The sequence below is a fragment of the Pteronotus mesoamericanus genome, unplaced genomic scaffold (assembly GCF_021234165.1).
Source record: "Pteronotus mesoamericanus isolate MK-2021 breed Mesoamerican mustached bat unplaced genomic scaffold, CSHL_Meso_final scaffold_36, whole genome shotgun sequence".
In the NCBI taxonomy this organism is placed as follows: Eukaryota; Metazoa; Chordata; class Mammalia; order Chiroptera; family Mormoopidae; genus Pteronotus; species Pteronotus mesoamericanus.
This window is the reverse complement of record NW_026555313.1, coordinates 15,830,061-15,974,239: the sequence shown is the minus strand read 5'-3', so window position 1 is coordinate 15,974,239 and position 144,179 is coordinate 15,830,061. Positions and strand designations below refer to the sequence as shown.

Below are 144,179 nucleotides of genomic sequence, written 5' to 3'. Positions count from 1 at the left end.
GACCCACCTCAGACTGAAAGATACACAGAGACTAAAAGTAAAGGGATGGAAAAATATATTTCATGCAAAGAAAAATTTTAAGAAAGCTGGGATAGCAGTACTTATATCTGACAAAATAGACTCCAAAAAAAAAGGCTACAGTTAGAGACAAAGAAGGACACTATTTAAGGATAAAGGGAACAATCTAACAAGAGGATATAACCCTAGTAAACATTTATGCACCCAACATAGGAGCACCTAAATATGTAAAGCAAATCTTGATGGAAATAAAGGGAGACATCGACAGAACTACAGTCATAGCCAGGGATTTTAACACCCTATTGACTTCAATGGATGGATCTTCCAGGCAGAAAATCAACAAGGAGATAGTAACCTTAAATGACACACTAAACAAAATGGATTTAATTGATATGTTCAGAGCATTTCACTCCAAAGAAGCAGAATATACATACTTTTCAAGTGCACATGGAACATTTTCTAGGATAGACCACATGTTAGAACACAAAACAAGTCTCAATACATTTAAGAAGACTGAAATCATATCAAGCATCTTCTCTGATCACAATACTGTGAAACTGGAAATCAATCATAAGAAGAATATAGAAAGACACACACAGGCATGGAAGCTAAATAATATGTTATTAAACAATGAATGGGTCAACAATGAGATCAGGGAAGAAATCAAAAGATACCTTGAAACAAATGAAAACGAGGACAAAACCATCCAAATTATGTGGGACACTGGGAAAGCAATCCTAAGAGGGAAATTCATAGCATTACAGGCCTTTCTCATAAAACAAGAAAAACCTCAAATAAGCAATCTAACTTCATACTCAACAGAACCTGAAGAAGAACAACAAACAGCCTACAGTGAGTAGAAGGAAGGAAATAATAAAGATCAGAGCGAAAATAAACAAAATAGAGTCTAAAAAAAAATACAAAAAAAAAAATCAATGAATCCAAGAGCTTGTTCTTTGAAGATAAACAATGTGACAAACCTTTAACCAGACTCATCAAGAGAAAAAGAGAGAGGACCCAAATAAATAAAATCAGAAAGGAAAGAGGAAAAATAACAACTGACACCAAAAAATACAAAGGATTGTAAAAAAAAAAAAATACTATGAACAACTATATATGCCAAGAAACTGGACAACCTGGATGAAATGGATAAATTCCTAGAAACATACAATCTTCCAAAACTAAATCAAGAAGAATCAGAGTATCTGAACAGGCAGATGACAGCTAGTGAAATTGAAGCAGTATTCAAAAAACTCCCTACAAACAAAAGCCCTGGACCAGATATCTTCACAGGGGAATTTTACCAAACGTTCTGGGAAGAACTAACACCTCTGCTTCTCAAACTGTTTCATAAAATTCAAGAGGAGGGAAATCTCCCAAACTCACTTTATAAGGCCAGCATTATCCTAATACCAAAACCAGATAAAGGAAGGAGGGAGTAACGGGGCAAAGAAGGGGAAGGGCCAAATCAAGGGACATGTATAAAGGACCCGTGGACAAAGCCAAAGTGGGGAAGGATTGAGGGTGGGAGGTCGGGGTGGGTGGGGCAGGGGAAAGTGGTGGGGAGAGAATGGAGACAGATGTATTTGAACAATAAAAAATAAATAAATAAAAGATAAAAATAAAAAATAAAAAAAGAAAATACAAAAAAAAAGACACTACAAAGAAAGACAATTATATTCCCATATCTCTGATGAACACAGATGCTAAAATTTTCAAACTATACTAGCAAACTAAATACAGAAATGCATCAAAAAGATTATACACCATGATCAAATGAGATTTATTCCAGAAACACAAGGTTGGTACAACATTCGCAAATCTATAAATGTGATTCACCACATAAACAAAATGAAGGGTAAAAACCACATAATCATATCAATAGATGCAGAAAAAGCATTCAATAAAATCCAAGACCCATTTGTGATAAAAACTCTCAGCAAAGTAGGAGCAGAGGGAACATAACTCAACATAATAAAACACATATATGACAAACTCACTGCCAGCATCATCCTCAATAGGCAAAAACTACAAATGTTCCCCTTAAGATCAGGAACAAGACAGGGATGTTCACTTTTACATCACTTATTCAACAAATACTGGAAGTCCTAGCCACAGCAATCAGATGAGAAAAGGAAATAAAAGACATCCAGATTTGAAAAGAAGTAGTAAAACTGTCATAATTTGCAGATGACATGATTCCATACATAGAGAACCCCAAAGATTCCACCAAGAAACTACTGGAACTGATAAATGAATTCAGCAAAGTAGCAGGATAAAAAATTAATATCCAGAAATCAGTTGCATTTGTATACACTAATAATGAACTAACAGAAAGGGAAATCAGGAAAACAATCCGATTCACAATTGCTTCAAAAAGATAAAATGCCTAGGAATAAACTTAATCATGGATATAAAAGACCTGTACTCAGAAAATCATAAGACACCAAAGAAAGAAATTGAAGAAGATACAAATAAGTGAAGCACATACCGTGTTCATGGATAGGAAGAATAACATCATTAAAATGTCCATACTACCCAAAGCAATCTATAAATTCAATACAATGCCTATCAAGATTCCAATGACATATTTCACAGAACTAGAACAAATATTTCAAAAATTTATACAGAACTGCAAAAAGGCCTGCATAGCAACAGCAATCCTGAGAAAGAAGAACAAAGTTGGAGGACTCATACTACCTAATATCAAACTGTACTATAAGGCGATAGTGCTCAAAACAGCATAGTAATGGCATAAAAACAGACACATAGATCAATGGAACAGAATAGAGAGCCCAGAAATAAACCCACACCTTTATAGTCAATATTCAACAGAGGAAGCAATTACATACAATGGGCTAAAGATAGTTTATTCAATAAATGGTGTTGGGAAAATTGGACAGATATGTTCAGAAAAATGAAATTAGGCTGCCTTCTTACACTACACACAAGAATAAATTCAAAATGGATCAAAGACTTAAATGTTAGACCCCAAACCATAACAATCCTAGAAGAAAACATAGGCAGCAAAATCTTGGACATTGCTTGTAGCAATTTTTTACCAGCTATTATCTCCCCAGGCAAGGAAAACAAAAGAAAAAAAATAAACAAATGGGACTGCATCAACCTAAAATATTTTTGCATGCAAAGAAAATCATCAACAAAACAAAAAAGGAACCCACAGAGTGGGAGAACATATTTGCCGATATATCCAGTAAGTGGTTAATATCCAAAATTTATTAAGAATTCATAAAATCCAATAGCAAAAAACAAACAACCCAATGAAAAAATGGGCAAAGAACATGAAAAGACACTTTTTCAAAGAGGACATACAGATGGCCAATAGACATATGAAAAGATGCTCAATGTCACTAATCAGAGAATTGCAAATTAAAACCACAATGAGATACCATCTCACACCTGTCAGAATGCCCATCATCAATACATCAACAAACAACAAGTGTTGGTGAGGTTGTGGAGAAAGGGGAACCCTTTTGCACTGTTGGAGAGAATGCAGACTGGTACAGCCCCTGTGGAAAGCAGTGCAGTATGAAAATACCTCAAAAAATTACAAATGGATCTGCCTTTTGATCCAGCAGTCCCACTTCTGGGAATATATCTGAAGGAACCCAAACACCAATTTGAAAAAACATAAGCCCCCCTATGTTTATTGCAGTGCCTAATGCAAGGCCTGGTGTGCAGCAGGCATTGAGTATTTATGGAACCCAAATGGAAGAGCTTCCTGGAGGAAGGGATGGAGGGTGAGATAGGTCCTGAATGATATCATGACATGATGTGGCTAATTCCTGATGGTGGTTGTGAGCCCAGGTCATGTAGCCATGCAGTTGAGGTTCAAATTTCACCTCCACACTTACTAACAGTGTGACCTGGGCAAATGATGAAATCAGTCTGTGCCTCAGTCTCTCCACCTATAAGATGGGGATAATAAGTACCTGCTTCATAGGGTTGTGGTGAGAATTAAATGAATTAAGTTATGTAAGCTCCAGGAACAGCTCCTTGGCAAATAGATGTGTTGTGTAAGTGTTGGCCATTATATCATCCTCATCCTCCTCATCATCTTGTTATTAAGGGCAAGTGTGCAGACTCTGGAAGGTCCAGGGTCATCTCTGGGAGTTAGGGATGAGGTGATAGACCTCGCCAGGTAGCTAAATTGGTTAAAGCATGATCATGATATGCCAATGTTGCAGGTTTCATCCCCAGTGAGGGCATATACAAGAATCCATCAATGAATGCATAAGTGGAACAACAAATCGATGTTTCTCTCTCTTTCTTTTTCTCTCCCTTCCTCTCTTTAAAATCAATTTTTTTTAAAAAAGGATGAGATGATGGGGTCAGCCAGATGACCAGGTGCACAGTCAAAACAGTCATGGACCAGCATTTTGCAAGTGCCCAGGGTGGAGGAGGTTAAGGGTGGCAGGTCGGTGGGCATTCTATAAAGGTGCAGGACTATCTTTGGAAGCAAACTGGGTGTATCCACAGGGTTACTGACTTGCAAGGGCCTTCTTACTCAGCTGAAGTTTGAACAAGAGTCTTTTACCTCTGCCATTCTTTCTCTCTTGGCATGGATTGGAGGCATCCAGAAGCACAGTGAGCCTACAGAGTCACTAGCCCCTTTCTGCCTGCCCTTTCTCTGCCTCTGGCCTGTGAATTAAATATCTTGGATTCTAGCAGAAGAGGTGGTATCACACTGACCAAGGTTGAGAAAGGTGATAGAACTTCCCCAAGCTGACAGAGCTAGTAAGCACTCAAGCCAGCAAGTGACTTCATCCCTCTGAGCTTAACCTTCTTTACCTCGGAATGTGGGATGATGAGAACTTATTGGGTCATGAGGGTTCACTGAGATTGTAGACAGCACTTAGGAGACTTAGTAAAACAAGGCAAGGAGGGTGGGATTGTGGGTGATGACCCTTTTCCTCTCTCCCTGAGCAAAGCTTGTCTACTACAGACACCTGTCAGCCCTGGTCAATCACATGATTGTGTCTCTAGACTTCCATTGTAACGCTGTACATGGTCTGATGTTCACATTCTGGGAGCAGTACCTTCAGGTGAGCTTCTCCACATTAAGTATTAGTAAGGTTTCCATAGTTTAAAAAAAATTTTCTTTAAAGCAGCCTTTCTTTCTGTTTGTTATTGGATGATTTTTGGCTTAGTAGTTCATATTTAACCTAAGTTGTTCTTTTTCAATAGGCTGATCCTTATTCAAAATGGATTATTCTTAATGTAATAGGAAAATACTTTTCTGTAAATGAAGTATTTCCACAGTTCCTTGCTGATAATGATCACCAAGTTCTCATGTTGGCTGCAGAGTCAATCAATAGGTAATGAGTCAGGTATTTATGAAATGTCTGGGTGCTGCAGACATCAATGCAATGTCTAGCATAGTCATAGGTTAATAGTTGTGCTATTAAAAACAGCTGACACAGCCCTGACCGATGTGGCTCAGTTGGTTGGGTGTCGTCCCACAAAGTGAAGGGTCACCAGCTCCATTCCCAGTCAGGGCACATGCCTGGGTTGCAGGTTTAGTCCCAAGTCAGGGAACGTACGAGAGGCAGCTGATCAATGTTTCTTTTCCTTTTTTCCTCCCTCCTTTCCCGTCTCTTTAAAAACAAATAAAATCTTTTAAAAAAATAGCTAACACTATATGTCAACTATAATTAAAAATATATTGAAAAAATAAAAAAATAGCTAACAGTCATTGACCATATACTATATGACTGACTTACATGTTTTCTCTTAATTCTGACAACTCTATCACTTAGATATTATTATTTACCCCAACTTATAAATTAAAAGTTTGTGACTTAGATAGCATAGTAAGGCTTGGCCTGGCTCTGCATATGGTGGGACAGAGACTGCAGGGCATGGAAGGGGGGCATCTTGTCATGTAAGGAATAGATCCACCTGCTTTTGAGGACTCGAGGATGTTGTAACATCTTTGGACTCTGCATACCCAAATTGAAGGCCCCTTCCTCTTTTTGAGAGTTCCAAGACCCATAGCCTTCTTCCGCCCATTGGATCAAGGACGATAGAAAATATACATGCTTGCCTGGAAGGGGGAAAAAATTGACTAGTTACTAAGCATTTATTAAGCATCAGCTGTATGCTCAGTCTTGCATGAGGTGCTTTGAGTACCAAGTGAGAAGGAATTTACAATCCAGTTGGGTCTACTTAAAATGATGAGAATAGCTAAGTTAGAGGGAGGCAGCTGGACCAAGAAAAACCCACCCAGTGTTCAACCTCTGTCCTAGGGCCTGAGATTCTAGCATTTGGATAGTTCTTTGGGAGATAGATATCTGAGATTTTCTTATTAGAATGCACATGTCTCTAAAAGGAAAATGTTTATATATGAAAAAAGTTTCACAGTCAAATAATTTGTGAAACAAGATTAAACACCTTTCTGTATCCTTCAGGACTTCTTAGAAGCTTGGCTATTCTAATATGCTTGTTACTGTCAGGAAATTGGGGGCATGTGGGAGGCATATGGAACACTCCCTCAAATGTATGTGGCCATAGAAACTTTTGTTGGAACTGTACCTCCCATGGCCTACGGAAGATGGAATTCACTTTGAGAAACACTAGTTGCAAAGAGCAGGCATTTGGAGGAGATGGATGAACCTACTGAGTCAGGAAGCTGGGTGCCTTTCCATCTAGGCTCGGGGGAGGTCAAGCTGGTGGGCACCGGCAGCGTCAGGCTGGCTCCCGCACATTGCGGGAAGGAGCTGTTCTGTGTACTAATCTGGGATTGTTAGTGGTCTTGGTAAGAAGAACAAACTGCTTCCCAAATCTGGGCAAACAGAAAATTTGTTCTATGTTTTGCCAAAAATAGTCATTTTTCTAAATTTCAGAGGGAATGCCTACTTATTGTAACAATTCAAAGAATGAAGAATGCAGGTATATAGAATACAGATTTTTTATTTTTAAATTCTTTTCTTTTTTTGGTTGTGAAAACAGATTTTATTCTGTACTATTGCAAAAAGGGAAAGAGACTTCAGAATAGAACTTAGCTCAATTCCAGATATACTAAAGACAGCTGTCGATTTATGGCCAAGAAGCAGAGTGAGAGGGATCAATGGATGGAAAATTACTAACATTAAAGGTAGAAGGTTCTTGCTAAAAACAGGCCATGTTTATACATCAAAAGTGGGTGACAAGGAATTTGATCAGATATCAAAGGTAGAGGTTCTCACTACACTTAGAGTAAGAGTCTTGCTACAACTGGGTTAGGCAGGTAGAGGACAGTGCCCCAGGATGAGGTCTAGTCAGAAAGAGGGCTCAGAGGAGCATGTCTGAATTTGACTCTCAAGAAGAGAATCTTAGAATACAAATTTTTAAAATATTATTTCTCTGCTATGCTTCTTTGTTCTGATCCCGTGAATTAATGAATAGGGGTAGTTTGGTGTAGACCCTACCATATATTTTCTATGGTTATACAGCCATAGATATATCTATGTAGATGTCTCCGTAACTCCTATTTTTAAAAAATGAGGCATTATATTTAAAGTGACCAACTTCCTGTAAATCAACGGTGACTTTCATATCTCTAGGTGGAATATTGAATAATAGAACTGTTGCACCTACCTATGGGTGGACCATAGTTTATTCAAATTGTTCCCTAAAGATAGACATCTGGCCTCTTCTTTTTTAAAAAAGTTATTTTAAAAAGTGACAACTTTATAAGCATATTTCTTTCCAAAGTAGTGTTTTTATTTCTAGAGTAGATTCCTAGAAATAAAACTGATTGACGTGTATTTAAAATTTAAATAGATATGCCACCTTACTTTCTCATAAGGTCATGGTGTTCATAATCCCAGGAGTCTATGAGAGTGCACATTTCCTGAGGAGAAGGAAAAGATTTATAGACTTCTGGGCTTCCCTCCAGCTTTACTAATTTAGCATCTCTGGGAGCGGAGCCCAAAGATTTATATTTTTTAAAGTTCCCAAAATGCTTCTAGTAATCTTCCTAATTTGTGAGGCACTAGTTCAAGGACAAATTGGTTGAAACAATAAATTAGTCAAAAATGAATATTTTTTTTCATCTAATGTTTTTGCAACCCTTTTACAACCTATTTGATGATGTTTTCACCATTCTTGGTTGCACTGTTGCATTAAGGTAGACTGAGCTGAAGCAATAAATAGTCCCTACTATTTCAGTTTGTTGATACCACAGGGGTATATTTTTTGCTCCCTTAACAGTCCTAGGCATTCCTGCTCCATGGGTATCTCCCTGACCTCCAGAAGGGTCTTTCAATCTTGTGGCCTCACCATTCTCCAGGGACTCATGGTCATCTGCCTCCAGGCAGCAGAGAAGAAATGGAGAGGGTGAGAGGACTACACCTGCTTCTTCAAAGCCCTGGCCTGTGAATGCCTTATATCACTTCTTCTCACATCCCATTGGTCAGAACTCAGTCACATGGCCACACATAACTGCAGGAGAAGCTGGGAAATGGAGTCCATCTATGGACTCCAAGAGAAAAGGATGTAGATTTTTTATCTAGAGTTTACAGCCTTGGCCACAATTAGTTCTCTGATTTTGAAACAGCTTTGACAAGGCTATCTACATAATATGAACCAAAATTCCCATCAGGGACAAAAGAATGGCTGGTATATCTCTTGTGGTTGGATTTATCTAAGACTCGCTTTAAGATATGAAATGTGCTTTTGATTTTGAAATGTGAAATAAGTAAAGAAGTGAGAGGAAACAGGACCCCAAGTGCCCTTCAGAGTAGCTTTCCAACAGTCATTACATACTTTATACACACACACACACGCGCACACACACTGCATACAGATTGGACCTGCTGGTCCCCCAGCTTGACTGACTATAACTACAAAGGCTTTGCTTGAAAATGAATTTTTAGAAAAGGAAATAGAGAATCTGCTCCACAATAGGGCAAACAATTGTTAAAGTCTTCTCGGTGTGCTCCCAAATATTATTGTGGGCAGATGAGCTATGAATGTTCATTGTGGATTAATTTGCTTTAGAAAAATTTTCTTAAAGTTTAGTTAAGATTAGAAACCCCAGGATATATTCCCAAATAAATTCAGTATTTGAAATTGACTGAAAATTAAGTAGAAATATAAGTTAATTATACATTGGCCTTTATTTTTATTTTTTAACAAAAATGGGTTCACATTAGACATGATCTGTATGTTGTTTTTTTCCACTTAATGATACACATTGAACATCTTTTTCTTTTTGTGTAAGTTCTCATAAATGCATCTCTTGCCTTTTTTACTCTGTGTGGTATCCCCGTGTAGGGGTATACTGGTGGGCGGTTGAGGGGTTCTCAGGGTTTTTCACTCTTCCATATCATATCATAGTGGATATTGGGCATATACAGCTTTGCTCATTCATGTCAGGATTTTTAAGGGCTAAGTCTGAAAAGCTTCTGGGTCACAGAGTCCACCCCTGGTCTTCTGTTGACCAAACCCTTTGCTCACCCCTTCCCTCCCTCCCCCGACCACAGAATTACAAGGATCAGGAGCTGCTGTGCTTTATCTACTACAGGGCTTCTAGCCCAAGATCCACAAGGCTGTGTGACCCTTCCTACTGGGCCACTACCAGTTTGGGATGACAGAAATAGAATGGAAGGAGGCTGGTTACCCCTGATGGGCAGTGGGATCTTTGGTAAAAAGTGAGCCAGGTGCTGTGGGGCTGGGGGAGCTCTGGTTCCATGTTGGACCAAGGTCAGTTAGGGAGATACAGGGAAGCCAGGAAGCTCGAGGGAGGTGCTATCCAATAGAAATACAGCAAAAGCCAAAGATGTCGTTTTTTAAAATATTTTTTTTCATTTTTAAAGCAGTTACTGTTTATTAACTGACCAGATTACAAAAATGACCGTGGCAGATACCTTAGTCCATCCTTCTAATAAGCCTGTTGATCTGGTCCTCCCTGTTACCAGCATCGCCACCTTCTACAAAATGGGCGGTCTTTTTCTTCATTCCACCTTGTGGAGAAGATAATTTGAAGGGCCACAGGAAGTTGTTTGCTTCTTTGAAGTGTTTTCCAACAGTATAGATCTCATGAATCAGATCCTCCATGCAAATGATGCCGTATTTACCAAGAGATCGAGCAATCAATGCGTTATCTGTCAGGGTGATTCATTTTTTCTTGATTTTGCCATAACCATGCTTGTAGATCAATTAATTTATTGACTTCAGGTTTGGGTAGCCCCATGCAATATATGGTTCTACAATTCTCAGCATATTAACTGAAGCCTTGTTGAGCTTAACGAAGATACTGTTGAAGATCTGGTGAAGGTAAAGAAGCTACAACACTTTTCGGACCTTTGGGCTCACACCATGGATACCTCTGACCTGGATAACAAATGCCAATTTGGGTTCCACAGGTACACAGAAGTTGCCAGCTTTTCTTGCCATTCTAGCTATTTGAATCTCAGTTCTGTACATTTGCCTATATTCCTTGTGATAGTACTTAGCTTTTTCATAGATAAGCTTCCTCCTTGCCTTTTGAAGCATCTTTTGGGCAAACTTCTTTCTCAGGTGCTTGATCTTCAGCTCTGCAAAATTCCTTCGCTTTTTCTTAAGGGTTTCTGGCACAGCAGGAAACTTCTTCTCTTTTGCACTCTCCATGGTTCCAGCTGGAAAAAGAGTAAAATAAAATTTTTATTTTGAGATAATTGTGGAGTCACATGCAGTTGTAAGAAATAATGCAGAGAGATATCATATATCCTTTATCAGCTTCCTACAATGGTAACATCTTGCAAAACTATAGTATAATATCACAACCAGGGTATTGACATTGGTACCATATTCCAATCTTGTTTCGACGTCCAGACTGACTTGTACTCATTTGTGTGTGTGTGTGTGTGTGTGTGTGTGTGTGTGTATTTAGTTCTCTACAATTTTATAACACATGTAGGTTTGTGTGTCACCACCACAGTCAACATACCAAACATTTCTGGTGCTAAAGGGTCCTCTTGCTTCCCACTCACCCCTGTCCCTAACTCCTAGAAACCACTAATATAGTCTCCGTTTCTATAATTTTGTCATTTCAAAAATGTGTCAATGGAATCAGACAGCATTTAAACCTTTTGGGATTGACTTTTTTCACTCAGCGTAATTCTCAGGTGATCCATCCAACCTGTGTATATTGATAGTTGATTCTTTCTATGGCTGAGTAGTGTTCCATGGTATGGGTATACCACAGTGTGTTTCTCTCCACCTGTTGATGGATAGGTGGACTGTTTCCAGGTTTTTTAGCTATTACAAATACAGGTGCAATGGACATTTGTGTATAGGTTTTCATGTGGCAGAAACTGTCATTTCTCTGGGATAAATGCTAAAAGTGTATTTGCTGGGTCATATGGTTAGTTTTATAAGGAACTTATATAAGAAACTGCCAAACTTTTGCAATGACTGTACCATTTTGTATTCCCACCAGCAACATATGAGTGATCCACACTTACATCCTCACCAGGGTTTAGTGCTGTCACTGTTTTTTATGTTAGCCACTCAGATGTGTAAACAGTATTTCATTGTGGTTTTAATTTGCATTTCCCAAATGGGTATTGACATTGGATGTCTTTGCACATGATTACTTGCAATCTGTGTATCTTTACTGGCAAGTAAAATGCCAGTTAATGTCTTCTATTTTCTAATTGTTTTCTTTTTAATGGTTGAGTTTAAGAGTTTTTTTAAAATATACTCTAGATATTGTTTGTAGAATTTGTGGTTTGCGAGTGTTTTCTCCCTGTTTGTATCTTGTCTTTTTATCTTCTTAATAGGGTCATTTGCAGAACACATTTAAAAAAATTTTTATCCTTACCTGAGGACATTTTTTCATTGCTTTTAGGTAGAGATGAAGGGGGAGAGAGAAACTTCGATTGGTTTCCTCACATATTTGCCCAGAGGGGGGAAATACTCGCCCAGACTGGGGATTGAACCTGCAACCTAGGTATGTGCCCTGACAGGGAATTGAACCCACAACATTTTGGTTACAGGGCACACACTCCAAACAAATGAGTCACATTGACCAGGGCCAAACTTTAAAATTTTTGATGAGGTTCAGTTTATTGATTTCTTCTCTAAGGATTGTGTTTTTGGTGTCAAGTCTAAAATTATCTTGCCCTAGATTCTGAAGATCTTTTCCTATTTTTTTCTAAAAATTTTATACTTCTACTTTTTCCATTTAAGTTTGTGATCCATTTTGAGTTCATTTTGTATACAATGTGTTATTTAGGTCAAAGTTCATTTTTTGCCTACGGATGTCCAGTTGCTCCAGCAACGTTTGTTCAAAAGGCTATCCTTCCTCCATTAAACTGGTTTTGCATCTTTGTCAAAAGTTAGTGGGACATATGAGTGTGGGTCTATTTCTGGATTCTCTATTCTGTTCCATGGATATACACTACACAATAATTAGTAATATTCAGCTAATATCACACTATAATTTTAAATGTTTTTGTAGTTAAATTTTTTAAAGTAAAAAGAAACAGATACAATTAATATTTTACACTTATTATTTTGAAATAATTATAAGTTCACAAGTAGTTGCAAAAACAATCTAGAGGTCCTGTGTACCCGTAACCTGGCTTTTTCCAGTGGAAACATAGAACTATATTGTGTATTATGAAGCCAGGACATTAACGTCAACACAGTAACATTAACTAGATTACAGGCCTTATTAGGATTTTCACCAGTTTTTGCATCTACTTGTGTGTGTGTGCACATGTGTGTGTCATTTCGTCAAAGTGACATTAATTTTAAAAATATACTTTATTTAACCCAATATATCCAGTATGTTACCATTTCAGCATGTATTGATATAAAAGTTATTAATGAGGTATTTTACATTTTCTTATTCATACTAAATTTTCAAAATCTGGTGGTATTTTATACTTTGTATCCATGTACCATCTGGGCTATTATTTACTAAATATTTGTCTTTAAAAACTGACTCACATAAAAATGTATATAACTTATTTAAGAAGTTATTTTATATCCATGCCATCGATGGAAAAACAATATGATTTGCTATATAAAAGGAAACTATAAAAATAAATAGAATATGAAAAATGATATAATTCTGTTCAACTTAGATGTGATAGCCTGCCTGAGGCCTACTTTCTCTTTCTTAAAAAGGGAGATTACATGGTGGCACCAGGCTGGCCTTCTCCCTAATTAGAAAAGTTGAAGGAGAGTTGAAAATGGAAACTTTCTCACACTGTGGTTCCATATGATGAGGCCTGTGCCCATAAACTGTCTAAATCCTCTTGGTCCCAGTGTGAGGCCCTTTCATGTTTCACCCCATGCCTGGTAGGTTCCTGCACAGACAGTGACTGAGAAATCCAGTGTGCTGGGCCCTGCGCCAGGACTGGGGACCCAAAGCTGCATTAGCTGAAGTCCCTGCAAGTTGAGTGGGGTTGTGCAAAGTCAGATGGAGGCAAGTCCAGGGGCTGTAAGATCACACTAGAGGCACCTACACTGGGTAGAAGTCTACTGGAATTCTTTGAAGGAGTTGCTTTTCAGGCAAGGAGGGGGAGGAAGGGCCTCAGGAAGAGGTGACAACAGAGAAAATCCTTAGAGAAGGCCTTTGCATATTGAGGGGTGTATCTGTCTGTGTGTGTTTTTGTCGGGAAGGGTAGACGGTCATGACGGGGGTGGGTGGCAGGAACATAAATGACAAGAGAAGTGTGGGCAGCAATGAGAGGTGGGGCTGGAGAGGAAGCAAGGATGAAGACTGCTGACTGGTTGATGGTAAAAGGGGCCTGGCTGAGACAGGCAGGCCCCTGGAAGGAGGCTGCTGGGGTTGTCCAGGTATAGGGTCATGGAGGCCTAGCTTAGGATGGCAGTGGGAATGGGGAGGTGGGTTTGGATGAGTCCTAAGGAAGTTGATGGGAGGGATCCACTCAGGACAGGCCTTTGGGCAGGGTAAATGCAGAACCTCTCTCTGGAAGCCCCAAAGAGCTAAAGGGTTTTCAACCCTTCCCAACTCAGGCACGGGGCAATCTCCCTGCCCTCTTTTCCTCGTCCTTCCACCAGTTTGTGTGCTCCATCTGTGCCCAGCGGTCTGGAGGATTCCACACCGGAGTTACCTGGGCTGTGTAACATAGAAACAACTCAAACCCTGCTCCTCTCTGGTAAAATCTCACAAGGAAAAAGTTTGAAATCTGTGGCCCTTCCCTGAGGCCACTGCTGTAAGTAAAGGATTTGGTTAGTTTTGTTCATCTTTGTATCCTCAGCACCCAACCACATGCTGGGCATGTGGGAGGCCCTCAGTAATTACGGAGGGTGAGTGGATGGGTGGACGAAGACATCTTGCTCATCTTATATCCCATATGCCTAACCTGGTGCCTAGCACATAGTAGGTACTTATCAAATTAAATGAGTAACTGAGTGAATGAACGGGGAAGGAGAGAAGGAAGGTAATAAAGAAGGAAGAAACAATCTTCTTACTTCAATATCCCCAAGGCTTAATATACTGCCTGGCACAGAGTAGGGAACAGGGTGTAAGACTCTCCCGCCCCCTTCATTTTACAAATATTTGAATGTGTGCAGGAAGGAAGAAAGGAAAAAAAAGAAAAAAGGAGGGAAGGGGGAAGGAAGGGAAGGATGGATTGAAAGAGAAGTAGCTTTGCTCACTTTTGTTTATCCCCAGGGCCTAGTAGGTGCCCGGGCCATAACAGGTGCTCAGTTCATGTATGGTAGATGTTACTCCACGAATGCTAAATGGGTATTTCCAGGGCCCAGCTTCCCAGGTCAGAGCCATCCTCTTTCCTATGGGACTGGTTCTCCCCAGGGGTCCCAGCACTGCTAGACATAGGCCGAATGGCTGGGCTCTGAGGCAATCATGAGGCAGAGGGAGCGGGGGTCTCATGTGGCTGCCCTGGTCAAATGTCCATCAGGTGCCAGCCTGGATGGTCATCGGCACTGGATAATGCACCAGGACTCTACCATCAGCAGTGAGGTGTTAGGCAGCTTATCTCAGGGAGTGGGGGGAGGGGTGTGAGGGCCAGTACCTTCTCCATCAGGCTGTGGTAAGAATGGTGAAGCTGGGCACCTGGGGCCTTGGGAGAGAGTCTCACCTTTAGTTTAGTTGGGTGGAAGGTGACTTGGGAGTCTGACAGACCTGAGATTGAACTCCAGCCTACTGTTTCTTCGCTCTGAGGTCTCAGTTTCCTCATCTATCAAATGGTAATAATCATTTAGATGAGAGGTTTGTGTACAGCTTAAACAAGATAGTGTATATAAAGCACTTAGCACAATGCTATACTTTCATTTATTTAACAAATGCTTATTGAGTGTCTGCCATGTACTAGGTACTATCAGGAATGTCCTAGAATGTCAAGAATACTTCAGTGACCAAGTCAGACATATTTGTTATCACAGAATCTCCAGTTCAGTGGCCCAAAGCTAAACTTATTTCTCTTCACTAGTGATGTATCAGCCATCAATTGCCACAATTATACTGCATAAATACAACTCTCAAAGGTCAATGACTTTCAACAACACACACTTACTTTCATTCATGAATCTGTCGGTCAGCAGGACAGTTCTACTCTGAAGGCCAACTAGAAGTTTTATTGATCTTCACGGGGCTGTCACATGCCCGGGGTGACTCAGCTCTGCCCCATGTCCCATCCTCCCATAGGCTAACCTGGGTATGTTACGGTGAATGCAGATCATAAAGAGAGATAGACACAAGCTCTTTTTAAGCCTCTGCCCTGGCAACTTTGGTAACATCCCATTGGCCAAAGCAGGTCTTGTGGCCAAGCCTCGCACCAGAGTAGGCAGGAACTAGAAGTTAGAGGACAAAAAGTACGTTTACAGAGAAAGCAATAAAAAATCGGGTCATTTGTATAATCTGTTACTCTGAGTCTAACTAAGATGTTAGCCAGAAGTCTTAAGTACAGAGCAGTTAAAGATGGGGTTTTCTGGTTACAGGGTTGGGAGGTGGAGGCCCAGAGGCTGGTGTGGCTTCAGGGAACAGGGAGTAAGACTCTCCCACCCCCTTCATTTTACAGATAGGAACCTGAGGCCTTTTGAAAGGACTTGCTTAAGTCAGGAATAAAGAGAAAACTAGACTTCTGAATTCCCAGCCCAGCCCAGCAGCCCCTCCTGAGCTTAGTGGAGGTGCCCTGAGCCAAGATGATGCAACCTCAGTCATGCTCCTTCCTGCCTCTTTTTCTCTCAGTCCTCCAAGTGCTGCAGTTCTGGCAACCAGACTGTCTGCCTGCACAGCAACTCCAGCAGTAGCACACAGGGAACCTCCCTGCCCAGTCCCCTCTTCAACCCAGAGTAACAGACTTGAATGTCCATTACCTACAGGTCATGTATGGTTTATTTGTTTTAGCTTTTATACTAGCATTAAAGATTGAGATTTTACACAAGTAACATATGAATCTATCTCCCTGTAAAAACATTAAAATATTGCAGAGAAAGCTAAATTTGGCCTTAACCATCCTTGTTCTCCACTTGCCCGCCCTAGAAATAACACTGCTATTATCATTTTTGCTGTGTATCCTTCCAGACCCTAATGTATACCTTTATATACACAGAAATATGTAGACGATAATCAGCAAATATATTGCAAGGCTTGGTAATCTTAAAATTTCTTCATAAATACTATCGTATGTATTGTTCCACAAATTTCCATTTCATTCATTGAAAAGGAATGTTAATTCAATCTTATTCAATATTTAAGAAAAAAGCCTATTGCAAAACGTGTATATACTGTGTCACTTTTTGTGTAAAAAGAAGAAATATTAATATGTACATGTATTTGCATCTGTTTTCAAAACAATGAGAGGATAAACCAGAAACTAATCAAAATGGTTACCTACAGAGTGGGGGTAGGGAAAGGAGCTACATTTCCCTGACTATACCACCTTTTCTAGTTTTGACTTTGCAGTTAGATAAAAAAAAATTATATAATTTAGAGCAATTTAATAAAAAATAAATTAAAAAACAGAAACATTTGAAACTAAGAGTAAATCAAGTTGGTGACATAACCACACAAAATATTTTAAGTGACATAATCTTACCTGGTCTATTATTGATGGGATATGGCCTAAGGACACAAAGAACCATGAGTAAATCTTTTGAGATGTATTCAGGAGACTTTTCCATCGTATTTAATGTGTAGTTCACCCTGGAACCATATGCGATTTAACTGTGCAAGTCCACTTCTTTGTGGATTTTTTCCAATAAATATTATAGTACTGTAAATGTATTTTCTCTTATAGTTTTCTCAATAACATTTTCTTTTCTCTAGCTTACTTTATTGCAAGATTACATTATATAATGCATAAAATCTACAAAATGATTTAATCATCTGTTTATGTTATTTGTAAGGCCAGTCAACAGTAGGCTATTCATATTTAAGTTTTGGGGGAGCCAAAGGTTACACTAGGAGTTTTTACTTCTCGGGTGGTCAGCACCCCAACCCCCACATTCTTCAAGAGATAACTGTACATCTACTTTTGAAAATTGACCCATAATAGTCAACCACATGATGCAATATGCTTTGTTTAGTCTGTTTTTTACATTGTTGCTAATATTTTAGTTTTAAAAATTATGTGCACATAATTTTATATGATGAAAGATATTCTCTTCCATTTAAATTCCTTAGTAATCCCTCTACAGAGTCAATTGCAATGCTTCCTTGTTTCCTTCTGAATTGTTCTATGCATTTTAATGCATACAGGTCACTTTTCTATTCTTTACAAGTGGGAGCATATATTATACCTTGTTCTGCCTTATTCTTTTTTACTGACTGTATAGTATTCCATTACATGCATGTTCCATATATATTTTTAAGTTTCACCTGAGGATATGTTTACTGATTTTAGAGAGAGAGGAAAGGAGAGAGAGGAGGGGAAGGGGACGGAGGGAAGAAGGAAAGGAGAGGGAGAAGCATTGATTTGTTGTCTCTGCATACACCTGAACTAGGGGTTAACCAGGGATTGAACCTGCAACCAAGGCATGTGCCCTGACTCAGGATTGAACCTGCAACCTTTTGGTATACAGGATGACACTAACTAATTGAACCACCCAGCCAGGGCGCATGTTCTGTATTTGAACCAATTCCCTGTTGATGAATCTTTAGGTTACTGATGAAAGCAGCACCAGTGTCCATCCTAGTCCATTTGTCTTTGTGCACCTTGTGTTTGGGTGCTAGAGTCTGTGCATGAAGTCAAACAAGTGGAGGCAGAAGGTAGGTTGAAGGAGAAACAGCACAAGGTCCCCAGTGGGAGCCTACTGAATGGCACCTGTTCCTGGATTCCAGCCATCTTTTACCACAATTTCTCCTCCAGCCTCTTGGAATACTGAACCCCAGCCTGAGCATGAACAGTGTCATGGATGCCCAGCAGAATGCCTCCTTGGTGCTTCGACCCAGGGATAGCCATGTGGAGGATGGGCAGTGCAGAGAGGCTACCACTTCCTGGGACAAGGTTCCCCGTGAGGAGCTGGCTGTGCAGGCCAGCCTGGAGAGTGACCTCCTCACCAGTGAGAGCGTGGAAAGTACATGTCACCCCAGGCAGCATGGACATGGCTCTGCCTGAGAAGGAGTGCACCCTGATGGGGGGCTGGGGAAGCAGTGAGGGGGAGGAGTGTTGCCAGGAGGACAGTGAGAACAACCTCTCAGAGGACCCTGAGATGGAGAGTCTCTTCCCTGACTCAGCTTCTCTGGCCATGAACACCTCTGCCAACAAAGAGGCATCCTCTGTGGCCATGAACACTTCTGCCAACAAAGAGGCATCCTCTGTTGTCGCCAGTGTGTCACCTTCTTGGTAAGTCTCTAGAATTCTCCTGCACTCAGTTTCCTACAGCTGTGGTAGGAAGGGGGTGTACCACAGACCTCAGTTATCCAGATGATCTCTGGTTCATTACATTTCCCCACCATGGAGAGTTCACTGTGGAAACCCATTTCGGGGAGAAGATGATCTAATGCTTGAAGAATGCAGGCTTTGCAGTCAAACAGTGCCGGATTAAAGTAACCAGCTTAGCCAGGCCACTTTATCTTTCTGAGCCTCAGTTTCCCTCTCTATCTTCCTCAGTTATTTTCAAGATTACTGAGTCAGGTCCTCTGTGCTGAGCACGTAGTGAGTACTTGATCAATAGCACCCTTGATGATGAGCATCTGGCTTACTCTCAGGTCCAGTATCTTTTAAATATTAGAGTTTGCTTTCCAGCAAACAAAACTCCAAGCCAGAAGATGTCAACTGCAAGAGAGGTTTTCCAAGCTCTGTGTGTCCATTTTCCTTTAAAGAACATGTTATTTCTATCACAGATATACATGCCACAGTTGAAAGAGTCAAACAGACAAGGCTGGATACAAATACCAGTTGTCTGTCTCACCTGCCCCCAGATAACCCTCCCCAGAGTCAAGAGCAGTTACTTACTTGGCCCAAATGATCTGCTATTTATCCTCAAGTCTGTAAATAACATGCTTGTGTTGCTATTTATTGATCTTATTCTTTCTTTTTCCCTCCTTTCCCTCCCCCTCCCTTCCCCTTCCTCTTCTCCCTCTACCCTCTTCTTTCCTCCCTCCCTCTCTCCCTCCGAATTTTTATTCACTTTTAGATATTATCTATTGACTCCCAACTATGGAAAAAGAAGGTTTAGTCCTCTTCCTTCCCCACCTCCACATCCTCATCACCATGTAAATGAAACCTTTCCCATCCTTGACCATCCAATACAGTTAAATATTTTATATATTATATTATATTTATTATCCCATACCATGTCATATTAGCTAAATGAAAAATCAGTATGTTATAATATAATGTATGCATCATTTAGTCAGCTGTATTTATTTTTCTTCTGCAAAAAAATATGATTTTCTTAAATTTTTCATTTTCTAATCTGTTTTCTTTTTCTTAGTTTGCTACATATATATTTTAATTAACCACCTTCCCCCCAAACTCTTTGTCAGTTTCCTAAATTTCTTCGGAAACGTTCTTAGAATGTTATCTGTTACATTATTTGAGGCCTTGACAGAAGGTAGACTCCTAAAGAGAGGGTTTTCTGTAACTTCTTCAGGGCATCCAGGGGCATAAACAACCTCAGGTGACTTTATATTACATTTTCTGCTCTTTCAGACTGCCTGGTAGAGGGAATTTGGACTATCAACTGCATAAGTTATAAACCTGATTTGAGGCTGTTAATTATCCAATTATCCATGAAGATACATTTTAATCTTAGTTTGACCCCTATGTTCAGCATAGGCAATTGTCCTGGTGACCTCAGATGTTAATTTTTCCTTCCTTTGGGTGCAGTTCTTTGGGGTCCTGACTTAATGCAGGAAAGCATCTTATTAGATTCCTTACCCTGAGGTGAGGGGACCACACCACCATTAAATCCAAGAATAAATTTTCCTGATTTGATAGTTTTCCTCAAGGCAAATTCAGCTTTGGTGTTTTCTTACCTATTTGGGTTAATTTTTGGCCTTCAAACTTTTTTGTTGTTGTTGTGATATCACTGAATCATTTCATTGGGATTGTTGGGCGAAGGCGTCAAGCCCAGCAGACTGCCAGAACTGGACTTCAGTTCTTCCACTCCTCTCACCCAGTTTTCAGCAGGAAAGGACATTGCCAGTTACAACTCTCTTTTGTAAGTCTGTGCACCTCAAAGGATTGTTTTATCAAAGAAAAAAATTAAAAGAATATTCATAATACTAAGTGAAACAGATTGTCTTAGAAAAAGGACAACAAAGACCAAATCAAACACCTGACTGGTCCAGGTAGAGGATGTTCTTTTCATGAAGACAGGGGAGGGAGACTTTAAAATTAGACAGCCTATGTGAGGAGTCAGGGTGTAATTGTTCATTTCTTCCCCTCCTGCTGGCCCGCAGCTAGAGCTGCTGGACATGTACATGGTGAACCTGCACCACATGGAGAAGGATGCACAGAGGTATGATCACAGTTGCTGCCACCTCACACCTGCCAACCTGGAGAAGCTGTGCAACGTACATGCAGGTGGCTGGAGGAAGAGCGGGGCTGGATCTGTAAGGGATCAGATAGGGATGACAGAGTGTGCACGACAGGGAGCCCAGCTACAAATGCAACCTCTGCAGCTGGCACCATGCTTAGCTGGGATCTTATTCCTGCCCACACCGACAACAATATAACAATCATAGTGATAATAATAATAATAGAGGACATTTATTCAGCACTTAATATATTCCAGGTTCTATCTTGAGCCCTTTACTAAATGGCATCATCTCACTTAATCCTGACAAAAAGCCTATGAAATAATAATATTTATTATCCCCTCTTATGGGTGAGGAAACGAAGGCTCAGAGGGGTACTGCATTGCTCAAAATTCCCCCACTGAGCAGTGGCTGAGTGGGAGCTCGTCTCCACATCTCTCGGCTCTAGAATTTGTGCTTAATTTCATTAAGCCAGGATCTGGGGCTACTTATTGTTTTTCATTAAAAAATATTATTTTTATTTCTGAAAATATGAAAATAAACCATGCTTATTAAAAATCTAAATCCACCAAAGAAAAAAATTCATAGTTACAAAGAGGAATTTCTTCCATGTTCAGTAATCAATACCACTTACCCAGAAGAAGCAACTACTGCTAATATACTAGTGAATATTCCTCCAAAGCGGTATATAAAAAACATATCATATATAATAGATAGTATATGACATATAATAGCATACATATTTTAAAGATTTTAAAATTTTTGCCTAAATGGGATTATATTATAAACTATTTTTCTAAACTTGCTTTTTATACTCAATAATATATCCTAGACTTCTTGCCATGCTGTTCTAACTTGGGTTTGCAAACTACCACAGCCCATAGTCCAATTCCAGCCCATCACTTGCTTTTGTAAATAAAGTTTTATTAGAACCCAGCCATGCCCATTTGTTTGCATATTGTATGTGATTGCTACTGCAGAGTTGAGTAGTTGAGACAGAGAAGATATGCCTACAAAGTTGAAAATAATCATTATCTGGTGTACCAACCCTTGCGCTAACTCATTAATAAGCACCATCTTTTAACCATTCTGTGTTAGTTTCCCAAGCAATCACTGCCTCTAAAATTTTGTTCAGGAGATACAAATATAATTAATGTAACATACTAATGTTACATTAAAATAAAAAAGTCCCTGGGGAAAAGGAAGGATAGACTGATTTTTGCCTTATTATGGCATTGGGAAAAATCATGGAAGGCTTCACAGAGGCAGTGAATTCAAGATGGACTTTTGCAAAATTTGGAGAAACTAAATAAACCACTTGGCCTACAAGCTAGGAGCACATACCCTGCTGAGAAGTCACCTGAGTTAAAAAATCCCAGGTGACGTCAGAAATAAACCTCTGTCATTTATTATTAGGCATATGACTTTGTGCATGTCATTTACCTCTCTGTGCCCATCTCCATTTGTGAAATGAGATAATAGTTCTTTTTTCATGCGATTAGTTTGAAAACAAAATGATGTAATACATGTATAGTGGGCTGAGTAAAGAGTAAATGCTCAGTAAATATAAGCAATTATTAATAAGTGCAGATGAGAATTCCAGACAGAAGGAACTGCTAGCACAAAAGCACAAGGGCATGGACATGTGTTTTATTCGTACAAAGGTAAAAACCTCTGTGTGGCTGGAGAGGACGTACTGGGAAGTGATGGATGAGACTGAAGATGGATTGGGAGGAGCGAATGAATGTCTTGTACCCCCCAATTAAGGAGTTTAGACATCATCCTGTCATATATGAAGGCCTGTGAAGGTTTTTGAGCATGCGGTGACTGGCCTGAGCTGGACTTTAGAAAGGTCATCTTGGTGGCTGAACATAGGACGTTTGAAGAGAGTGAGACTATGGATGGGGACCCAGGCAGGAGGTTGAGGGAGTGGTCAGGGTGAAGGAAGGGAGACTGAACCACTGAAGAGGCAAAGGAAGAGTGAGTTGGAGAGACAGGCTGTGGGTATCTGCTCTGAGCCCCTGTGTCTCTGTCATAGCTACATCTGGTAGCACGTTTGAGATTGGCTGTATCCCAGGCATGTATGTTGCCACCGTTCAGGGCTGGACAGGTTCATGGGATTTGTGCATATAAAAGAATATTCACGAAGCTGTTGGGATGTCTGACATGCCTTTATTCAAGGGTGGAAGATCCACACATGCTGCAAGGTGTGTGTCACACTGCATGTCGCCTGTCCCCTCTGTGTGGCACCCAGTGTGGGCCCTTGCATTCCCCTTGTGTGTTTATGTCTGCGCTACCAGTGAGAAGCCCCTACCTTCTTAGGTACTAAAACAAAGCTGGCAGGGTGCCAACAGACCTTATGCAACAGAGTTTCGCACCATGCATGCAAGTCCACTCAAAGCTATGGGAACAGTTTATAAGACCCAGACTCAAGGCTATCAGACCCAGTCTCAAGGCTATGAGAACATTACTTTATCAGGCCCCTTCAAGGTTGTGGGAAACTGCTTCTCTTAGTTACCCAGACACCTGGGTGAGGAAGCCAGAATGTCTCCATTTACCATACTGCATGTGTGACCTCCTAGCTCAACTGTTGGTCATTCTGGATGATGGTGAGTGTATTCTGCCTGCCCAAGGGCTGCGGGTACAGTTTCCTTCCTACTGCAGAGGAAGGGAGTGAACTTCACTTTGTGTCAGTACGGGTGCTCAGAAGACCGGTCTGGTGAACATATCAATGTCCTAGTGAAATAAAAAGTTCTCTTGTTCCATGTTGTCCAATACTTTTCACCAGGTACCCAACACCCAGCCAGGCTTTGCTAGCAAATGATTGTACAAACATGAATGAAAACAAAACAAACAAACAAACAAAATCCAGGTCCAGAGGGCTTCCGTGGTTTCCCTGAGGTCGACCAAATATTAAAGAAGAATTAATAACAACTCTTCACAAAAAATAGAATAGGAAGAAATACTCCTTAACTCATTCTATGAGGCCAGTTCTTATATGAGGACCCATTGATAGCTTGATACCAATATGAGATAAAACCATGAAAAGAAAACTACACACCAATATCCTTTATCAATATAAAGGCAAAAGTCTTCAACAAAATACTGATTCCAGCAAGATATAAAAAGGATTACGTACTATGACCAAATGGGATTTACTCTTAGGAATGTAAGGCTAGTTCAGTGTATGAATATCAGTCAATGTAATTCACTACATTAATAGAATAAAAGTCAAAAACCACATGACCATCTCAATTGACAAAAAAAAATGACATTTGGAAAAATTCAACACTCATTTCAAAAACACTCAGCAAACTAGTCATAGAAGGAAACTTCCTTAACCTGATAAAATGTACATATGAACAATCTACAGCTAGTTCTTACTCAATGATGGAAAACTGAATCCTTCTCCTTTAAGATTAGGAAAAAGAAGATCAAGATGGCTGAGGAGTGAGTAGAAGTCACACTGACCTCCTCCCAGGACCAACCTGGAATTACAACTAAACTGTGGAGAAATCACCTGGAACAAACAACTGAACAATAGTAAGAGAAGAGCCTTGTAACTTCGGAGACAGAAGAATTGGCTTTAGTGCAACCTAACTGGTAAAGAGTGCGGTAGAGACTTGAGAAGGCAGGTGGGGCACCCACAGGCGGCAGCACCGGAAGAATATTGAAATGGCCAGTAGGATCCCCCTGAGAAGAGTGGAGTCTAAACCAAAAGCGGGGATCTCTAGCCCACAGCACCAGAGCCCAAAAAGTACACAGAAAACAGCCAGCTGCGAAAAGTGGCAGGGTTGCTCTCTACTGGAAACAGATGGCTGGAGACTCAAAGAACTGTTTAAAGGGTCAATGCATAAATTTTTATTTGCAGCCACTTATCCTGGTTTCTGGCAAAGGCAGGGAAGAGTGGGCTAGAGACACCTGAGGAGAGGCTGGGGAAGGAGGCTTTGAGGACAGAATGGAGAGAGCAGCCAGGGAGATCCCAGTGCTGACTCCTCCCTCATATGGCAGCAGCCATCTTCCTCAGGCAGACCACTCCCCTGAGCAGCAGCAGCTTGAGAGGACCCAATAACCCCAACCCCAGGAGCTACTCCACCCCACCCTATGTTGTCTAAGCCGTCTGCTGAGTGCAGAGCGACTTGATTAACAGCTGAAGGAGACAGCCACAGACAGTAGATTCCTGGAAGTCTCGAACAGACTGCCTAAAGTCAGACATGGACAACTTCTGACACCATCAAAGGCAAATCCAGAAAGTAAAAACAGCGGTCTCCTACCATAGAAGTTCATACCACAAAGTCAGGAAAGCAAGACAGATCAATTTAAGAAGCAGAAGCAAAAAAGAAGAGTCTCACAAACAGTGGGAAGACAAAGAAATACCCCCGGCTCGAAGGGAAAGGAGGAATCCCCAGGAAGAGAAATAAATGAAACAGAGGCAAGTAAACTATCAGATATTGAGTTCAAAACAACAATTCTAAGGAAGTTCCATGAGTTCAGTGAGCTCAGAATTACAAAAAACTACAGGGAAACTACGAGGAACTTACTGCAAACTATGTCAGCATGAAAAAGGACATAGAAACTATCAATGAGACACAAGAGGAAATGAAGAATACAGTTTCTGAATTGGAGAACACAGTAGAAGGAATCAAAAACAGGCTAGATGAAGCTGAGGACCGAATCAGCGAGCTGAACGACAAGATAGAAAAAAGCTCCCAGAGAGAGCAAGAAAATGAAAAAAGACTCCAAAAGAATGAAAATTTGTTTAGGGAAATGCAGGAGAACCTGAAACATAATAATATCCATATAATAGGGATACCAGAAGGAGAAGAGGAGCAAGGGACAGAGAACATGTTGGAAAATGTAATGATGGAAAACTTCCCTAATTGGAGGAGAGAAAATGCCACACTAGTCCAGGAAGCACAGAGGGTCCCATTCAAGAGGAAACCAATGACGCCCACTCCAAGACACATCATCATTACAATGGCAAATACCAAAGCCAAACAGAGAATCATAAAGGAAGCAAGGGAGAAACGGGTAGTAACATATAAGAGAGCCCCAGTACGGCTAGCAGCTGACTTCTCAACAGAAACACTGCAAGCCAGAAGGGAATAGCAAGAAATATCCCAAGTCATGAAAAGCAAAGGCCTGCAACCAAGACTGCTCTACCCAACAAGGCTCTCAATCAAAAAGGAAGGCGAAATAAGGAGGTTCCCAGGCAAAAGGCAGCTAAAAGAATACACCTCCACCAAACCAGCACTGCAAAATATGCTAAAGGGACTGCTTTAAGATGAAGAAAAAGAGTCTATGAATACCCAGTTCCTTTCAGAGTTGCCAAGACTTGATATTACCTATATTTTTAATATGTATTCATCTGATTGTGACAATGATGTGTTATTTTAATTGTTACTTTATTATTTGTTGAAACTAAACCTGTTTTTGTATATTTCTTGCCAATTTCTATTATTTTTTAAAAGCTTTGAATAACTTTTTGATATTCTTTATCGATTTACTGATTAAAGATTTGTAGAATCTTTTTCCCTAAAAGAAACTATTAACCCTTTTTTTAGATGTGTGGCAAATACTTTCCCATTCTATTACTTATCCTTTAACTTTTTTATATGTATATTACTATATAGTCTTAAATGTTTAATATAGTCATACTGTCAATATTTTACTTTATAGCTTCTGGGGTTGAATATTTGACTTCAGGGTAAGAAAAATATTAGTTTGTATTTTCTCCTAAAACTCATTAGATTCTACATATTGACTTTTAACTCACCTGAATATTTCTTGTATAATGTGTGAGATAAGGCTCTATGTTTGTCTTATTTCAAGTAATAGTGGTTCATGCATCTTATCTGTTGAATAATACTTATTTTCCCCATTGATTTGAAATATCAATTTAATCATATATTACATTGTTAGATATACACATTTGTTTCTAGAATGCTCATTTTATTTCATCAATCTACATGATTATTATTTCTGTGCTGGTGTCATGTTTTAATTGCTGAAACTTTATAATGGTTTTAAATTTTTTAATATTTTATAATTGACTTTGACATTTAAAAAAATAATAAATAAATAAAATCAATCTGCAGAAAGAAAGAAAGAAAAGAAAAGAAAAGAAAAGAAAAGAAAAGAAGAGAAGAGAAGAAAAGGTGGAACTCCTTCCTTTTGCGACACCGTGGATGGAAGTGGAGAATATTATGCTAAGGGAAATAAGCCAATTGGTGAAAGACAAATACCATATGATCTCACCTGTAAGTGGAATCTATTCAACAAAATAAACTAACAAACAAAATAAACCACAGGCATGGAAACATGGAGCAGACTGAAAGTGACCAGAGGGGATGGGGAAAGAGGACAATGGTGGAAAGAAGGGGAAGGTACTAAACAAAGAACATGTATGAATGACCCATGGACATGGACAACGGATTGGGAATTGACTGTGGGAGCGGGGCTGGAGGTGGGATGAGTGGAGGGAGGTCAAGGGGGAAAAACTGAGACAACTGTAATAGAATAAACATGATTTAAAATTTGAAAAAAAAAAAGGAATCCTGAAAAATAAAATGCCACTTGTAAAAAAAAAAATTACCATTGTCTTCTTGTTGCTCTTAAAAAGTCTGAGATCCTGATGACTTTTGTTTCATTAGCTCTCTTTAGAAACTCTTAGAATTTTTTCTTTGCCTACACAAACTTTAATTTCATTATAATATTACCAAGGTTACTTTCTCCTTATTGCTCTTGTTTGGTACTACATAAATAAACATGAGGCCTTTCCTCTTTTTCTTTTAAAGATTTTATTTATTTATTTCTAGAAAGAGGGGAAGGGAGGGAGAATAAGAGGGAGAGAAACATTGATGTGTGAGAGATACATCTATCGGTTGCCTGTTGCACACCCCCAACCAGGGACCTGGCCCACAGCCCAGGCACATGCCCTGATTGGTTTGCAGTTTAGCATTCAATCCACTGAGCCACACCAGCTACAGCTTTCTTCTTTCTTTAATTCTGGGAAATTTATTTCCATTTCTTTAAATAATTCTTCTTGCCCATTTTTATTTTTCCCTCTTCCCAACACTTCTATTAAGTTGAAGTTCGTGTTCCAATTCAATCTTCTTTATGTCTTATTTTATATATTCTTTCTCTTGATTCTTCCCTGCTTCATTCTAGAAGAGCTCCTTAATCGGATCTTTCGGTTTACTAATTTGTTTTTTAGCCATGACTAGTCTACTATCTTATCTGTTGTGTTATCTCTATTACATATTTTTCATGCCTAGTATTTCCTCTTGACTTTTATGATTTCTGTATCAATTATTTATTATTTTTATATTTGTTAACCATCAGATTTAACATTTCTGTCTCTGGTAGCATCTATAATCCTATAATCCAAGTGGTTCTTTTCTTTTGAAGTAGTCGTGCTTTGAGATGTCTCATTACTTTGGCCTATGAGCGTGTATTTCTCTGATGATATCAGCTATTCTGTCTGAGCATTTGGTATGGAAAAAAATCAAAGAGCAGAGCCCAGTATGGGTCAACATCCAGTGAGATCAAGGAGAGGGGAAGAAATAACCCTAGGGTGGAGATCTCAAGCACTAGACTGCCATAATTAATTGCTCAGGCTAGATACCATATGCCACCAAGAAATTCTTCAAGTCAGGGCCTTACCATGAGTCCCACCCTCCTTCCATCCCTGCAGAAGCAGCCTTAAGAAGGAGGTACTGCTAGTTAATAATTCACTAGCCCTAGAGGCTGGAGGGAATTGGGAGTGAGGAAATGATAGAGGTAGGTCAATCCTCACCAGTTTTCCACACTTAGGCTTCCCTTCTTCCCTGATTGTTATCCTTGAGGATGCTTATATCAGCATCCTGAGCCTCTGTTCCCCATCCCCTCTGGTCACTTTCAGTCTGCTCCATGTTTCCATGCCTGTGGTTTATTTTGTTTGTTAGTTTATTTTGTTGAATAGATTCCACTTACAGGTGAGATCATATGGTATTTGTCTTTCACCAATTGACTTATTTCCCTTAGCATAATTTTCTCCACTTCCATTCACGGTGTTGCAAAAGGAAGGAGTTCCACCTTCTCTTCTCTTCTCTTCTCTTCTCTTTCCTTTCCTTTTCTTTTTTTCTGAAGATTGATTTTATTTATTTATTATTTTTTTAAATGTCAAAGTCAATTATAAAATATTAAAAAATTTAAAACCATTATAAAGTTTCAGCAATTAAAACATGACACCAGCACAGAAATAATAATCATGTAGATTGATGAAATAAAATGAGCATTCTAGAAACAAATATGTATATCTAACAATGTAATATATGATTAAATTGATATTTCAAATCAATGGGGAAAATAAATATTATTCAACAGATAAGATGCATGAACCACTATTACTTGAAATAAGACAAACATAGAGCCTTATCTCACACATTATACAAGAAATATTCAGGTGAGTTAAAAGTCAATATGTAGAATCTAATGAGTTTTAGGAGAAAATACAAACTAATATTTTTCTTACCCTGAAGTCAAATATTCAACCCCAGAAGCCATAAAGTAAAATATTGACAGTATGACTATATTAAACATTTAAGACTATATAGTAATATACATATTAAACAAAGTTAAAAGACAAGGAATAGAAAAGTATTTGCAACACATCTAAAACATGGTTAATAGGTTGTTTTTGTTTATTTGTTTTTAGGGAAAAAAGTTCTACAAGCCTTTAATGAATAAATGGATAAAGAATACCAAAAAGTCATTTAAAGCTTTTTTTAAAAAAAAAATAGAAATAGGCAAGAAATACACTAAAACGGGTTTAGCTTCGAGAAATAGTAAAGGAACAATTAAAATAACATCAATGTCACAAGCAGATTAATGAGTATTAAAAATATCGATAATATCAAGTACTGGCAACTCTTGAAAGGAACTGGGTATTCATAGACTCTTTTTCTTCATCTTAAAGCAATCCCTTTAGCATATTTTGCAGTGCTCATTGGGTGGAGGTGTATTCTTTTAGCCTTCTTTTGTCTGGGAAACTCCTTATTTTGCCATCCATTTTAATTGAGAGCCTTGCTTGGTAGAGCAGTCTTGATTGCAGGCCTTTGCTTTTCATGACTTGGAATATTTCTTGCCATTCCCTTCTCGCTTGCAGGGTTTCTGCTGAGAGGTCAGCTGCTAGCCGTATTGGGGCTCCCTTATGTGTTACTAGTCTTTCTCCCTTGCGTGCTTTAGGATTCTCTGTCTTTGATATTTGCCATTTTAATGATGATGTGTCTTGGAGTGGGCGTCATTGGTTTCCTCTTGAATGGGACCATCTGTGCTTCCTGGACTTATGTGACTTTTTCTCTCCTCCAATTAGGGAAGTTTTCCATCATGACTTTTTCAAACAGGTTCTCAATCCCTTCCTCATCCTCTTCTTCTGGTATCCCTATTATACAGATATTATTACGTTTCAGGTTCTCCTGCATTTCCCTAAACAAATTTTCATTCTTTTGGAGTCTTTTTTCATTTTCTTGCTCTCTCTGGGAGCTTTTTTCTACCTTGTCGTTCAGCTCGCTGATTCGGTCCTCAGCTTCATCTAGCCTGTTTTTGATTCCTTCTACTGTGTTCTCCAATTCAGAAACTGAATTCTTCATTTCCTCTTGTCTCTTATTGATGGTTTCTATGTCCTTTTTCATGCTGATGTAGTTTGCAGTAAGTTCCTCAGTTTCCCTCTGGTTCTTTGTAATTCTCTCTGAGCTCATTGAGCTTCCTTAGAACCATTGTTTTGAACTCAGTGTCTGATAGTCTACCTTCTTTTATTCCATTTATCACTCTTTCTTGGGATTCTTCTTTTTCTTTTGATTCTGGGTTGTTCTTTGTCTCTTCATTTTAGGGGGGACTCTCCTTGTTTGCATCTGCTTCTTAAATGGATCTGCTTTGACTCCCTGTCTTTGTGATGAACTCCTATGGTAAGAGACTTGTGTGATTCAATGGTGCAGTCTCCCTGGTCTTCTGAACTTGATGCTCTTGGGATGCCTTTTATGTCATTTATCTTGGCTCTTTGGATGTAATTGTGTTTTGCTTGTTGTTGCATCATTCTTTTGTGGGTCCTTCCCTCCAGCTTGCTCCCTGAGGGTCACTACACCTACTACATCTTTATGCTCTTGTGCAGGTGCTATCAGAAGAAAACAACAAAGCTCAAGAAACAAACCCACACCTGCAGAAATAACTCCTGCCCAAAATCCCAGTATCAAAAGCAAATGAACTAGTATTAATAAAGCTGAAAAGAGATTAAGAGTATTATTTAAAAAGAGAGCAAACATGAGATGACCTACTGAAAGAAAATGATTTTGAGAGGGTAGAGGGAGGAGCACAAATAAGAGTAGAGAATCAGAGTAATGCCAAGAGAGAAAGTAATATTTACATGATAAATAAAAGAGGGAATGAAGAAGGCAGAATTGAGTAAGAGAACAAAGCATACACTATGAGGTTTAAACAGAAATTTAAAAAAATAAAATAACATAAAGTGAGAGATAAAGAAAAAGAAAAAAGTAAATATATAATTAAAAAACAGGAACAAAATTGGAGAAAAAGATCCACCACAGCACTATCAACAACAAATGACCTAAAATTAATATTGGTGGGTGGGAATAAAAGGGAAAAAAGAAAGAAAAGCTTAAGAGATGTCTAGAGGAAAGGGAAGTGATATTGAGATGATAGAGGGAGAAGGAATACTAAGAGTGAGGGAAAAAAAACAGGCTAAGACAGGGAAAAATTAAAATTTGAGACAGAAAAAAAATTGGCTGGATGAAAGCATAATGGAGTAGGAGAGGGAAATGGCAAAATTTGAAGTTTGAAATACAAAAATAGGAAGATCTAGAGATAAAATAGAAAAAAATGCAACAACAACTACCTTATGCACAACCAATGAACAAAGATTGATAAAGGTGGTGAGAGAACATGGGTATTTTAAGAGTGGGAAAAATAATGTGAGATGACCATTGACAAGAAAATTGGTTTTGAGAGGCTGGACAGGGGAGAAATAGTAAGAGTGCAGTATGGAAAACAGTTGTAGCAAGAGAGAAAGAAAGATTTAAAAATAAAATAATAAGAGGAAAGAAGAAGGTAAATGGAGTAAGAGAAGGGAAGAACAAAATATAAGAATTGAAATAAACTATAATATAAAATCCAGTGACTTAATATGCACAAACTTGAAGGACAAAAAAATGAATGTAAAAAACTATGCAGGAAAGAAAACATTGCAAATCATGGAGATGACCACAGTGGATTTCACTTTGGTAGCATGTAGTGTTTACCACTGTTTTTTCTTTCTGGATCTGCCTCTGGTGATGTTAGATGGTGACCCCATCAGGCCTTAGGCAGCCTGATCGAGACTTCCAGGAATCTAACATCTGTGGCTGACTCCTTCAGTTGTTAATCTAGTCACTCTGCACTCAGCAGTCAGGCTTAAGCACCATGGGGCAGGGAAGAAGCCCTCCTGAGGTTGGGGCTATTGTTTCCCCTCAGGCTGCTGCTACTCTGAGAGGAGTGGCCTGCCTGAGCACAATGGCTGCTGCTGTATGGGAGATGACTCAGCACTGGGATCCCAGCATCTACTTCTCAGTTCTCTCTCCAAAGCTTCCATCCCCAGTCTCTCCTCAGGTGTCTCTAGTCCATTCTGCCCACTGCCTCCTTTGCCAGAGCCCAGGGTAAATGGCTGTATATAAAAATTTATGCATTGGCCCTTTAAATGGGTCTTTGCATCTCCAGCCATCCGTCTCTGGCAGAGAGCAACCCTGCTGCTTTTCGCAGCTGGATGTTATCTGGGAACTTTTCAGGCTCCGGTGTTATAAGCTGGGGTGCCCAGCTTGGTATTTAGATCCCTCAGTTCTCAGGTGGAACACCCCCAACCACTTAAAAAATCCCTAAGATCTTCAGTGGCCGCCCATGGGAGTCCTACTGCACTCCCTGCTAGTCACATTGTATTGGAACTGTTTCTTCTATTTGTCTGTGGTTATAAGATTTCTCTCTCACTATTGTTCAGTCATTTTTCTGTATGATTGCTCCACAATTTAGTTGTAATTCTGAAACTGGAAATGCCGGCATTTATGCTGCCTGTCACCTACCAGACGCAATAAGTAGAGACAGGGATATGGACACTTTATTCAGATGGCCAGCAATCTGAGAAGACAGTGGGTTTGTACCCTAACAGACCATTTTACCTTTTCTTTCAAGCCAATCTTTTTTATAAGGGGGTAAAAGTATTGGTAAGGGGTCTGGAATTCAAGGGAAAAAAGCATAGGTAAGGTATTTGGAATTCAGGAAAGAGGTTAATCAGATAAAAGCTGCAGTCCAGCAATTTCCGTAATACCCTTTCATCTGCTGACTGGTCATTTTCTTTATCTGTGTCCTGTGTCTTGTGTCCTGGGTGGTTTTCTTTATCTGTGTCCTGGGTGGCAGACTGTCTCTCCCAGGAACACAATGGCTGGGATACCACCTTGATTGCTTGTGGTCTCTTCTGGAGCACAAAGATCAATCACTTGTGATCTCCTGGAGTCAGGGAGGGTCATACCTTCAGTTTCTGAAACAATAGCTTTTTACATGCATTAACTGCTAGGCTTATTAACTATACCTTAAACTAGAATTTTCCAACTCTTGACTCCCCCTCAATTCCAGATTGGTCCTAGGAGATTAGTGTAACTTCCACTCACTCCTCTGCCATCCTGGATCTCTTTTTCATTTCCAGAGGGTACTTTTTAAACTTGAACAGCCTGAGAAATCCCAGTGTTCCAGTGGAATATATTTTTCTGTCTTCAGCAGAAAGGAACATTTGAAAGAGAAATTAATGGAATTTATTGGAAAATGAAGCAAGATATGTTTGTACACTTAGTTTTGTTGTATAGGCAGTCCACACCTCATGCAAGGTTTCAAATTGTGTTCCTAGCATCGTGGGGTCTTGTGGGAGTCAGGGTCCCCCCTGAGTAGAGGGGGGAACGAAAAACTTTAAAGAACAGCATTTTATAATATGTCTCCATACTCTCTTGCTTCTATTACTGACGTAACCTCCCAAGTGGTCACATTCTTCCTTGGTCATGTGCTCCTCCAATTTCTTATGTACACTGTGACCATGATGAGCTTTCTCAGGTACAACTCTGATCATATGATGCCCCTCTTAAAACCCTGAATGTCTACCCATAACTTTTGGGATTTTATCATTAAGGGTCTTGGTAAGAAACAATTTACTCCAATGGTTCAATGGAAGAGACTTTTAATGCAAGTACTATTTGCAGAGGCACAGATAGGGTTATGGAAGCATGCAAAGAGTGGGAAGCCAGCCAGAGGTTAGCCAAGAGTGGAAGCTGTTCCACCCTAGAGCCAAGGAACAGGAGAAGGAATAGAGTTATTGGCTCGCAGTGAGAGCTGGAGCTTTACTGCAGAGGGCACAACTACTGCTGTAGATAAGACACCAAAGCAGGAAGTGGGGAAGAAATACCATTACCTTTCCTCCTTCCAGCCCCCAGACAACCCTCTGGAGTTTCCCATTATCCAAATTGTATGGGAAGCCAGCGTGGAGAGGTCAGCTTGCTGGGGCACAGAGCAGGGCAGAACAAATAGAATATGGATCTGGGCAAGAGTGGCTCTGAGATATGGCAATTGATGAAATATCAGCACAGGGATTATTAAAAATAACATTTAACTTGCCAAACAGTATTATTGGGTTGGCCAAAAAAATATGCAACATTTTCAGCATATTATGTTTTATTAGTTCAAGAAAGGTTGAAATGCAACTGAAACACAGATTTGTGCAGTGTATGGACAAGGTACTGTGACTGATTGAACATGTGAAAAGTGGTTTGCAAAGTTTCTTGGTACTATTGACATTTTGGCCAAATAATTCTTTGCCGGGGGGCTGTTTTATGCATTGAAAGATGTTTAACAGCACCCCTGGCCTCTCCCCACTAGAAACCAATAGCAGGAGAGAGCTGACATACTCAATATACCCAAATCAATAAAGTTATTGATGAAAATGAAAAATAATGTGTCTTTTATTTCACAGAAAAAACTAAATGGACTTTTTGGCCAACTGAATATTATGAAGACTTAATGAGATTTTCATGAAAGTACTTGCCGCAGAGTGAGTGCTTGGTGAATTAATATCATTTCTTGTTTATCATATCCCAGTCCCTGGTAGAGAGTAAATGTTAGTGAAATGTTTGTTAAACTAATTCTAGTCTTCTCCCCATGCCACTTTATTATTATTATTTCCTGTATAGGAAAACAGTGGGATTTTTAAGCTTCTTTCCCTTACCCCCCAAAAGAATCACTTCCTTTCTTATCAGGACTGGAGACTTGTGTACTTTTTCCAACCCTCCCATTCCTTTTACTTTTAAAAATTTTAAATTGAAACTTTTAAACATACATAAAAATAGAATACAATGAACCTCCATGAGTTTCTCATTCAGTAGTTGATAATCTACAGCTTGCCAATGTTGTTTTCACTTGCCCCCTCTGCCTTTCCTTGCTAGCATATTTTTAAACAAATCCCAGAAATCAGGTCATTTTACTCTAGACCTCCTTAACCAATAAGACCTTTTATCTTTGACAAAACCACTGTGTTATTGTCACTTTTGGTAAAGACAAGATAAATCTTTAATTGTATCTAATACTCAGTCCATGTTGAAATTTTCCGAATTGTTTCAAGATGTCTTTTTTGTTTGGTTTGTTCACATTAGCAACCAAACAGTTCTCACATCTATAATTCTTTTTAGTTAAAATTCCAGTTCCACCCGCCTTGGAGGCAAAATGTGGCAATGACCTGGATGTGGGCCATTCGGAGCCAGCCTAAAAAGCAATATTCCCTCTTATGTTTTCGTTATCATGCACACAAAAGAGGCAGTTCCAACTCCCCATCCCCCCTCTAAAATTCTGACAGCCCTCCAGCCCACCCAGTGGTGCTGAGCTTCTTTGAGTCTAAGAAAGAGATATTTGGGGTGAGTTATCTATGAAGTTTGATAACTTGCAATACTTTGTATTCCAGCTCAATTTATTTAAGAGTCTTTTATTCATTGCCTTGTGGGGTAGGGCTGGGGGTGAAATGGTGAAGATGTATGTGGCATAGGGTGGGGGCTTGGGACAGTTTCTCAGCTAATTTTAGTGTTTAATAAAATTAGTTGTTAGAGATTCTAGGTCCTATACAAAAAAAAAAAAAAAAAGAAAGAAAGAAAAGAAACAAATTACCACCAAGCTTCTTGCCCTCCTTTCCTTTTCCAGCTTCTTCAGGGTCAAAGAAAAATAGCTGAAATTTACCCTCTGAAATTAAGAGGGATGTTACAGGTTATTAAAGCCAACCTTCCAAACAGCAAGACCCCTCTTGTAATAAGAACTAACACCTATACAAGCAAGTGGTCAAGTGACTCAAAACCACATCTTTGGGCTCCAAATCCTACTCCCTCTAGGGAGTCATTTGACCTCTTGGTGCCCCTCTTCAGGGAAGACCTTATAATTCTCATTGTTAGCAGGCATTCTCTTGCATTTCATCGAAATACCTCTTTCTCTGATGGGAGTTTTACCATCTGTTGCTCCACAGAACATAACAATTTTGGGGAGAGGGGAACATAAATCTATAATAGCTGGAAAATGTACTTTAATTTATAGTCAAACAGTTTTGTTGCCTCAGTACAATTAGATTAAAAGTCTACAGAGCTAGCCCTGGCTGATGTGGTTCAGTTGGGTGTCATCCTGCAAGGCAAAGGGTAGCTGGTTTGATTCCCTGCCAGGGCACATGCCGGGGTTGTGGGTTTGGTACCCGGTTGGGATGTATGCTGCAAGCAACTGATGGATGTTTCTCTCTCGCCTCGATGTTTCTCTCCCTCTCTTTCTCCCTCCCTTCTCCTCTCTTCAAAAATAAATAAATAATTTTTTTAAAAAAGTGTACAGAGTTAATAATAACTAAAATTAATTAGTGCTTATCATGTGTTCTATATTTACCAAGGCTGCTTTAGCAAAGTATCACAGACTGCGTGGCTCCAACAATGTAAATGTATATTTTTAAATATATATTTTATTGATTATGCTATTACAGTTGTCCCATTTTTTTCTCCCCTTTATTCCCCTCCACCCTGCACCACCCCACCCCCCAGCATTCCCCCTTAGTTCATGTCCATAGGTCGTACGTAGAAGTTCTTTGTCTTCTCCATTTCCTATGCTATTCTTAACCTCTCCCTGCCTATTTTGTTCCTACTATTTATGCTATTTATTCCCTGTACCTTTTCCCTCAATCTTCCTTCTCCTCCTCCCTTCTGTTTTACTGTTTATAGTTTTTGATTTTCTTCTTTTTCTTATACATTTCCCTTTAACATTTCCTATAATAAGGGCTTGGTGATGATGAGCGCCTTTAACTTTACCTTATCCAGGAAGCACTTTATCTGCCCTTCCATTTTAAATGATAGCTTTGCTGGGTAGAGTAATCTTGGATGTAGACCCTTGTCTTTCATGACTTTGAAAACTTCTTGCCAGCCCTTTGCCTGCAATATTTCTTTTCAGAAATCAGCTGATAGTCTTATGGGAACTCCTTTGTAGGGAACTGTCTCTTTTTCTCTTGCTGCTTTTAAGATTCTCTCCTTATCTTTAATTTTGGATAATGAAATTATGATATGCCTTGGTGTGTGCTTTCTTGGGTCCAACTTCTTTGGGACTCTTTGAGCTTCCTGGATCTCCTGGAATTTTAGTGCCATTGCCAGATTGGGGAAGTTCTCCTTCATTATTTTTTCAGATAAGTTTTCAATTTCTTGCTCTTCCTCTTCTCCTTCTGGCACCCCTATGATTTGGATGTTGGAAATTTTAAAGTCCCAGAGGTTCCTAAGGCTCTCCTCATTTTTTTGAATTCTTGTTTCTTCATTCTGTTCCAGTTGAATGTTTATCTCTTCCGTCTGCTCCCAATCGTTGATTTGAGTCCTGGTTTCCTTCCCTTTAGTGTTGGTTCCCTGTATATTTTTCTTTATTTCACTTTGCGTAGCCTTTGCTTTTCCCTCCATCTTGTGACCATAGTTAACCAATTCAGTGAGCATCCAGATTACCAGTGTTTTGAACTGTGCATTTGATAGGTTGGCTGGCTGTTCATCGCTTAGTTCTACTTTTGGAGCCTTGATCTGTTCTTTCACTTGGGGAAGAACTTCACATTTCTTTGTCTCAGCTTGCTTGTTACGTTGGAAGGGGTGGAGCCTAGGTATTTGCCAGGGCAGGACAACCCAGGTTGCTGAGTTGTGACGCTGCCTGTTGGGGAAGGGTCCAAGAGGGAACAATGCCGCTTGCTTGGCTCTTCTCCAGCTTTCAGTCACTTCCCCTGCTACCCACAAGCAAATTGGGCCCTTCTAGTGCTGATTCTCAGGTGGGTGGGTTCGTGTACATTCTAGGACCCCATGGGTCTCTCTGATGGACTCTCCTGTGAGGCTGGGAGTTTCTCCTGCTGTGGCAACCCCCAAATGTTTTTACTTCTAGAGGTTTTGAGGCTTTCTTTTCCTGCAGTGGAACCCTGGATTGCTCAGTTTCGCTCCTCAGCTGTTCTTCCAGTTTATCTGGATGCAAATATGGGACCGCCTGGTTTGCCAGTCGCTGTATTGCCCGCCTGGTCCTCCAGCAACCACCTTGCTGTGCATCCTCTCTGCCCATCGTACCAGTCTGGGTGAATGTTTCTTCTTTAGCTCCTTGGTTGTTGGACTTCCACACAGTTCAATTTTCTGGCAGTTCTGGTTATTTTTTGTTTATAAATTTGTTATTGTCCTTCTTTTGGTTGTGTGAGGAGGCAAAGTGTATCTATCCATGCCTCCATCTAGGCTAGAAGTCCCCTGTAAATGTATTCTCTCAGTTTTGGAGACCAAAAGTCTGAGATCAAGGTGTCAGCAGGGTTGACTCCTTCTGAAAGGCTGTAGGGGAGACTCTGTTTCTGGCTTTTCGGCTAGTTTCTGGTGGATGGCAGCAATCTTAGGCATTCCTCGGCTCATGGAAGTATCCTCCCAATCTCTGCCATCACCTTCACAAGATGTTCTCCCTGTGTGCATGTCTCTCTGTCCTAATCTCCTCTTTTTATAAGGACACCAGTCATATTAGATTGAGACACAGATCCTATCTTCAAATAAGATTGCATTTTGAGGTACGGGGGGTTAGGACTTCAATATATGACATGGACTTCAAACCATAACATGTGCTAATGTTTTGTATATATTTTATTCCCACAACAACACTCTTAGGTAAGTAATGTTACCCCTCATTTTGAAGTTGAGGAAACTGAGGCTTAAATAATTCAGTAATTTGTTCATGATTGCACAGCCAGTAAGTGGCAAAAACAAGATTCAGAACCTAGACACTCTGATTCCAGAACCTAAAAACTTTTTAAAGATTTTATTGATTTATTTTTAGAGAGGGGGAAGAGAAGGAGAAGGAAGGAGAAAAACATTGATCAGTTGCCTCTGGAATGTGCACCAACCAGGAATGGAACTGGCAACCTTTTGCTTTGTGGAATGATGTCCAACCAACTGAGTCACATTTGGCAAGGCCAAGAATCCAGAATTTTAATGACTTCTTTATACTGTCTTTTTTCTCCTTATATCATTTTTACTTCCCCTTTCCTTATAACTGCAGGAAGTTACTTGCCAGAAGATAATGAGTAGTAGGAGGAATTTCTGTGGTACAGCAACACTGCCACCCAGTGGTGAAAACTGGTGAAAGTTGCATTGCATTAAATGATCGTTGGCCTTTCCCGCTTCTTACACCCACACCGTCAAGCAATTGTGAATTCTGCTTGATCTTGCTTTGAACCCAAACACAAGTCATATGTGAAAAAACAAGAACAGAGCAACACAACGTTTGAGCTGTTTTGAAAGGATCTAAATTTTACTGATTAAAATATGTAACCCACCATAGAAAACATGAGTACTTATTTTGTGATAATATATATTGAACAGCTTTATATTTTCAAAACCTGTGTGTTTTCAAGACCTAAACTGGTCGTCTTCTATTTTGAAGAACTTGTTTCTCCTGATGCCCTTGCTCTCATGACTCATTCTAGACACCATTTCTTTCTGCTGTTCAAACTCAGGATTTAAAAGTAACTAAAGGTTAATGAGCAATTACTTACAATTAACTGCTCTTTAAGAGAAAAAGGAGAGGTTGTACAGAAGAATTGGCTCCGTTGCTTTTTCATCTCTGGGTGTGCAGTTTCCTAGGCTTTTGTTTGGCCCTTTTCTACAGTTTGCTTCCACCATTCAGTATATCTTACTGCAAGTTTGTACATCATGTGGCGTAACATGCTCAACAATAAGCTAGAAAAAAAATCGTATTGAAATCAACTAATTTTAGAGTTGGAAGACACTTTAGATCTTATGTAGTATAGATCACACTGTTTGTGTTCACAGGGGAACAATGGGAAATCTTGGAAGAAAGGGATGGCTGAACTGACTTTTGGAGGGAAATAGCCCTAATCAGAAAGTACTCTTCATGGCTCCCTGTAACCTTCAAGGATGGGACCATTAGGGGTGTGGGCATTCAGCCTGCGCTGGGTGGGGTGAGATGGGGTGAAATACCGATTGACAGCTTTAATGATTCATTTTTGTCTTGGATCAAACAGTTTCAACCACAACATTGGGATACTGCCGGTAATACGTTACTAATAATTATAGTACCACTATTTGCAAATGTTTTTCCTCAAACAATTTCAAGCTATGGGAAAAGTTGCAAGTACAGTACAAAGAACTTCCCTCCAGCAGAACCATTTGAGAGTTAAGTTGCCAACCTGATATCTCATCATCCTTTAATACTCTAATGTGTATTTCCCACAAACAAGGACATTCTCTTAGATCAACTCATTACATCCATCAAAATCAAGAAACTAACACCAATATATTACTGCTATCTAATCCTCAGATGCCACCCGAGATTTGCCAGATGTTCCAATAATTTCTTTAATAGCAAAAGGACTTTGTTCAGAATGAAACAGTGCCTTTAATATTTAACTCTCTGTAGTCTCTTTCACTCTAGAGCAGTTCCTCAGTCTTTTTTGACTTTCATTACCTTGAGACTTAAAGTTTGCAGTTATTTTATAGAATGTTTTTGCATGATGCTTCCTCATAATTAGATTCAGATTATGCATCTTTGGCAGAAATATCACAAATGTGATGCTGTGTTCATTTCATTGTATCTGATTAGGTGGTACGTAATTTCAGTCTGCCCTGTTATTGACAATGTTCATTTTGATTATTTGATCTAAAGTGTTGTCTGCATGCAGTGTTGCTTTTGTATTGAGTGAGCATTTGGTGGGGGAAATACAGTGGTACCTCGATACTGTTTGTTAATTCATCCTGGAACTCCTGATGAATGCCGAAACCAATGAGTACCAAATGATGAAGCATTTTCTCTTGTGGGGTGTGTCATAACTCACACAAGTTCTAGCAAGTGTGATGAATCCTGAGCAAATGCTAAGTGTTGAAACATTTTTTTCTCATCAAAATGCGATGAGTACAGGGTTTGGTGAGTTCTGAAGCCGACGAGTACTGAGGTATGACTGGACTTTGAAACTATGTAAATATTCCATACCTCATCAAAATATCAATTTATTCTTTTATATTAGTGTAGACTCATGATTTCCTGTTTATCCAGTAGGTTATCATCCATCTCTATAATGATTTATTTTGATGCTCAAATTGTCCCCTATTTGGCCAATGTGGGGCACTATAAGCTGGCCTGTAATACAGGGTCAGGCAGAAGTAACACCTACTTGAGTGTGGTTGGTAGGGTAAGAATATTGGTGTAATAATTTATAGTTTTAATTTGAACATTTCCCCTAAACTATCATATAGTGTGCTTGAGTGCAATATTGTTATGTTATAGAATTACATGCTTATGATTTTGTAATAAAAGATTTTGTAATAGAAAGGGGCATAAGTTATGCCAGACTCTGTAGATTGACATGTTCTCATCATTTTTGAAAACTTTTTTTGCTTTCTGGCACAAACAATTTTCTGGGCTAATCTAGTATTTTTCCTGTTCTAACCAGAGAATTAGTCATTTTTTCAAGGAGCTCTGATTTCTTCTTTTTTAAAAAAAATTTTATGTTTTTTTCTTTGAGCCAAACTGATGACAATTGCTAGGGAGCAAGATCTCAAATGCTCCCTAAAATGTTAGTTTGTAGTTTCTTTAATGCACTTTTGTTTTTTAAAAATTTTTAAAATTATATTTTATTGATTATGCTATTACAGTTGTCCTGATTTTCCCCCCTTTGTCCCCCTCCACCCAGTCCCCCACTTCCTCAGGCAGTCCCCCATCATTGTTCATGTCTGTGGGTCATGTATATAAGTTGTTTGGCTATTCAGTTTCCTATACTGTACTGTACATCCCCATGGGTAGTCTGTAGCTACCTATTTGTACTTCTTAATCCTCTCACTTCCTCACCTATTACCCCACACCCACCTCCCATCTGGTAACCATCAAAATGCTCTTCTTTTTTACTTAATTTGTTTTTTAGAGTCAGTTGTTGATGGATATGTATTCATTGCCATTTTATTGTTCATATTTTTTTACCTTCTTTTTCTTAAGTAAGTCCTTCTAGCATTTCATATAATAATGGTTTGGTGATGATGAACTCCTTTAGTTTTTGCTTGTCTGGGAAGCTCTTTATCTATCCTTCAACTCTAAATGATATCTTTGCTGAGTAGAGCAATCTTGGCTGTAGAGCGCTGCTTTTCATGACTTTGAATATTTCTTGCCAATCCCTTCTGGTCAGCAAAGTTTCTTTTGAGAAATCAACTGACAGTCTTATGGGAACTCCCCTATAGGTAACTAACTGCTTTTCTCTTGCTGCTTTTAAGATTCTCTCTTTAACTTTTGGCATTTTAATTATGATGTGTCTTGGAGTGGGCCTCTTTGCATCCATTTTGTTTGGGACTCTCTGTGCTTCCTGGACTTGCATGTATATTTCCTTCTCCAAATTAGGAAAGTTTTCCTTCATTATTTTTTCAAATGGATTTCCAATTTCTTGCTCTTTTTCTTCTCCTTCTGGCACCCATGTGATGTGAATGTTGAACCTTTTAAAGTTGTCCTAGAGGTTGCTTATACTATCTTCATTTTTTGGAGTCTCTTTTCTTCTTGTAGTTCTGATAGGTTTTTTTTGTTGTTGTTGTTTTTATTGTTGTTTTGTTTTTTGCTTCCTTATGTTCCAAATTATTGATTTGATTTTTGGTTTTATCCACTCTACTGTTGTTTCCCTGTAAATTGTTCTTTATTTCAATTAGTATATCCTTTATTTCTGACTAGATATTTTTTATGCTGCTGAGGTCCTCACCAAGTTCCTTGAGCATACTTGTAACCAGTGTTTAGAACTCGGCATCTGATAGGTAGCTTATCTCCATTTCATTTAGGTCTTTTTGTGGAGTTTTGATCTGTTCGTTCACTTGGGCCTTGTTTCTTTGTCTCCTCATTTTGGCAGCCTCCCTGTTTGTTTTTGTGTATTAGGTAGAGCTGCTTTGACTCCATGTATTGATACTGTAGCCTAATGTAGTAGGTGTGCTGTAGGGTCCCATGGCACAGCCTTCTCTATCACCCCAGCTGAGTACTCGAGGTACACCCTTTGTGTGGGCTGAGTACACCCTCCTCTTATAGTTGAACTTTAGTTGCTGTTGGCAGATCTATGGGAGGGATTTACCCAGGCCAGTCAGCTGCAAGGATTGACTGTGATCACTTACCACCAACTTCCACCCTCTGTGAAAGATCAGCTGTGCAGGGGCAGGGTGGTGGTGCTCCAATGGGGCCTGTAGCTGTCCACTTGGTGCACTGGCCCTGGGGTTTCCCGGGTGGTGCAGGCCCCCCTGTGTTTTGCCTGGGGCAACCCTGCCTGAGCTACAAAGCAATCCGAGGTCACTACTATTTATGCTGGGATTAGAGGTTCCCAGATGAAGCCAAGCTGTGAATCTAGACTGGCTGCTGATAGTGCTGGGCTTGGGGCTCACTGAGGCTGGCTGTTGCTTGTTTGAGAGGACTTAAGAAGTTGTGCAGCATGAGCCAAGACCAGCCATTCATAAGGAAAAGCAGCTTGGATGGACCAGTGTGTTGGGTGGGGTGGATTCTCTGGGGATCGCCAAGGCAGGTCAAACAGTGTTAGCCAGGTTGATGGAGTTTCAGTTATGGCACCAGCTTACTGGCTCAATGGGTCTGTGGGGGGGAGGTTTAGCAAAGGGACAATGGCTTCTGGTTACCTTGATGCCAGACACTTCTGTTTCTCCCTGTATACCTCTGGTGACTTTCAAGCTGCTACCCGAGTGCTGGAACTCAGAGGGAGTGAGTCTGAGTAGGTGAGTTCATGTGTAGGTTCTTAAAGAGAAACTGCTTCGGACTCCAGTGAGTCAATCCCTGCTGGGTTTTGCAGCCAGAAGTTGTGGGGGCTTATATTCCTGGCACTGAAACCCTGGACTGAGGGGCCTAGTGTGGGCCTTGGGGTTGGGACTCCTCACTCCTGAGATATCCCTCCTGAATTTTTGTCCACCATACTTGGGTGAGGGACCAGACCATCCTGCATCTCCACCCCTCCTACCAGTCTGGATGGATGTGGTTTCTTTAATTCCATAGTTGTCAGACTTCCATTCAACTCAATTTCTGATGGTTCTCAGTGATGGTTGTTTTATATTTTAGTTGTAATTTTGATGTGGTTGTGTGAAGAGGTAAGCCATGTCTGCCTACATTGCCATCTTCACCAGAAGTCCTGGTTTATTTTCATGGAGAATGTAACTCAGAAACCAAGGTCTGAGTGGTAGATTTGGGTATATGTATATATGTATGTATACAAGGTCTGTCTAGAAGGCATCCAGCCATGAAATATGAAAAATAGAGACATTTGTTGAAGAAGATAAAAGATGTAAGGAACATTGTACATAGGACAATGATGCCTCAGTCCCCTTCAAAGTGGGTGCCTTGGTACCTCTCACAGTTCTTCCACTCTCTCTTCCACTGTTCAAAACACTCTGCAAAATCCTTTGTTGGAATCACTATCAGCTGCCCCATTGTTATTCCTGAATCTCAACAATGGTCTGAAATCTCTTCCATTTCAAAGGTAATTTTAGTTTTCAGAAAAGCCAGATGTTGCAGAGCACCAAATCTGGGATGAAGGGGGTGCTGAGTCACCTGGGTGATTTGATGTTTCACAAAAAATCTCTGCACAAGACGTGGTGCATGAGCAGATGTGATGTTATGATGCAGCTGCCAATCACCAGTTGCCTATAGCTGTGGCCTTCTGAACCATATGAATAGTTTCTGTGGAGAAATGTTCAAGCTTAGTGAAAATCTTGATGGAGACTTTTTGCTCTGTACTCAGTCATTTTGAATGTGACAGCCACACAGTACACATCATCACTTAGTGGTGTCTACTGCCCCCACTGACTAGTACAGTGAAGTTGCCATTGTTCACACATGCACATTCCAGTCCACTCTCCTTGGCTGCCAGGTTACAGAGGTGTGCACAAACTGTTCTCAATATATTAACAATGGCTGGACTTTTCCTGGACAGACTTCGGTATATATTTTATATTGAAAACCATGAGGTCACACCAATCTTTCTAATTTTAATCTAATATCATGAATTCCACTCCATTTTTCTTCCTTTTTGTATCTGCAACTCTTGCCTCTGACAGCAAGACACCTGGCTCTTCTTACCCTTAGTATGTTTACCTATTTCACCAATCCTCCTGTGTGCAACCAAACTCCTGCTATGGCTGCCGCCTCATGTTCTGTGTGGATGGCCTTCTCACCTACTCAGGACACATCTGAGCCAGGTCTGCCCTCTTCATGGACACCTTTCTCACCCTGTTCAGGCTGGCACCCCATCATGAGCTCCCAAGTGCCCCCACCTCCCATGTCCATGGCACTTGACCTACCCCTCTGACCTACCTAATAGCTTTAGGACTGAAGTGTCCAGGAACAGACAGGAAAGAAAGGGAAAAGGAAGAAGACTTGACACAGTTGCACACAATTAAAATCAAATTATAGCAAATTCTTTTACTCACTTATGTTCTGGTATCTTCTTTCCTCACTAGAATGTAAGGTCCATGAGGTGAGCCTATGTCTGTGTTATTTACCATCACATGCCTACCATTCAGCATGTTTCCTGCCACAAAGTAGGTATAATTAAACTTTGTGAATTAATAAAGGAATGCATAACATGAGAAAAAAGAGCTTTCTAGCTAGCATGTTGAAGAAAGCATGTAACCTAATGTACAAGCCAACTTATCCAAGCCTTGGCCTATGTGCCGTAGCTAACACAGTGTATGGCACCAAGGAGGTATTTAATAAGTTCTTTTTACGTGGATAGACCCAAGGAATTATTTGATATATACATTTCATCTCTTGTGTGTGTCATAGTGGGGGGAAAAAGAAGCCTGGGTTTTTAAATGACAAAATGGGTTTATTAAATTTTAAAATGATAACTAGATAAACTCAATGTTCAATTTGAACAGAAACATTTGATAAAAGTTTGTTAAATTAATGAAGTGCAATAGAGATAATAATGAAGTTGGATAAAGTCAGAATAGTAAATCTGAGGAGGAAAAGAAAGTGAACAATTTAAATGCAGGGTAAGACTGGCTGCAGGCAAACCCAGAAGGAAGAAATCTGTGGGTCCCAGTGAGGATAACACATGAATGACAAAGAGACGATGCCGAAGGGGTCATTCAGATTGCAACCTTAAGAATTGTTCCTCATTTCAAGTTTCAGTGACATAATTAAAGCAAGTTTTTACAATTCACTACTCTCCTTTCTTCTGCTGCACTGAGAGTGTTTTTCAAACTAAAATAACTCAATTACTACCCCCACTCAGGGGGAGTGTGAAAAATGGGTCCTACAAACTTTTGAAATATTTAGGCTAATTTAGATCAGTCTGAAAGATGAATCGATGATCCATTCAACAAGTGTTGGTTGTCTGCTCTGTGGAAGGTGCTGCCTTGGGTGTAAGAGGTGCAGAGCTGACAGGGCAGATGGGATCTCTGGCCTCCTGGGGTTTGCAGCCATTAGTGGCCGGAGTCGAGGGTCAGTGGGGAGGATAAAGGGACAGATCACAGAGCCAAGATGTGTGAAGCAAGATGGGGACTTCGATATTTTAGAGCAACGAATTAGTCCTTCAGAACACGTGGTCACTGTTTTTGCTTGAAATGTTTTAACTCCACAAAATACACTTCCTGGAAGCAAGCATAAATGATGTTTTTTGTGTCCACCCTGTTCTCTGTTCCACCCAGCAGGACAGGTCATTGGGCAGTGGTTACAATCCACTGCATTTGATGCGGCTCTGACCCAGCCTAGTTAATGTTATCTCATTTGGGGTTCCACATGTGAGACAAAGCTATGACCTCTTTAAAAATAGTATATATGAGGAATGGTTAAAATAATAAGATTACTAAACTGGTAAAGGGAGGTTGTTGGTGATTTAAATAATTGCTTTCAGAATTTCAAATGGTAAATGACTGACGTGAGGCCATGAAACCTTTCTCTGGATTTGAGTCCAAAAATATTGGAAACAGGTTCCTGAAACAAAAGAGAGGAGTCATTACCTTTATTAGCAGCAGTAACATTGTGTTGATGCTGCACTAAAACAAACACACCAACATAACAACATGCAGCGTCACAACTGGGAACACAAATAAGCTTAGAAGCCAAGACTCAAATTTCATTTATAGTTTCTAAAGTATTTCTAAGATTGGATGTCAGGAGAAAGGAAAAAGGGTCCCACGAGGCCACATGCAGAGGAAGGGCTGTAGACACAGACTGACTAACATTCTGCTTCCTGCTTTTGATTTGATTTTACTCTGAAAAAAACAGATAACAAGCATTGCTGATGTGCAGACCAGCCCAATGGTAGCACATGTAAGGCTTTGAAATCTGTAATTTCTGCCTCTTTGTGATTACATGGGCTGTGTATTATCTATTCACTGCTGCTGGGAAGAAAAAGGGAACCTGGGATGGGTGTCCCAAGTGCCACAGCCACAACCTTATCCCTGCCAATGAAGGCACTGTCCCTTGCACATAAGCTATAAATGATCAGCTGACATTTGTTTTCTACTATATCCAGACCCTGGGCAAGGTGCTTTCTCGTAAGATAGAGCTGGGTGAGAGGCTGAGATAAACGGATATAATCACAACTTGGGGATTCAATAGGGGCTCCTGGGGAGCACGTGCTCACCCCCCAGGACTTGGTAACATCATTTTCATAGGCTTTCTGAGTGTTTCCCTTATAAAAAAATATAAAATTTTTGCTTCTCTTTCCTTTCCCATTCTTGTAAGTTTAGGTGTGTTTCATGTGTCCTAATAACCATATATTTCATTTTCCACCCATCCAGATTCCTTGCTCCTCCCCATTCGGTTGAGAGAGAACTCGTAAATGTCATTGGTCACGAACCCACTCTCTATGCTTGATAGAGTGACGAATCCGCTTTCCGATGGGTTCACAGCTATGTTGTCATAGTCACAAGACATGTCATCGGGAGTGACTTCTCCCGAACACACTCGGAATGAAATGTTCTTCAGGTCTGGCCGGGTCTCGGCTAAATCAGCTTCGCTTTGTTTTCGTATGATGTTGTAAACCTCTAGATCCGGGCTATTTCCTTGGTGAGGAGACGGCCAAATGGTGTGCTGCTCCTTTGCACTGGGGCCGGGCTGCTCCCGTTTCCTAGGAAAGAAACCAGGGCTGAGCATTTTAGACAGGGGGACTGAGAGTATGCCTGGTGGGCAGGAGGGGCTCATCCTGGGCATCACTGGCTGCACTTCGCAGCTGGCTAAACTTAACATGTCTGGGCTTCAGGGCGTCGCTGGTGGGGGGCGGGGAGGGGTGTGTGATAAAACAGGAAATAAGTTGTTTTGTTCAAAGTGATTGTCTGTTCACTGCTGCTAGAGCATAGAACAGATAGACTTATTCTGGGATCCCCAGAGCCCCCAGAGGATCCGTGAATAGAACTGAATGGGGAAAAAACATCACATTAAAAAAAAAAAAAAAAAAGCTCTTCTCTAAGTGAAATTTAGCATGTCCTTCAATTCTAACTGTAGGCAATAAACCAGAATAGAATGAATGATGCCTTGGACTTGATCAACAACAAAAATCATAGATATTTTCATATCACATCACAGTTACAATAGATAAGTATTTTACTCTCATCTCTACTTCAAAATTATCATTATACCCTCCACTAAATAAAGAAGCATTAATAAAGAAGTAAATGTATTACTGTATCACATTCATTTTTTGGAAATATTCTGCTAAACTATATATTAGTATAATTGTTTCCCTTGCAATCCAAATGCATTTTATCTTATGCATTTAAAAATATTGTTCTGGGAAGGAGTCCATAGGCTTCACCAGACTGCTACAGGGGTCTGTGGCACAAAAAAAAGAAGTTAAAACCCTGTGAAATGGACTACAGCTTCAGAGTCACAATTTCTAAATTCTGGTGAGGTGCTAAATAGATAAGAGTAAGTAAGGGAAATCACGAACCAACTGCAGAGCAAGGAGTTGTAAAATGTATTTGTAATTTTTGAGCTGAATTCTATTTTCTGATTAAAATCAATGAATAAAAATGATCATAATAAAAGCTAATATTCTTGAGTGCTTCCGATATGTCCATTCTGCATATCTTCACTGCTTTAATTCTAATAATTCTATAGGGAAGTTGTTAGTAAATGAAGTAGTTTGTACACTGGAATCTTACTAATTTATCTTAAATTGGTCATCAAAGGGCATCAAATCTTAAATTGGACCTCAGTTTTCCTATCGTAAAGTGGGCATACCAGCCTTCTTATGTGCTCCATGATAATGGGGAATAAAAAGGGAGCTGAGAAGAGCTCTGGGCATCTCAAAAAGGGTGGCACATGATCTGTAAACAGTGTTGCCCTAGGCTATTAGTATAGCAGTTTTTTAGTGGTCTACAATTGTGTATTCAATTGAAAGAAAAGTCAAAAGTGGCTATTTCATTTTGAATAAATTGTTTTAGTTTCAGATGTTTGCCAGAATGCTTTGAAAGAGATGTTTTTCATGTGGCTTGAAAATTCCTTCACTTGCCCAACAAAAATTTTTGGAGTGAGAGCATGCATTTATAAGAGCACTTCACTGACTGATGAGTGGATATAGAATAACACAGTTTCACCCCTCAAGTCATTAAAGAAATTAAAGAATGCAAGATCGCTATCAATCAAAACGAACCACAGATGCTTAGTACTTGTCAATGCCTTGAGCACGGCCAAGAATTTACTCTTCGATCTGCTGTGGTAGCTCTCTTGGAGTTGCCATGGCTTTTAATTAAGTAAACAGGACAATGTCCAAATCGCAGAGTTCAGAAGACATGAAGGTTTACATGATGAAGGTTTTACTTGCCTTCTCCTCCAGAGCCAAACCCAACATACAACTGTGGTGACCACAAGGAGGAGGAGAAGGGGAACACAGGGGGCTAGGATGTAGGCAAGATTCCACGCAGCCTCTGAAAAGAAAAATGCACATTATCAGCATTTGTGATGTTTTTATGTGCTTCAAAACAGACTTAAAAGCATCATCAACACAATCAACACAGAGTATTCCAAAAAGCATCTACTTTAAAAAAAAAACGAACATTTTCTACTTATCCTGTTATTCTAGGTAATAGATAAAAGAAGTTTCAATTTTGGGGCCTCCTGTAGGTATCAGAAGGGAAGTTTTACTAGTTTTTTTTCCAGACAAAAGATATTCTCTCTTCTTGTCCTTTCTCTCCCTTAACGAAGAAGAGGCTGCCTGGACAGCATTGATGTTTTTGACTCTAGAGATGGAAATGGGAAATGGTTGTTCCCACGGTGGGGCGACAGAGAGGGATGGAAAAAGAAGCAAGCTGGAAGTCTGAGTTATTACCAGGAAGGAGCAAGTCCCATGGAGCACAGGAATCAGACTGTAGAACCTTCTGTCAGGGAATTATCTTTCAAGGGGCTTGGGGAGAAATCAAGGATTGAGGACTGACCCCTTTCCTACCATCCATCCAGAGGCTGGTGCTTTGTTTTTCTATGAGGCTGCACACCTGAAAGCCACACACACACACACATGCATGTGCACACAAACCCAAAATAAAACCCACTTTAAATATTACCATAATAACAAAGAGCAATAAAAATGGCACTCATCTCTGTATAGCACTGTGTACTTTTATAAATATACTTTCACATATGTGTATTATCTGTTGTAGAATAACAAATTTGCCCAGGGTTCCTGGGAAGGACACTAAATCTTTGGAATTAAGATTTAGTGTCCTCACTAAATAAGTGACTCAGGAAATAAGAGTGACTGCTACTCATGAGCCCCTCAGATCATATCAGTTTATGCTGACAGGGATGTTTCAGGATGGGGGCCAGTGGGGAGAGAGTGGGACCTAGAGAATAAGTTCGAATACGTGGTCAATGGTCAAATCAATTATGCTAATGCAATGACACCTCAGTAATACTTTTGCACACTGAAGCTCAAAGGAGCTCTTCGGTTGGTGAACACATTGATGTGTCAGGAGCATGATAAGGCATCCTGATTCTATAGGAACAGGACCCAGAAGCTCCCCATTTGGGACCCTGCCAGACCTCACCTTATGTGTGTTTGTCATTTGGCTGGTCCTGATTTGTATCCCTTATAATAAAATGTAGTCATAATTATAGTATTTTCTTGTGTTCTCTGAGTCATTCTACAAAATCAATGAACCTGAGAGGGTTGAGGGCACCCCTTGGATTTACAGCCAGTTAATTAGAATTGCAGGTGGCTTGGGGACCCCAGAAGTTGTGGCTGATATCTGAAGTAAAGGCAGACTTGTTAGTGTCTGAGCCCTTAACCTGTAGGGTCTGTGCTAACTTGGGGTGGCTAGTGTCAGAATTTAATTGTGGTATTGCAATATCCTGTTTTATTTCATGGATACAGTTTTTTAGGCAGGTGGAAAATATTATTACTTCCATTATGTAAATGATTAAGTTGAAGCACTGAGATATTAAGTGATTTTTAAAAGTTGTCCAGTAACAAAAACCCAGCTCCCTCTCTTAAAACTCAAGGTCGAAAGTCCATTAGCACTCCAATTTATCACCCATTTCCTTTCATCTATTATGATTTAACTTTTAAAATGTTTTTGCCCATTTCCTTTATTTGTTTCACAAATGAATATTAATCATTTCTGGTCTGGGTCTTTCTACTCTTATTTCTTCACCTCCATTTTCTCAGTCTATTCCCCAAGGCTCTATCTTCATGCAGATCATCTCCCCAATTGTCTTAAGATAGCTCTATTTACATACTTCACTGATGAAATCTAATATTTAATTAACTTTTGCAAAGTCCCACATGCCCTGTCTAGTTCCATTGTTAGGTAGCCATGGAAAGAGGAAAGCAGGAAATGTAGCTGTGGGTAATTTGTGATCAAGAGAGACCATTATCTATTTTTCCCAGGAGAGTTCTGTATATACCTTTGTTGTCTTTAAAGGTTTCTGTGGCATCTTCTTTCTCTGTGTCTTCTGGAAGTATGGGTATGGCTGGCTCTGTTCTTTCACCTGGAGACAGACACATGAACTTGAGAACCTGAAGAAAGGCATCATAATCCAGATAGTCTCTGAGGTCCTACCAAATTCAAGGTGGGATGCCAAAAGGCAGTAGCAACTTGACCAGTGCCATTCTTAAACATAGAAAAGTAGAGGGTAGTATCTGCTAGCATAGAGGTTTGGTTGTCTTTATCGTTCTGGTGAGACTCCCGTACTGAATCATGTCCTGAAACAACCAGCAGGTGGCTGGCATCAGGCACAAACAGTGCTGTGGTGCCAAGGGGAAGAGTCAATGAGTCACTTCCAGGACCATCAAAGATCAGTTTGTCTCACTTTTTTAGCTGAATTGAGTTATTCCTTTCATATTGTCAATAAGGGCAAGTAACATCTCAAACTGAATTTGCAACTATTTCTTTTCAGCTTTGAGAGAACTAGACAACGCTAGAGAGTGAGATTAATGAATTATTTATTATGGCTGTTTATGGAATATACCTGTTTCAATGTTTGAAGTTAACTTCACACCACTAATCTTTCTGTTGAATAATCTGGTCTAAAGATCACATGGTTCTAACCTTATGAAGGGCTGCGAAATAGCCCAAATTAACCCAAATCTCAAAAGACAGGCTTACCTCCTGGCCCCATAGAAGGAGCTGTTGGTTCCTCTGTGGCAAAAAGAAACAAAAATAAAGACAATAACTAAATTTCCATGCCATCTGAATGAAATTGGCCAGATCATGGATTCCATTTATTTGCTCACTGGATGCCAAGAATGGAGTTAGTAAATCAAAAGAATCACTTGTGCACAAAGACCAGCCTTCCTCCAGCTTTGCTTGGGCACCATTTTCTTTTTTAAGAAGTATTTTGAAATTTTTAAATATGAGAATTTCCAAATATACACAAAAATAGACTGGTATAACGAACCTCTATGTACCATCACTCAGTGGCAACTCTTATCAACATACGGCTAATCTAGTTTCAACAATAATCCCTACTCCTCCCCTACTATGCGGAGGTCTGAGTTATTTGAAAGCAATCCAAGACATTTTAACAATTTCTATTGGGATGTGTTAGAAAGCAACAAACACTGATCTACTAGCAGTGAAAGTAGTTGAGGGGCTAAGTAGACCCTCAGTAGAGACTGGTGATCTAGAACCCTGAGTCATTTTAAATATGTCAGAGAGCCTGGGGAAAGTCAGGTTGCACAGATAACCTGTAACAAATGTTTTCACTTTTGGGTGGGAGTGTGTCGACCTCTTGTATAGGCAGTCACTTTCTTATGCTAATCAGATGCTCTAGGATTCATAAGGATTGGGTCCCTATGGACAAGATGTTAAAATTCACAGTCCTAAGGCCAGGATGTCAAAGCTATTCAGAGAGAAAACTAAATCATCTTCTCCTAAGTTCATGAATTTGTAGAGGTGATGCAAATCCATTAGTTTAATAAATATATACAGTGCATGTTATATAACAGAAACACCATCATGTTCTAAGTGGTTTCTAAACGCAAACACAATTTATCCTGATAACAGCTTTTTGAGGTATGTGCTATTATTATTCTGACTTTGTACATGCGCAAACTGACCGACAGGGTGATTACATAACTCCTTTAAATCTCTTGGCTCTAAGGTAGTTGCTGAACTGGGATTTGAATCAAATGGTCCCTAGCTGAGTAGCTAATTAGAGCATCTTCCTGACACGCCAAGGTTGTGGGTTCAATCTCTGGTCAGGGCACATACAAAAATCAACCAATGAATGCATAAATGAGTGGAACAACAAATCGATGTTTCTCTCTCTCGGATCAATAAATAAAAATTAAAATAAATTCAAGTGAAAATTAAAATCACAAAAAGACAAACTCTGTGCTAGGTAATGGAAATAAAATAGCAAATGAGAAATGGTCCCATCCCTCTAAGTCTCGTACACTCTAGTTTGGCCATAAAATATTGAAATAGAGAAAAATATTAATAAATATTGATTTTGTGATATTATATTACAATACTAGGTATAGTCCATAACATTACATGATCTATTAATTTTCCTGTCCTTTCATGGTTCAGTCCATTGTGCAAACCTGCAGTAATCAGCATATTTCGACAGCATTTCCTTCAGTCCTTCAGTGCCTTTGCAATGTGTTGCCTCTGATGACTTGTCTGTGATATTTACTGAATCTGCCTATGCTGTTAGCATATGACAGTAGTAATCAAGTGTTCAGATCTGGCTAGTATGCTGCCTGCTTACTCTTCGTGGTCATAGGGTCAAATCCAGTTTCAGATGTTATTCACTCAGTCCTCTGACCCTCTGGCATAATGGATGGTGTACCATCCTGTTTAAACCACACTGGATGACATTCCCCTAAACCATCAAGTGCAGGGGTTAATTGGTCAGACATGTATGTTTTCAGGCCTCATGCCAACCATGCAGTGAAGGGGACAGACTTGTAAATAAGCCGTGAAAGTACTGTGTGGGGGGGGTGCTGCGGTCCTCAGAGGAGGAACACCTAATCTGGTTTGAGGGTCCCTGGATGGTGTCCCAGAATAAATTTTTTTTTCTTATTTTGAAGTAATTTCAGATTTATGAAAATTAGCAAAGATAGTACAAAGAATTCCCATATAACCTCCCCCCAAAGTTATTGTATTTCACTTATTTAACTACTCTTTTTAATATCTCTCCTTCTTGCTGTCATTACTCTGAAAGATGACCCACCTCTGTCTTTGCAATCACCCTGCCTAAGACAACTGTTTATGGTGGGGAGGACCAGTTCTGGAGAACAGAAGTCACTTGAGGGATGGGAAGAAAGGAAAGAAGCCTTTTAGCAGTAAAAATTGCAGCAAAAGCATTGTCAATTCAAGCAATTTAAAAATGATAGAATTATTTAGTAACCAACTAGATATAACATGTCATTGTATTCCTGTCAGGAAAGGATTCAGCAAATTGGAGCCAAGCAGTTGGCTTCGTAGAGGGGAGAAAACTCAGGGACAGAACAAAAATCACACCAAGTTTAGATCAAAGTCAGTTATAGTGGAGGAGTTCGGGAAACTCCAGCAGAATGAGACTACATTTTCATGGACGCTCTACTCCTAACAGATCTAGAAACAAATGCCAGTTGAATTTGCAAGGTTTATATAGAGGGTGGTCTGGGAGTATGAGCTCATCAATGTATCTGGTCTTTGCTCAATGCCAGTGAAATAGGTGTGTTTTATTACCTACATCCTCTGATCATTTTGTGGTTTCCTTAATGCCCTGGCAAATAATCTCACAGGGCTCTTAGAAGGCTTATAGGAACAATGGACAGCTTCCTTTCATATTTCTTCTTTTTTAAAAAAATATTTATTTATTTATGTTTAGAGAGAGGAGAAGAGAGGAAGGGAGGGAGAGAAACATTGATGTCTGAGAGGTACAGTTGACTCTTGCATGCTCCCAAATGGAGACTTGGCCTGTAACCCAGGCATGTGCCCTGGCTTTGGATCAAATGTGTGACCTTCTGGTTTGCAGGCTGGCACTCAATCCACTGAGCCACACCGGCCAGGGCTCATTTGTCTTCTTAATTCCAAGATCCTACAGCCAACATCACGTGTGGAAAGAATAAGAATTTATAATTGTCCATTTAGAGGGCTTTTTATTTCCTGAGTTCTTTATTTTTCACAATTCTTGGTGTATTATACATAAATTAGACCTTTTATTTTCTTCATCCATTCTCTAAGCATCTGATACCCATCTCCTTTGCTAGACTTACTCCTCAATAAGGAAGGGTCATTACATTTCCCTTTACAAGAATTCCCAGTGTTTAACATTGCTGGCATTGGCAACAAGCTTTCTCAGAGACCACATAGCAAATGCTTGGAACTAGCAGCTGCTTATGAAATGAGACAGGAAATTGAGATTCAGCCACATAACTTGGGAGAGGATTCGTTACCATCAGAATATTTGCAAATGAAATTGTTCTTCATGTTGCATCGGTCATCATTCCACTGGAACATATAGGGGCCCCCGATGCCGGCGGGTGCTGATGGCTGATGGTACATGACCACGCAGACCTCGCTGCCACAGGAGGGCTCATCCACGTACCAGTTCCTGTAGGAAAGGGGTCACCAGTGGAGACAGCTGGAGAAGGGTACCACAAAACTTCAAAGCCTTTTTCCATGCAGCCATGAACTTAAGATTCTGCTTCAGAACAAGATGCAGAGAGGGAGGAAATGAAGTACTGCCAGTAAGAACAGTCGCATGTTTTCTAATATGGACAGCACAATCAATCATCTGACATTTGTCACAACCTCTTTGCAGGGAGGGAGGAATATATTACCCTAGGATGTCTGCAAAGTAATTATTAGAAAAAGCAGCTAGCAGCAACAGTCTGGACAATCTTATTTCTTTCTCGCTTTTTGATAACTGGGTTTGTTTTTCTATTTTTTAAGAAATCAGATGCATTGAGAAGAGGCATGACTTATCTCAACCAGACCTTGCCCTGCTTTCATCTCCTCATTCTTTTTAATTGGCTACAAGAGCCTTCCTAACCCTGAGAAGACGTTCCAAAATGTAGAGGCTGTCAGAACAGAGGAGGGAGGACAGAACAAGAAAGAGCAGGAGGCCCATGTAGGCTTTTTCAGTGGTTTCCAGTTCATCAGGCCCCCCGTCAGCCTCTACTGCTAGATTTCTCGTCTTTGTCTCCCTAGCTCCTAGATGGGGTGCATTAGCAGCCTTGGCTCCACTATACAGTGGTACCTGGAATTGCATGGTGCCACCACCGAGCTGGATACGTGGGCGCCAGGTTTTGGATTCCATAGAGAGACTAAGTGCTGTGAGTACCCACCGCACACATTGAGCCAGGGCTGGGCTCTAGTCTGCCTGGTAACTCGCCTGAGCTGTGTGTTTCCAGCATTCAGACCTTGCCCTGATGCTCAGATTGTTAGCTGGGCCCTGCCTCTCTGCCTACTCTTGTCAGAGCCCCTCCTTAGGAGACAGCTAGGAGACAGGTCTCCTCATTTCACCCCACTATGGCTCTGCTTGAGTGCTGTGTTGCCATCCACCAAAACCCTTTGCTGTAGCCACAGGATTTTATGTGTCTGGATAACATCTGACCTTGCAACACTGCTTGGACACTATGCCTGGACAGCTGGGGGCCCTACCTGGGGCCGGGGCCCTGCACCTCGTTAGTTACCTCCAGGCCATTCTCCAACTCCATCGGTGGGCCTCCTACACTGACTCGCCTCTTCTCCTCCCCACAGGCCTTATGGCTTTAGGTTATTTCACTTCATAGATGATAGAATAGATGGAATGTTGTCTGTTTGATAGAGAATTGTACCTGGCACCTGATTTCTGGACTTGAGCCAGTTTTTAGAATTCACTGACAGAAGGAGAGCCTAGGTTCCAAGGACTCTGCAATATCATGGCAGGTGCATGTGGTAATTATTTCCCCTGTTTTCCGAAACAGACCTATGTCCATTTACTCAAGTAACTGTATACTTGGAAAAGAGGAATATCCAACTATTATAAAGACTGTTGGATACAAGGTGCAAGTTGACATCGATACCCAAAAACCTGAAGTGTTATCAAGGCTACCCGTTAGAGTGGGAGCATACTGAGGCCCGGTATCAAGTGGAATCCTGGCCCAGGACCAGCTAGCTCACAGTGGGACTAGTCTAGTGGTTATTCCTCAGTCCCTGAATATACAAATTGAAAGTCTATAGGTAAGAGCTATAATAGTAGAGATCAAGTGTAAGCCTCTGCATCTGCATTCTTCCACACTCTCTTCAAGATAATAAAAACAACATCTTATCTAGGGGAAGATGACAGAAAGTACTACCATCCCTAAAGACCTAGGGACTGCAACATTGGTATTACCCATCATATCTGTTCAATTCACTAGTCTGGCTCCTGAAAAAAAAAAACAACCAACAGGCAGATCCTGAAGGATAATACTGGAGTAGTATAAATGGGACCAAGTAGAAGCCTCAAGTACAGCTGCTATGCCATATATGGTATCTGTGCTAGAGCACATTAACATGCCCTTGGTACCTAGTATGCATATCTGGTGAACAGATCCTTTTCCATCTTTATCACAAAAAGAATCAGAAACTGTTTGCATTTATTTGGAATGGACCACAGTATACATTTATAGTCTTCCCTCAAGACTATACTAGTTTTTCTGCCCCCTGTCCTAATGCGGCGTGAGGAGACCTGGACTGCCTAGATAGCTTGCAGAAAACCACACTGGTCCACTATATTGCTGGCATCATGCCAATTGAACCAAGTGAGCAAGAAGCAGCTAGTATATTGGAGGCCTTCTTGGTAAGATTTGTGTGCCCCAAGGGTTAAAGATAAACCCTATTAAGATTCAGGGACCTGCCACTTTGTGAAAATGCGTGGGTGCCTTTCACATTAAAAGACTTCATGCAGTAATTCAAAGCATCTTGCAATAACTTGAAGAAGGAAGCATGGTACCTGATAGGTGTCTTTGGAAACAGGTAGCATGTTTCACACCTGGGAATACAGCTCTGTCTCACATACCAGCTGACACAAAAAACTGCTGGCTTTGAGTGTGATCCAGAGCAGATAAGGACTCTGAAGCAGGTGTAGGCTGTGGTGCAAACAGACTTGTTACTTGGGCCACAGGATTAAGTAGACCCTATTATTAGAGGCATCAGTGGCGGGAACAATTATGCCATATCGAATTTGTGACAAGCCCCAGTGGGAGAATCACAATACAGACCCTTAGGATTCTGTAGAAAGGCCTTGTCATCTATAGCTGAGGAAGGAACACATAGCTTGTGAATACGCAGGGAGCATTAGGAGACCATTTAATCCAACTTGCCCATCATGAGTGAGGCACTGTCAGACACACATAGTTACAGGATGGCAGGCCTGGAATTAACCCACTATGAGATGGAAGAGGTATAGATAGGGCTGAAGGGCATTGTATGAGTAGGACCAAAGGGTAGATAGAGCAGACTTCCATGACATCTACCTATTCTTGTATCAGAGCCTCTTTCTCCACTGACACCCACAGCTGTATAAGGGATCCCTTATGACTCGCTGAGAGGAGCAGCCCAAGCTTGGGTTGTGGAGAGGTCATTCAGGTACGGGAGTATAGCAGCAAATGGACAACAGCTGTCCTCCAGCCCCGTGCAGAGGTGGCCTTAAAAAATCAAGTGTTCAGGGTACATCCTCCCAATGTTCAGAGCTTACTTGGTAGTTATTGGAGGTTGCAATATAAAAGGACTCAAGGGTAGAGCAGAGAGCTTGGCCAGCTGATCAGGAGAAAAAAAGTCTTTCTAAAAGGAGAAAGAATAAAAGATTGAGGTCAAGGACTATTGGATAGAGTGATGTGAACAGACATATGAGAAGAGGCATAAAGTATGAGAGACTCTGTCTTATGTTAAAGCCCACCAGAAAGCTACTAGCATGGAAGGGGCCCTAAACAATGAAGGGGACAAAATGACTCAACCAGTTGAAGTCAGCCAGCCTGTGAGCAGCTGCCCCAAGTACTGGCACAATAGATATCAGAGTAGCCATGGTGGCAGGGATGGAAGTTATGCTTGGGCTCAACAGTATCAGTCCTGACTCTCCAAGGGTGATCTAGCAATTGCCAAACATCCAACCTCCAGCACTAGTCCTGAAAGGGCATCAACCCTAGGAGACCAGCCTGCCACTTGGTACCAAGATGATGACATTAGACTCCTTCCAGTGATTCACTTTGACAGGAATAGACACACAATCTGGCTATGGGTTTGCCTTTCTCGGCTCAGGGCCTTAGATAGCATCACTATCCAAAGGCTTACACAGTATTAGATCTGCCAACACAGGATCCCGAGCCACATCTCATCAGACCAAAGGATCTACTGTATAGCAGAGGAGGAGGAGGAGGAGGCACCTGGCTGTGGGATTTACTATTCCTATTATATGTTGCATTATCTCGAAGCTGCCAGCTTGACAGAGTGATGGAAGAGTTGTTGAAAACACAGCTGAAGCATCCTCCAAGATGCAGTGCACTCTTTGAATCAATGACCTTAGTATTACCTTAAGCCCCCAAAGGTAAGAATAGATGGGTTTGGGAGCCTAAGGGTGGAAGCAGGAGTAGTCCCAAATACTGTCACTTGGGGAATTTCTACTTCTTGTCTCTACAATGCTGGGCTCTATGAGTTTAAAGGTCCTGGTACCCAAAGGGTGCCCATTATAAGATACAGCAAGAGCTTTATTGAATTATGAGCTATGGCTGCCACTTGGGCACTCTGGATCCTTGTGTCCAGGGACCAGCAGGCAAGAAGAGGACTCATGATCTTGACAGGGAGTAACTGACTCTAGTCATGAGGAGGAAGAACATCTGCTATTACACACATGGGCAGAGAGAGATAAGTTTGGCCCCCAGGTAATCTACTTGGGTACATGTTGGTACTCACGTGCCCAATTTTGATGGTAAAGGGAAAAGCACAATCACTTTTCCAGCCCAAGGAGTACAGGTGACCAGGGCCTCACACTCCCTGAGCAGAGGACGAGGGGAATGGACTGGACAGTAGAGGAGGGAGATGAATAAGTGTCCATTGTGGCCCTGGGACCAGCTGCAGTAGTGGGAATGCAGATCATCTTATTAACCTTCCTTTTTAAAGTTTTTTTCCAGGAAGAGATGCCCATGAGAATCCCAGAGGAAGTTCTCCTGGAACTTAGATGAAGACATGGATCTTATTAGCATAGTGAGTATGAGAGATGCTGACAACTGTCTTAAATGTAATAGGTAAAAAAAGATGTATTTCAACCTTTCTTTTGACTGGTAATGAATTTAAACTTTTTTTTCATATGACTGTTTACCAGTCAGATTTTGTATTTTCTGAAAAGTCTGCTTAGGTCCTTTGCCTCTTTATCTTTTGGGGTTTTATTAACTTATATAAACGTTTAGTGTTTTATGGATTTAGATAAATTCAGAAAAAGATACTCTTTGTTAAATTTGCCACAACATTTTTTCAGTCTTACATCTGCCTTTTGATTTTATATTTTTGATGTTTTTCCATGTCATTGCATTTCTTGGGGCGGGGGAAGGTGATGGCAATACCATGGTGCCAGGGTCAGGTGGAAATGAGTGAGTCCTGATGCTGTGGGTTTAGGAGGGTTCTACAAACTGCAGCCTTTCCTAAGTCCTCTCTTGGCCAATTCATAGAATTAGATCTTGGCTCTGATTTCCTGTGCATCATTCTGATTTCCTGTGGTTTGGAGTCCTATCCTAAGTCTTAGCCCCACAGACCTTCAATCTCTCACTGGAGTTCTAGTCTGACAAGCCAGACAGCCAGAACCATTGGCTTGAAGCATTGCGTGCCACTGAAACAATGCTTCTGGGCTGCACCCTCCTGAACAGAGCTCTTTGGATATGAGTGGATCCCAGGTCAAGGCTGCTCCACCACCTTCACCACACTGCTCTGGGCAGTGCTATTCTGGTGCAGCTGTCTCTTCAGGCCTGTTGCCAGAGCTGGCCTTCTCCTCTTCCTCACTGACCTGGCACTGCGGGTCTGGCCTGCTTTCTTTTTCAGTTATGTCAAGTGAGTTAGCCGCTGTGGGTTTCACACACTTACCTGAATGCTGATATGCTGCCATCGGTCCAAGTGTAAAGGTTCTGGCAGGCTGTGCTGTTGCTTTGTTTCTCCTCATGCCTCCTGAGCCCAATCCAGAAATCGCCATCAGATGCCAGAAGGTTTTCGATGAGCTTTTCTATCAGCCTCTGTTCACCTTCAGACTCGATGCTGACTAGCTGACCTCCATCCCTCCTGCAGGCTGCTCTGGCTTCCTCAAAGGTCAGTCTTTGAGAAGCATCATGGAAGTAAATGATTTTATAACAAGGCCTCTGTGTTCCTCCCCGGCAGACGGGCTGCCCTAGAGAAAAAAGAAGCCAACCTATTTCAGTGCTCCCCACGTGCACCAGGATGTGTGGATGAAGCCATCCCTAGGGCACGAATTCTGATTCCTCATCAGTGGACTGTTGTAATGTTAGTTAGGGTTCTTAGAGCAAATTAATACCCTTTCTAACATGGAGATGCAGCCAATTAAACTATATTGTGTAGGAGCTCCATGTTTTGTTTGTTCCATTACAGATTCTTGAACAAGAGACATTTTGGACTATCCTTTAAAAGAGGGGTAGATGGCTCTGGCTGGTGTGGCTCAGTTGGTTGGAGTGTCCTCCTGTAAACTAAAAGGTTGCGGGTTTGATTCCTGGGCAGGACACATGCCTGGGTTGTGTGTTCAGTCACTGGTTGGGGCCTGGACGAGCATCAACTGATCAATATTTCTCTTTCACATGGGTATTTATCTCCCTCTCTCTCTTCTGCCCTTCCCCTCTCTCTAATTTAAAAAAAAAACCAAAACACAAAATTTAAAAAAAAGAGGCAGATGAAAACTTATGGTTTCAATTAAAAGCACAAAAATCACTTTCATGCCATTAGGGAGTCTCAGAGGATAGTGTGGCTTTGAGTGCATTATCTCTGGCTGGTGCTCCCTTCAGGTGAGAGAGGCACTCTGAAATCGGGTGTAGGCTTGTATACCTTGGAGCCCTCTGCCTAGTGGCAGGACTGAGAATTCACAGTCTGTGTTATAAGCAGAAGCTACGAGCATCAGATCCACATGGTTCTCTGCTACTGATTTTTCCTAAAGACAACTAAGTTTTACTGAACTCCCACTATGTGCCATGAACTATGCCAAGGTTTTTCACATTTATGCATATTATTTATCTCATTGAGGTGTTATAGTAAGCCCCTGATGTAGATATTGTTTGTGCTCCATTTTACCGATGAAAAAACTGAGGCTTAGAGAAATTAAGTAATTTGGCTTAGGTCACATAGCTATCAGTCACATTACCTAAGTCAGAGCCCAGGTCTCATTACAAAGTCATGCCAGTAACCAGTGAACTGCGCACTCCCTACTCTACCCCAGGCTCAGGTTGCACTGGAAGCCCAGGTCATCTTGACTGACACATGAAGGGTGGAAGATCATCTTAGACAAATAGATGGGATTCTACTGAGGAGCAAAAAACAAATTGTTCACCGTTACGCACACCCTTGGCTTGTGTCTGGGTGCCTGAAGCCTTGCTGCACCTGAAACATTAGCCTCATTATTCCTTTGTTTAATCAACATGTGTTGAGTGCCTAGCACTGTGATAAGTGCTGGGAATATGGAAACAAATGCCAGTTCCTAGCCCACAGGAGCAGACAGCATATGTCTCTGGATCCAGTTGTACAGAGTGAAAACCAAATTTCAACAAGGGGAATCCCTTGCAGTGGAGAGCCAAATCGTGGGCTGTGGGTGTGAATTGCTGTCATAAAGCAAGAGATTAAGGATTTTGGTCTGGAAACCTCGTCCCACCCCTCACGGAATAGTCTTGTCTTCCTAACTTGTTTTGCAGCTGTGCAGGGAGCCAGACAGTACTCGTTATTCTCAATACTGTTTAGAATATAGTGCAAATGGGAACAGAGCACATACAGATAACCCAGAAGGCTCTTGTGGTTTATTTTCTATTTCCTCTTTTATTGCTTTGGTAAAGAAATTCTCAATAAGTAACAAGTTACAAGAGTTTTGCACCTTCTTCTCTGTGACATTCTGCTATTGCTAAATAAACACTAATAGGACTGGCCTGTCAGAGAAATAGGAGGCCTCAGACACGGGACATTTTCACTGAAGGGGTATTTAGAGAAATCATCACCACTGGACAGAGGCTGTGGCTGGGCTTCTGCCTGGGGAGAAGGCTGGGCCAGTCCAGCCCCTCTGAGTCCTTAGAGGTGGCTCCAAACAGCCAGCAGAGGACACATGCATGAGCCCTAGGACCCCCGCAACCAGCAAAACATAAGTTTGAGCTGAATTTACCGGTAATCCCCACTGAACACTGTTGGATTATCAAGGGAAAACATAACACCTTATAGGCGTTTCCTGTATGGTCCAGCCTGGCCACACATCCCAAGTCAACTAACTGGTGAGTGCCAGAGAGAGCGAGCCAGAGCTGGAAGGAGGCCCGGGGGCACATCTGGTTCCCCCGTCTTCAGGAAGTGGCTCTCTCTTCTTATTTGCGGGAAGGGGGAGGGCGAGAGGACTCCTGTCCCCCATGAATAAAGGCAGAACCCAAGCAGCCCAGTTACAGCTACCCTTCACGCACCCCACCCCATCCTGTAACCAACTTTCGATTTTTTTCAATCAGCTGCGCAAGCACGGTAACGGAGTGCTGGTTTGCATTCTCCTCCGTCCCTCTTGGCCAGTCTGTGGCCTGCGAGGCCGACCTGAGAACTGAGAAAGAGAGGAGCACGGACCTTCTACCCCCGACATGCAGAGCGAATGGAGGGGCGAGAAGCCAAAGCACAGTACCTCCTCTGAGGTCCAAGTCCGAGGCTGCAGAGACACGACAGGAGGAAGGAAGCAGAGAGAGTCACTTCTCCGAGTCAGGCGGGGCTTGTCCCGCGCAAACTAGTCTTCTTTCCACTCTCTAAGCGATTTTATTCCAAGTGCTGGATTCAGCCATCCCTCCACCTCCCCGCCCCCACCCCGTCCCCACCCCAAAGACCAAGAGTAACAGGCACTGCCTGTCCAGAACCCCTATTGTACCCGCAGTCTCTAGGGTCAGAAGACGTCCCCAGGGGGCAGGACAAGGGAGTTAGGGAGCCCTACCCGCGTGAGGGTCGCGGGGTCTGCTGCACCGCGCACAGTGGAAGGGGCACCTACTAGGGCAGCTTTGCTCACTGCCCACCTAGCCTACGTCCCCTGAATTCCCGTGACACTGGGCCTGGAACGGACTTCGAGCGATCCAGGATGGATCCCGGCGTGAAGGAAATCCGCGCGTGTTTTAGCCCCAGGGTTATTGCTCCATTAGAAACAGGGTGAGCTGAAGGGTGCCTCCACCCACAGGGTGGAGGCGCCACCGCCCCCTCCCCCACCCCCGGTTCTGCGGAGGGCCAAAGAGGCACGGTGTCCCAGAGGAGGGCAGCGGCTGGGGTGCAGTAGATGCGTCAACCGAACCTGCCCAAGACCCGCACTCCGCCCCAGAGCACTCACCACTTAGCAGGCGACCCGTAGCGCCACGGAGCGCCCCCAGCAGCAGGGCCAGCAGGACGGCCTGCAGCGCCGGTCTCAGCTGCATGGCCCAGCTCTGGTGTGCCCTCGGACGCCCAGGCGCTAGCGCGGTGTGGCGGGCGGACCTCCAGCGGCGTGAAGAACAGCAACCGCAGCAGCAGCATCTCCAGAGGACCCACGGACCCGACACCCGGACGAGGCCGGGAGGGCGCGGAGCCTGCCAGTCTCCCTTCCGCCCCCTGGGACGTCACTGCTAGGAGGGCAGCCCCGCTAGCTAGCCCGCCCCCATTGCCTGCTCCAGCGGGCTAGGCGCCAGACACCCGGACCGCCCGAAGAGAGCGAGTCGCGGACGGGAGGGAGCTTCCCAAGGAGGTCCTTCATTTGCCCGGGACTCAGGGCTGGGGAAAACCCTAGTTTGGCTTCTCTGAAATCTGAAAAAAGAGCATGTGGCTAAAAATTGAACCACATCTCCTGAGGACATAGTCTAATTCACTCTGTGCTCTAGGCTCTGCAAATGGGCCAATTGGAGAGGCAAGGCACTCAGACCTTCACGGGGCTGGGTAGAGTGCGGGTGCAGGCGTTCGGGGAGAAAGGAACGGTAGCTGCAGAGTAGAGATGCTGAGGGAGGCAGCGTGCCACTGGCCAGGCACGCTATGGGACAGTGTGGACAGCTTCCAGAGAAGGAGGCTAAGTGGAGTTCTGGCTGAGAGGAGAGCAGCTACACCAGAGGCCAAAGGGTAACTCTAAATTCAGCAAGGAAATAACTGTACTGCGTTTTGCAGGGCACACGTTGGGATGTGGGGACGATTGTTCAGCCCTGGACTTGTGATAGAGTGACCCCAGTTCCTCTGGAAAAGCTTTCCCCATCAATCTAGCCCTCATTATGCGCTCCTTCTTCTAAACTCCCACAGTAGTTTTGTTTTACATTTGCTTCTTATAGATCACAATGCTTTCAAATATACTCAAACAATTATAACATAAGCCTCCTGTCCCAAAACTAGGTGACAGAAGGTGGGTCTGATTTCCTTGCTTTTCCCGCTCTGTGAATCCAAGCAGAAGCTCCATCTGGGTCACTGACTTCTGGGTTTGGGTCTCAGCATGAGCTACTTCAATTCTAGACAAACAGCCCTGAACACAGGAAGCCGTGAGGGGCGTGGAGGCAGAGAAGCCTGTTTCAGTACCAGCAGAAGCTCTGCTGCAGCAGAAAACAGTAGCATCATCGGGAACTTATGGCAAGTTCACTTACAGCCAGTCTTTATGTCTGAATTAGAACATCTCGTATCCAACATACATTCTAGAAATTCCTGATTATCCAATCAAACGGAGTGCTGCTATGGTGAAAATTGGCCCTTGAATTGGCATCTGATATTGTTTCCAGTCCTGCATTTCTTCACTTAATGTCTGTGTGGCCTTCAAGATTTTTTTTTCTTAAGTTTCAATTAAATCTTGATAACACTAAAAGTTACCTTGAGTTTTGTAAAGGGTTGATAAGGCAAATAGATATTCAAGTGTGTAGATAGCTGGGCACTTAGTGTTGATTGCAAAAGATTTATTTCCAATATTACAACATTTATTACAACTTAGAAAAGCTGCTTTCTTGGTCCAATTAAATTGTGCCCTGAGTTTTCCTTTTGATACTCTGACCATTGTCCAGATAGGCTTTGTTAAGGTATGCAGTCAACCTAATGGGGTAGATTGCAATAACAACCCCAATTCTTCACACCATCCTGTATCCATACCCTTTACTATATGACTTTGCAGTTCCTCTTACTAAAGGAGCAGAGTATATTTCTCTACCTCTTGTCTTTGTGTTTGCCCATGTGACTTGTCTGGTCAACAGAATGAACCAGAAGTTTCTGAGCCCAGACTGGAAAAGGCCTTACATGTTTTTATTTGTTCTCTTGCTTCTCTCGAACATGGAGAGGAACATAGCTCAAATGTCCCACTGGTCCATGGATGTCCCAGAGAACATATGAGGAGCAGAATTGCCTTAATCAACAGACCTGTTGATTAAGCTGACTCTGATACTGTAGCCTGAAAGTGAAAAGCTGACCTGCCTCAGATTCTGTAGCCTGACGCGCAGCTGTCTGGCCAAGTCCAGATCAGCCAAAACCCTACCTGACATACAGATGTGTGAGCAAAAATAAATACTGTTTTAGGTCACATCGTCACACAGTATTATTGCAGTAATACCTAACCACCGTGCCCGGTAATGCATAGAAGTGTTACCAGGGGAAGGCAGATTGCCAAGAAAGCTCACAAAGTGGGATTTTTCTTGGTATAATTATATTGGTCCAGGTTCCAATCCTTAGTTTGATGAACTCAAACCCAATCTAAGAGACATATATTCACACATTGAGAAATATAATCATTAGGTAAACTGATGTTTGCATTGGGTTGTTGAGCACATTAAAAGAAGATTCCTCTGTGAGCATGGAATCAGAACAAAGGAAATTAGTTACATTATTTGAAAGTTTATGTTTTGGTAGCCTGCTATGTCTGTCTTCATTATAGAGATTTATCTGTCAGACAAACATATCACCCTGATAGGGTACCTTTTATTCTTAATAGTGCTAAGATGAGATTCCCATTTTATAACTTTCTAAGCTTCCTTTTTCCTAGGCCTGACTACCTTTCTTCCATTCAAAACATTTTTCTTCAAATAGTGTGGCAGAAACTACTAGTTTTCCACTAATATCCATTCTCTACCTCTTTTCATGATAGAGTCCTGAATTTCAAGTAGGCAGGTCCCCCCCCTCACCCCGCCGCCCACTGTTTAAAGTCTGTTTCCTGGCCTCCCCTACAGATTGGTGCATCCCTGAGATTAAGTTATATTGGTGCTATGGAGTAGGAGTTGCATCTGATGGAGTTATGTCCAGGAGTTGCAGGTGGAGGCCAAGCAAAGTGAACAGTCATCATAAACAGAGCTGTGAGCACTGGAGCGGAGTGTACAGTCCTGAGCAGGAATGCCTGCAGGACAATACAGAAGGGACAGATGCTTAACCTTCTCTTTTCCAATATACACCAAAGGGAGGGAGGGAGGTTGGCACCAGGTTGTACATGGGTGTAAGACACAGGAATGCTAAGCCAGCTCTTCACAGAACTAGAAGCCATTCATTTCTGCCTTCAGACATGTTCCAGAAACTGAATAAAACAAATTTTGGAAAACAGATTTTTTTTTTTCTTTAACAGCAAGAAGACTTTGGAGGACTGCTCTTTCATTTCTATTTCTTTATTGTTTTTACTAGTGGTCTACAAATTGGGACACATAAAGCCCTATTTCTTGTTTCTATGATATTCATAATATAGATCACATTTAGAAATTCTGGAAATAACAAATGAAAATAAGATAAATAGGAGTTTGAGGATGTAAAAGATGAGAGAGATAGTTACTGTGTGCTGTCAAATACAGTAGTATCCAATAAGTAACATAGATACAAGTATTCAATAGCTGGTAAAATTCCTAGAAGTCTGCATATTTAACTTTTATTTCTTTGTCTGTTTTAACAAATGAGCTCAAGGATCCTGATGGAAGCACAGGTTGTTTCAAAAGAAGATCTAAGTGAGCCATCCGCTATCATGTGTCCATCAAATTAGTTCAAGGCTTTGACTTCTTCTTGTTCTTTATTTGACTCTGGAATCATTTTCCTGTTGGTAGTAACATGAGTCAGTTCTAATACACAGAACTCCATAGTTGTGAACATCAAGTGGCATGGAAACAGCTCTTGAAAGTTTCCCCAATAACGGGTTTGCTGTCTTGGATTCTGCCTAGGCATTCAATTTTGCAACCAAGTATAAACATATGGGAGAGAAGTGGTTATTCTACTGTAAAGTGTGATTTGAAGGGCAACAGAGAAGACCTCCTAACCCTAAATATGTTTTGCTCACCCAAGAGTCAAACTTTGGAGATTTCATCATTGATGACTGACATCATTGATGACATCATTGATGACTGATGAACCCATTGTTCCTTCTAATCATTCCTCTTTATAATGCAAATATTCCTGGAGTTGATAATAAACACATTGCTACTAAAATCTCACTCTGTACATACTTTCTAGTTCCTTCTTTTTGACAGAAGGGGACTTGGGTTATTTTAAGGTCTGTTGGAGAAGGGACAGTATGGGTGCATCTGTGTAGCTACCAGGGGTTTGGGCAGACAGGAAGGGATGGAAGGAGGAAGAAGAGGGCAGAATTAAAGATTTTACAATGTGTCTAAAATATTTCAAAGTTTAAAAAAGTTTATATACTAATATACAGTATAAAACACCACTTTATAAATCAGATAATGTCACACATTTTTGAACTATTTTTTTATTACAAATATTTTCCAAATTCCTACATGTAGGTAGTGTGCTAGGCACTTTGGGTGACTCAATTTCTAATGGAGCTTACAATACAGTCATAGACAAGTTAAAGATATGTGAAAAGTTAAATAACAGCTCAAGAGATACTCAAAGTAGAATAATTATAAAATATGAGCACAAAGTAGTGCTTGATCAATTGCCAAAAGATGGTAACAGTATAAGAAGCTCAGAGGAAGAAGATATCACAGTGGAATGGAATGAGATTTAAGGCTTCAGGACAGAGGAGGGAGAGAGAACTAGCAAGCTGACATACAAAAGAAATTAAGTAAGGATTCAAATCATTAAGGGAATTATCTTTTCAAGCTGTGAAATAATGTTTTACTTTTAGGTAGCTCCACATGAGTAGTAGCAGAAATGTTCTGATCAGTCCTGCAAAAATATGCACAGAAATCGAAGGCCCCCAGAGGTATCTGTTTATGCTATTCAAGGGGCAGTCTTTGTCCATTATTTGAATCAGGCAAGTGAATCTTTTGATAGAACTTTTGCTTCATCCTTAGAACTTAAATTTAATCATCTGCTAAAATAAGAGTAATTAAGTTCCTGAGCATTGTGTAAACAATATAGCTAGGTGATTGAATCATCTTTTCATTTTTTCAAAATTTTAAAAATTAGTGTAGATATATTAATTTTTCTTTAATGACATTTGATGACTTAAAGGGAGTCAGCCTCAATACCAGTGAGATAAGAACAAAAATCCTATTACTTTCTCACTGTTCTCCCTGAAGGTAGTTTGCAAATAAATACTTGTCAAATTAATGTTGAGTTAAAAACATTGGTCTTCAGTCATAATACAAAAACTGAGATTTTTTTTATTAATGATTTACTAGTGATAGTTGGTTTCCTTTAAACTCTTCTGAACCATGTGCCTGGTCCTGCTCTAACACTATTCCAAGGACAGAGCTATTAATCCATCACTTTGAGGGTAAAGCCCTTGCTACTTGAATTTAGATTTAGAACTCTAGGTATGCCGTTGGTGATATCAGCATTGACAATCTAGAAGACCTTCAGATTCGCTAAAGATGGTGGGGTTAGGTGTGGGCATGGGAGAGAGGGGCTGAGAGGGTGAGAGCAGGTGAATACAATAACCCAGGTTGAGGAAGCCAGGGAAGAGAATAGGTACAAAGTTGATTTACTTTCCTGTTTATAGCAATTTATGCTTGCATATTTTACAGGCTTTCATGTAGATGAAAGGTAACTTTATTCAAGGCAAGAAATCCCTAAATTGGTGGGAAGGTTTTTAGAAGATTTGAGTGTAGGGGGCAAAGTGAGTAAGAGAAAAGAAGTGCTTCTTTACGGGGAAAAGAGAAAAGTGAGGATATTTGCCAGAAGTATACTTACTTTGCTTTGTGTACTTTGGTCTTTGGTTTGTAAGGAAGTGAGACCAGTTCTTTCTAAACAAAACAAGAAATCAAAAAGGAACTGTTTTACTCCTTGCCCTGACTGAAGTTTAATTGAAAAAATACATGAGGTAAAATTGTCACAGAATTTATAGACTAGCATCTTCCCGCTGGGGACTGTGGAGTCAGAAATGTGCCAGATTAGGGATTTGGGGTTCGTTCAGGAGAATGTACACATTCATAAGTTTACAGGGTGCAATTATTGTTTTTTATTAAGGTTGTTTCTCTTCATTTAGCATTTGCTTTTACACGATCATGGTAAAACAAATATCAGCACTGCAGTCGCCCGTGCTGATATAGGACAGCTTTACACTGTGATAGTAAGCTCCCCGGCAGTAACCCTCTGCCGGCAGGGCTGGCGCACTCTGGAGATGTCTTTGGTTTACCAAGGATTGCCAAATTATCTGATGTCTGCACCCTGACCCCTTCTAGTATATAAATGGTTCTGGAACATGTGTATCTAGATTTAAGGGGTCAATCTCTGAGAATTTACCATAGTTCACCCCCGCCCCCACCAGACAGATTTATCCAAATGTCTCACTATCAGTCTCACCGAGATCCTTTCTTCTCTTTGTTTTCTTAAGAGTTGGAGAATCTCATCCCTCCTTTTAGCCTGTTTAAAGGGGGGGGGGGCAAGAAAGCAGGTGATTCTTTGACTCATCAGTAAAGTTTTGTGTTCACCATGGATAGAGTTTTTTCCTTTTTTCTTTTTGTATTTTGGGGTCAAATTTAAAAATATTTTTTTCCATGACAGATTTGTACTTTTCACTTGTAACACAATGCAGTTTTTATTCCAGAGAATGATGCTCTGCAAAATATTTTGATTTTGATCCAAAATAAAAGGTTTCTTATCTAATAATTAACTTTTATTGACTTTAATACATGAACTATGCTAAGAACTTCATATATATTACATCATTATTTTACTATAATAACTCATAGATTTGGCTACTGTGATCCAATTTTACAGATGAGGAATCTGCAACTTACTAAGGATAAATAGCTTACCCATGCTATTAAATGCAAAACTGGATTTGATACCAGCTGTATTTGACAATGAAGCCCAAGCTATTGACCACCACACTAATTAAATTTCCATTAAATGGTAGCAAGATATAAAATCAGCAAGCTCAAATAATATGCCACCACTCATTTCATGACAACAGCCTCATTCTAGTAGCTTGTCTATGAAAGAGTCTTGTTCTCTCATCTCTCCTGCCTTAGATATTGAGACATGCACAATCTCAGGTAAGTTCTCCTAAGTATAAAATACTAATTTAATGCAGGCATAAAGATTTATCAAGATATATACTATATAAAAAGAGGCAAATACAAGTGCCACAATTTTTTTTCATAGAATTTAGTTACATTCAGTTTGGGAGATAGCTGGGCAGAATATTTCATCGGGAGTGTTCGAGAATGAAAGAAAAACTGGAGAATCTGACAAATAAAACTTGTAGCTTCAAATGGCCAAATAAAATGAAAGAAGTTCTGTATAGATCAGGACTAGAAGAAAGAGGTTTCCAGTGCAGATGGCAGCGAAGGCATGTGGTACTTGCATCCTTCCACAACCACATCAAAAATGCAACTCAACTACAGAACAGCCATCATTTAGAACTGCCTGATATCTAGCTGAACGGAAGTTCTACAACTAAAGACGTAAAGAAGCCTCATGAGAGAACAGAATGGTCTCGTCGGACACCTAAGTGAGGTCGTTAAAAATCAGGAGGGATATATTGGCTGCCAGGATCCCCTGAGGATCAAATGTTCCCAGCCCCACACCAGGCCCCATAGCCCGAGGCTTCATTGACAGGAAGAGAATTCCCCTTAACTTTTGGCTGTGATAACCAGTGAGGATTGATGTTGAGTGAGATGGAGGTTTTCTGGAGTGTCAGGATTTCCTCTTAACAGGCCATCACATGGACTTACTTGGATTCACTCTCTCTGAGTTCTTGTACCAGGGCAGCAGCTTGAAAGGCACTAGGGACACACAGGAATGAACTGAAGTGTCTGGCATCAGGTACAGGGTTGGAGGGGCAGTTTTCTCCCAGACAGAAGTGCTGGCAGAGGCCACTGTTCCTTTTCTGAGCCCATCCTCCCACCCCCACAACAGAGCCAGCAGGCAGGTGCCAAATCTGATTCTCTATTGACCTGGCTATCACTGTTCACCCAGCCCTGGCAACTCCCTGATGTCCGGCCCCACCCCACCCAAGCTGTTTCCAGTGGCTTTTCCAAACAAATGGCCTGCCACAATTAATCCTTCAGACTTTTCTGAAGTCTCTCCAACAAGCAGCATCTGGCCCTGGCATGCCCCATACCCCTTGCTAAGTGGCTCCATGCCTGACACTGCCAGCATCCAGCCTTGGTTCACAGCTTGGTCTCTCCTGGGCACCTCCAAGCCCAGCACAAGTAGCAGCCACCTGCAGATTTCTTTGTAGCTTATGCTGGTGGCCCTGGGCAGAATGCAGGTGGTGGCTGACCTTGCCTCATGGGAGGCCCCGGAGCCAGTCCACCCAGTGGACAGCTTCAGACTATGTAGAAGCACCACATGACTACCTCCACAAATGACAAACTCAAGGGGGCAGACTCAGTGGGCACCAGAGCCCCACTGAAATAAGTCCTGCTTCATTAAGAGGGCCCTGGTGGTCCTCTGTTAACTCTGTCATCCTCCATGGTGGTCTCAGCCAGTTCTGGCAGCCAATCAGCATGCAATTAAATTCCTTCCCTTGATGTGCCAACAGCAATCAAGGCTCAACCACAAAAAGAGGGTGTTCATTGCCCACAGGGAGGGAGGTGCACCTGGAGGGCACAGCTTGGATGAATGGGAGTGCAGTGCCACTGGATCCTACAGGATACATACTACATGAAGCCACTCTGCCAAGCCTGGGAGATGTAGCAGCTCTACTTAACACATAGAAACAAACACAAGGAGGGTGCCAAAATGAGGACACATGAAAACATGTCCTAAATGAAAGAACAGAACAAAACTCAAAAAAAAGAGAACTAAACAAAATGGAGACAATCTACTAGATACAGAGTTCAAAACATTGGTTTTAAGGATGCTCAGTGAATTTAGGGGAAGAGTAGATGAACTAAGAGGAACTCCAAGCATAAAAAGGGAAATGAAAACCATAAAAATATCCAGTCAGAAATGAAGGGTACAATTACTGAAATGAAGAATAATTTACAAGGAATTAACAACAGAGTAGGTGAAGCCAAGAATCAAATCAGCAATTTGGAATATAAGGATGCAAAAAACACTCAATCAGAACAGAAAAAAAAAGCAGCCTCTGAGACAACTTCAAGCATACCAATGTTCATATCGTGGGGGTGCCAGAAGGAAAAGAGAAAGAGCAAGGAATTGAAAGCCTATTTAAAAAATAATGAGAGAAAACTCCCCTAACTTGGTGAAGGAAATAGACATGGAAGCCCAGAAAGTGCAGAAAGTTTCAAACAAGATGAACTCAAAGAGACCCACACCAACACATATCATAATTAAAATGACAAAGGTTAAAAACAAAGAGAGATTCTTAAAAGTAGCAAGAGAAAAGCAGTAAGTTGCCTACAAGGGAGTTGTAGGCAACTTGACAGTTGATTTCTCAAAAGAAACTTTGCAGGCCAGAAGGGATTGGCAAGAAATATTCAAAGTGATGAAAAGTAAGGACCTATAATCAAGATTCTCCACTTAGCAATGCTATCATTAGAATTCAAGGGCAGATAAAGAGCTTCCCAGACCAAAAAAAAAAGCGAAAATGGTTCATCACTACCAAACCAGTATTACATGAAATATTGAAGGGCCTTCTATAAGAAAAAAAAAGATCAAAGGTATGAACAATAAAATGGCAATAAATACATATGTATCAACAATTGAATATAAAAAGAAAAATGAAACAAGCAGAACAGAAACAGACTCATAAATACAGGGGACATGTTGATGGTTGCCAGTAGGGAAGAGGGTTAGTGGTTGGGTGAAGGGATTAAGAAGTACAAATTGGTAGTAACAGAATAGCCATGGTGATGTAGAGTACAGCACAGAAAATATGGTCAATAATATTCTAACAACTATGTATGGTGCCGGATGGGTATGAGATTTATTAGGATGATCACTTAGTAAGTTATATAATATCTAATCACTGGGATTTATACCTGAGACTAGTATAACATTGTATGTCAACCGTAATTGAAAAATAAAAAAAATGATTTAAAGAAGATTAGAAGCAAGAAATAACTGAGCATAGACATAGATTTGTCATCACTAGGTAAAAATTCTAAGTCGTCCATTGGTCTACTCAAATTTATTGAGCACTGAACTATTTTCCCAGGGTTTTTGTAACAAAGTGTCAAACTGGGTGGCTTAAAACAACCTATTTATTGTCTCACAGTTCTGAAAGCTGGATGTCCAAAATCAAGGTGTCAGCAGGGCCACGTCCCCTCTAAAACCTGTGGGGGAATCCTTCCTTAGCTCTTCCTGGCGTCTGGTGGTTTGCTGGCAGTCTGTGGCATGCCTTGCCTTGCAGCTGTGTAACTCCAATCTCTGCCTTCATTGTCACATTGCTTCCTTCCTGTGTGATTCTGTCTTCACATGGCCATCTTATTCGCACACCAGTCATATTGGACTAGGGGCCCACCCTATTCCAGTATTAACTTCTTAACTCATTTTATCTTCAATGACTCCGTTTCCAAATAAGGTCACATTTTGAGGTACTAGGGGTTAGTACTTCAACACAGCTTTTTTTGAGGAACCCATTTCAATCCATAATGAGCACCTACGACGTCACATTACTGTGTAAGAGCTGCACAAAACACAATTCCTACCTGCAAAGAGATTGCAGACTTGTGGAGAAAAAAATAAATAGTTCCAATGTGCTATGTTGGTGTTAGTATAGAGTGCAGTTAGGGAACTGAAGAGGGATCCTTAATTTCAGGCTGTCAGGGGAACTCGGAGAAGATGTCCCAGAGGAGGTAATGTCCAAGCTTGGACCTGAAAGTGGTGATCACCAGATAATAGAGACATGATAGAAAAGAAAGAGCTCTTGAGACACAGGAAATGGTGTGCAAAGCCCCAGAATCTGCTGCATTGCTAAGTGATTCCTCAAGATGAATCTTCAGTCCTGATCCTGGCAAGGGAAGCTTCAACCCTCAGGCAGGCTCTGAGACGAAGGAGAGGAGGAGCCAGTGCAAGGGCAGGAGTAATCAGCAGCCAGACCTGGAATACTGGTGCTTTGGCTTTTCATTGTACTGCTCAAGTAGTCTTAATCTGATCTTTTATGAGCCTACAAAGTTTTTATTTTATTTATTTGGGGACAAGATTTCTACTTTTTATTTGAATATTAGGCATCATATATCATAGTTATTGAAAGAAAAGAAGTTCAAGGTATTTTTAAAACTAAGCTAAATTTCATAATATCTGTCAGCTTGCTATGGACTGAATAAAATAATGTCTGTAGATAAAGACCTAGGTTATTTTCAATGTAGGTATTAAATGTTAGTTTCATTTCCAATTTTTCCATTGCATATGTACTTAATTAGAATCGATTGCTCCCATACAGTGATTACATAGCACTTTATATCTGTATTATGGTATTGATCTTGCTTTCCCTGCTTTATCTCACAGACACTGTCTTTTTCAGAGTCTTACTTACCTTTTTATACTTCCTTAGAGCTTAGCAGTGCTTACTATGTTATATTCAATGATTTTTTTTCTTGAATTGAATTGAGTCATGATATATGAATTAAATCATTACACTGTCTAATACACAATTGCTAGCATGAGCAAAAAAAAAAGTTTTTGAAAGTGATACTAAACAGGGACAAGTTTAATTCTTAAAATCCCTGTGAACAAAACTACGTGATTGTTTTCTGTGTAGCCATAGGCAAATTATGTTGTTATAATGATTCTAATATAAAAGTAACAAATATTTAATTACAGATTCTAAAATAAGAATAAAAAGTTCATTCATTTTTTATTTTTATTTCAGGTCCTTTTTATTATAATGGATTTTAGTGCATAATAAATTTTATAAAATATAATATTATATAATGCACCAGAAACAAAACTTTCAAATATGACTTGATTTCTGCTTCCTGGACATGTTTCCTGGGAATGAACAATAAAACTACTGTAAACAACTGTGTCATTGCCCACTAGTATAAGAAATCTCTGCCAGAATAAATAAATTCAGTGGTGAGAGAAAAATCCTTAAATTTACCTTATTAGTAGGGATAAATAACTTACTTGTTAATTTCATAACAACAAAAGAATTTTCATTTCTAATCATAGTGTTTTCCTTGTGTCCATTACTGGAATTTTATAAGATATTTTAATGTATTAATTAAAAAAATAATACAAAAAGGGGATGAGAATTTACACTTATAATATTTTAATACTGAGTATTTTCTTATTTATATTTATACACTATTTTTGAAAAATAAATTATCTGATAAAAGTTGATTCCAGGAAATTAGAATATGGTAATTTATAAATTTCATATCTCCTAAAAGGATAATGAATTTTAATATCACTTATAGAATTATTTAGTTCTTTATTTTTGGCTATTCAAAGCCAAACAACTTGGGTGGAAACATAGATTATTGAAGTCAAATCCATTTGGGTTTGAATCCCAATTCTGCTGTTTGATCAATGGCAAGTAATATCTTCATTATTTCTCCTGGCTTCTCTTTCCCTCTCTCCAACTGTAATCACTAACCCATGGGTTAGAAGTTTCTGGTTTTGGGTAAATCAAAGAACAATTTCTTTGAATCTTGGATCTCTCATCTATAAGAAAAGTTGTGAAAATTGGAGGTAACACCAACATTGCTTAACATAATGAACGGCATGTGGTGGATAGTTAATAAATGGTACTTATTATGCTGTGTTGACGATGATGGTGATGAAAGAAAATTTTTCTTTCAATGCTTTCAAAAATGTGGAAGAGTGGGAAGAGGGAAAGGATGGATTGCCCACCTCCTTTATGCAGGCATGGAGGATTTCTGATCATCCAAGCTTAGACCTGTGGGAGAATTGGTGAATAGAGTTTGAAGGAAAAAAGGAGAAACAAGGAGTGATATCTAAGCTCTTATTTGCCCTGAATTATGTAGTAAAAACTCCTCTGTCCACAAATTCTCCTGTGTATCATAAACTTTCTCCTCAGTTAATCTTTAAGGAGAAGAAAAGCTCTTAATATACACAAGACTTTAAAAGAAAGGTCCTTTCTTCTTAAGACCTTGTTCTCATATGAAAAATGCATTTCTTCCATGTCTTATGGTTGACATTTTTTGACTAAAGCATTCCTCAGAAATAGTATATGGTAGTGTTTATTTCTCTGATTACCTATCTACATTACCAAAAGAAATTTTCTTTTGATTACCATAGTTTAAAAATTAACTCACTGAATTTAATCTTAAAATATAGCAGTATTGAATTGATTTCAAAATCAGCTCTTTGCTTAGTTACTTGGCAACCATCCCAATACTGAGAATCTAGAAACTCTTGAAACCAGTATGATATAGTAATTAAGCATCTTGGCTCCACTGTCAGACACACCCAGGTTCAAACTGTGGTCATTATATTTTAAATGTGTGACCTTGAAAAAGTCACTTACATGTTTGAGCTTCAGCTTCCTAACTGTAATAGAGGTAATTTAATGGTTCTCTGATAGAGTTTTTCTGAGAGTTAAATGACAGTGTGAGTAAAGGGCTTATAGTTTATATGCTATATAGTTAGTTCTCAAAAATATTATTATTATATATTGAGAGGAGCAGATGGTCTGAAAGCAAAAAAATAAAAATGAAGAAAACAGAATAGGAAGTACTGGGGGAAATATATTAATTCAAAGGGAAAATTTTAAAAAATTCTTTACTCCTTCCATTGAATATAAATGTAATGTATGCTCATGGCACAAATGTCAGAAAATGTTAAAAAAAAAAAGCACAAAAAGGAAGGTAACATTTACACAAATCCATTGCTGAATCTTAGTATATGTTTAAAATTTTATAACATGCAAAAGTTTTAGAAACTTAGAGAAGCTCCAAAATAAGTAATCTAAGGATTTAAGATTACTTATCAAAGGGGGAAGGGCAGCTAGGGATGCAGTGGGCTTGTTTAATTCTCACAATACGCAAAACATGCTCAGTGATGCAAAGAAGATATCAGTCCAATTAAAAAAAACAAACAAAGTACTTAGATCAATGGAACAGAATACAACCCATGCCTATATGGTCAATTAATCTATGATGAAGAAGAAAGAACATACAAAGGGGTAAAGACAGTCTATTCAATAATTAGGAAAAAATTGGATATATACATGCAAAAAATGGAACTTGACCACTTTCTTATACCATATAAAAGAATAAACTCAAAATGGATTAAAAACTTAAATATAAGACCTGAAAACATAACACTAGAAGAAAACATGGACAGTAAACTATCTGACACTGCATTTAGTAATTTTTTTTTTTGGATATGTCTCCTTAGATAAGGGAAATAAAAGAAAAAATAAACAAATGGGACTATATCAAACTAAAAATTTTTTGCACAGCAAAGGAGACCATCAACAAAACAAAAAGGCAACCTAGTGAATGGGAGAAGATATTTGCTAATGATACATTCATAAGGGGTTAATAACCAAAATATATAAAGAACTCACACAACTTCACACCAAAGCAAACAAACAAACATACAAACAAAACCCCCAAACAAGCTGATTAAAATGGGCAGAGGACTTAACTAGACATTTCTCCAAAGAGGATCTATAGATTGCCAATAAACATATGAAAAGATGCTCAACATCACTAACCATCAGAGAAATGCAAATTAAAACCACAATGAGATACCATCTCACACCTGTCAGAACAGCTGTCATCAATAAATCAACAAACAAGTGTTGGCAAGAATGTGGAGAAAAGGGAACTGTTGGTGAGATTGCAAATTGGTGCAGCCACTATGGAAAACAGTATGGAGGATATACAAAAATTAAAAATAGAACTACCATATGACCCAGCAATCCAGCTCCTGGGTATTTATCTGAAGAAACCCAAAACACTAATTTGAAATAACATATGAACCCCTGTGTTCATTGCAGCGTTATTTACAATAGTCAAAATATGGAAGAAACCCAAGTGTCCATCAGTAGACAAAGAATCATGCTAAGTGAAGTAGGTCAGACGGAGAAAGACAAATACCACATAATTTCACTTGTATATGTAATCTAAGAAATAAAATAAACAAACAAAACAGAAACAAACTCATAGATATAGAGAACAAAATGATGATTGCCAGATAAGGGGATTTGGGGGGCTAGGGGAAAAGGATGAGGGGATTAAGAAGTACAAATTGATAGTTACAAAATAGTCATGGGGATGTAAATAAAGCACACCATAGGGAATATAGTCAATAAATCTTAATAACTATGTGGGTACTAGACTTACTGGGGGGATTAATTCATGAGTTATGTAAATGTCTAATCAATATGTGGTACTGAAATGATTATAATATTGAATGTCAACTGTAATTGAAAAATAAAAATATTAAAAATGGGTAAAGAATAATTGAATTACAATGGTACTTTCAAACTCATGAGCTTTCTAAGATCTTATTTAATATAAACTAAATATCTATGATAGGATTTTTGCCTACTAATTAACTATAAAATAAGAATTACATTCTAAATTTAGAAAATTACCTAAGAAGACTCAAGTTTCTATTGTTTTACAATAGAAACAAGTGGTGGTGAGGTCGTGGAGAAAAGAGAACCCTAGTACACTGTTTGTGGGAATGCAGACTGGTGCAGCCACCGTGGAAAACAGGTTGGAATTTCCTCAAAAAGCTGAAAATGGAACTGCCTTTTGACCCAGCAATTCCGCTGCTGGGATTATACCCTAAGAATCCTGAAACACCAATTCAAAAGAACCTATGCACCTCAACATTCATAGCAGCACAATTTACAATAGCCAAGTATTGGAAACAACTTAAGTGCCCATTAATAAATGAATGGATCAAAAAACTATGGTACATTTACACAATGGAATATTATGCAGCAGAAGGAAAGAAGAAACTCCTACCCTTTGTGACAGGATGGATGGAACTGGAAAGCATTATGCTAAGCGAAATAAGCCAGGTGGTGAAAGACAAACACCGTATGATCTCACCTATAAGTGGAACCTAATCAACAAAATAAACAAGCAAGAAGAATATAACTGGCAACACTGAAAGAAAAAAATAAACTAATATTAACCAGAGGAGAGGGGGAGGGGGATAATGGAGAAAAGAAGGGGAAGGGTCAAGTCAAGGAACATGTATAAAGGACCCATGAACAAAGCCAAAGTGGGGAAGGACTGAGGGTGGGATGGGCAGGGGAAAGTGGTGGTGGGAAAATGGAGACAACTGTACTTGAACAATAAAAAAATAAATTAAAAAAAAGAAAATTGAGAAAAAAATAAAAATACATACACAAAAAAAGTATGCAATGATTGGGAGTTAAATATCCCATAGGATCACTAGGGAATTTTAGTTCTTATTCTACAAAAAGTCTTCTTAGTAGCTTCTATTTTTATTCTACATTACAAATGCAATCATGTGGAAGGTGAGAAATTTTCTTGTCTTACGGTAAAGCTATGTATTAGTAGAAAGTCTCACTTTGGGCTTGATTCCAAAAGGCAGTATGCACCTCTTAGCTTGTTGATTCTGATAACAGAATGCTTCAACTATGAATATACTCTGTGCATTTATTGCCATTCCCTGTGTCTATTAATTAGAATCTGCTATGTAGATTCTATAATTTCTATATAGTAAATGTATATCTATTATAGTAACATACAGAACTTTTAGACCTCAAATTATCTGCTGTGTACTTTAAAAGATAGCCTGAGTAATAAGTGAAAACACTTTCTCTAGCACTAATCTGATTTTTAGAAGGTAGACCTAACACAGTCATCTATGGGAGTGGATGAAAGATGTTAGAGGTTTATTAATCAGAGAGAGGAAGAAAGCTAACTTGCAGGGGAAAAAATGCATATCTAAGCACCTTTCCATACTTCCTGGAAATTGCTTGATCCTGGCTCATTTCCCAGCTCTGACATATATAATTTTCATTAAAAAAAATGACAGCTTACTAAAATGAGAAAAACATATTAGCCATTACAAAAGAAAGAGTTGATACATTTTTCTTAAATGTAGGTTTCAATGAAATACGAATTTATCTGTTTTGAAGAAGAAAAAATGTGTATTTTCCTGGTTCTGTTATATATTTTTCTTAATTCTGTTATATATAGTTAATGGAAAACTAATAATAATTACTTGAAGAACATAGATCTTGTTTTAAATCATTTACACAAAACAAATGCATCACACAGCAAAGGAAAACATAAACAAAATAAAAAGACAACTCACAGAATGGGAGAACATATTTGCCAGTACATCTAATAATGGGTTAATATCCAATATTTACAAAGAACTTAAAAAAACTCAACACCCAAATAACAAACAACTAAGTTAAAAAGTGGGCAAAAGACCTGAATAGACATTTCTCCAAAGAGGACATACTGATGGCTAATAGACATATGAAAAGATGCTCAATGTCACTAATCATTAGAGGAATGCAAATTAAAATTACAATGAGATACCACCTCACACCTGACAGAATGGCTATCATCAATAAATCAACAAACGAGTGCCGGAGAGCATGTGGAGAAAAGGGAACCCTTTTGCACTGTTGGTGAGAATGCAGACTGGTCCAGCCACTGTGGAAAACAGTATATAGACACCTCAAAAAATTAAAAAGGGATCTGTCTTTTGACCCAGCAATCCCACTCCTGGGAATATAACCAAAGGAACCGGAAACACTAATTCAAAACAACATAAGCAGCCCTCTGTTCAGTGCAGTGTATTTATGATCGCCAAGATATGGAAGCAGCCCCAGTGTTCCTTAGTAGATGAGTGGATAAAACAACTGTGGGACATTTACACAATGGAATGCTAGTTGGCCATAAAAAAAAGAAAATTTTACCCTTTGCAACAGTATGGATGGACCTGGAGAACACTATGCTAAGTTAAATAAGTCATTCAGAGAAAGAAAAATACCATATGATTTCATTCAAATGTGGAATCTAATGAACAAATTGAACTAACAAGCAAAACAGAGAGAGACTCATAGATGGAAAGCAGATGACAGCTAGTCGCAGGGGAGGGGGTGATGAGGGGGTAGAAGGATTGAGCAAAAAAGAAAAAAAAGACTCATGGATATGGATGAGAGTGTGGTGATTGCCGGGGGGAGGTGGATAGAAGGTACTAAATGGTAATGGAGAAAAAAATACAATAAAGATTAAATTTTTAAAAAATACATGAAAGTACAAGTATGTAATTTTAAGAACTGCTTTAATGTTGCTTTAAAAGTCACTTATTTTTTTAAAAAAGCAGTGAGGTTTGAATTTTAATGTTGAGAAACGTGAACATAAGATGAGCATGACATTTTAAAATTCAATAAACTATAAATATATGTTAAGGATACTCTATATATGGCTGAATTACTACTACTGATGATTCAGTCTGCAATAATTATCAAGACTTGTCCTTGGCAAAAAAATAATTAAGATTTTCATCATGCTGAGAGTTACACAGATATGATGAATGGGCCAATGAGATTGCCTTTATCTTTCAGGTATCTCTTTCCCGTTGTGCCCTTTAGGCTATAAGGAGGAGGGGTGGGGGATTCCCCTTCCAGATAACTCTATCACATCTCTGGCTCATATTTCTCTAGCCCATTTATTCACAGGCCAATTGATAGCTCGAATTTGCTTATCTTTGCCTATATCAAAGGTACCTCAAACTTAGTTAAGTCTAAACTGAACTTTTAACCTCTCACTTCCTCCAGAAACAGTTCAACACCTGCTCTGATGTTCCTTGTTTCAGAAAATGGCACCACCTATCCTGTTAAGCAATCCAGAAAATGATGAGTTATCTTTGATACCTTGCTATACCTCACATTCTGTATCCAATATGTAACTCAAGCCCTAGTTATTTTACTTGCTCATTATCTCTCAAATCTCCCTACTTTTTCCCAATCCAAGTAGCCCCCACCTCCTGGCTGATGACTGCACTGGCCTCCGCTCTGGTTTCCCCTCTTCTGCTCTGCCACTTTCAACTGTTCTCCATATCAGTCTCCTGAACGTTTTCAAACAAACCTCATATTATCTTCCCCTTACCGAAAACCCTTCAATGACTTCTTGTTGTTCCTTATTATTGCCTAAACTTCACATTACCACCCTGGTCTTCAGCTTCTGAAACCCTTCTAGAGGCACAGGGTCTTTGTATGGCCATCTCTGCTGCCTGGAATGCTCTTCCAATGGTCCCTCCACCCTGTCCTTCTGGCCAAATTAATGCCCACACTTCTTCCCAATGTCAGATTAATGTTTGCAGAAATCCTCCCTGATTCCCTTAATTGGATTAATAGTGCCTTATTAAATGTTCTCCTAACAACATATATAATTTTTTCATAAAAATCTCTCTCCTTGATTAGATTGCAAATTTCATATAAGGAGAGCTTATATATTTAAAACGTATGTGTGTGTGTTCATCATTGTGTTCCAGTGTCTAGCAAATCTTTTTTCTTCTCTTTTTACTTATCCAGTGCTTTAAAAACATATCCTTTATAATTAAAGTTTCAAAGTTTAGATATACAGTAGTCCCAGCTCTTACTTGTGGTTTTGCTTTGATGGTTTCAGTTGCCTGTGGTCAACCCTGTTCTGAAAATATTATATGGAAATCCCAGAAATAAAGAACTCACAAGTTTTAAATTGCATGCTGTTCTGAGTGATGTGCTGAAAACTTGTTCCCACCCAATCTGTCCCACCTGGGATGTGAGTCATCCCTTTATCCAGTGTACCCACAGTGCATATGGTACCCACCCGGTAGTTACTTAGCTGTCTCAGTTATCGGATCGATTGTCATGGTGTTGCAGTGCTTGTGTTCAGGTAACCTAATGCTTAATGCCTTATAGTATCATAATGCTTATGTCATTCATCTCAGTTTATCTCATTACGTAGGTATTATATCATCTCACAAAATCACAAGATGAAGGGTGAGGACAGTACAATAAGATATTTTGCTCTGGGTGCCCCTTCCAAAAAAAAAAAAAAAGATATATTGGGAGAGAGAGAGACCACATTAACATAACTTTTACTATAGTATATTTTTATAAATGTTTTATTTTATTAATAGTTATTGTTGTTAATCTGTTACTGTGCTTAATTTTTTAATTACTCTTTACCATAGATATGCCCATATAGGAAAAAGTGGTTTAGAAAGGGCTCAGTGCTCTCTGTGGTTGCAGGCATTCACTGGGGGTCTTGGAACACATCTTCTGTGGGTAAGGGGGCACTACTGCACTATCCTAAATAACTTCCAGGTTTTTTTGAATAAATTACTTAATCACTGTTACAATGAAGATATGCCTTTTAAAAAAAAGTTATTCAACAGAGTTTATCTCAGTAGCAGAATCAACTGTTTGTAAAATGATTCTTAAACAATATTTTTTTGTTTGTTGTTTTCCCCCATCACAAATTACCACAGTCATGTCTATTTGTTTGCTTATATAACAATGGCTCTAAAGTAGTTTTCACGTAGTAACACAGCAGTTTATCTATGTGACAGTAGTTTGGGGGAAGAGTATGTGATTCTAGTACATGGAATATTGTCTTGTCCCCTGTGTTCAATCCCTTGTCTTGTTTCCTTGTCTAGTATCTCAGCTACTCTGGAACAGAGGTCCTGCCTTATTTTCCACTCCTGATCCTGTATCCTAATTACTATAACAAGGTTTCTCTTACATGTTGTCGAAATTTGGCACCATGATCTTAAATTTCTAACTATTGCCTTTTCCTGGTATCATTTCCTTAAAAGACCATATGATGCTTACCTGCTATGACTTTATTCTGTGACCTACAAATTGTATTTTCTCTCTTTTTTGTTGCTTGCACATCCTTTTGTACAACTGACTAAATGTTCATTCAGTACTTATGACTCTGTCAGTCCTCTAAGCCTTGGTCAATCCTATTTTGAACTATTGTCCTCTGAAATGAGTACCTCATATGCCATCTAACTTGAGGAACTGGGCTATCATGCAGGATCCTTGACCAGACAAGTTAAATCATCCATTTATTCATTCGTAAGCATTTATTTGATAGGCTAGGAGATCATCTACTATTTGTCAGTCTCTGTGATTATAAAGTCAAAGAAATCATGATTCTTTTCATTAAGGAACACAGAGCCTCCAGGAGAAATACATCGACTACACCACAGCACTAAGCATCAGGATCTTGAGCCAGCAATGTACAGGGTCCTAGGGAAGCACAAAAGAATGGGTATTTGTTCAGACTGGGAAATATGTGAGCGTAAGAAAAGACTTGAATGTGAACATTGACTAGTTTTTAAGTAAAAGTAGGCATTAGCTAAATGGGACGAGTAGGAGAAATGCACTTGCAGGTAGAAGAAATTGGAGGCTCAATGTCACAGAAGCATAAAACACCTTGGTCGGTTCTTGGGACTACCAGTGGTTCCAAATGGCTACAGTGTGAATGGTGCCACAGGGCAACGGTGGTAAATGAGGGCAGGGAGGTGTGGCAGGAAACAGATAGTGAAAGACTTTGTACATTAAACTACAATTTAACCAATTTTAGTAGTCAATTCTTGTTTGCAGTAGCTATGATTTATAAAGTTGCTGCTAACACTGAATTAGCAAATACTGAACCATTGATCCTAGTTTCCTGACTGCCTTTGGTCACATTTCATCAATGGATCAATATATAATTTTGTTTTATGTGTATTTATCTTTAAAGACACCTTTTAAAAAATACATTGTTGATTCTTCAATATTGAACTCATGGCTAGCATCACTTATAACTCATATCTGAACAAAACTTATCTAATGCATATATTTTTCCCATTAGATACATCACAACTTCTTGTACTTTGGAGCACTAGACAGTACTTCAGCACTTGGAAACTTTTTTTAAACAGCCAAATACTTTTTAAGAAAGCTAAAAACTTGGCACTAAATAAACTGCACAAAGGAAATCTATTCATAGTATAAGAGCTGAAACAAGATGGCAGAGCATCATCACCTCATTCATCCTCAGCTAGAAATGTGTACATTTGGGCAACTCAAAATTTTCACTCTTCTGTGAACATCCATCATTGACCATGAAAGCACCATGAGTATGGATTTTGGACTTACAAATAAATAGTAGATAGTAAGTGGCTGTGCAAATTTTAACACAGTGGCTTGAGGAAGCTGTAAAATCTCAAGAGCCAAATAGAAAAATGACTGCATCATCTCCAGTTCTGAGGGCATTTTTGACTATCTGTCATGCGACTAACATACCTTACCACAGAAAAATGATAAAATGATGAAGTAAATGTAGATACATAAATTGTTTCACTTTATTACCTGGCTATGCTATAACTTGCCCATGATTTTTCATCTTGCCTTTGACAGAGACAAAGGGAAAAAAAAGAAAGTTATATTTTTGATTTCAGGTATGTCATGATTATTTTGAGTCACATGATCCACAGAATAATCCAGTTCTTTAATAAATTCTATTTGATTTGCCCTGCTGCTTTCAAGGTATTTACTAATTTGAACAATAAGGTTTATTTATCTGAAATCAAATTGACATTACTGCATTTATTTTAAAAAATACATGATCCTGCCCTGGCCAGGTGGCTCAGTTAGTTAGATTGTCATCCAGTACACAAAAAGGTTGCAGATTTGATCCCTGGTCAGGGTGCATATAGCTCATGGGAGGCAACAAATTGATGTTTCTCTCTCACATCTATGTTTCTGTTTTTATTCCCTCTCTCTAGAATCAATGGATATATCCTTGGGTGAGGATTAAAAAAAAATAATATAAGATTCTTTATAAGATTTTATTTATTTATTTTTAGAGAGAAGGAAAGGGAGGGAGAGGGAGAGCAACATCAATGTGTGAGAGACACATCAATAAACGGTTGCCCAACTGGGGACCTGGCCCACAACCCAGCCTTCTGCACTGACTGGGAATTGAACTGGTGACCTTTTGGTTTGCAGGATGATGCCCAGCCTACCTAGCCACACCAGTCAGGGCCATGATCCTCCCCCCTTTTTGTTTTGCTTCATTCTGCATTTAATAGTTTAATTCAATCACTGCAAACAGATAATTACTATGGGTCCCTGTGCAATTGTACCTTAGGGTTTTAATTTTGTTCTTAAGGTGAATATGTCTAGAAGATAAAGTATACAGATCTTTGGGGGAAAAAGAAAGAGATGCATGTGGGGACATGACCTCATTCAACTCTGGGGCTGGGTCTGTATAGAGCAATGAATTCAATGACTTGATCCCAAATCTAACTCCCTTTCTCCAAGTATGTTTTCATGGACTATAGGTGTTACTAAGGAAGATTAAGAGGAAAATCTTGTCTGTCAGCTAAACGTGTTCTCCAAGATTAGATATGTTTGAAAACAAAGTGGTACCGTAGATAATATAAAAGAGTAATTAATATTTGTACTGTATAATCTTTTAACTATTATTTGCTTGTTACTGTGAATGCACAGTCTGTGTTTGTGATTCTTCCACTTGAATTCTTTGATAAATTAGGAACAAGAATTTAAATGACTAGATAGATTTTGTTGGAGAAGGAGAAATCTACCACTTCCTAATGGTATTTGTTTTATGGGGGAAAAGGAACTGTATTAATACTACTTTAAGGTGGGATAGTAAAACTAAAACAAAGCCAGATAACACTGTTACTGAGAAAATTTAGGTTTGTCTGGGAAGCCCATCCCAATTAATTTGACACCAAAGAAGATTTTCTTTACTTGAGTTCCGTACATCTCTGGTTTAGCTCTAGGACACTGACTTATAGTGATTCTGAGTATTCCTCAAGTGTAGAATAACATTAAAGTTTTATATCCACTTTCATGTTTCATTTCCTAAAAATACACCTTATCAACCTTCTTAGGATCTTCCTCTTCTAAGAATGTCCTTATCATAGTACAGTTTGTTTCTGGCTCATGGTAGTGACATATAGCAAATTCACTTTTGATTTAGACTTATACTACGGTCAGTACTGGTTGTATTGGACGTGTGATAGGACAGATTAAAACCCCATTCCCAATAAAGGGTTTATCTGAGGTGTTCATATGCAGATTGAATAATTTCCTTGTAAAAATATTTTATATTCACTCATATAAAATTTTGATTCCAGGTGAACATTTCCAAATATGTCATCTGTAAATATGCCTTAAAATACTGCTCTGATTTCTTCTTCTTTCTCCCAAGAAATGCATAATTTATTATGCTTTTCATAGCAATAATCATCTGAAGAGCTTTCTGAAAGGTGGCAAAACCAGAAAGCAATTAGTTTTATGATTTCAAAGAATGAGCTGACTATTCATTTATTACAATGTTTTCAGACTATTTTAGAACTCTTGAAGGAAGAATAATGATCCAGTATTGTGCTATAAGATTTCCTTTATAAACAGAGTAAGCCATCTAATCTTGACAGATTCAATTGTTTTTGATTTTCTGCCATGGATATCCATCACAGAAATAGAAGTTGTGATTAATAGCATTTTGTCCACTAACCAAAAGCATTTATAATGTATACCTGGAAAACGTTCCAAAATGGAGGGTAACATTAAAGTTTCAAAATATTTCAACAACGGAAAAATCAATATCAGTTGAGGAGAGAAAGCTATAAATGTACTTTTAGGAGAGATAGAAAATAAATTTTTAGATTTTCATTAATTTTAAAGAGATAGTGGAAGAAAAAAAAAACCTTTAAGAGAGTTGATGGGAAATATTTTTCCCAGTTTAAAATGAAAATTATTCCAGAAATTTATTTATCATGTAGGTGTTCAAAATATGTGGAAGATTCTCCGAAATCATATGGATCATTGTAAATGTTTTATTAGTTAAAAAGAACTAAAAAAATTCTAGAATAGTCGTGGTAGCAGTGCAGTGACAGTACTTTCTATAGACTTAGAAAAGCAGTGGTACCTTAAAATTGATTCTATATTTCAGTAACTACATGAAGTCACCTTTCCTCTCACATATAGAGCCATGAGATAAAAGCAAAACTGATAAGAGAGGTGATGTGCTAAAAATGGTTCTAAAGCAGACCTGCAAACAGGTTAGCTTTTGAGAGTATTCTTGCAAAAAGTATTAGCCTGGAAAATTTGCTAGATGGATATATGTGGAAAGGCTAAACAAAATGGAGCTATTATTGTATAGAGCGTATATTCACTCATTCATTAATTCCATTATGCATTTATTTATTCAATCAACAAATATTTGAGTTTCAGTTACTGGAAAGGCATGGGTGTTAAGTGAGTAAGAAATGGCTTCTGCACTCATAGAGGGAAGAAAATTAACATTTGTTGAGGGAAAACCATTTTTCCTCACATGCTTTATGTCTTACATTAACTTTATGAGGTGGATATTTTTACCATTGCTCCTTTTGTATCTGAAGAAGCTGAGCCTCACAGGTGTTTAATATATTGCTCAAAGTCACCCGAGTAGTAAGTGGCAGAGTCAGACTTCCAAACCGGTTTGTCTCCAAAGCCCACTACACTATAGTGCTTGTAATCTAGTGGGAAAGACAGAAACACACTCAATTATCTGTAACTCAGATAATAAACTGTGATACATACTAGAAGAGGGTAGATGGGACATGCTATGGGAGCACAGAGAAGGAAGCTGTTCATCTGCTAGTCTCTAGATCACCTCTGGGAAGCCTTTACATTGAAGGTGGCACTTGAGCTTGGTCTTGAAGATAAATGGATAGGAGCATTGTAGATAGAGACATAAAAGTGCACTGCAGGTTAAAGAAACAGCTTATAGTCCGCAGGGCTAGGAAAGATGTTTTTCACACTTGTGTTCCTGCAGCAATTTTGAATTTTAGAATATTGGGTGGCATACCTGACCAATGCCATGGCCAGCAGTCATTAAACACAATGAGTCTCATGGGCTCTGGAGTTGGGATACAGGCTTTGAATCTAGGCTCTGCCACTTCCCTGTTGTGGAAACTTTGGAAAGTCATTTAGGCTTTGTTTGATTAAATGGGGATAAGCATCATGAGGCTGTTTTAAGGAGAATATGAGTAGATGTGAACTACTTAGCATAGTAGTATATTAGCACATTGCCTGGACTCACTGAATTGGCTATAGGAATACTACATCACAGTAACATTTGAGGATATATAAAGAGCATTCAGTTATTGCAGGATTCTCTTGGTTGCTATTTGCACCATGACATTGTTTGAAGATGACTGACTAAACTCTCTTTTATGTTCACAAAGCACAGTTTTGATAACATTCTCTCTTTTCTACTGCCTTGCTGTTTTGTTAGATCTCTTCTACTCTCAAAAAAATAATCTTCTATACTGCATTGCAGCACCCACTTGACTTAATGTACAATTTGGCAGATATCACAGAATAATGTGTATGTATAGGTTTAGCAAAAACATATTTTACTCATTCAACTTTGGTAGCATATATGGGAAGGGGTACACAATGTGGCCTAGCCTAGTGGTTGTGAACCAACTGTAGAGGGTAGGTTATCTTGGGGGTGGGAAGGGGTATAAGGGATGGAAGAGACTGGTAGGAAAAGTCAGTTGGGTCATGGTCAGGTTGGAAAGGAACTTGAATGCCATGTTGAAAGGTTTAGTCTTGATCCTGCAGACATAGAGAGCCATGGAAAAAAATGACAGTAGGTGTGTGGACTGCACTGTATCCCTGTCGAATCCCCACGTTGAAGCCCTAACCTCCCAGTGTAACTGTATTTGGAGATAATAAGGTAAAATGAAGTTATCTAATATAAGACTAGTGTCCTTATAAGAAGAGAAAGAGATACCGCATCTCTCCTTCTGCCTTGTGAGGACACAGTGACAAGCTGGCTGTCTACAAGCCAGGCAGAGAGGCTTCATCAGAAACCAACTCTGGTGGTCCTTTGATCTCAAACTTCCAGCCTCCAGAACTATGAGAAAATAAAATTCTGTTGTTTAAACCACTTAGTCTGTGGTATTTTGTTATGGCAGCCCCAGCACTATGGTGCTTAATATAGTAGCCATATCAGTCAGCCCCAGCAGACTAATATAGTAGGAAAGCAACGTAATTGGATTTGGGATTTAGGAAGAGAACTAGTGAAGTATGGAGAATTGTTTTGCATATTCTTTGTCTGGTCAACTCTACACATTCTTCGAAACCAACTCCTTTGAGAAGAGTCCTTGATTCTTTAGGGTTGTTTTAATGTCCTTCAATATGTTCCTATAGTATTATGTGTACACCTTTATCATAATAATATATCATAATTCTTGACTTTAATTGGCTATCTCCCTGACTAAGTTGTAAACTCCTTGAGATCAGGAACCACATTTTATCTTTGCATTCCCAGAATCTAATACAGCACTTGACACAGAGCAGGTTCTCAATAAATATCTGTGGATATTTAAGCAGGTCATAAATTGATAGAACCTGAGGCAAAGAAACCAGTTCTAAGACTAATGATATAGTTGTTCATTAGCAGAACATCCACCTGTAACTCATGCCATATTGTCTTAACTGTTTGACAAAAGATAAAAAAGTTGATAATAGTTTATCTTTAACCTTTAATTTGTAATCCCTTCCAAAACTGAAAATAAATGAAACTTTAACTCCAAAAGTGCTGAAGAAGTTGATATTTAATGATTTTGCCTCACTGAAAATTAGGCTCCTTCCCTCTCTTCAAGTACTAGCATAAATATGCGGTACCTAATACACTTTTGAGAGAAGAAAATGCTGACTAACTATTTCTAATTACCTAATTTGTTTGGAGGAATCACCAATAGTCCACAAAATGAATTAATCTAATCAGCAAATATAGATGCATTGTTCTGTAATTTATGCAGAATTCCCGATAAGTCTTTCAGAGTTTGCCAATATGTGCAATGATTAAAGACATTTAGGCCAAAGTGAATCCTCTGTCTTTGCCTTTACAGTACAAGAATAGTCACAGAAATGGAATTTATCCATTAAACAAACAAAACATTTCTATAAATCACTGCATTAATTACTGAGTTAAAGACTGTGACTGCATCATGAAAAGCAAACAAAGGATATTACTAAAAAGAGACATATTCAGTTGATTTGACGCCACCAATGTATTTAGTTTCAGCCCTTAGTGAAAATCGTTCTAGATGACAGACTCATTCCTCTGGTCATTTAATTTTGACCTATTGAGATGGTAAATTATGTTCAATTTTTCCTGATCTTACACTATTTCTGTTCTTAGAACATTGTATATGGTTTGGGGTCTTATTGGATTGAAAGTATGTGAATCCATTTTTCTCCATTTCCCTTTAATTCTGTTGTTCCTATATATCCTTAGGCTTTTGCAGAGGCTGAGAATAGCCATAGTTTAATAGAATTTCTTAATCTTCAATTAAAATTCTAGTAAAGGTTTTCCTATTTGCTCAAGAAGACATACCAGAAATGAAACATTTATATAGACATATGTTTAAAAAGAATAATTGGGGTTATTTAGAAAGTTTAATGAAAATGAGATGACCTTCTGAAATGCTGGCCTACCTTTTGGAGATACTTTTCTTTTTCCTCAATTTTTAGGGTTTCAGCAATGACATCTGTAGCCTCTAAACAACATAAAGTCAAATTCAATCTGAAATAATTTTATTATGATTTTACAATAATATTTATATAAAATTGCATAAAGATTGAAACATAATACATACAATAGAAAGGTAAACATAAATATGTACTATGTCTTAAAACTTTATAAACCAGATTCATAAACAAATGGAGATGGAATTAATTAGCTATGGCTCCAGGGAACTTCTAATCTCTTTACAAGATAAGTAAGGCTGAGTTCAGAGACATGAAAAGGTCTCTAAAGAGAACATATTTGCAGTATCAGAGATTCTAATTTCCATATTCCTATTCAGCTTGCTATAGGAATTTAGGCATTTTCCTCAAAATAAATAGGGTGGTTCTTGAAACAGGGTTTTGGTATGTAATTCAGAAAGTTATGCCAAAGTGTAAAATTGTATTCTTATACTTACCATCTCTTCTGAAGAATCTCGGAATCAACATGTTGAAAGGTATAAAACTTGGTACTTACTGTTTTTCTCAAGGAAAAAAGACTGCAAGTAACTCTTCTCTAAAAATTACAAAAGAATAGAAATCATTGGAAAACCATAGTATTAAAAGTATTTAAGCTTTTTATACCTATAAAAATTGCATAGTAACAGCTTCCGTATCTTAGGCCTTACTAAAGTCTTATAGGCCAGGGAACTTGGTTCCTAATATTGACTCTGCCTTCAACTTTCTCCAGGGATTGCATTTGAACTCAATTATGTAAATAATTATTCTTAATACCCTTTAAGCCAAGATATAACATTTCCCCAAGTTATTCCATACCCTTTGGCCAAGTAGATGCATTGCCTACAGGATACTTGGAGGTGTACTTTTAGGTGTAACAAAGATTTTGAGTAGAAAGATTGCTGAGAAATTTTAAGAATTATTTGTATAGGGTTTTAGACATTTCAAATGAAAGATGCTCATTTTAGAATTAGGTTTGACAGATAAACAAATAAAGATGATGTGGTACATATATACAATGGGATATTAGCCATAAAAAGAATGAAATACTGCCATTTGTGGCAACATGGATGGACCTAGAGGGTATTATGCTAAGTGAAATAAGTCAGAGAAAGACAAATACCGTATGACTTCACTTATATGTAGAATCTAAAACATAAAACAAACAAATAAAGCAAATGAACAAAAACAACAGAAACAAACTCATAGATACAGAGAACAAATTGATGATTGCCAGATGGGAGGATGGTTAAGGGGATAATGAAACAGGTGAAGGGATTGATAAGAACAAATTGCTAGTTATAAAAAATAGTCACAGGATATAAAGCACAGCATTAGGGAATATAGTCAATAATATTGTAATAAATACTTATGACGGGTCTAAACTTATGGGGGTGGAATCACTTCCTAAGTTATATAAATGTCGAACCACGATATTGTACACCTGTAACTAATATAATATTGAATGTCAACCGTAAATGAAAAAAAAAATTCTTTTAAAGAATTATGTTTGGCATATGTTTTTCCTGGGAAGGACTCGAGTATCTTCAGTGTTGGTCATGGTGGAGGCAGAAATGATCGACGGGATGCAGCTACTCACCAGGAGCACTGCTCTTAGACAACCCGGCCACCGGCAGACGCTGAGCGCTACCTCCGGACAGCACCAACTGGGATTCATTAGGAGGATACATTGACGCTGAGATCCAAAATTGCTTGGCCAAGTTGGTGTCCTGTTCTGAAGAGCCGCTGAACACCAGTAATCCCTGGGGACAAATTTCACAGGACTCCTTTCCTGTGCTAGGGCTTGCTCCGGGCCTCGTTTCCATGGCAATTGCGGACGCTGCTCCCAGCTCCCAGGCCTCTTTCCTCGCCCCGCCTCTCGGAGAACGGTCAAGTTGGCAACCACCGGCTAGAAAGCCCTTAATTTCCTCCGTACATGTTGGGGTCCAGCGCGCGTTGGTGGGCTCTCTGAAGCCCACTTCTGCACCGATCACAGGCTTCGAGACCAGTCTTGGCCTTGGCGTCCAGATAGGGCAGTCAAAACATCAACTTTGGGGCGTGTCTTGTTAGTGTGAGTGGAAGCATTTCAGCTCTCATATCTCAGTCAGCCTTCTACCTGCCTCCCCTATTTTCCAGCTTCCATCCTCCAAAGATTACCTTAGTAAAGCTTTCAATCCCTAGCCCCACTGCCCCAATCCCCCTTCCACACCAGATCACCATAGCTCAGCACTCCCTACAGGGAAGTTCTGTGTCTGCTATGGTTGGAGAATATTAAATAGGGCAGTTAGCATCCTATTGGGAGCTAGAGATCTGAACTGGACGAGCAGGTATCCATGTATATAGTTTTTGTTATAACTGCCCCTGCCCCACCTTCCCAATCCTTTAAGACAAATCTTAGGAAAGAAACTGGATTTATATTGTAACTGCATTTACCAGTTGGTCCCACTAAAAGCTGCCTAGACTGCAACAGTGTAAATGATTACTTAAAAGGGATATGTCTGACAAGTGGACTCCATCCTTCCATGTAAAATATTTTAAGAAAAATTTTGTTAATGCAGTCTTATAAAAACATTAACTTATAAAAATATTAACAAGTGCAGCCCTGACTGGGGTGGCTCAGTGGATTGAGCCTGTGAACCAAAGAGTCACTGGTTCGATTCCCATTCAGGGTTCAATTCCCAGTCAGCACACATGCCTGGGTTGTGGGCCAGGTCCCCAGTTAGCGGCATGCAAGAGACAACCACACATTGATGTTTTTCTGCCTCTTTCTCCCTCCCTCCCCCTCTGTCTAAAAATTAAAAAAATATTTAAAATAAAATAAAAATATTAACAAGTGCTTGTGATTAACTTTCCTGGGAGATTTTTGTTAATTTAGGAAAAATTTAACTATTTCAGTGATAGGAAATTTGTAATTACTGTGGCAGGAATTGAGATGATCCTCATAAAGGTAACTTAGGAAATGAACACATGTTAATAACCACAATTTATGATGTTATGGTATTTTATTCTTTCAAAACATTAATAGAGTCTCATAGAAGAGATATTTGATAATCACAGGTCTATACAATGACACAAGTCAGGTAAGGAAAAAATCTGATTCTCCAATCTATCTGAAACTTTTCTGGCTAAGAGATTGAAGAAATACTGAAAAATTATATAAAAAAGTACAAATATATTACAAACATTGTATATTTAGCAGCTAAAATGTTGATTTTTTTGGGTTGAGTTATTAATAGACATTGGATAATATTAGCGTGTTTCAATTCCGCCTCCCCCAAACACACTGATGTGCACAGGCAGCTCATTTGGATGAATTCTCAAATCTTTTTACCTGGCCGTGTGGTTAGTGATTGGTACTATTAGCAATCAGCTAACTACACTGCCTAGTAACTAGACTCACAGAAAAAAAAAATTACTTTCGTCACCAACTGCAGACTCAAGTAGGCGCCCCCATAACTGTGATAGGTTAATCATTGATTCCGCTGTAGCTCACGTTAGTTGGTGGGTTAGTGAGTGCCCTATTAAATAATGAAAAATATGCAAGATGAATCACAGCTACACAACATTAAATATTACATAGGGGGCCACTCCCAGCAGTTTAAAAGTCTATATCTTTCAATTAAAGCCACTAAATCCCCCATGTTTCGAATTCCTTAACATGGGATTACACAATCTTGATTTTACTCCTGGAGAGGGTAGCAGTTGAAGTGTATCTAGAAGCAGCAGCCCGCCGGAATTTCCAGCGGTTTACTCGCACTTGGACAACGTGTTCGCCAAGCCGCGCCAAGGCCATCAAACGCTGACGCATCGGATCTCGAAGCGCAGCTTTCTGCTCTCAAACGCTTCAGGTGGGCCGTTTGCCGCCGAAGGCGGCGTCCTCCATGCAGCGGGGCGGCGGGTGATGCCGTGCCTTGTTTTGATGGCAGTGGAGTTAGTGATTGCAAGCACTAGAGTACAATCAGCTAATTACACTGCCTACAAACCGAGCACCGGGCGCCCGCGGGCAGCCGCTCCCGGACGGTCCGCAGCGCCGACGCGGTGTCCCCAGCCGGGGGGTCGGGGTATCGGGGGCCGCCTCGACTCTACACTTCACCCGGGACGACGCCTGCGGAGCCCGGGCACGATGGCCAGGTAGAGGGTCTCTGGAAGACTCCCCCGGACGCACCAAGGACCCTCGCCCAGCGCGCAGGCTGCGCTGCTCCCGCAGGACTCGCCGCGAACACTTGGCATGGCACGGCCAGGCCAGCGGGCGGCGCTCCAGGGGGAACCAGCGCCCCCGGGCCGGGCTCCTCGACCCCAGGTGGCTCCCGGGAGCTCCGGCCCGCTGGCTTCAACCTCTGCCGCCGAGCCTGGCTTCCGGCCTCCGCTGCCCCGCAGCCTCCCGCACCTCCCGGGGCCCTTCGCCTCAGGTTGCCTTCCCTTTTCCTCGCCTCTGAGCTTTCTCGGGCCGGGCTCCCACTTCCCTCATCCCAGGCCGGCCGTCCGCCCCACACTACTTCTCTACAGTTCCCAGCCCAAACCCTAGAGCCGGCTCTCTCAACCCCGTGCGCCCCGCAGCTCCAAGCGGCCGAGTGACCGCGACCGTGGTGAGCCAACCGCCCTTGGAACCCCGCGGGAGGAGGGGCGGGGCAGGCGCGAGCAGGGCTGGGGGGAGGGGCGGGGGGAGGGATAGAAGCTGCGAGAAGGGGCGGGGGTGGGGTGGGGTGGCAGCAGGGAAGAGGCCCAGGAGACCAAGGCACGGATTCTTAAAAGGTTCCTCTACCTGATCTGACACAAGGGACATGAGCTCCTGCTCCTCTCCCTGTCCCCAAGAGCCCCACAACCCAACTTGTCATGCCCATGCCCATCCCCATTAGGGAAGACAGTTTGCCAGGCACCACACTGTAGGCTGAGTTTTCCAAATGGAGACAGGCCTGGATACCTTGTGACTTGCGGAGAGCTGAGCTTCATCTGCACTCTTGCGTCCCCCTTAACTCTCGGAGGGCTGTGTAGTGAGGTGGGAGTCAAATCGCGAGCCAGCCAGCTGGTCAGTTGGATCCAAGTATGGCCCTCATGAAATCAAGGCCACAGTTTTGTACTCTCAAAAGTTGCTTTAGGCAAATTATTCCTATTTCCAGCACATATTTGTTTATATACGAGCTATGTGTTCAGCACCTAAGGTCATTCATTCCACCCTCCATATGTACAAACTAGGTGATAATAAAAACTGAACACATTATTTACCATTCAAGACAGTGTACAATAAATTACTAAACCGGGTAGAGACAGAAGTGGGTAAGATTGGGCACTGAGAATTGTAATTGGTCAGGGAAGGTTCACCGGGCAGGTGACACCGAGGAGGTCCTTGAAGCAAGACTAAATTTGGACATTGAGGGTGAGGGCTGAGAAGGACAGAGGAACAATGTCTTGTGACCAGGTCCATTTTCTTACTCTCACCATTTCTCAGTTGATGATGTAGATGTGTTTGTATTTGTAAACACAACTATATGGAGGAGATTTGGCAAAGAGGACAGTTACAGAGGATTTCTGGGAGACTTCTACTAATAATTGTTTCCTTTAGTTACTCCTTTCCCCTTTTTCCTTCAATGAATGAATCAGAAGGGGATAAAGAATATTCTCTGAATATACACTTTGTGAAACTCAATTGGAAGTAGCTTCTGCGCCCCACCCCCCAATATAGTCTTCATGAACCCAGTGCAGTACAATGACGTTAAGTCAGGTAAGTCAACTCATTGTTGACCCTGGAACCTTAGTTGTAAATTATTTCCACAAAAGAAAGCTTCCCAGCTATAGATTGATTCCTTAAACCCAGCAAATGGTCTTGCAGATGCCACCAGTAACACGGATGAGCAGGTAACCTAGATCATTTAACACATTCCACATTCACACTATTAAAACACCAGAAGAGCTTTCTAATGATAAGCCTGAGTAAGTTATAGCATTATCTTTGAATAGGAAAGCATCTATTTTATCATATTCTGTGTCATTTGTTCTGTGAATAACAAAGAGTAAGAAACCCAAGTGAAGTATAAAATGCATAGTACAGAAAACATTAATGTAAAAATTAACTTGTAAAGTTAAGTTGCAAAAGACAGTTCATTTACAACTAACTGTAATTTCTATTCATCTTTGGGAGAGGCACAATATTGTAGAACACATTACATAAACTTCTTATACTCCTTTAAAATGTACCAGAAATCAAGCCATACCAGGTAACATACCAAAATCAGAGCTAATTAGCCTCTGAGCTCTCTAGAGATAACTGTAGAGCAGATTTTGTATTTTGTAGTTAAATATATATACATAAATAAAATCAGGAGCAAAATACCTTACATTCCATAAGCAACATGCTAACTTTTAAGTCTTGATTAGGACATAGTTACAAAAATGATTTCTGTTCTCTCAAATTGTTAGTCATTTTTACCCAATGCAAGATTTAATACTTCTTCTTGATTGATGTTTTATGATTATTAGTTTGCATCTTGCATGTCTTACCTGAGTTGGATTGCTTCCTATCAAGGCTGAAGTAGATGCCTTGAAATTTAGATTTTTTAAACTTTTCTTCAGGCCCTGGCTGGGTAACTGAGTTGGTTAGAGCATTGTGCTGATACACAAAGGTTGTCGGTTTGATCTCCGGTCAGGGCACATACAAAAGGCAACCAATGAGTGCATAAATAAGTGGAACAACAAATCCATGTTTCTGTCTCTCTAAAATCAATTTTAAAAACTCTTCTTCAAATATAATAAAAATAAAACGTATATAAAAGTCACCAAGATGCATTGCCTACTGAAATAAATTTTTTAAATGCAGTTAATTTTGTAGGTGGTACAGCTAAAAAAAAAAAGTGAAATAAGAAAAATGTGTGTGGCTTAGTTCTGTGTTTTTTGTTTTTTTGTTTTTTTAGAATGCTTGCTCTTAGGGTTGCTGTTGATTGGGCCTGTAGTTACTAGAGAAACTCCAAGGATCTCATTCGTTTTATGGTTCATGTCTAGGCACGCCCGGAGACCAGGGAGACCCACGGTTTAATCTAAGTAGGAATGTTTGTGGTGTGTAAAATGCCCAAACAGAAGATTGTGTTTGTTTTAGATAGCACCAGGAAGGCACCTTTCAGGGGAATTATTTACTATTTTATGTAATTTCTGGGCTTTTGATGAATAGGGAGATGAGGAAGGAGCACTAAGGAAAGGAGAAAAGGTTAGCGATTAGAAGGAAACCAAGAAGGGCATAGAAAACAAACACCTTCTGGGTGAGCTTTGGCAAATTTATATTGGCTAAATTTACCACTCCTGAATAAAAGACTAGAAATCATGGGAGTTGGGAATTACAAAAGATAGAGACAACTTATTCCTTTCAACACACGCGAAGACACCATCTGAACCTTTTCTATTTTCCACAGCTTTTGAAGCATGTTGTTAGGGAGGAAGAAATGAAGAATCAGACTGAATAGGAATTACTGGAGTTTATCAGCTTCTTTTTAAACCTGTTTTTTTAATGCATATTTTCTCTTAGGAAATATGCAACCATGTTTTGATTTTTATATAAACCAATAAATGTTATTATCTTATTAACATTCATGGTACTACATTTAGGAACTAGTTTATGTGTTGAAGCAAGACAAGATTGAAGTCAGCTCAGTGCCTTTGAAGAACCAGACATCATTGAGTATGCTTAATTATGAGAGATTTTCTTTCTAGCTAAATGAACTGCCAGCAGTTTTTATAATCTTATACTTCTGATTCCATTTCATTGTACTCTCCTTAGTAAGAGCGCATCAGATTCTTAACTAGCTTCTTGTATATATTTATTGATCAATAATATTGCTTTCAATATGAAAATGTTAAATTAATCTTTTAGTAAATCAAAAACAATCTAAAAATAGGCTTTATAATTAAAGTTGTTTGAGCTTTAGCAGTAGGAGTAAACATGTTGCAAATTTACCATCTTCAGAGAACAGAGTCTAGAGATTTGTGGTCTAGTTGGAGAGATACACAAATCGTATATATAAATAACCGAGATAGTTATATACAGTCATCCCTTGCTGTCCTCAGGGGATTGGTTCTAGGACCCCTGACAGACACCAAAATCTGCTGATGCTCAAGTTCCTTCTGTAAAATGGTGTAGAATTTGTATATAACCTACATACATCTTCCTGTATATTTTAAATTATCTCTAGATTACTTATAATACCTAATATAATGTATTTGTAAATAGTTGTTATACTATATTGTGTAGGGAATAATGACAAAAGAAATCTGTACCTATTTGGTGTAGACACAACCATCCTAAGTACACGTCTGTCACAATATAACTTTTTTTTAAAAAAATATTTTTGATCCATGGTTGGTTGAATCTGAGGATGCAGAACCCATGGACGTGGAGGGCTGACTGTAATTAATTATATTAATATATACAATATAATACTTTATATATTATTTATGTGTTTATATTACATACAATTATGCTAAGTACCAAGGTGGCACTTAATTATGATGTGTCTAGGCCTAGGTGTGTTTAGTTTTAGATAATGAAAGGATAGTGTGGTAGAATTAGGTATAAGGAGCTGGAACTCTGAAAAGAGACCAGAACTGAAAAGAGAGATTTCACAGTTTTCTGACGCTATAATAGTTGATGTTGTGAGGATAATAGAGCTATGTTGTCTTATTTTTTATTGATCTTCTAGCACCTGCTATGTTTCACTTAGAAAAGAGAAGGAGACTAACAGCAATGTGTTATTCTTGCAGAAAAGGGAATAGAATGAGGAAAGCAGAAGGCTCATGACCAACTTTGGGAGCATTCGTCTCCTATTTAGATGCTGGCAAGAGGAAATAAATTTTGAGAAAGATTAGCCCACAAGGAGAAACAGAAGAGAGAACTTTCACAGCAGCCAAGCTGTTTCAAACAGGGTCAAACAGGGACATAAGAATCCAAGGTACCAGCAAATCATAAGGTTCGGTCAGTGGCAGGAGCCACAGGTCAGCAGATGGCTGCGTCGGCTCCACCAGAATGCTTTGTCCCAGTGCTTCATGCAGTGAGTCAGTAAAGGGTCCATACTTCTCTAAGCTATTAATAAATAGGTTAACGTTCCTGGCCACTTCCCACTACTGATTAGCCTCTGTCACCTTTCCATAAAAAAACTTGGAAAGATTTTCAAGGTTTGTAGGAGGTAATTTTAGGGTTTCAGTAGAGCCAACATATAGTCTGTGTGCACAGTTGAAGAAAGTCTATTCTCGGTTAAGAGCTTTGGGATATGTTCTGTATGAAGCCAAAGGGCAGAAATTGACTAATTACCTTGTTAATTAATTTACAAAAATGAAAATACTTTATGCTATTCTTTTAAGCATTACTCTGCATCTACTTATTCTCGTTCTTATTTTCATTTTCCCTATTTGGCACTTAATCTTCTTTTTCTAAGTAGATTTATACCTTTTAGTCTTAAAAAGTTGCAAGGCTCTAATTTTTTATCTTTATTTCCTTTATATCCATGGAATACATCTCAATATTTCAGCATAATTACATTTACTAAAGTTAACATTGTCTTTCCCCTCTTAGTTCACCTATAGCTTGTTTAAATCTCAAGCTCAAATCCTACTTCTTGGGTAAAATTTCCCTTGGAGCCTTTAGCTTATCTTGATCTTTCCCTTTTCTAACTTCTTTAGCACTTAGTCTATTTATTCTACAATTAGTATCTTCCATTAGTAAGAGAACACTATTCTTCAATATCTAATTGCATTTTGGAAAAAAAAGCATTTTATTATAATAGTGGAGTGTGCATATATATATCTATATATCTAACACACACATTTATTATATTAGCACAGAGCATTGTATATACATATTCTTATGCCCTGAATTATTTTTAGTGGGCTATCTTGCTTTTCAACTTGATGCATGATACATGTGTTTGCATTCTCTCTAGCACAATGCCACTTACATTATGAATGCTCAATAATTCACACAGAAAATACAAATAAAGTCAGAAAAATGCTTGTCATGCATAAAGCGTTCATATAGTAAGCTTATGAAAAAGAAGCATCATATTGCTTAAGGTTCATTTATGTTAGGCAGCTTTAAACTTAATTTCTTATGGCTTCAAATCAACATTGTATAACTATACAATTTTACTAGGCAATAGTTTGGCATATGAATTTAATTTCAATAATTAATGTAACTCCCTTAATATGTGGTTTGATCATAATGGGACTGAGTTCATGCATGGATTGTAGAATAGTTCATCACTACATAAAATGGTGCTACTTACTTGCTTTTATTAAAAAAAATACACTTTCAGCCAGAAGTGGGATTTTTGCTAGTGCATCTATATTTTCCCCCTCATTAGCAGTGACATGCACTTGCAAATGAATGGAGGAGCCTAGGGATGTAATTTGCAACTTAAGGAAGGGAAGCTAAGGAAATCAAAAGTCCAGTGAATTTAATGTTCAATTTAGATGATATTTAAAGTTATTTTTGCCTGTTTTATATTGTTATATGCAAAGATATTTTTATTTTATAGTTGAAGTTTAGATAAAAACAAGAAGACAAGTGTAGGATGAGATTTTCAAGGTTTACTTTTATTAATGAACCTTGTGGGTCTTGAAGATACTTTAGCAATCAAATTGAATTCATGTTAAAATGAAGAAATGCAATTCTGAAAACTGTTACTTGTAGAAGATCATTTTAGTCATTTTCATGTTTTGTACCGTTTGATTTTCTGATAGAAAATAAAGTGTCTTTGATGCTCCCCTTGGTTCCGTTTGTCATCCCTATTCCTAATGGCCAGAAACCTCATGTCCTGTTTTCTGTGGTGCCTCCCTCAGCCTTTCTCCCTTCCAAGTGTCTCCAGAAAGAGTATGATCCTTTTGTTCTACTATGGATAATTCACTTGACATTTTACAAAGGAAATCCTGGAAAGATAACATCTTAATCAAGGGAATAAATGCCTTATAATGGGAATTTTAGACACCACATAAAAACTGTAGGAGAGCTGTTTCTTGCCTTCAAATTTCAACAGCCATTTTCTGTTCTAGTTAGGTATGAGGCTGCCTTGGGTTGGTCCAGGCTAGATCTTCTGCTAAATTCTAACATCCTTTCAATGGACATCACAACCTGGGTGTTTGATTGCCATGGAAAACTCGGTATACCTAATCTGAACCAAATGGTTCTTTTTATACTGGCTTTTCTGCTGGACTTGATTATTTCAATGATGACATTATTATCTTGGTTACTAATGCTTGGAGCTTGGAGTAATTTTTGAGTATCCTATTTCTCAAACTCTGCATCCAAATAGCCACTGTGTACATATCCGATTTCCTCCTCTAGATTATAAACCTCTTAAAAGGCAGGTGTTCCCCCAACCCAACTCCATGGCACTTAGCAGTATCTAATATGTTATAGATGGTCAGTAAATTATCATGAGTACATGTTAATTATAACAGAAGATACAGTTGTCATTAATGTGTAGGAGATGATTTTAATTAGGTGTTTAAAATCATCATAAACAAGTAACTGAAGGAAGTCTTGCATGATGTTTAGTTTCTATTTGATTGTTCTTTCCTGAAATCTAAGTACCTTGTTACCCTACTATTGTACTCATACTTCCAAGGCCTGCCTGGGCCTGTTGCAGAAACTAATGCTAGGAGAGGGTTCAAAGCCTTATTGGCTAATGTGATTTACTAATGCAAAGTCCAATAAAACAGTATGCTCTCTGAGAAGATGAAATAATAAAAGAATTATTAAATACCTGACACCACTTTAATATTATAACTGCAAACACTAATAATTTGAAAAGAAAAAGTTTGAGTATGTGCATATGTTGTCTTTAGTTCTGAAGCAAATTTTATTTCAGTAATATGTGAGTAGTTGTCCTGATTTTCAATTTTGTTATTTCCAATAAAAGTTTAAAAAGTAATCTTTGTAAAAGTTATCCCAGCAAAGGCTAGATAAGATGCAAATTTCTCCTAATAATCTTTGTAAAGCTTAAGGAATTTTTAAGCAATCAAAAGTGTAAAATAAATTTCAAATTTCTTTGCTAGCTAGGAGAGATCTATGTTGATGATCTTCCGCCTTTGCTGCACATTAGGATTAGGATTACTTGGGGAGCTTTTAAAATCCTGATGTCCAGGTTGCACTCCATCCCAATTAAATCAGGTAGGAGTCTGGCATCTAGTTTTAAAAGATAGTCAGGTGATTCCAAATTGCAGCAATTTGGAAACCCATGCAATTGAATAAGGGGGATATGAAATATATCATGGAAAGCTGAAATAAATAAGATACTGTGGAAGTGAGAGATCATTAGTGTCCTAGTCGCACCTTTATTTTCTTTTTATATGTTCTGAGTATTTAGTAGACACTTAAATACTTAATGAATTGAACTAGCCTTATTAAATCATGCCATTATTAGATGACTCAGCCATCCATTTCCATATTCCTTATATTATCATTTTTATACCTCTTGAACATCAAAGATACCGCACTAGCCAATGCACCCCCTGATATCTGTACTCCATCTCCACCACTGATAAGTTTTAACAATCACACCTCTCCAGCATGCCAGAAGCCATCTATATCCATATTCTACTACCACTAGCAATGAGGTTTTCATTCTAGCCAGCATGCAAGTAATCCATCTCCAAAATCCCATTTTAGAGTCGGCTTCCTTAAAACATTCCTGCTACAAATTGTATTAGATTGGGTTTCTTTGAAATAGACTCTGAGATGCGAGTTGCATGCAGAAAGTTTACTGGAGAGACCTTTTGAAAGATACACCCATAAAGGAGTGAGAAAGATAGGACTGGGCAGAGAAAGAGATGGACCAGTAGGTGAGTGCAATTGAGGCCTCGGCTTATTTCATGACGAGCTCTGGAGATGGATGGCCCTTCAGAGTTGCTGCAAATTGAGGCAAGATGGCCAGGTTTTTCTGTCTCCACATTAGCCTGTCAATGGAGGAGGGGGCAGATAACTTTACTCTGAGGTAGTTTCTCAGAGCAATTCCCAATGAAGAATGCAGCTGTGAGCCAACAGTATCTGATAAAATACTTCCATCAGTTGGAGGATAATTGTGTTGACCCTGAAGAGGGGAACTGGTTGAAGGACCACAGTATCTATTACAAAGTTCAAAATGACTTATCTTTGACCACTGGGAGTACGTTGTGTGGGCTTTTGTGTTTTTTGACATGACCATTGGTTTTGTATAGTTTCCTTGCTTTCTGGTATAACAATTCCAGCCTCTTCTAATATATCACATGAACTAGAACTGTAATCTGCTATTTCTCCAAGGATTTTTTTTAAAAAAGGAGGTATTTAGAGACCACAAAATGAATGTTAGGATTATTTATTAATTCAAGGCCTTTTCAATGGACAAAACTAATATACACTTTTTTGAAAAGAAAAAACTCACAAGTTCATATTAATCTTGCCATTTCAAATTTAACATTATAGGATTTTTACTTCTTTGATTTTATACTTTTATCTCCTTTTCCTTACATTAAAAAGCTTAGTTCATAACAACATTAAAGTAAATATTTGTATTCCCCTAATCTATCCCCATATGTTTCAAAATAATAATACTACTGTTACTGTAAACAGGCTACAAAATAACTTTAAAAAAAATATCCTTGCAGCTCTTTCTAGAATATGTTCTAATGTGTGTTTGAGTCACTAGATTTTGTGAAAGCATACTGCTTGATTTTTAGCCTCTTCAACCTTTTAATTCATTACTTGTAGCATGACACATTCTTGTTATATTTATAGATAGCAGGTAGCCAAAAAGTTAAAAGAATTTATTAGAAGACAAAAATCGGGGTCACAAATAATCTCAATTCTTTAGTGATGGTCTGAATTTAATACAATAAAATATGGTAGGTATGGCTGCAATTAGGTTTTATACTCCACTTAATCCACAAAGCATTAGAAAAGACATAATAAAATGATAAATATAAACTTATTTATTAATAAGAAAGGCTCTCACTTTTTGAGCACATATTATATGCCAGACACTCTGCTAAATGCTTCATGTAATTTTTAAATGTAATCTTGACAAGAAACTCATAAGACAATAGCAGTACTGTAGCATGAAAATTATGCTACAACTAGTAGTAGTATCTAACATTTACAGAGCACGTCTTGAGTACCAGGTGCTGGTCTAGGTAATTTAACTTAATTCTCACAACTCCCCTACAAAATGGGCGCTACTGTTGTTTTCTTTATATAGATTAGGAAATTGAGGCACATAGAAATTAACACAGTAACTTGCTAACTTACACAGTAAATTGAGGTAGGATCCAAACCTGGCCATCTGATTCCAAGGCCTTAGGTATACTTCCTTCCCCTTTTACAGATGAGGTTCTGAAGGATAGAGAAGTTGAGAGACTTCCCCAAGTTTCTAGTAAGATAAGGACTGGGATTCATTCATGGTACTTGATTTTTATAGCTGATTTCTAAACTGCTAGATAACTAAGTTAGGTCAGTTGCTTTAACACATTAATAATTGTAATCTTAATAACAACCCTAGGAAGTTGCTACTTCAATGTCAGGAAATGGAAAGTTCAGGAGGTTTAGCTAGTGGCTCAAGGTTACAGATAGCAACTTGTAAAGTTGCATTTCACACCCAGATCGGACTCCAAAGCCCATTTTCTTGAATGTTATACCATGCAAGAAGATAAAGATGTGACAAAACAACAGTATTAGTAAAAAAAAAAAAAAAAAAAAAAAAGACTACTTGCATGTTCAATGTGAGGCAGTGGTATGATGCTACTGCCACCAAGGTAAATGCAACCTGAAGCTTCATTGTAGAAATACAGCATTCAAAGCAAGAGAGGTGACTGTCTCACTCTCATCTGCAGTGGCAGAGTACTCCTGGAGCACTATGTGTGATTCTGGGCTCCACACTTTAAAAGAGGGCTATCCACACACCTGAAACTTAGCAAGAGGTGAGTGCCAAGCTTGGTGAAGGCTCTGAGTAACATTTTTAAAGGACTGTTAGAAAGCTGAGAGTAGCCCCTAAAGAGGAGACTCAGAGATGGCTGAAAAGCTAGTATTTAAAGTGCCTTCACCTGGTGGAGGGTTCGATTCAATTCAAAGGGAAAAATTAGGCTGTGCATGTAGAGAATCACTAAGGTGAGCTTGGCTCCTCAGAGGGAGGAAGGACTGCCTGGTGGTTGGAGTGTTTTAGAAATGAAATGGGCTTCCTTGTAAGAGAATGAATACTTTTTCATTGACAAGAACTTGAATGACCACTTACTGTGGGTGTTAAAAGGCTTATTGGTCAGGTGTGATAGTTCTTAACTTTTAGTGGGTATATGAATCACCTGGGGGAACTTGGCAAATACTAATTTCCAGACCCCACTTTTTAGAAGTATTGACTCAGTATATCTGGGATAAGTTCCAAGGATCTGTCTTTTTAACAAGCTACGTGGAAGATCTCAACCAGGTGGTCCGTGACCCACACTTTGAGAACTGGTGAGACTAGATAAACTGAGATATCTTCTACTCATTTCACAAATACATGTTTTAGTAAAAAATGCATGTAGTCAACATACGACTGTTCAGAGAAAGTTGTTATAAGTTTTATAAAAGGTTCAAGACAAAATTCTTTAATATGTTGGCAGTTACAATTAGAGATGAAATTATTGGAATGTAGGATGTTAGGGTATGGAAGGAGAAGGCTAGATTTTCAATCTGTCAAAAAGGTAGGACTTTAAAAGTAAAATGGAAGGTACAACTCCAGTTTTAAAATCTTTAAACACTTTAAATAAATAATCCAGTCTACCTATGACAAGGAGCAATTTCATGGGGACCTCAAAAAAGCTGATTATCCTAAATTACAGTACCTGTGTATGGTTAAACACTCACCAGGCTTTGGGGCCCAGGCTTATATAGATTCAGCCAAAAACTAACAGAACAGGTGCTGGTAAGAGTTGGAAACTTAAAGCATAGTTGGTCTTCTCTCATCCACTCTTTGTTGGGACTAAAGAATTTTTGCTGGCAAGTATGATATGTTTGATTAATCTTAACTTTTACTTAAAGTGTGCAACTTGAGATCCACATTTTAAAGCTATGCTATATCCTGAAATATTTTTGCTCTCTGTAAATGTTTTTAAAAAGTGGTGCTTGGTGTAATTACTGTCCTATATCAAGACTTTTTCTTTTATTTAAGTTGCATATTTCATTTGTTTCTTAAGTATATTAAAGTTAGAAAAGATGTTTTTCCTTTGAAAATAGTTAAAAACTGGCTAGTTGAGGAAGTGGTATTTTTGGCTGTTTTGTTGATTGATAGAATTAATGTGCTTATTTAGCTCATTAAGAACTAGCAAATAACTTGTTTTAAATTTAATGTATCTAACATTTCCTAATAGCAATTACATGTTGGTAAGTTAGGCCCTTGTTTCTATTTAATTTATTCTTGCTTCCTTTTAATGGTTGCAGACCTCCTCACAGATTTTTTTTTTCTTGAATCATGAGAGATGAAATTGCAACAACAGTTTTCTTTGTCACAAGATTGGTGAAAAAGCATGATAAATTGAGTAAACAACAAATAGAAAACTTTGCAGAAAAGCTGATGACTATCTTGTTTGAAACATACAAAAGTCACTGGCACTCTGAGTGTCCTTCCAAGGGGCAAGCCTTCAGGTGAGAGCTAGAATGTGGTACGAAAGGGAAGTAACAAGCATCAGCCATGATTCTGTGGGCAGTCTATAAGTAATGAAAGTTTTATGGATCCAAATTTGAATGTGGGCTTGAAAGAAAGAGATACATAGACGATAATGCAGTTGAATACTACAGTACAAACTTAAGCAATTTCTAACTTGTATTTACCATGAATGATACACAGTGAATGTTCAGTGAACTAAAAGTTGGTGTTTCACTCTTACTTGTAAGACTGGAGGATCAGGAAGGGGTTAGGGGAGGGCAGGGGTGAGGTGGGAGCTGTGTGTATTGCAGCAGTATGCCTACAACATGACTCTCCTGTTAAAGCACCTGTCACCATGCCTTTGTTTCCCTTTCCTTGTTTTTAAAGGTGTATCAGGATAAACAATAGTCAGAATAAAGATCCCATTCTACAAAGGGCTTGTGCTGAGAGTAATGTGGATTTTTCTCACCTTGGACTTCCAAAGGAGATGACAATATGGGTAGATCCCTTTGAAGTTTGCTGTAGGTGAGTAGTCTTATTGGAAGTAAGAGTTTGTTTTCTCTGACAGCTTGGAAACAGGTTGTTTAGTCAGTTATGTACACCTTTGTGAAAGATGATGTTCCAAAGCCCTGGGTTAGCGCAGAGGGCTGGTTGGTTAAGATTTTAGATGCCAACTTTATTAGATAACATAGATTTCCAGCAGGAGTGGGAAGCACAAAGATTTTGCATAATAGTTGAAATTTGATTTTAATCCCTGCACCCTATTAACAACAATAGATTATAATGTCTAAGTATTATAGGCAGAATCAAGGAGGAAGAGGAGTTATTTATCATGGGGCAATTCAGTCCATTATTTGGATCAAAAAGAAACTAGACTTTATCTTTTTCTGAGCAATTAATGGCGATAGTTCTTACAGAAATACCCCCACTAATTACAACAGTGTAGTAGCTGAAAATTATAATGTCTCTCAACTTACTTTGCTATTAAGTCATTTCAATTCGTTTTTCAAAATAACTTTTTGTAAGTTAGTGAATTGTCTCCAGAAAAGATTTGAGATAAAACTGTGAGATGCTGAATCCCAATTGAATACTTTTCTCTCCTTTCCTACTTAGGTATGGTGAGAAAAATCATCCATTTACAGTGGCTTCTTTCAAAGGCAGGTGGGAGGAGTGGGAGCTCTCCCAACGAATCCGAGACGCTGTCAGTAGATCCACACTAGACTACTCCTCCGGCCCGTCCTCTGATGAAGAAAGTTGTAACAAAGAACCTCAGATAATTCCTAAAGTCAGCAACCCAAAGAGTATTTATAAGGTAAAGTATGTTCCAGTTCTTCTGTATACTTTTATTCCAATTCCAATTCTAAAATGAATATGCTCAGTATGAAAGCAAAGAAACAACAATTGAAAAACATGGAAAAAACAACACTACAAAGATTTAAAATCACAATTTTAAACAATTTTGATGTTCTGGCAAAATGTTTTTTGTTTTTCTTTCTTTTATTTATATTTCCTCTCCTTGGTTGAGTGCTCAGGATCTATACCATCTTTTGCAGTCCCATTTTTCTGTATAGTATTTGAGCATAAGCTTTCTTTTACCTAAATTTCTTTAGAATTATATATTAAAATTAGTTGGCTTTTTTTTGATAACAGAATATAACGTACCACTCATAGGTAATTTGGAAAATTAAGAAATAACCAAAGGTCTGCAATCTCATCATTAGAGCAGTATTTTCTTAATTTTTTTTACCATAACCCATAGAAAGATATACACAACTTTATATTAGAAATAGGTTTCATGAAACAATACTTGTATATCCTTACTAGGTACAATGCTCCTAACCCTTTGTATTAAATTAAATTGATTTCAACCACCTGAATTGATTTCATGATTCACTAATGGTGGTAACCCCCAGTTTGAAAAACAGTAATCTAGAGAGATCTGTGTTGATACTTTGTATGTATATACTTGTTGGTATTTTTTCCTTAAAATAATCACTTATGTATTAACATGTTAAAGCAATTTAACTATTTAAAATTTTAATATTCATTTGCTTTCCTAGTAATTTACTTAACCTATTATTGGCAAATATCTAGACTGTTTCTACATTGTTGTGATATTAAAAAAAGAACTTGTACTGAGATGTATGAATTTTAAATTATTTCTGGAAATTTGATTCTCAAGCATGGAATTACTGGGTCACTGAGTATGGACATTTTACTCCTTCTCAATATACAGCCAAAGTACCTTTTAGAAAGTTGTGTTTATTTGTAGTCTAACCAGCTTTATGTGAAAGTGTTTACCATTTTTCCTAAAATCGTGTATTCTCAGTTAAAAATAGTTTGATAACAATACTATTACAGATACTATTAATTAAATTGAAAAATTAAAGAAATCTCCATGTCCCTAAATGTTTAACATATCTTTTTGAATTTCTCTTTCATCTATTTATCATTGGATATCTGAATGTATTGGGTTGGCCAAAAAGTTCGAGATCTGAATGTACTGGGTTGGCCAAAAAGTTTGTTCGGGTGTGGAGGGGGCAGGGGGGAAATCGGCTCTCTAGTAGAATTTACTTGTTTTTTCTTTTTTAACTCCATTTGAAACAATTTTGTTAGATTGTATTGTGAGAGCTGTCATATCAGCATACATTAAAAAAACTTATCATAATTGAATTTTTGTGTAGCCATTTTAATATTGAAGATGGAAGAAAGTAAGCAACATTTTTGGCATGTCATGCTTTATTATTTCAAGATAGGTAAAAGTGCAAATGAAACGCAAAAAAAGTTATGTACAGTGTGTGGAGAAGGTTCTGGGACTGATTGAACGTGTCAAAAGTGGTTTGTGAAGTTCCGTGCAGAAGACTTCTTGCTGGGCAATGTTCTACAGTTGGGTAGATCAGTTGAAGTTGACAGCGATCAAATTGAGACATTGAGAACAATCAATGTTATACCACGTGGGACATAGCCAACATACTCAAAATATCCAAGTCAATAAAGTTATTGGTGAAAATGAAAAAATGTGTATTTTATTTTACAGAAAAAAGCCACACAGTTTTTGGCCAGCCCAATATTAGTACAGGCTCTTCAAACTTTAGAAGCATTTTTTAACTCCTTGTCATATTACTGGAAAATACTTTTTTTCTCTAGCTTGCTTAGTTTTCTAAACTACACATATAGTTTATGTTTAGTTCTATATGCATAAAAGCTTACAATATAGTGAAACATTTGCCCTTTATTCTATTTTTAGGCTTAGAAAGGTCATCTTCTATCTAAGGATCAGATCTGTAGACACCTATATTCTTCTAGAGCAGTATCCTTTCAAAGTACAGTCTGCAAAATATTTGTATTGGTCATCTGTGATCTTTAAGTGGATATCTCTAGACCTCCACTCCAGGTCTCAGAGATCATGATTAGACAGTTTTGGGTTCCACAAATGAGGCAGGGTAAGGTAGGGGAGAACTTAAAAATATGTAAAAATTTGCCTAAGTGTTTTTTAAAAAAGTTTTAGTTGGATTAAGAATTAACTTTGTTAAAAAGTATGAAGTTGACTTTATAACAACCAAAATGCTTGTCAATTTTTCAAAGATAATTATTTATTTTTATTTTTCTTCATTTGTACTTCCTATACTTTTGACAGATTTAACTTGAGTTACTGGTTTTATTTAATCCTTACTAGCTTACTAGTTTACAGAAGATCTTTATACTACCCCCTTTTCCTTCTTTATCCTCCCCAGGTTGAAAACTTGAAACAGCCCTTTCATTCTTGGTTCCAAATCCCCAGCAAAAAGAATCTGGCTGAAGGCCGTCTGAGCTTCCTAGGAAATGCTTGTCACACATTGCGAAGGAACCGTAAGGGCTACAGGCCTGTGGCTCTCTGCCGGGTAGACAGGTACCACTGGGTGAACACAAACCGATGAGGCAATGGCTGGGAACTCAGTGCGAAAGAGCTCAAAGGGGCCGTTTTATTTTCTGTAAACTGGAAGTAGTGTAAGGTGGAGAGGCCCATGAAACAGAAAAAATAGTGACAGTAGAGACAAGCGTGCATGACAGTGAATCCTCTCACACAAATCATGACTGTGTTCTTAGCTGTACTTTTAATTCTTATTTAATTTTATATAAAGTTTTATGTAACACTAACAAATGTACTCAGTAAGGTAATAGAATGAAGATACCTGTGGTAAGATTCAATGAATTATGAAAAGTAACAATTTAAATAAATATATTGTGTTTTTAATATATTCCTTGTTCAGTTTGTTGCAAGAAAATTTTAAAAGTTTGTGTTTCTTCATTAGCCATTTAAACAAAAAGTAGATCATCATTTAGGGAAAATGATCCTCATAATAGAGTTTCTGGTTCTACTTTATTACTTGCCATCACTTATTTCATAATAAGGCCAGTGAGAGCTTGTTTGAAATTACTCCTTAAGAGAAATAATTCCCTTTTTAAAAAATTAGTTTATTTCTAAAGCTTTTAATAGATTAAATCATTATGACTTATTTTATAAGAGTGGTACATACTCATCATAAAGAATTCAAACTAAGCAGAAAAGCACAGCACTAAGCAAATAAAAATGGATCACATCCAGCCAGAAATTACCATGACTAACATTAAATGGTGACCATCCTTCTAGTCATCCTCTTATATAGAAAGATGTAAGAATTTATATACAGACAATTTAATAAGAGAATCATACTACAGGGGCTATTTGTTAAAATATTTGGATTTAAGTTTGCTTGATCTTAGCAAAGTGAAGAAACTTAAAGTGAAACAAAGAATTGTTGAAATATTCAAAAGCTTTTCTATCACAAAGGATTTTATTTCCTGAAAGACTTATTTATTTTTATTTTTTAAAAAGGAAAACACTAGGAGGCTGGAGCAGTCTTTAAAACTTAATCTTTTTTATATAAAGTATTGATTGTTTGTTGCTATGCAAGCTGCAGAAATTAGCACTCTTCATTTTTTTCCTATCCTTTATTTCCTATGTCACTTTAAAAACTGAGGTATAATCGACAGATAACATGATATTATTTTCAGGTATACAACCTAATTTGAATATTTGGATGCCCTGTGAAATGATCACCACAGTAATTCTAGTTAACATCCACTGCCATACACAGTTACAAAATTTCTTTTCTTGTGATGAGAACTTATAAGATTTGCTCTCCTGGCAATTTTCAAATATGCGATCTTTTTATTTATTTATTTTTAAAAAGGTTTTATTTATTTATTTTTAGAGAGAGGGGAAGGAAAGGAGAAAGAGAGAGACCACAATGTGTGGTTGCCTCTTGCGCACCCTGTACTGGGAACCTGGCCTGCAATCCGGGCATGTGCCCTGACTGGGAATTGAACCAGCGACCCTTTGGTTTTCAGGCTAGCACTCAATCCACTGAACCACACCAGCCAGGGAAAATATGTGATGTTTTTAATGTCAAGGTATAACATTTATGTTCTGCCCTGAAACAACTATTCCTATAGTTTTTTCATAGTTGTATGTTTAAACTGATGCAATGCTCATCAATAAACTTTTCTATACATGAAATTTATTTTGATTCATCTTTGGTTAGCTGGATTTTATTGTTAAGCAGCTTTTCATTTTGTTATGTAAGTCTTGAAATTGGGTAGGTTGATTCTTTCTGCTTTATTCTCTTTTTAAAAATTGTTTTAGCTCTTCTACTTCCTTTGCCTTTCTACAAAAAATTTAGAAGAAAGTTTTCTCTATATCTGTAAAAAATCTTGCTGATATTTTAAAAGGAAATGCTTTAAACCTCTATATTGCTTTGGGGAAAATCAACATCTCTGCTAGTTCGAGCCTTTCAATCCAAGAACATAGTGTGTCTCTCCATTTAGATTATCTTTGATTTCTTTCATCAGCATTTTGTAGTTGTTAGCATACAAATCTTATACATGTACTTGAGATTTATACCAAGAATTTCATTTTCAAGTAGTTATAAGTGGTGTTATTTTAAATTTTGATATCTATCCATGTGTTCACTGGTAATATTTATAAATACATTTGACTTTTGTATATTTATCTTTTGTCCTGTGACCTTGATGAACTCAGTTTAAAAAATTTTTTTATATTTATCAACTTTTTGTAGATTCTTTGGGATTTTCTAGGTAGACAATGATATTCACGTATAGGGACAGCTTTATTTCTTTTCAATCTGGGTGCTTTTTACTTCCTTTTCTCGCTTGGTTGTAGTGGCTGGGAATTTCAACACTATGTTGAATGAGAGTAGTAAGAACAGACATCCTCACCTTGTTCCAACCTTAGGGCAAAGCAGTCTTTCACTATTAAGTAGATATTTGTCATTTTTGTAGGTGTTCTTATATTAAATTGAGGACGTTCCTCTCTATTCCTCTTTCCGACAGTTACAATCATAAATGGGTCAAAGTTTGACAAATGCTTTTTCTGCATCCATTGTTATAACCTTGTGATTTTTCTGCTTTAGTCTGTTGATATGTGAATTACATGTTTTTGGGGTTTTTTTGAATATTGAACCAACTTTGCATCTATGGGTTGTGTAGTGTAATTGTATTTATGAATTTTATCTGCTAATATTTTTAAGGTGTTTTTTTTTTTTTGCCTCTATACTCATGAAAAATATTGGTCTGTAGTTTTCCTTTTAAAATTGTCTTTGGTTTTGGTATATCATGGTTATAATATAAATATATAAATATTAATGTTAATTCTGTTTTTAAATGTTTGGTAGAATTATATGGTGAAGCCATCTGGGCCTGTGGACTTCTTCTTTGGCTTTTAAAATTATGAATTCAATGTCCTTAATAGTTATAATGCTATTCAAATCATTTATTTTATATTGGATGAGTTATGGTAGTTTGTGTTTTTTGAGGCAGTGGTCCATTTTATCTGTCAAATTTATTTCTTGTAGAGTTGTTTCTGTTTCTCTTTCCTTATTATCTTTTTGATGTTTGTCGTGATAGCTCTGCATTGATTCCTAATGTTGGTTTACTTTCCTAATTTGTGTTTACTTTCTCTTTTCCATTGTCAGTCTTGCTGGAGGATTGTCAATTTTATTGACCTTTCTCAAGAAAACAGCTCTTTGCTTTATTGATTTTTTTTCCTATTGTTTTTCTGTTTTCAATTACATTGATTTCTGTTCTTTATTACTTTCTTCTGCTTCTTGCTTTGGGTTTACTTTGCTCTTTTTCTAGTTTCTTGAAGTAAGAGCTTAGATAATGATTTGAGACCTTTCCTATTTTTTAATGTATGTGCTATAAATCAGTGCTAGAAATTTCCCTCCCAGCACTGCCTCAGAAAGGTCGAACTATGTCCCACAAACTTTTAAAAAAAATCTCAGCCTAGGACATTTTTTCATTGTTTTGAGAGAGAGAGAGAAAGAGAGCGAGAGAGAGAGAGAGAGAGAAAGGAAGGGAGAGAGAGAAACATCAACACAAGGGAGAAGCACCGATCGGTTGCATCCCATACTGCCTGGACCTGGGATGAAACATCAGCCTAGGCATGTGCTCTGACCAGAAATCGAGCCTGCAATGATTTAGTTGGTAACTGGATGACACTCTAACCAACTGGGCCACACTGGCTGGGGCGAAATTTGGTACGTTCATTTTTCATGGTTACTCATTTCTATGTACTTTAAAAATTCTATTTATTTATTTATTTATTTATTTATTTATTTATTTATTTTTAGAGAGAGGAGGAGGGAGAAAGAGAAGAGGAGAAATATTGACATGTAAGAGAAACATCGATGGGTTGTCTCCCACAAGCCCCAAATTAGGGACCTGGCCCTCAACCCAGGCATGTGCCCTGACTGAGAATCGAATTCGTGACCCTTCAGTTCACAGGCCAGCGCTCAACCCACACCAGCCAGGGCTCATTTCAATGTGTTTTGAAAAGTTTCTTTGAGATGACTTCTTTGACCTTTGGATTATTTAGAAATATATTGTTTAGTTTCTAAGTATTTTGAGATTTGTTATTTTTCTGTTAGTGATTTCTAACTTGATTCTAACCTGGTTTGAAAATATACTCTGTATATCTTCAGTTCTTTCAAATTTGTTCTATACCCCAGGATATGGTTTAATTTCATATGTTCATTGGGCATGTGAAAGAATGTGTTCTGCTGTTGTTTTAGGACAGTGTTCCATAAATGTTAATTAGTGCTATTGATTGATAGTATTGAGTTCTATATCCTCGATGATTTTCTGTCTAATTGTTCTATAAATTTTGGGGGGTAGGTGTTGAAGCCTTCAACTATAATTGTGATATATCTATTTCTCCTTTCAGTTCTATCACTTTTAGGACTGCCATGTTTTCTTGGTAGATTAACCCTTTTATCTCTAATGTCCCTCTCAGTCTCTGGTAATTTACTTTGTCCTGATGTCCCTTTATCTGATATTAATATAGCCACTCCTGCTTTCTTTTAATTAATCAGCACATAGTATATCTTTTCCCTTCTTCTACTTTTCAATCTGCTAATATTGTTGTATTTGGAGTTTCTTGTAGACAGCATATAGTTGAGTCATATTTTCTGCCAATCCCTGTCTTTCAATTGGGGTATTTAGAATACTTATATTTATTATAGCTATGTTGTATCTTAAGTTTGCCATTTAATTTCTGTTTTCTTTTTGTTCTCTCTGTTTTTCTTTCTTTCTTTTTTTTTTCCTTTGCCTTCCTGTGGATTACTTGAACATTTTGTTAGAATTCCATTTTGCCTTATCTATAACATTTTTTTTTCCTAAAGAATAACTTTGTTTTGTTGGGAAAGGGCCTGTCTGGCTTCAGGAACTGTAGCCCTGCCGACAGGCAAGAGGGCCCCAAGGCTGGAAATAATCAAGGAGGCCTTGGGAAAACAGGACGCTGAGGAGACGAAACCTGTCCCCCTGGCAGGGGTGCAGACCCTGCCTCCCTCATATCACCCTGCTTGGCCCTGTGATGGTTGGTAGTGAATGATGGGTAAGATTCCTTAAGAGGAGGGATGACCTAAACCAGACATGGCCGATATGGGCAGCAGGTCAAGGACTTGGGGGACACAGAGAAAGGGCAGAAAGGGCAAAAAGGTCCACACCCCTTGGCTCGGCTTGGACATGGCCGGAGTCCTCATTCTGTCTGAAAGAAGTCTCCTTGTCTCTTGGCAGCTCCCTCTGTCTGTCTGGCTCAGGCTTTAAACAATGCTGGAGACAGTCCTAAACTGGATCTGGCGGTACCCAGGGGAAATCAGGCCTAGCAGTAAATTTTTTAAAGCATGCTTTGTTTCTCCTTCAAAAGCTATGATCGCCAGCTCACATTGGGAAGGAAATTTACATTATTCACAGACCCTAACCTTAAACCCTTTGGTGCTTTCATGTTTACACTCTCATGTTTACTAGTCCCCTCTTGGACCCATGTAAATTGGTGTGTCCTTGCCATTTGTTTTCTTCAAAACATCATCTATTCTCTGTAAACATTAACATACTGATGTAATGAGATAACCTACACATTCCTCTTACCTAGCCCCACTGATAACCCTTTCAATAAAAACTTTTGAACAAAAGGGGCTCAGGACCTTCTCCACGAGAGGGAAGAGCCATGTTCCCTCTCCTGGCAAACAGAGAAGTGTTTGCGATGACTCATGTTTATTCCCCCCATCTGTGACACCCCTGGGACAGGCTCTGTGGTATTCAGAGCCCTGCTCCCTCCTCAGCTGGCTCCAGACAGTAACCTTCAGACCCAGGGGAGCCCCCTACTCCTAGTGGCATTGTTATATTATCATCATTTGTGAAACAAACAGGGTAGAATAGTTCAAGGATGTATGCATAGACAGTGCCCTGTTGTAGGTCCCAAATTTCTTCTTTTTTGATGGGCAGTGAGAGCTGAGCAATGATGTCATCCAGAGGCCATTCCACTGCCACCAGTTTTATTTCATCCAAAAGATCCATAAAGAGTAAAAGCTTATATAGCTTAGTAATTTTAAAAGCATGGATTGTGTGCTTCCTGATGACATCTTATTCACCCATGGGAGGAAGTGGATTGTACAGGTTTTGTCATATGGAAGAAGTGATGACTTGTTGATGATGCTGAACATATAGGCATCATGGAGAAGAATGTGCATTGGTCTCTTGGGATATAAGCTGATATGTGTGGTGGGAGTATGGTTTTAGAGCCAACACCTGTGTCTGGGTGGTCTGGCTCTAATCTATATACTTGTCTAGGATGCTGTATTCAAATACCTGCTGGTCAGAATGAGCAGTCACAATTTTGCTGATATTGGGGGTGATGGCCAGAGCAGTCATAGGAAAATTGTAAGCAGGCACTGTACAGTAAAGTTTTAGATGTTTTACTTGTATACATGGACTTCATCACTGGTACCTAATGCAGCTAGCCAATTCCCATCTGGACTGGCTGCTAAAAGATACAGGACTCCATCATCCCTGAGTGAGGCTGGAAAGTATGTAGGTGCTTCAAGCCTGATTCCAACAGCTGGACAATATGTAGAGATCCTTGATTTGATGTCCCAAAGAGTACTGTTGAATCTTTAGAAAACAAAATCTGAAGGGCAGAGTGAGGAAATGCTGCCACTTTGGAAAACCTTTGGAGTTTTATGTTGTCATGTTCATAATTTAACCAATAGAGAAAAAACCAAGAAGCTGTAGAATAGGCTATCTAACTTCCACATGGGGAGATACAGCTGCAAATAATGTTCTCAGGACACTTTCTCTTGAGGTGCAGTAAATGACCTGCATCTTTAGAGGCCTCATGCCTTCCTGTTGCAAATGTAGATCCCAGTCACCAAAGATCCAAGTGATGAGAAAACTGAAAGAGTGGACGCTGCTTCTTTTGAATAGGAGAGATGTCGATGGGGAAAAGTGGTATTTCGGAGAGCTGTGTCACAATTCTTTTCCTCCATTTTATTCCATGAGAGAACAAGTGACTAAGTGTGTGTCAGCGCTTCCAAATATCAGTGCTGTAGGGCTGTGGGCCACAGTTTGCGCATTGTGAATATGAAGCTGAAATGACTTTGTTCGCACCTAGTTCTTATCACTGCTGTTGGAAGTCACAGAGACCAGCTGAAAATGGAATACTGTCCTCTCAGCTGTGCTCGCCATGAAATTGTCTTCTTGATCAGATAGGGCAATGGATTGCATGTTAGCACTTGTGATGAGATGGTTCTTCACAAGCATCCTGGTAGCTGAGTCCCAGAAGTACACTTTCCAGCAATACCATCTGACAAGAAGGTCACGCCCCATATGATACACGTCTGCTTAGACGTACCCATATACTGCCTATCCACAAACATCAATACCACTTCCTGATTTGACATCAAACAACAATAATGTAGTCTATAGAACCAGTACCAAAGGAATGCCAGCTGAGATTTCAGATGTGACTTTTCTATAAAAATTTCTTTCAATTTGGATATTGCCTGGAATAATCTGAAATAGTTTCACAGATCCATCTTCACAGCCAACCAAAAGTTGAGAGCCAGGGAGGCTGGCAGCTGTGCTCCAAATGGGTCCTTCAAAGGCCTCCCCAGAGTACCTGAGGTTTAATCCCTGCAAATCATACTCGATAATCTCTCTGTTGAGTCCAGCACTAAAGAGTCTCGGTCGTTTTGCCCAACACATAGTTTTCTGTAGCTTGAGACTTAAATTTACAACTTATCAGCAAACTACTTTCAGTGCCATCTGTTCTTGAAACAGCCAATCAGTTTGGTTATTGTAAGTCACATAGCAGATCCCTGATGGAACATAATTAAAAAAATGAACTCAAGGTATGATAAATTCATCTATTCCCATGGAGGGGTGTTCTCTTTCTGCCCTGGCCCCACATGTGCGGGTGTTCCTGTGGTCTTCCCAAAAGGGCTTGCAGTGCCTATCTATAGTATTTCTTTAAATATAGATTTTTGAATGTATCTCTTCGTATAGCTTTTTTAGTGGTTGCTAGGAATTGCATTATGTACATAACTTGTCATGGTCTACCAGTGTCATCATTTTATCAGTTCACATGAAATATAAAAACCTGAATTCCCTTTATGTCTTATTATCCTCCTCCCTTTATAATATAATTATATTAAATATTTCCTCTATATATATTTAGAGCCACATCAGAGGTATTATAATTTTTACTTCAACTGTCAAATAGAATTTAGAAAGTCTATTTTATTTATCCTTGTTTTTTCTTGCCATGTTTTTCCTTCCTGGTGTTCCAGAGTTCTTTCATTTCCTTTCTTTATAAAGAATTTCCTTTAACCTTTCTTGTAGGTTAGGTTGACTTGTGACATATTCTTAGTTTTTCTTTACCTGTGAATGTATTTTTCTCTTCATTCTTGAAGAATATTTTCACTGGATTGATGGTTCCTTTATTTCAGTGTCAGAAAAATGTGCCTGTTCTTCCTGGCTCCTATGGTTTCTAATGAGAAATCTGTCATTCAAAATTTTTTTGACTATAGATAAGGTGTCAGTTTTCTCTGCCTGCTTTCAAGATAATTTTTATTCTTGCTTTTAGTTTTCAAAAGTTTAATTATGGTGTATTTTGGTGTGGATTTCTTTGGGTTTATCCTATGTGGAATTTACTCTGCTCTTTGAATCTGTAAGTTTATAGGTTTATGTCTTTTTTTCCCAAATTTTAGTAGTTTTCAGCCACTATTTTGAGTACTTTTACAGCCTGCCCACTTTCTCTTCTCTTTCTGACACTTTGATTATTTGAATGCTAGAGTATTTGTTATAGTAGCAAGGTCCCCAAGGCACTAAACATTCATTTGTTCAGTCTTTTTTCTCTGTTGTTCAGAATGGGTAATTTCTATTATTCTGTCTAAAAATCCACTGATTCCCTCTACCCCATTCCTTCCATATTACTGTTAACCTTATCCAGTGAGCTTTTTATTTTGGTTTCTGTATTTTTCATTTTAATGTCCATTTGATTCTTCTTTGTCTTCTATTTCTTTGCTTGTGATTTTATAGAACTTGTTGAGACTTTCTATTTTTTTTTCATTTATTTTGAGCATGTTAATAATTGTTTGTTGAAGCACTTTTATGATGGCTCCTTTAAAATCTTTGGCATACAATTCCAATATCTTTGTTATCTTTGTGTTGACATCTATTTATTGTCTTTTCCTACTCATTTTCTTTCTGATTCTTAGTGCTAAGTGATTTTTGACTGGAACATCTACATTTTAAATATTATAAGCCTTGAAATCTTAATTAAACTTTGGGTTAGCTGATTTCCTTTGGCACCTTCCAGTGCAGCACATAGGGGGACCAGAGGGTACTGTCTTGTTACTGCTCATTGGGAGATAAAAGTCCAGGTTCCTCACTTGGCCTCCAATAATACCTCAGGAAGGAATTTTTCATACCTGCTGGACAGATATGGGAGTTACAGCTCCCCGTATGGTTTTCTCTAATATTTTGGTGAAGGTGGCTTTATTACCAATGGGCCATGGTGAAAAATCTGACTCTTCATTTGGCCTCTGCTGATGCCACTCAGCGGAAAGGTGGTAGTGAGGGGACTCATTACTGCTGTATGTTGGTAGATGTCTAGATTTCCCATGTGGTCTCCAATGACATCATTGGGTAGAGGGGAGGTTTGTTACTGACCTGTGGGGATGAAAAAGTGAACATTCTCTATGCTTGGTCTTTTCTGGCATTACCACAGGAGGATGTTGGGTGCCTTGTAATAGGCTGGCAAAGGGGAAATCTAGATTCTCCACTCAACCTTGGCTCGCTCTTCCTCCCTCCCTCTTTCTTTCCTTCTCTCTCTCTCTCTTCCTTCCTTCCTTCCTTTCTTTTTCTTCTTTCTTTCTTTCTTTCTTTCTTTCTTTCTTTCTTTCTTTCTTTCTTTCTTTCTCTCTCTCTCTCTCTTTTCTTTCTTTTCTTTCTTTCTTTCTTGTTTGACTGGAGTAAAGCAGTGATTGTCCAAGAGTTTTCTGTCTTGCTAGGTTGCCATTTTTTCAATTCTTTGGCTGAATAGAGCAGACTTTTGCGGAGCTCTTTTTGGTCTGTGCTCATTGGTGTTTATGGGTTCTTGTTGTTGTTTTTCAATTCTAAGTATGGACTAGATGAGGAAAAAAGGGAACCTGTGGAGTTTACCACCATATTCTGCCTTGGGTTCTGAGGTCTCTGGCTCTTCCATTTCTTTCTCTATACCTTTCAGAATCTTCCTGTTTTTCCTTATATATAGTGTCCAGGGATTTTAGTTGTATTTGTGGGAGGAGTAGAGACAAGTATGCCAACTTCAACTTCTTGGAAACAGAAGCCTATATACCACTTTTTAAATTAAGAACCAAATCTTAAGACAATTAAGTATTATATTTTTGAGAAAGGGTATTATTGTTAATAGTTGGTGACATATGGCTTCTATATCTATTGAGCTTTCCTTATTCTTTTTCTGGTCAGTGGGCTATTATTATATGTGTATGCGTGTGCATACAAGTTAATTCCTTAAAGATAACTAGAATCTCAAAACTTAAGAAGAAATTGCTATTGATTTGATTCAGCAATAAATACCCATAATGCAACAGGAAGGAGAACATGATCCCTGCCCTGTAATCTGTCATATTTGAATTAAAAAGCATGTGTTTACTAAAAACTTACAGCTGTTGCCCTGGCCATGTGGTTCAGTTGGTTGGAGCATCATTTCATATACCAAAACAGTTGCTGGTTCAATCCCTGATCAGGGCACATACCTAGCTCATGGGTTTCATCCCTGGTTGGGCATCAATGCTGATCAATGTTTCTCTCTAAAAAAAAATCAATAAATATATTCTTGGATGAAGATTTAAAAAAAAAGGCTTACAGCTGTTAATATATTAATTGAATCAGGTGGAGAGTGCAAGAAATCATTGTTTAACAGGTGCCTTGCTCATCCAATACTAAGACTCCAAAAGAAATATCTTTAATTTCTGCATATTCTATTTTTAAAAAGTTTATTTATTTTTAGAAAGAGGGGAAGGGAATTAAAAAGAGAGGGAGAGAAACATCAATGTGAGAGAGAATCAGTGATTGGTTGCCTCCTGTACAAACCCCGACTGGGAAATGAATCCACAATGCAGGCATGTGCCCTGACCAGGAATCAAACCAGTGATCTTTTGTTTTGCAGGATGACACCCACTGAACTGAGCCACACTAGTCAGAGATACATGGCATTTTCCTTACTACCTTCCTTGGATGCCCTGGGCTTTTTGGCCTAAGTATCCTAAATAGTCTTGTGTCTCTGGCATAATTAATCTTCACTTTATTCGCTGGGAAATTCATTTAATAATTTATGTAAATAGCTCAGTAAAATTCTTGAGGGCATGCACTCAATATTTATCATATCATCTCAAAGTACTGGAGAAGTCTTTAATCTTATAAAGTTACACATTGACTGGGGGATGTGCTCTGTATAAGAAGTCCCAGTTCATAAAAGAGACAGGAGAACAGTTGCCTCACAGACTATTCTTAAGGCAACTATCATCTTATGTGTAACTGTGCTATAAAGACAGGTGGTGATTTTCATTGAGATAGAAACTAAATGAATTAGTTTAAAGGCTAACAAATTTGGTACTTACTTTGCTTGATGGCAAATCTAATAATTTAACCTGAATGGCTACTTAAGATGACTAAGTGACCAATCTCTAGCCACAAAGAAATGAGAACTCAAAGTCAGTGTAAAATGGTAGAAATGGAGGAGTTAGATGCAGTAACTTGATTCTGAGCAGATCTTGTTATAGCTTGATTTAAAATTTTTGATAACCTTAATTGTGAATCTTCTTGCTATATTATCTCACAGTATTTTTTATTTTAGCTTATTTTCCCTAAAGTAACCTATCATTAGTATTTTGGTTGGATTTATAATGAAATCCTCAGCCATGTGTGGACACCTCTTAATTATGACCAAAGACTTGTAGGGCCAAAAAGTGTTGAATATGAATTAGATACTGCATTCATAACTAATAACTAATTAGTTATTATTCATTATCTACCCACAATGTGTTTGTTTAAAGTTTTCTTTACTAGCCTGTCTTCCTTGCATTGCTTGAGAGACTCAATAACAATTGTTATATTATTTTTAAAAATCCCCTTTTTAAACAGTATAAAACCCTAATGAGAATCATCTTGAAGCACAATAAAAAGAATTATCCTTGTGAGAAGGAGCTTGAATTGCTGGCATTGAATTTGTAATTTGAGCAGGCTTTTGATTTGAAGTTTGTCTTTGAAAATAATTTTTTGGCTTACATTGATTCATGTGATAGTTGTGTCTCTTCTGATCAGCACTCAAATCCACTCTGAAACTTTTAGTTTCAGATGAGTGCTAATCTCTTTGAGTTGTTCCACCCAGAGCCTCCAAAGTGAATTTGTGTTATCTACATGCAATATATTTTGTGTACTTTTATTTCTGATCACCAAATATTGTGCAAACTACTTTGTCTGACTCAGTAACAATTTTAGTTAAGTTAGTCAGCCAGAAAAATGATAATATATACAAATTTTACATGTTTAGAAAGAGGTTCAGCCAATATCATTAATTAATTAATATTTTATTAAGGCATATGGTCTAATGATCTTTTAGTCACAGTGAAAAGGTCAGTATGTTCTTTATCTTCTGTGCCAAATAGCATTCCCTGTTATGTTACATATCATCCAACATTTTAATATTTATGTAATTCACACGTGAATATTACAGATATTTTTAAAAATTCTTTTATCAACTTCATTGGATGTTGTATTGACATTTACTACCATTTAATCATGCAGACTGAAATGAGAACACCATTTTTTCTAGATCTAAAAAATAAAACAAAAAGAGAACATATGCAGTTATTTTTATAAAAAAGACAATCCACAGAATGAAGAAAAAATTGTTTCAGAATAAAGAATTTATGTCATTTAAATAGGCAATCCAATGGAAAATGGGCAAAATACTTGAATAGGTACTTCTCAAGAGAGGTCATTCAAACAATGTACAAATATATGAAAGATGATCTGTTTCACTGGCCACTAGGGAAGTGCAGATTAAAGCCACACCCCAAAAGAATGGAAAAAATTAAAAAGATCAAAGATACTAAGTGCTGGTAAAAATGAAGAATGACCAGAACTCTCATCCGTTGCTGGTGGCAGTATATATTTATATATCACTTTGGAAGTCTGATTTGTAGTATCTACTAAAGTTTAACATCTCCAATATTTGTTTTTTTTTAAGATATAACTTTTAAATGCTTATGATTAAAAACAAACAAACTTTTATAAAAACAGCAGTATGTATCATTATGGTATAGTAGAAGAAACCCTAAATAAGAAGGCAGTGGACCCAGCTGGATGAACTGGGCAAATCTGAGACTCAGTTTCTGCCTTCTGGGATTAGTACTTTACCTGCATGAGGGCAGAGGGGTAAACTCTGATTACTTGGGTCCTTTCTAACTCTTAAATCTAAGATCCACCATTTGTTGGTACTGGGAAAGCTCTTAAAGTGCCGATGATCTAACTTATTCATGACACCATTAATTTCCATCCTTTGCTCTGCTTACGTGTTCAATGATAAATATGGCCCCAAATACACAACAGAAAGTTTCAATGTATGGAGCAGAGTACAATCTTAATGCTGTGGCTCATAAGGGTACCTTACCTTATGTTTACCCCCAAATTAATCTCTTGGTTTTCTTGGGGGTTTTTGCTCTGCAGCAAGGATGCTTTTCAGGAAATGTTCCATGTTGGTGAAGAGGAGAAGATCTTTGTTTTTCTTAATATACTATAGAGAATGTGGAGGACAGAGTTAATACTTTTGCTCCTATTTTTTTAAAGTACTTTTGGATCTTTTTAGCCAGAATGTGAACCTGAGAGAGCCATATGTAATTATGCTTTTAAAATAAAATAAGGCCTCTTTATAGGTGGTGGTTGGCAGAGGACTAATATTCCAGCTCCACAACTATCTCTGTCTTGGCAAGTTGTTTTCATACTTCTAAGCCTTTTCCACATCTGTAAGTGCAAAATAAAAGTCTACTTTCTAAGGGGATGAGGAAGATGAAATGAGATGATGCATGTAAACCTCTTAGCAGAGCCTCTGGCTTGTGACAAGTGTGTAATAAGTGTTTGCTATTATCTGCCTTGTAGTTAGCTCTGGTAAATTGGAATGTTTGAATATTTAGCATGAGGATCCATATAAATCTATTTATTCATTAACATAGTAAATATATCAAAACCCTACTATGAGCCTGGTACATGGGCAATATCAGGAAACAAAACAAATATCTCTGCTCTTATGGAGCTTACATTCTAGCAGGGGGGAAAAAGTAATAAACAACTAGCATAGGTAAATAAATTACATAGCATGTTAGGAAGTAATATAGAAAAAAGTAGAACAGTGTAAGGGAAAGCTGATGAACACGGGATAAAGGGTATTTCAAATTAAGATAGGCTAGTCAGTGGAGGCCTCATTGAGAAGGTGGACAAAGATGCGAAGGAGGTAATGGGGACAAGCATGCTCTAACTCTTTAGACCAGGCTTTCTCAGCCTCAGCACTATTGACATTTTGGGATCGATAGTTTTTCTTGCTGTTGTTGCGGGGGCTATCCCCTGCCAGGCCTCTACACACTAGTTGACAGTAGCAGCTCTCTCTCCTGAGTCAGGACAATCACAATGTCTCCAGACATTGCCCAATGTCCTGTCGGGGAAACGTTGCTCCACCGCCTTAAAAGAAAGAGTGTTGCAGGCAGAAGGAACCTTAAGAGGGGAGTCAGGGTACTTGGTGTGTCTGAAGAACAGCAAGGAAGAAAGTGTGATTGCAGGTAAGTAATGAGGGGAAGAGTAGCCAGAGAGGGGGTGGCAGACAAGAGGATTGGGCTCTTCTGTCTTTACTCTAAGTGAAATGGGGTGCCACAGCAGGATTTTGAGCAGATTCAACTTTCATTTTAAAAGAATCACTCTGACTACTGTGTTGAGAACAGGCTGAAGAGGCAAAGCTGGACTTGGGGAGATCAGGTAGTATTATAGTAATCCAGGCAAGAGATGATGGTGGCTTGTACCAGGCTGGTAACAGTGTAGAGAAGTGTTCAGATTCTGCATATATTCTGAAGGTAGAGCAACAGGGCTTCCTGGTGGGTTGGTTGTGGGCTATATATAACAGGGAGGAAGAGGTTTCAAGGAAGACATTGGCCTGGAAAACCACAATAGAGTTACTGTTAACTGAGAAAAAGGAGGTTTTGAGCAGAGGGGGTTTAGAAATAAGATGGGGTTGGGACATGTTGAGGTGGAGATACTTATTAGACATCCACGTGCAGATGGCTAGTAAGCCTTTGGAAATGAGTTGAGCTAGAAAGGTGGGTTGGGGCTGGAAATAAAAATTGGAGAGTCATTGACCTACGGATGGGATTTAAAGCTGAAGGCTGGATGAGATCCTTAAGGGGAATGAATATAGACAGAGAAGAGGACAGGACATAATCCTGGCCCTTCAACATTAAGAGGCTAGGGAGAAGAGGAGGGATCAGTAAAGGAGACTGAGAAGGAACAGTCAGAGAGGTAGGAGTAAAACCAGAGGAGGCTGGTGAAGAAAATGTATCGAGAAGAAAGTGATTGGATGTGTCAAATGCTGCTGTTAGATGAGGACAGAGAACTGACCATTCTCTGTGATTTGTGGGAGTTATGGTGTAACAGAATTCTGTGATCTGGGTGACCAATATCACCATCAGTGTCAACAACCATAAAATAAATCTGACTCAGTAACTAAAGGAGATTTGGTTACAGACAAATGTATATGGAACATTTGCTTAGGGGTCAGAAGATCCAGAATCTAGTCTGAGATCTACCACTACAAATAGCTTCATGATTCTGGTCAAATTGCTTAATCTTTCCTTTCTCATGAAACGTGACTAAAAATATAGATATGTTACCTATTTTTCCAGGATTTCTGGTTGGATCAAATGAGACAATATATAAGTGCCTTGAAATTTATAAATTTTTTATGTAAATAATGAATAAAGATATGCTATTGTTTATAACTCAAGAATGAATTGACCTTTAATGAAGGATATTGTTTTCATAGGTATTCATAGATCATAGATATTTTATTTTTAATAGTTAAAAAGCTGAGATGATATTTTCATAAAAGTACTTTAAATAACAGTATCAAGAATACCATTGTGTAGCTTGCATAGAAAACAGCACACTGTAAATTTGGGTAAATAGGTTATACTTGGGCATTTGAATTTAGTCTCTGAGTCTCAGTGAGTTTAACAGGTAGAGTTCTGCTTACTAATAATGTGTTAGTGGGACATAAAGTTAAGTAACCAGAGCCACATTAGCAATCAATCCCTGTGCATGATTCAAAGAGACAGGTACCCATTGTATTCCCTGTAGGATACAGGATTTTAAAAATATTGTCAGATGTGGTTTGAGAAGCAGGCTGAGTGTCAAGGCAGTGTACCATCTAGGGAGGCCAGAAATATTTGAAAAGGTCTTGCACTGAAGCATTTACTCTGTGATGAACTCAGTTTCAATCAAGACCATGTGCTATGTAAGTTAAAGTTAGTTACCTCTTCTGATGACTCTGGCTCCAAGTCAGACTCATGCTTCCTTTCTATGAGTTTAGAAAGAAGATCTCTTTCTCCTTCAGCGATGGGCTGCTCTCCCAGCAGAAGAGCACTTACGCTTTGGTCCAGCTTACTGTCCCAGGAAACTGCTGACATTTGCAGTGTGATAGAGAATGCTTCCCTGAAATAGGCCTTCAATCCCTGATCAAGGAGAAGGTGAGGGGGGCAGTTCAGTATTGCTTCTAGGCAATTGCTATTAAAGCTTAAAATAATAATTGAAAGAAAAATGGGGCTTGAAATTTTTCATCTCTACTTGGCCTCATCATGGGTTACTATTGTCATTTGCAGTTATGGTGAGGGTTATGTGTTGATAATGAGATAGCCATGGAAAGCTGTTGTCACAGGTAGACCACTTCACTCCAGAATTTGTGCAGAATGGTGCATATTTTTTGTCATATGCTGCTGCAGGAAATTTGATCAGGAAAGTCTTCCTGGCCTGGCAGTACGAACCAAAGGCTACCAACTGGACTTCACATGTTATGAATACCTTGTAAAATGACCTCAGAAAGGCGGGATTGGAGTCCTGGTGGAAGTCCTCGGCAGTGATGTGGGCCAGGCAGTGAATCAACAGCAGAACGAAGCTTCCCACTGAAGCCAAACACTCCCTCCCAACAAACAGTGTGTTTTCAGCATCCTGAGAGGAGAAAATACCCAAACACAGAGATATGAACCTCAGGGAGCATTTCCACTGCCTCTGTGTTTTTCTAGTTTTATATAGTCTGAAATAACTTTTGAAATCATAAAGCAAGTGGCTCCTGGGCTTAATGGCAATTCCTGAAGTGGAGATTCAGAAGACAAAGGAAAAATTATTTTTAGTTCAACTCTCTGATTAATCATTTTATCCACTGCCTCCCAAGTTTTCTTTTACTTAATCCCATCTTACAGAAAACAAACTATTGGAAATTCAGAGCAAAATTACTCAAGTATCTCTCTTTTTAAAAATTTTAATCAATATCCTCTAGTCACTGTTTCCTTATGCAATGGTTCTCAACTTCAGTGTGAGTAAGAATCACATGCGAGTGATTCTATTCTTGGGGCCCATCCCAGAATTTCTGGTTCTGTGGGCTTGAGGTGGGGCCTCAGCATTTCTGTTTTTACCAAGCTCCCCAAGTGGTTGGTGCAGGAGGCCCGAGGACCACAGTTTGAGGATCATTGTCTTACAGGGCCCTCAGGCTCTGTTTGCCTTTTGTGTCCTTGTTGCAGTCAGGTTCTCAGATCTACTGTCTTGCCTAATGGACTTGAAATAACTCTTTCATTCATTCTGTTAAGAGGCAGTAGGTTGGCATGGAAAAACCTTAGATGATTTGGAATTAGTCTGAGATCTGTCCTTAATCAACTGTGGGTGGCAGGAGACTAGTGGTTAAAAAACTAGTTTGGGTAAAATACACCTGACATTAAGTTTCAGCTCTTGCTGACACTGTGGACAAGTTCTGAGCCTCAGTTTCTTAATTCATAAAATGTAGATAACAAGAGTTTGCACCCCATAGGGGTGAATTGCTGTAAGTTATGAATGAGGTAATACATGTAGGCACATGGATAAGTGCATGGCACACAATGCTCAGTAAGTCCCATCAGTACAACGGAATTAAAGTCTTGCCTACTTCAGAGATAGCTTCAAGGATCACAAGAAATAGGGCTTGGAGAGTACCATATGTGAATAATCTATCATCTCACTAAATCCCCTAACAACCTACTAGTCAAGTATAAACCATTTCTTAGTCCTCTAACATTGATTAGCAGTTCCTCCTCTCACAATTTTTGTTTACCAATGTACTATCATCAGTGTTTAAGGTCTGTATACACCAGCTTAGAGTTTCCACCAAGGCACTGCCAATCTACATATTTGAGGAACTACCAGGACTGGAACAATTTAGATCCCTTTATGTGGAAAGATGCTGATTGAGCATGATTTCCTGAAGTTGGAACCATGATTCTTATGGGAAATGTGTCTGGAACCACTGGCTTTGATGATGATAGAGATTCATTAATAGGCACAAAGCCATTAGGATTCCCTGGGCAAAAGCCAGGGCATATTCAATTCAGTGATTAGAGAAAGCTCTTATGTGGTGACATTTATTATGCTTTAGCTAAATGACTTATTACTAAAGGGGAATACAATATGTCAAAATTTGAGAGAGTAAATGTTTTAGAACATCTTATTTTACTTCTCTCTTTACATTATGCCCTAGATTCTAACACCCTACATCTGGGACTCAATTTGCAGCACCTGATAGAAGAAGGAACCTTGGAAGGCATTGTCTGAGGCTTCCATGGCAGGAAGATGAGAAGCAATCTGCAGGGTGATTTCTGGAGTCTGAAAAGGATGAAAGACAGAAGAAACAAAAATAAAACCCATCCTTTTGCTAAAAAATTCTCATGCAGCTCAGCAACACAGCACTGCCAAATTAATGGGAAGTAGATGCATCGAACATCAATTTAAATTACAACAGGATAAGTTGATTCAGTATACAGAATTTTTACTTGTGTGTTAGGTATTTGTGCTAAATATGAGAATTAGTCTACTTTTCTAAGTAGAGGTAGGCATCAGGGCTCTCAGGTCATGATGCCTGGATTCTAACCTGGCTCTAACCTTTTGGTTGTTTGATCTTGGGGAAGTTTACTCAATCACTCTGTATCTTCCCCCCTCAACTTGAAAATGAGAAAAAAATAATACTATCAATATGTATGTCATGAATTTGTGTGAAGATTAAAAGAGTTAATTTATGCAAATTATTGTAACATTTTCTGGCATGTACAGAGTGTTTAATTTATTGTATCACTAATATCATTTGAAAGATTAAACTTTAGATTGGTAAAATAACTCCTATCTCCCTTAAAGGAGAGACTAGAAAGTTCCCTGATCTAGGTGCTTAATCCTAGGGAATATCCACCACCTCAAGCCCTCCTTCCTGGTTACCCTGGCTTTCTTGGCTCCAATGGTTACTGCTCCACAGAGGGGCCAGAAACCACACTCACATGAAGCTGGGGGACGAGGAGGTGCAGGATAGAGAGGCCGTATTGGTAAACCACAAACTCCCTGGCAGACAGGTCGGTGGGTTGCACAGTTATCAGCTCTTCCTTCAGCATTATCTGAGGTTTTGGGAGATCTTGCAAAGGGCTTTTTGGGGCTACAGAGATCAAGAGAAACCAGTAATGATTTCATTGACTTCTACACAGAAATGATATATTAACAACAATGACAATAAAACAATTCAGCTTGGGAAAAGGTCTATGTCCAACCATCCATCCATCCTTCCAACCATCCACCCATCATCCTGTGCTATATGTGCACTGTACCTCAGCCTCTTCTGCCCATCTTCATGGAAAAGAGGTTGAGTCTCATTCAGTAGGAACACAGGAGCCAGAACAACAGACTGAAGGTTCCAAAAAGATGGCAGCAGACTTTCTTCTATTTCATAGGGTTGTTTGGGGCATTAAATGTATTGTATTCAGAACAGTGTCTGGTGCACAGTAAGTACTCAGTAAATGTTAGCTGTATTATCAGTCTTCTCCATAAAATTGTCTCTAATGGGCCTTGGCTCTTTAAGCATTTTCTGTTGTCATTTTGTTTTTAAGAAGACAATGACAAAAGGCTTGGGTAGCATGGCGTAGGAAAGAATGATGAATGATGAGTCAGAATACCTGAGTTTTGGTCTAGGCTCTGTAAGACCCTGGGGGAAGCCACTTAACTTCTTTGAGCATCAGTTCTCTCATCTACTTAGAAAAATAAGTTAATAATCTTACTCTGTCTTACAAGGCTTCTGAGAGTGAACAAAATAGTGTATTTAAAATTGTTTTCAACATAATAAAGTCAATGTAATTCTAAGCAAAGGAGGTTGAAGTCGTGGTGGGAGCTGTCAAAGGAGGGACTCCCTCTCTGCCTATCCTCTTACTAGTTTCCCCCACAGGTAGACAGAATTAACACTAAGATCGGTCATGTTCTGGGGTCAGTGAACTTTTACTGTAAAGGGTCAGAGAGTAAACATGTTAGGCTGTGCAAGCCAAGAGGCAAAATTGGGGTTTAATTTTATTGTTCCCTATCATCATGTGACTTCATTCTCCTACGAAACCTTCCCCTGGTTCTCTGATATACAGTGATCTGCCTTCCCAGGGTCTGCATCTCCTTTTCGGCACTGCCTCTATAGTGTTGGATGGTTTTTCCTATGGGGAAGCAGGTTGAGAGCACAGGCTCTGGGTTAAGACTCCCCGAGATTGAATTCCAGCTGAACTCCTCATTAGCAATATAATTTTAACTACTTGACTTATTCAGAAGCTTCATTTTCCTTATCTGTAAAATGAGTAATATTACCCAGTTCATTGGGTTGTTGTAAAGATTAAATGTGCTAACATAGCCAAAGATTTAGAGTAGCATGTGGCATATTATTCAGCACTCCATATAAATGTTATTCTTCTTTTGACTTTTTTTTTGCAATTGTTTACAAATATGAAACCATTTTTAGCTTGTGGGCCATACAAAAACCAGCAGTCTGGAGTTGGCCTGTGGGTCATAGTTTGCTGACCACTGATCAAGTTCAAGGATATTCATGGAGCTGTCCTTACTAGTGCCCTGCATCATAGTCAACTGAAAAGAATGTACTCAGTTTCTATTACTCCTCCTTTACTTGGAAGATGGGTGAATGGGAATAGACCTGACTCTTCAGGGCAGGCCAAGCACATTCTATTTTGACTCACAGTTCCAAGGAGTGCTATCAGTAATGTAATCTGGGGTCCCTTTTGAGGGGCAAGGCCTTCTCTCTGTCTCCTCCTTCTCCCTATGTCTCACTTTTTTTTTTACATTATTTCCTTGTGACATGTGGCCAGCTGGAATGGGGTAAACTCCTAAGATTTAGATTTAGTGTTTAGTGGGGCTGTAAATGGCCTTTCGGAATTCCCTTTGGGGAATCATCCAAATTATGATTACAGTGGACTTTGACTTCCATTTGCTATTCCTTCTATGGAAAAATCCCTAGGGAATCTGAGGGTAGGGTGGGGAGAAAGGAACGATTAGCAAGGCAGGACTCTGGTGGCCCTAGTCCCCGGTGGTTATACCACTGCATACCGTCAGCGTGCCATCAGACCTTCCAATGGGCTACCAGGCAAAGGCAGTTACCTAGTTTGTGATGCACTTGTCCTTGCAGTTCAGCTCCCTCCTTGTAGGTCTGGGATTGGATGTCTAGTCTCTTGAGGATAGAAAAGAGGGGTAAGGTCCACATGATGTCAACTTTATCTGCATCTGAACAGAGGGGAAGAAAATAATTATTGAAGTAAGGGCATAGAACTGTGGCCAAAGTCTAAAGGAGCTGGACATGGCATCAGTTATGCCAGACAGTCTCTGAGATGGCCCTCATGATCTCCCCATGTGTGCCCATGCCCCTGTGTAATCCTCTCCCCTTGAGTGTGGATTGGATCTGGTGATTCCCTTCAAGTGACTAGAGTAAGGTAAAGGTGATAAAATAGATATATAAGACTGTGGCTTTCTTTTTTTTTTTCTTTTGCCCTTTCTCATTTGCTTGTTCTTAAGGAAGGCAACTGCCACGTTGTGAACTGCCCTATGAAGTCCATGTGGCAAGGAATGGATGTGTCTGGCCAACAGTCAGTGAGGACTTGAGGTCTGCCAACAGCCACAGGCGTGAATTCGGACTCCCCAGTTAAACCTTGCGATGACTGCAGACCAGCCCGCTGATGTAGCCTGTGTGAGACCCTGATCCAGAGGCTCCCAGTAAGCTGCATGCAGATTCTTGACCCACAGAAACTGCGAGGTAATAAAGGTTGGTTGTTTTAAGCCACAGGATTTTGGAGTAGTTTGTTATGCAGCAGGGTATAACTCATATACCGGGTTTCTCTATGTTCTTCCTAAAGAACCACCAGGGCCATGCTCTTATGGTGCCTGAAGCCCTAATTGTAGTATCAGAACACAAAACATAATTCAGATTGACAGCAGGAGGGCACATGGGGCCATAAGGCAGCCTTACCTGTTCCTGGCCCCCGGTCCTCCAACCTGAGGCCTTGGCCTTGAGCTCCCACTAGTGCTGCAGTGAGACTCTTCAGGAATGGGATCAACAGCGGGCAGGCAGCCGCCTGGTCCCTGAGAGAAGAGGTGACTGTTCCGTAAAACCTGTTTCCAGGGTAATTCTCCAAACACACAGGGGCTCCAGAGACAACAATCTAGGATGAAATAGAATCGAGTTCCATTCTTGGTTTGTACTTGTCCCACATGGCTTCTTTAGGAGCTTCCTTCTGAAGCCCCCATCAGAGATGGACGTACAGACCTCCTTGGCCATGTCCAAAGGTCAGTACCTGGGTGTGCAAGAGCTGGAGACGGCTCAGCTCCCGCTGATACTGCAACTGACCGAGGGCCCTATCCAGGAAGCTCTGTCTCTCCGTCACCACTGCCTGAAACTCATTAGAGAGATGCTGAACCACCTAGAACTCAGGAAACGGAGTGCCCAAATTAAAATGGAGCTTCTTTCTCTTTCCTCCTGCTCCCTTCCCAGCCCATCCACTGCTTCTTGGGCCTACCTGTCCCTGAGTATTACATTGCCCTGAAGAGCCACATCTGATAATGTGGGAAGTTGTGCTCTTCCCTCATGGGCCCTCTTGTTAGCCTCTGAACCTCACCTTCCTGGGGCGGTTCCCGACCTGTGGGCTCTGCTGTAGCCACATCTCCTTCTTCTGGCCCTGCAGCTGGCCAATTGCTTGTCTGAGCTTTTCTGCTGCCTGTCCTAAACTTTGTAGGACTTTCCACATGCCCAGTGCCACCTGTGCCTCCTGTTCCCACTCCTCTCTGTCTGCTGCAAGGGCAGAAAAAAGGGCTGTGTGGTAGCAGCCACCTCTGAAGGTAGGGAGGAGAAGAAAAAACAGTAGTTCGTTGGAGCCAGGGGAACCTGCCAGCTCAGCGCCAGGCTGAGAGCTGGAGAGGTGAGCACATTCCCGGGGCAGGAGGGACTCCTTACTGGGCAGCTATGGATGGCGGCACCCTTCCCAGAAGGTTTCTGTTTTGGGGATCTGGGCCCAGGGGATGCTTTTGCACCTTGGGAGAGCAGGCCCCACTCGGGGCTGTTCTGTGTGCTCAGGGCTCTGGCTCTCCTCTGGGTCTCCTGCAGGCAGCGGGACTCCAGGGCCAAGCAGGTGTCCTCGACAGCCTTCAGCTACATGGGACAGGAAGCACAAAGGCATAGGCCATGGAAGGGGAGGCAGGAACTCTAGGGTGGCTGGGTCATCTCATGTTGGCCCCTCTTCCCCGCCTCCATCTTGCTGAGACACTCAGGTGTGACTGAAATCTAAGACCTGGAGCTGGGGAACCTTGGGACTTGTCTGTCTGAAATGGGTTCCATTCCTGTGGTCAGGGGAAGACAAGGGCTCCACATTTCCAAGGGAAAAGTGTGCTGTCTGGGCTGTCAGGTAGGTGGAGACCATGATGTGGTGCTTCTGGGCCTCACCTGCTGCCTGGCATCTTTGCCTGGAGTGGAGAGGAGCTCCTGGCTCAGGTCCCCCAAGTGTTCCGCTAGCCTCATCTCTTCCTGCTCCTGGTGGTGCCAGTACTGCTCCCGGGCTCTCCGCTCCCTCTCCAGGGTGTCCAGCTATGACATTCAGTTTGGTTAGTGCTCATAAGCTATTTCTTCTCACAGCCCCACACAGTCTGGCTGAAGATTCCCAAAGCTGCTCAAGACAGGAGTCTCCCCCACCCCTGGGCATCCATGACTAAGCTTTGTGAGGCAGTTGACCCATTTGTAAATGGAAAAATAATACCAATTCACCTTCTTCAAGCTCCCAGGCCCTCCCTCCTTCTTTCTAACTCTTGGACTCCCCAGAGTCACCTGTCCCTCTGCTCTCTTCCCACTTTCTTCTTGAAAGGCCAGGGGAGACAGGCACATGGCCGTGGGACCCTGTTCTCACCTCTTCACATGGCCCTTTCATATTCATCTGAGAAACTGAGTTGGGACTAGAATTTAAATTTCTGGGCTTCTAATGAGATCTACTACAACATATACAACTTTGTTTCTGAAGCTGTAATCAGACTGAGAATGTATGGGAGGACCCTACATCATTATCAATTCCTGGAGATGTTCCAAAGGCTAAATTACTGCAACAACCTCCTGATGGGGCTTCCTGCTCCAGTCTGGCTCTGTTCCCATCCATCTTATGCACTGCTGCCAGAAGGAACTTTCTAGAATGCTGATCATTTGTACACTAACATAAGGATTCTCAGAAATGTCTGGGAGGAGGTGGGCCAGCCTGTTAATAGAGCCTGCATTGGTTGGGAGAGACGGGAGGAGAGGTGAGTGGTGTCTGGCTTGTGAGCATGATGTGGGGTGTTGATGGCAGATGGGGTGAGGAATGGGGAGGAAGAAGGTTTTGCTTCTTCATTTATATACTTTAAAAATGTAGCAGGATTAAGAACAATTTATTTTCTTTTTGTATTGTTCCATATTTTCCAAATTTAAAGGTCTTAAAAACATTAATATCTAATCCTATCCCAGGTCTACTTAGAACCCTTCAGTAGTTCCACATGGCTTTCATGATAAAAGTCCTGACTCTTGGCCTCAGCCATGCCCACAAGGTTGCTTCTGATTTGTTTCCTGCCTTCCTCATTGGCCTCACCTGCTGCCTTTGCCCCTATACCTTCCTCATTCTCCCAGAACATCTGTGGTGTCACTCCTGCCACCTTGGCACTTGCTGGTCCCTGAGGCCTTTCTCTGATGCCTTCTTCAAGTTTTGGCCCAGGTGTTCTCTATTTAGGGGAAATTCTTGAACTCTCTTCCCTGTGATCTATTTCAATGGTCCTCATCTGCACTTCTTTAACACAACTGGAAACTGTAATCGCAGAAAGAACCGATGGCCAGTCAGTTCCCTGGGGGTAGGAGCCCTGCCTACCTGTCTTTACACCTCAGCACCTAACACCGTGCTGGAACAAAGACGATTCTCAATGTGTAGTTGCTAAGTGACTAGAACACACTTCTTCTACATACCAGCCCAGGGTCTCTCACTCCCCGAGGAAGGGCCTCCAGCACCTGGACAATGGGCACCACCACTCCAGCAGAGGGATCTGTGTAAGCTCCAATGACAGGACCAGGTTTCCCAGTCAAAGGGTCTATGGCTTGAGCCCCAATTGAGATTGGAACGAGACCTGGGGGATGCCAAGCCCACCACTGGCTTAAGTAGCCATTGATGGGGAAAGAGGAAAGGGGCAGTTACGGGAGGAGAGAAACATGGCCAGGAGGAAGCTAAAGAAGCCTTAAGAGCTCCCTTTACCCTTTGAAGGCCTCTGAGCTGGATTGAAGTGCTTCCTTGTGGCCACAGACCCTGAGGGTGGGGTTGGGAGGTAGGTTTCAGCAGTGCTGGTCTTTAAAAGGACCCAGTTTTCTCAGTGGGGGATTAATGACCTGGCATCCCGGGGTTCTGGAATCTCTGAAAACCTTTGTTTTGGGCTTCCGCAGCCCTAGCAGAAGCATCAGAATATCCCCATTCCTTGGCTCTTGAGAGAATGAATAGACTGGGTGTGGCCCTCTTGGTATTTACTAGGTTTTCTCTCCTGGGAATAAGTCACATTCCTAGGGTTTTCAGAGGCTCCAACTTTCTTCCTACCTTTGCCATCAGCATCTTCCATCGAGCCTGCCAGGGGTGTAGCATCAGTAGTGTTTCTATCACATTCCATGCCCAGAATGGGCACCATGAGCCCTGAACCCTCAGGGTCTGGAATCTCCATCCCATACAGGACCTGGACCCACAGCTCTGTTCCCGGATAGCACATCATTCCTAACACAGGGGGCAGGTGCAAGAGGAGGAGAAGTTGAGGATTAAGTGCCACATGGAAGGTTGGCCCACGTTCAAAGGGCTACATCCCTGACCAGAGAGCCTTCCCACAAAGATTGCAGTTGTTTCCTTTGGGGCCCAGCTTAGCAATTTACATTTGCTAAGAACTGGGAAGAACCGGATGGCATCAGGATTTGGGGGAAGTGGAGAACAATTTCTAGGCCACACTGAAAAGGTGAAAGAGAGGAGGACAAACATTTGTGAGCACCTACCATGCGCCAGAACCTGAGCTAAGAACTCCATATAAATTATATTTTCTTTGGTGCTACAATTCAACCTCTAAAGTATGTACTATTTTAATCTTCATTTTAAAGATGGTAAAACAGAGGCAGACTGAGGCCTAGTAACTGGCCCAAGGTCAAAGAGTTCATAGATAGTGGGGAAGTTCTTTAAACTCAAGTTAGTTCTCACCCAAAACCCTGGGTCTTCTTGTCCCACCCTGGATAGACAGAAGTGTCTAGAAAGAGCCAGTGAAGTAAGCTCTAGGAGGATGCCACTCCCACTTCCTGTTCCCAGCCTTCCTTGTGTTAGTGTGTGGGAGAACTAGAGGAGCTGGGTGGGCTCCTTTCCTGAGTTTGTTAATGGGAAGTCGAAGGCTGTTGCAAGAGTAAAAGTGAGACGATTTGAGGACTCAGGAGACTCAGGCTTTAGGCCTGGCTATGGGACCGTGGCAACTCATTGACTCCCTGAAGTTCAGATTCCCCAGTGTAACATGGGTATTGTAACACCTGTTACGGTCTGGGGAACCTACAAAATAAGGGAATATGTACTTTACAAACATAAAGTGTAAGACCCAATAAAATCGGCAAGGGTTAAGTGACGGGGATACAGCCAAGCATTCATGGGGTCAGGGCAAAGAGTCATTGGATTCCTCCTCTCTTCCCTTTATGGGCTGTGGGTGTGCGGGGCTGCACTCCTGTCCCTGAGTGTATAAGCTAGGGGTCGCTGAAGCACCAGGCCATTCTGGGCCTGGGATTTCAGGGCCTGTCGGCGTTTGGCCCACGTCAACATTACCTATTTTGCCACCACTGGCCTCGATGCCATGTGCCGCCTCCAACTGTCTCTCCAGTCTCCGAGCCTGCTGCAGGACATGGTGCAGGCTCAAGGTCAGTGCCTGTCTCATGTCCTTGATGGCAGCCTCCAGAAGCCCCTGTGTCCTCAATACTGGCCTCTGCTGGCACTGCTGGAGCACTTCAATCACATGCTTCTGGGCCACCAGCACATTGGCATCCAGAAAGGCCTGTGACCCTCCCATATGGGGCACTGTCTGGCCTTCCCGTTGGGAAGCCCCCTGGAGCCGGACTGTCTTCCTGCTCAGTGGCTCAACAAAGTTGTCACCAGGCAGCATGAGGTTTCCGGAGGCATCTCGTAGCCCTCCCAGTGCCAGCACCTGACCTAAAAGAGGGAACCCAAGAGGTTCAGGTGGGAAGGGGATGCAACAGAGATGTAGGCAGATGCGGCAGGAGGGAGACCCAGGGCCTGTGGGCAGAGTGAGCAACAGGGGAGGGACAGAGCAGAGGGACAGTACACGGTGGTGGCAGGAGGGGAATATGCCTTCCATTTACTCTTTACATCCATTTACTTTTACAGCAGAACCAGCTCAGTTCTTTTTCCTCCCTGGGGCACTGTGCCCGAGATGAGGAAGGGGTGAGGGGAGCAGGGAAGGAGAGGGAAGGTGAGGATAAGAGGCAGGCAGAGGATGGAGGGTAGAAAGGCAGGGCAGGGGGAGTTTGCAGGCTGGACTGAGAGGGGGAGCCTGGGGAGTCAGGCCAGGCAGGGAGGAGAGGGGGGAGGGCAGCACCGAGGGCTGCCAGGAGACCTGTGTCTTCATCCAGCCCGACTCCCAGGATTGGCGCGATGCCTCCTGTGACTGGATCCTCCATGGGGCCCCCCAGCTCTAGAGGGGCCAAGGTCCTGGTGAGGGGATTGCAGTATGTGCCCCCAAGAGTAAGCCACTGCCTTGTTTGGGGCTGCAGAGTCACAGCCAGCACGGGCACCTCGATGCCAGTAACGGGGTCTGTCATGAGAGCTCCCAGCTGCGAGGTCCTCCTGGGCTGCAGGACAGGCAGACGGGTGGCTGGAGGGGAGCCTGTGGCAGGACCGGTGGGATAGGGCACATAGGGGAGGATGGGAGCTTCTGATGTCCGGACACCACCTGGACAAGGGGACAGGGAGGCATTGATCCTCTTGACATGCCAGCCTTCCTCCCTTGCCCTGCAGAGCAGGGACAGAGAGTGGCCTTGGGCACCTGCTTTCTTTTATCTGTCACTCCCCGCAACACGGAGCCCTCTGCAGCAAGAATGTTAAAGTGAAGAAGGGGGAGGAGGCATTGGTGCTCTGTTGGTCACCAAGCCCCTCTGTGCAAGGAGAGAGCCCTGCTTCCCGTGCTGTGCCCCTAGGGATTTGTCCCAGAAGGCCCCAGTGAGCCCTGGGCGGGGCTGGGGCTACTGGGCAGTCAGGGTCTCACCAGAGCTGAAATCAGTGGTGGGCACCAGGGTAGCTGCCTGCAGATCGTATCCCAGATTCCCAGCCTCGGGCAGCACCCGCCCAGTGTCAGGGTGGATGAAATAGCCAGGGGGTATGGGCCCTCTGTGGCCACTGGCTGGAAGCATGGAGCAGTTGGGGCCAGGGACCTTCAGCTTGGTGATGGGATTCACACTGATGTCATCTGCGCCCCCTTCAGGGCCTGCTGAAGCTGCGGGGAAAGCAAAGGTCTGCTCAGCACCCCCTTCTGAGGCCAGTGAAGCAGGCCAGAGCTTGGTTGGTGACTGGGAGGAGTTGGCAAGAAGCCCACCACAGCCCGCATAGCAGGTGCTCCTGAAGGTAGGACTCCACATTCAAAACATGACACTGTGACACCATAGTGCCGGCTGGCAGCAGCTGGAAAAGCCCTGGGAGATGGCGGGGACAGATGTGACGGGAATTCCCTGAACTCAGATGCCCGCACAGTTCCCCAGGGGATGCTTCTCCCACTCTCCCTTTCCAGGCAAATCCAGCATTTCCAAATGTGGCCTTTTGCATCCATCCATCAAGCCTTTACTCTCAGGAAGTATTACCTTACATGTAAAGCTACAATTTGTTATGGTTTGATCTGTTTCCTCCTTTCTTCCTCCCATTTCTGAGGCTCCCTCTTCTGTAACGCAGTCATTAGCCCAGAGTACTGCACAGGAAGCCCCTCCCAACCTTGGGGGTTTCCACTTTGTTTCGTCTTCCTCCACCCTTCCTCCTCTGCACAATGTCTTGGGCGTGGAACTTGAGCTTTTCTGCAGGGTCTGTCCCCCAGAATTCAGGGCCAGTTCCCCGGGCCGGGTGGAGGCTGAGCAGGGCTCACCTGGCCGCAGCAGCTCCGCCCCCGTGCCTGTGCCCAGGATA

At 39.8% G+C, this 144,179-nt stretch overlaps 3 protein-coding genes and 2 pseudogenes across 3 annotated transcripts; 1 reads left to right on the top strand and 4 right to left on the bottom strand.

Moving 5' to 3' along the window:
- Nucleotides 1-9,820: 9,820 nt before the first annotated feature.
- On the bottom strand, nucleotides 9,821-10,644 carry LOC129085845 (60S ribosomal protein L7-like; annotated as a pseudogene).
- Nucleotides 10,645-48,197: 37,553 nt separating this feature from the next.
- On the bottom strand, nucleotides 48,198-65,540 carry LAYN (layilin). The gene is made up of 7 exons (XM_054592611.1): nucleotides 65,456-65,540; nucleotides 62,002-62,299; nucleotides 56,361-56,518; nucleotides 53,077-53,109; nucleotides 52,376-52,459; nucleotides 50,298-50,400; nucleotides 48,198-48,602 (listed from the first exon to the last, which is right to left on the bottom strand). Exons 1-7 carry the CDS (start codon nucleotides 65,538-65,540, stop codon nucleotides 48,239-48,241), a joined length of 1,125 nt encoding a protein of 374 aa, XP_054448586.1. The 3' UTR covers nucleotides 48,198-48,238.
- Nucleotides 65,541-68,939: 3,399 nt separating this feature from the next.
- Nucleotides 68,940-95,682, bottom strand: HOATZ (HOATZ cilia and flagella associated protein). The gene is made up of 6 exons (XM_054592237.1): nucleotides 95,457-95,682; nucleotides 94,377-94,415; nucleotides 93,830-93,891; nucleotides 71,791-71,850; nucleotides 71,179-71,231; nucleotides 68,940-69,121 (listed from the first exon to the last, which is right to left on the bottom strand). The coding sequence occupies exons 1-6, from the start codon at nucleotides 95,680-95,682 to the stop codon at nucleotides 69,067-69,069; spliced, it is 495 nt and encodes a 164-aa protein (XP_054448212.1). The 3' UTR covers nucleotides 68,940-69,066.
- A 14,625-nt stretch (nucleotides 95,683-110,307) lies between these two features.
- BTG4 (BTG anti-proliferation factor 4) lies at nucleotides 110,308-114,398 on the top strand. Its single transcript, XM_054592280.1, has 4 exons — nucleotides 110,308-110,480; nucleotides 110,869-111,006; nucleotides 111,595-111,793; nucleotides 114,216-114,398. The coding sequence occupies exons 1-4, from the start codon at nucleotides 110,308-110,310 to the stop codon at nucleotides 114,396-114,398; spliced, it is 693 nt and encodes a 230-aa protein (XP_054448255.1).
- Nucleotides 114,399-119,423: 5,025 nt separating this feature from the next.
- LOC129086128 (U3 small nucleolar RNA-associated protein 4 homolog) lies at nucleotides 119,424-122,232 on the bottom strand (annotated as a pseudogene).
- Between the last annotated feature and the right edge of the window lie 21,947 nt (nucleotides 122,233-144,179).

Coding starts and splice junctions, on each gene's coding strand:
- BTG4 (XM_054592280.1), top strand. CDS start 110,308: ATGAGAGATGAAATTGCAACAACAGTTTTCTTTGTCACAAGATTGGTG. Junction 110,481..110,868: donor TCCAAGGGGCAAGCCTTCAG/GTGAGAGCTAGA, acceptor TTGTTTTTAAAG/GTGTATCAGGATAAACAATA. Junction 111,794..114,215: donor ACCCAAAGAGTATTTATAAG/GTAAAGTATGTT, acceptor TATCCTCCCCAG/GTTGAAAACTTGAAACAGCC.
- LAYN (XM_054592611.1), bottom strand. CDS start 65,540: ATGCAGCTGAGACCGGCGCTGCAGGCCGTCCTGCTGGCCCTGCTGCTG. Junction 62,300..65,455: donor TACGGGTCGCCTGCTAAGTG/GTGAGTGCTCTG, acceptor TTTTTTCTCTAG/GGCAGCCCGTCTGCCGGGGA. Junction 50,401..52,375: donor AACCTTTAAAGACAACAAAG/GTATATACAGAA, acceptor TTTTCTTTTCAG/AGGCTGCGTGGAATCTTGCC.
- HOATZ (XM_054592237.1), bottom strand. CDS start 95,682: ATGGAAACGAGGCCCGGAGCAAGCCCTAGCACAGGAAAGGAGTCCTGT. Junction 71,851..93,829: donor AAGAAAAGTATCTCCAAAAG/GTAGGCCAGCAT, acceptor CCCTTTAAACAG/GCTAAAAGGAGGGATGAGAT. Junction 69,122..71,178: donor ACCAAAGTACACAAAGCAAA/GTAAGTATACTT, acceptor TACTACCAACAG/GAAAATGATTCCAGAGTCAA.